The following is a 131,413-nucleotide window of genomic DNA, read 5'->3' as shown; positions in this document are numbered from 1 at the left end:
TGTGACACAGCAAACAGCCGTGAATGCAGTTGTTCCACTCCAGCAGTAATGATCCCCCCTGTGCTACCAGCAGCTCTCTATAACGCTCATCAATTAACATCCTGTACACACACACACACACACACGCACACACACGCACACACACGCACACACACACACATTTAACCCTGCATCTCTTTCACGCAACATTTACAGCGACAATCATTTATTTCCAAAATTCAGCTGATTAGTGGTGGCATTTTTGAAAGCATAGAGACCCTCTCTGCGATACTTGTATCCTTGTCAAGCCTGAAAATAGCTTTATTTGTACTTTTTAACTTGTTAGTGTGTGTATTCCTGCAGCAGTGCAAAACGCAGGAAGCCCCAAAGGCTGGTTGCCACAACTGGTGTCCTTTAGCAAGCCCCCAGGCCTTAAATTACATTTTTCAGGACATTATTTTTTTTTTTGCGCCTTTTTGGGGTAAACCAATCTATTTCACAGAATTTCACCATTTTTTTTCCTATTACATTTTCAGCAAAAGCATTTAGAAACCTTCTCAGAAAATGAAACACGTTGATGCCTGAGAGGTTTGTTTTGAGTTTGTGGACTTTTTCTTTATTGGTGTCACACTGAATTACGCGTGCCACGCCTCGCCGGGTCCTTACCCAGACCGTTGTTCCGACAATGTTCTCCCTTACTCCTCAGGACGTCAAAGCCGGTTGTTGAACATGCAAACTTGCAGCCAGGAAATGAAAGTTCAACCTGTGTAGACTCAAAGTCGGTCGGATACCTGAAAGCTAGATGGTATCATGTATAGGAATCTGTCAGATGATATTAGCGGTGCCTTTTGAATTTGCGCTTTTGTCAGCCGCCTTCTGAGTGTATCATGGAGGATGAGGTGGAAAAAGAAACATGCCTGCATTTTACCAATTATATATTCAGAAATGAAAAAGTCCTTTATGTCTTAAAAAAATAGATGTTTTAATTAGTGTAGCTACAATTCAATTTTAATTTTAGGCAAAGTTTGCTCTAAGACTGTTCTCATTCCTGCTCTAAAACCTCAGTTCTCTGCAAGCGGACAAACACTACAAAATCCCCTGCTGGAAATATACTCCTATAAAAATTCAAACATAAGAGAGAAAACTATCCATAGAGCTGCACACACATGCTAAATAGCTTGTCGCTGGGGTCAAAACACAGAAGACAAGAGCGATGACTCTCAAACCAAGGGGAGACATCAAACAGACGCATTGTGCTCAAACCAAGTATCGAAAGGGGAGAAGAGGAACGGGCGAAAAAAAACGGGAGACAGGCTTTTGTGCGATCCTTATCTTAATTCAGCAGAGTCTCAACACGAGTTTTACCTTCTATTGACATTCAAAACATCGGTGCTACACGCACAGACACACACAAACACACACACTTGCCCAAATGGCGTAACCCGAGACATTCACTTTCATTAAAACAGGTCCAGACAGCATCTGTGTCTCGTATGGGGAAGGCGTTTCATTGAGCCGTGATGTTCGCTGCGCACACACTCACCAGTGTTCGCAGTCTGCTTGGACTGTAGTAGCCTTTGTAAGAGCCAGGGTTTTTTTTATTTTTTATTATTATTATTTTTTTTCTTTTGCTCTGAGGGTTTCATTGAATATTTTCTTAGTCTTCTGAAGACATTGTTAAAAAAAAAAAAGAAAAAAAAAAGAAAAACAATAATCAATGCCCATTCCCTTATAAATTCTTAATGTGCGTACCGACGCCTTAAAACTTGGGTGTGAGCCTCAAAGAGAAGGGCACATGACTTGAAAGCTAGTGCGAGCCGTAAGGATTGCATTACTCAATGAGCAAAAAAAAAAAAAAAGGAGAAGGATAGCAACATCAACCCCTGCACACCTACACCCCCTTATGCAGCAGGGTCCATAGGCTATAAGCCAGCATGACAAATGGTGTCAACTTTGGTGAGCTAAATGGAAAGATATTATCAGAAGTTTAAAAACGAGGAATGGGAGAGGGTGAAGTAAATACAAACACACATTTAACCACTGACCATGAGCCATTGTGACATTTCCATGGTTTGATAATGTAAAGTAACAGAATCACAGAATTTACAAAAAAACAAACAAAAAAAAACAAAAAAAACAAGCAAAATTGTATAACATGATCTAATTGCTTTTATTTAAAGTAGTTTGTAGCCAGGCCGCTTAAAAAGGCAAGTAATAAGAGGTACATTTTTTTAGTACTTTCTTCAAAGTCAGAAGTTTACATAATACATTTTATTAATAAATGATAGAATTGCCTTTTATTACCTTTATGTATCCTACCAGCAGCTTTGCACCATTTGTTGCTATTATTTTGACCCATTACGTCTGATAAAAATGGTGGAACTGAGTCGGATTTGTAGACCCGTCTTGTTCACAAACCTTTTTAGCTTAGCAAAAAATAAATACATGAAAAAACATTTTAACAACCACATAATTTCTGTTACTAAATTGGCTTACGACATAGTATAGACATTGGTAGAATAAAAAAATCAGGATACAGAAAAACTGCCGTTAGCTGTTATTTGTAGTAGGTTAGATTCCTGCAATTGTGTTTTTATTGGTATTTTATTTTATGTTTAGAGTCATTGTTATGTGTCTCTTAATACAGCTTATGCACATATGATGCTTTCAGCTCAGTGAAAAAAAGCATCCATCTGTCAGCCAGCTGACCAGCAGTGGCGCAGCAAACAAATGACAGAGGGGCTCACTTTAAATACGGTCAGATTAAAACTCTGGTCCCCCCTTGCAATTCTCTGGCTTGTTAAAAAAAAGAACTTTAAACCGTAGGAACGGTGCAAGGGAAACTGCTTAGTATTTTTAAAACCCTGTATACTTTGATACCAACCCATGATTTGGTAACCACGCATAGAAACAACACAACTAACCCATTGTTTCTATCTGAATATGAATGCAACACGGCCCAATTTACGTTCTCATGGGTTTCTGGGGGTAACAACTGATTCCCACTGCTATGATCAGTGGACTTGAAGGCTACCCTCATTATAAGCTTATAAGATCTGGCTCACTTCTTCCTTCTTTTTCTTTTTTTTTGTTGTTCATTTGTTTCCCCTCATCAACCATAAAACTCCAGCTGCTCAGCTCTAAACAAAAAGCAAGACGTTGTAATGAGCCTAAAAATATTAAAATTTGTGCGGTCCCAAGGCAGATTATTATTATTTTTTTTTTTGTAGTGGGCTCCCAGCACCTTAAAAGGCTGGTTGGTCTGCTTGTTAGAGATGCAACGAGTGTGCAAAAGTGTGCATGTGCGCAGCATCTGTGAATATAATTTTAATTCGAGTTCTTGTCACTTTTGTGTTAAGCCTCCGTGATAAACACACATCACAAGTCTTGCAACTTAGGACGTGTTTGTGTTTTTGTGTCAGTGTGTCAACAGCCTGTCTCTGTGTATGTGTGGGGATGTCTGGTCCTAGTCCATGTTAGAATAGCCCTCTCCAACGGGTGTGTATGTGTGTGTGTGCGGTTGGCCGTCCTCCAGCCCACAACCCATTCGTTTTATCCACTCAAAAGAGCCAATGAGGGATTCAGCTTAAAACACACAGACAGACCAATTCAGGAAGCAAAGGAGTGAGGAGAAACGGAGGAAATCTATTTTATCCACTTTTATGGCTATTTAGGAGTCATTGTTTGGGACTGAGACAGCGGCAGACAGCGGCACAAGAGCCGCTTGATTATTGATGACAACTAAACTTGTATCTCTTTCTTCATCTCTTGTGCTCCTACCTCCACTCCTTCCTCCCTTTTAGCGGGTCTGTTCAAAGTGATTGGCAGCTAATGAGGCGAGCATGGTTGGGGTCAACTGAGGCACGGAGTTGTTTGTGTCTCTGAGCTTCTGCGTGGGTGTTTGTGTGTGTGTGTGTGTGTGTGTGTGTGTGTGTGTGAGAGATAAAGAGAAAGAGAGAGAGAGAGAGAGAGAGACCAGGCATCGTGGCAACAGACTACAACAGACCTCTTAGCCTCAGGGCAGCAGTTCTTTGCCCCTTCCTGCAACTTTCCCCTCTCTGTGGTCTGTACCCAATCGTTTCAAGATGAGTTTGGTTTTCCCTGTCCATCTCTTACAGCCAACATAATCCAGACTTCCTTTCCTTCTGAGTGAGAGTGCAGGAGTGTGTGTGTGTGTTTGTGGTGGGGGCAGGTATTTGGTGGGAGGCGATCTGCATTGGCAACTGTAAACAGATGCCACGACAAACACACATAGTAGTTGCCTCTTTCCTTTTCTGTCTCCCAACACAAGCAGAGGCACTGTTTTCCGTTTCACCTTTAGAGGCTCAGATGAAAATGTAATGTCTTAGATTTTCGCGCTGCAGTAAGGAGTAGCCGTTTAAAGCTTCTTAGCTGTTTTTCAAGGGCTTTTATAGCAGGAATTTGAAGATTAGCCGGCCTTTATGTGTATCCACAGGAAACTTGAGAAGAATTTCCTAACCCCTGAAACAGCCTAGTCAAACATTATCAGGTATACAATGGAATTTAGTGCGAAACTTACCACTAGATCTGTACAAATACTTGTCAATATCGCATGATTAAATTATAAGGGGTTAAAAAAAAGTAAGGTATCAATACAGTCTAACATTGTAGACACTACTTTAGCCTCCTTGCAGTCTCCTTTCCACCTTAGATTAATCTTTGTATCTTGCATTCGTTCCTTTTGGGTTGTACATGTGTTTCTTACCTCAAATGGCATGGGTTTCTATTACAACCCTAGGTGGCAGTATTGACTTGTTATCCTCTGTTTGGCATATATGAGCTTTATTAAAGAATAATTAGAATGATGTATGGGACTGCCGGTCTCTATCCACATCCATTCTCCCCCAACATGACTATTTCATGGAATAAGTATCAAATTAGGCAAGCGCAGGCTTTGTATGTGGGGCAGTTGAAAACATACCCCAACATTTATCCATTCCTCATCTCGCACAAAGCAGTTTGGTGACGCTGCGTGTGTTTTTATGTACATGCGATTGAGAGGAAAGGTATAAATGGTGTGTTTATTGAGGGGTATACAAGACTGTTTTGTGTTATAGTTATGTATGCCAGCGATTCGGCAGATAAACATACACAGATATTTTTACAATATATAGCAGCTTGTTAAATTATCCAGGAAATTTCCGTTTTTTTTAAAGGCATGCATATAAGAAAAAGAATTGCCAAATTTCTGCGTGAAAGCTTCATCATATTTGCTTTGCACCTTTTTTGCCCGTGCTTGATTGCGTCTCTGCATGTCATTTGAAAAGTGCCTCCCATCTCTCTCTCTCTCTCTCTCTCTCTCTCTCTCTCTCTCTCTCACTCACTTTCTTGCCTCCGAGCTGAGCATCTGCCCCCTTGCTTTCCAGCACAGGGCATCAGCCCGCCACGCTCAGCTAGAGTTTCCCTGTGTCCGAGCGAACCGCAAGAAACGCCACAGAAAGAACAGAACAGTGATTGATAAGACGGCTGAAACAAGAGAGCGACTAAACAGGGCGTCTAGCTGTCTGTCTTTCTGTCGCTCTGCCACACACGCTTGGTTTCTCTCTCTCCCTTCGTCTCTCTCTCTCTCTCTGCCTCCCTGTCTATCTCCCTCTCTTTGCCACCCTTTCTTATTCCGCCAATGTGCGGCAACAAACACTCCATTCTGACAGCGGCTGAACTGTGCCGATACTCTTGAGTGTGCGGGGCAAAATGGGAGGCTTGTCAAAGCAGTGGTTGTTTACCCTCTGCCAGGAATCATAAGGGGGGCTGTTTTTTTTCTGTAGCGATTAATCACCAGCAGGCCTTGTGCTTGTTTTAGCAACTATTCCAGACAAAATGAGTGTCAATGTGGGGAAGCAATTTGTTGGGGAAATAAGGCAGCTGATTGCTGCTGGTCCTGTGTTTACTATACTAGAAAAAGTTTTTTTTTTTTTGTGGCACAAGAGAAGCTTCAGGTGGAAATTGTTTATGTCACCTACGTAATGGTTTTGCTTATTATTACTTTTCCTTGTAAATGAAACAATAATACCGATCTGTAAAAAGGTATATGTCTCTTTACAGATTTTCTTTTTGCAAGTTTTAGTATTAGACAGAGATCTTCCGAGTAAAAGTCTCCCCACAGCATTTCAATCGTATTTACGTCCAGAACTCAGCTATGCCGATCCAAAAAAAGGTGGACTTTATCCTGCTGCATAATTAAAGTGCCTCTGAGCTTACAGATCAAAACCGATTGCCGGACATTCTCCTTGAGGATTTTCTTGTTGCAGAGTTTATTTCTCCATCGATTTCAAAAAGTTGTCCAGGTACAGACTCAGCGGTGCAGCGTCAGACTAACACACCAGCCCAATGTTTAAGTGTAGGTATAGTGTTCTTTTTCTGAAATGATGTGTTAACTTTAAACAATATGCAACATGATGCACAACTTGCAAAAGCTTCCCCTTTTGGGTCTTTAGTCCACAGAATATTTCCCCGAAAGCCTAGGGTATTATTAAGATTACCTTTGGCCAATGTGAGATGGGCCTTTTTTTGTCAGAGGTGAATTTGTATCCAGAAACCTCCCATGGATGCCATTGGCCTAGTCCTTGTCTTATTGCTGACTCATAAACATTGACCTTAAGTGGTGCACATGAGGCCTGCTGTTGCATAACACTGCAGTACCTTAAATGTTGTTCTGGGTTCTTTTATGTCATCAGTGTGCCTTAAAAATGCCTTTGCAACCCTTTACAAACTGACAGATTGTGATTAATTTATCATCTGTTCTCAAAGTTGTTTAGATCAGGATGTGATGTGTTGCTTTTGGAGATCTTTTAGCCTACCTGATGTTGTAAAACAGGTTCTATATTCTAATTCAAATTTAATCAGGCCTTGGTGTGGCTGACTAAATTAAAAGCAGTTTTGCAGAAAGTGTCATTAATCACAGTTAATTAATTAATAAACAGGTTAGAGGGGAAACTTTTGCACAGACCAGGTTCGAATATTTGATTTAGATTTTTAAATAAGTCATAATTTGAAATTATTAATTCACTATGAAGTTAAACATATTTATTAGGGAACTACATAAAAAATGCCCTATGTCACTTATCTGTTTCCTACCCTCATCTATTGTCATGAGCTTTGGGTCGTGACCGAAAGAACGAGATCCCGGATACAAGCAGCCGGAATGAGTTTTCTCCGTAGTGTGTCTGGGCTCTCCCTTAGAGATAGGGTGAGGAGCTCAGTCATCCGTGGAGGACTCAAAGTAGAGCCGCTGCTCCTCCACGTCGAGACGAGCCAGTTGAAGTGATTCGAGCATCTGGTTAGGATGCCTCCTGGACGCCTCACTGGTGAGATGTTCCGGCCACGTCAGCAGACCTGCAGTCTGAGAGCGAAGTGCTCTGTTAGGAACATATGGGATAATCAGAGCTTTGATATATGATGAAGCTTGATTATTAAGAGCTTTATATGTGAGAAGGAGAATTTTAAATTCTATTCTTGATTTAACAGGAAGCCAATGAAGGGAAGCTAAAATAGGAAAAATATGATCCCTTTTGTTGATTTTCATCAGAACTCTTGTTGCAGCATTTTGGATCAGCTGAAGGCTTCAAACTGCATTTTGTGGACTACCTGATAGTAAAGAATTAAAATAGTCCAGCCTTGAAGTAACAAATGCATGGACTAGTTTTTCAGGGCCACTCCTGGACAGAATATTTCTAATTTTGGCAATATTCCAGAGGTGACAAAATGAATCCTTGGAAACCTGTTTAATATGGGATTTAAATGGCATGTTTTGGTCAAAAATAACACCAAGATTTTTACTTTATTTCCAGAGGCCAATTTAATTCCATCCAGATTAAGTGATTGATTAAGAAGTTTATTTTTGAGGACTCTGGTCCAAAGATTACAACTTCTGACTTGTCAGAATTTAAAGGAAGGAAATTTAAAGTCTTCCAGGTTTTGATGTCATGCCTGTTGTCAAAGTAATTGATTCGATTCATCAGGATTTATGGATAAATATAGCTGATCATTACATCAGGATTACAGTGGAAATTAATCCCATGCTGTTTGATAATTTTACCAATCGGAAGCATATATATAGTAAAGAGAATTGGCCTAAGGACTGAACCCTTTGGTACTCCACAAGTGATGATAGAGTTTGTAAAATATTTATTATTAACATGAACAAACTGGAATCTGTCATTCAAATAAGATTTAAACCAGCCTAATGCTTTCCCCTTAATCCCTATAGTATGTTTAAGTCTTTCTTGAAGAATATTATGATCAACTGTATCAAATGCAGCACTGAGATCTAACAGGAAAAGTATAGACACAAGTCCATTACTAATGAGAATATCATTAGTGATCTTCACCAGAGCTGTTTCGGTGCTATGATGAGCTCTGAAGCCTACTGAGGACAAGGTAGTCATCTTTGGGAGGGTGCCAATGATTTTATTTTTAATAGAGACAATTTTATTTATGAGGAATCCCATAAAGTCATTAATGCTGAGAGCTGAGAAAATGGATGGATCAACATAGCTATGACTCTGTGTAAGTTTGGCAACTGTAGTAATGAGAAACCTAGGATTGTTTTTATTCTCCTCTATTAATCATGAAAAATATGCTGTTCTAACCCTGCAAAGGGTCTTTTTATACAACAGTAGACTGTTTTTCCGGATTAGGAAGGATTCCTCTGGATGTGTAGATCGCCATTGTCTCACCAATTTCCTAACGTGTGCTTTAAAGAACACAGCTCTAAATTGAACCAGAAAGCCAGCTTCTAGTGAATAATGACCTTCTTTTTCAAGGGGGCTACCTTGTCTAATGCCAAACGCAACGAGGAAGTGACACCATCAACAAAATCATAAATTTGTGAATGGGAAGGAAAAACATTGCTGTCATCTGCTGGCCATTTCTGTGATAATGAGGAAATTAAAAGGGGGACAGACTCTTTAAAGTTTGATACAACATTATCTGATAAAGATCTACTACAATGGAACCTTCTTTTGGGGGGTGGAGAACTCGGTTAAATTGAACTTAAAGGTTATTAAAAATGGTCAGATAGGACAGGGTTGTGAGGAATACTGTTAATTATTCGCAATCAATGCCATACTGTATGTCTGCACAAGGTCCAAAGTATGAAGGCAATAGTGCGTTGGTTTATGCACATGTTGAGCAAAACCAATTGTCTGGCTCCATGCTAGCTAAGGTGCGGATATCTGCTGGTTTGTCAACAGCACGGAGCAGGCCCTCAGATTCTGACACCCTTGCCTCCAAAGCTACAACAACACTATATTTATCACACGTACCTTTATCACTAAAGGAGACAGAGGAATAACAAAATTATTGGTAGATTTAATGAAAACCAAAACTCACAAAAACACTGGAGGATGCAGGAGCCAGAGCAAAAACAAAATGTAGATCCGGGAAGCAAACGAGGAAGGGATTGGGCAAAGTGACATGAAGCAAACAGTAGAAACAAGCAGCAAGTGGAAAATGAGAGGAGCGTAACTACTGGGAGGATGAGAGCCGTTAACCATCAACTTTTTGTGCAGCACTGCCTCTCAGACACTGTTAGGAGGGATGTGCTGCTCATCTTCACTGTAAATCTCTCATTTAACCAGGGGCCAACAACTTCTTAATAAGATTTAACTATGGTGATATAGGGGGCTAAGACCTAATTACTGGCTACTCATCTAGTAGAGTACCTTAATGTGGTCGATGGAACATTGTACTGCATAAAAATCAGGATTTCTTTGAAAATTTGTGACTTTTCCTGTACTGCCGCTTAATGAAAGTATCTTCTAAAAACTGTAAGCATGTTTGGGAGATGATTTTGAGTCCATCTTCAACCTTAAAAAATCTTTCTAGCGTGTCTTCAGCATCACCATCCCATACTTGTGCCCTACCTCCACCTTGCTGGTGTCAGATTTGAAACAGAGCTCTGCTCCTGTTACTGATCCAACCAGTGGCCCGTCCATCTGGTCCATCGAGAATCACTCTCTTCAGTCTATAAAATCCTTGTAGTATCTGTCTGTAGATCTTTTTTAGACCTGAATTTATGTGTCTTGTGGTTGGGTTTCATAAAAAAAGGTAAAATTAAATTTTTCCTGAAGGAAAAAAAATGCTGTCTAACAATCATGCACACCTTGAGATAAGGGGGGAGGGTCTGATTGGACCACAGTTACACATCACCTAATATGCTTAAATCCAATAAGCTTGAAAGTTCAGATATCTTGAAAATGAAGGGGAAAAATATCATGTGGCTAAAATACTCAGTGTGCACAAAGTGTAGTATATGTAAAAGAAGAATAGAAAGGCAATTTTATTTGTTAGTTTTGTTGGATATTTGAATGTGCTATTTGACCATTATCTACTTACTAACTATCCTGAGGTACATCACTCAGTTCCCAGACACACCAAGGGGTCAGAGATCATTAGACAGAACCCAGCGTCTGAACCAGAGGAGTTTTCGCTTTGGAAATTAGTCGCCTACATCAAATTGAGTTAGTAATTTAAATCTGCTGTTTGCTCCTGGTCTGTTTTCTGTTACTCTTTACTTTCTGTAATGATCTGTGGACAGAGCTGCGGCTTGTTGACAATTTAACCGGAACAGACAGTTGAAATAGAAATAATGAGGCTCCCCTTTGTTAAGCGTTATTTCACAGCTGCCTTCATAAACAATTTGGTTTGTGCCCAGTGCAGATTCTTTATTTACTTTTTTCAGATGGTAAGTTATCAGGGTAAACGTGTAATTCACAACCTCAAACTCAGCAGTCATAAAAGAAGCGTTCTATTAGTGCATGGTTAATTAGTATATCACTACTGTGAACCTGGGTAAATGATATTCAGTCTCAGTGATAATTTACATCATGCATCTTTTGCATGTAAATATTTACAGCTTTGTGATATCACACAATCAGTAGGAGATCAACCCCCATATAGAGGCAGGTAGCAGGAGGCATATTCCAACGAAGCAGGTGAGTTCAATCTCTGCGATGCATTTAGTGTAATTGCAGCTGAGGATATTGGATTTAATGTTATTGCAATAAGTGCTTTGTATAGTGTGGTTATGTAAAGATTTTAGCCCATAGTTTTCAGTTTTGTTTTGTTCAGTTTATGTCTCAGTTTGGCAATATTGGCATGGGCACGGATTGCGTTGCACTTTTTACACTTGCATTAACTGTTCCTCATTAAAACTTTCACTTTTCCTTCATTAAATTAAATCTTAAGGTGTTAGCTCAAAATGTTAGCTCATTTTTGCAATTCATTTTAACAAACAGTAAGTGCCTGTTAAAGACACTCTGACACTTTATGTCCTCCAGCCTTCTAGGGTTACTGTAGGTCAATCTGTAGCTATGGGATATCAGTAAAATAAGTGACAATTTTTATGTGTATAACTTTTTTATTTATTTTGTTACTTTCTTGAGATGCATGTATACGTTTAGAAATGCAATGTGTATTTCAAAGCATTGTTATGCTTGTAAAATACTGTGAATTAAACTTAGGCTCCTGAATTTAACTTCATACCCCCTGCCAGATTTAGATCTCGAGTAATCATCGGGTAAGAGGCAGGGTAAATTCCCGTCCCCAGTCCAGGACAACCAACCATGCAAGGAAGTGTTCTTAATGGCAATTTTAAAGATAGCAATTTGCCTAGCTTGTTAGTTATTGCACTGTGGGAAGAAGCTGGAGGATCCATGAAGCTTGAACGCAGGATTCTAACCCATAAGCTTCCTGCTGAATTACCACTGTACTATAAACGGCTTCACCATGAAGTCAGTTCAAAAGAAAGATGCTGATAACACTGAAAGATTACTTTAAACCCAAACCTGCCAGGGGTGTTAATAATTCGGGCTTAACTTATGCACACATCTGATAACCAACAACAGTTGAGCTTCTGACAAAAGTTTTAAGATAATTTAAACATTGCTCTAGCTTGTTAAAAACTGATCAAAACCAAATTTGCTATCTTCAACCTTTTAAGAAGTATCTGTTTTTTTAGGCTGCTAACATTGTGTGTGATTTCTTAATACAAAAACAGCAAAAAAAAAAAAAAATCTACTAACCCTGGTCTACCCAACAAAATATGTAATAAGGTGATAATTATATAATCAATTTTCCTTAGAAAAAATATTTTAGTTTACATTAACTTTATAAGATTGTTTTGAAAACGATAGAAAATTCCTGCTGCAGTTCATAGTCGGAAGAGAATCTGTAAAACTGTTTTCATTTAAACGTTAATTCTTTTTTTATACCTTACTCTCACTTTCCAATTCTGCCGTTTTGTCTGACGGAAATTCTGGCCTCGCTGATATGATACTGAACCAAATTAAAGAGTGAATAAAAAGAATGTTCTCATCTGTTCATCTGACATTTTTATTGAATGTGTCTTAAAGCAACCAAGGGCTCTTTTAAAATCCTGCCAGAGTCACTTAAGGAAATCAGAGCAGGGGGTTTTGGAGCCTGCAGGGGTTCATTAGGAACCGACTGGTCCAACTTCATCTGCCAGGGAGGAAAAGGAGAGCACAGAAATATGGGGAGAGAAATGAGGAGAGGTAACAACCAGAGAATCGGGGCTAGCAATAGGAGAGTGGAGGCTAAGCGCGGTGACCAGTCGGAAAACCCTGTGAAAGACAGCTAAAAAACAGAGTGGGAACTGAATTGAAACTGAGTGAGAGAAGAGGCAGAGAGCAGTAGACAGGGAGCAGAAAGAGAGAGACTCACAAGAAACTAAGAAGATACAAAAAAACAGCAAACTGAGACAGCAAATGCTGCTGTGCCAGTTTTATTCTATGACAGCTTGACACCACAAATCAAACCAAGAAATGAAGACAAGTAACAAGACAACCGTCACCAGGATCACTGCCAGTACGCCTGTTACCTATTGGCTGCGGCACTCTAAAGCTGCGGTCTTTTCATTGTGGCTGTCAAGCTGTGGAGTACTCTAAATGAAAACAGACCTCTTCCTTATTTTTCTTTTGTAGCAGAGGTGAGGCACGGTAGGTCGAAGTGGAGCTCTGTCCTCAACACACAGAGGAATGCATTGTATACTTTCTTTCCATTGAGTGAAAGAGTTGTATAGTGTCTCTGTTCCTTTTTCCCCTCTTTGCACTGGAAAGCATTTATCACCCACCTTCTGATAAATGGTTGTTGTACACAAAAACACACGTTGGTGCACACATAGCTTTACAAAGCCTCCTCCATACAAGCCCGGTTCATAGTGGCGAGGATTTATTGCCTCACCTGTGGCTGAGACATCAGAGAGGGGATTGTATTTAGAAAAATTCTCAGAAAACTTTATTTCAGAAAAATATTTCTTTTGTCCACCTACAGTATCTATCTACAGTAATTACATTTTAATTCTGAAGCATCCTTGCTTATATTCGGCTTGGTAGTGCCCCTGAGGATTATGATCTGTGGCTCCTTTTTTTTTTTTTTTTTTTTTTTACAGTTTTCTTATGAACCTGACGTACAGTCTTCCAGTAGTTACCACTTTATTTTGGTCTATGTGGCCAACAGCTGGCAGTAGGGCTGGGCAATATATTGAGATTTTAAAACTGTCAAGATTTTTTTTTAAAAGAGATATGAGACCATATCGCTTTTATCAAGATGGACTATGTAGCGTTAGAATTATACTTTTACGTATTCCAGCAGGTAATCTTTCAGCCAGTTCTCATATTTATATACAGCTGTTTGTTAAAACAATGTGCCTGTGAGACGTTTGGGATAAAACTTTGATTCAGAGATGCCTTTTATAATTACCTAATGAAAAGAAAAAAAAAATATTGAGATAAATATCGTTTATCAGCATTCAGTCTAAAAATAGATATTATTTTTGGTACATATCACCCAGCCCGAGCTGGCAGTATACTAAACCCCTAAATCCCTCAGTTCTTTGGAGTCTGGTTGTGATCTAAATATTATCTTGAAGCTTTGTTTCCCAACGCTGCCAGTTGGGAGAAACCAAATGTTAGATATGGCGACTTCAAAAGAATGAAAGAGATCACTCAAAAGGAGTAACATCAGAGATTTAAAAATGCTGATGATCCTAACACTTTTGAGAAAAGACAGCTTTTTGAGAGTTGTGCGTCTCGTTACATATAGCGGGAAGTAACAGTCGTTCAGGAATAAAACATCCTACAAACAGTCAAACATGGTGGTGGTGTATATTGTCTGAGACTGCTTTGCTTTTTATGGACCTCTTGCTATAATTGATGTAACTATGAATTCTTCTCTCTAGCAGACAATCCTATAGGAGAATATCTGGTGATCAGTTTGTGTAATTTAAGCATTCCCTATTTATGCAGTTGAACCATAATCCAAAGCAAAGTGACAAATCATCTTCAGCTTGGTTCACAAAGAAAAAAAGAAAGAAAAAAAATGAAGGTTATGAATTGGTATAGTGATACCCCTGGTTTTAAATTCAACTGAGATTCTTAGGTGAGACCTTTAACATGCCATTTGTGCTTGAAACCCTCCAGTGTGACTGCATCTAAACTAATCTATTTATTCTTTTTTCCTTAGGAAATAAAATCATTATTTGAAAACTGCATTTTTTTACTCAGGTTATGTTTGCCTAATAATAAAATGTGTTTGGGGTGCGCTGGTGGCCCAGCAGGTAGCGTGACCCATGTATGGACGCGGTCAACCCAGGTTCTATTCTGACCCGCGGTCCTTTGCTGCATGTCTCTCCCCCTCTTCTACCCCCCTTCTTGTCAGCCTACTGTGTTAAAAGGCAAGCCACTAGAGCTGTGAAAAATCTCCAAAAAATAAAATAAAAAGAAATAACGTGTTTGATGAGCTGAAATGTGTAAATTTGACATAAAGGTAAAAACAGAAGAACTTTTTAAGGGGATAAATACTTGTTTCCCAGCACTATGCGTCAGTCTTTGGGAGTTGGGACAAACAGGAAAACATTTCATGCAAACACTTTAGGTGTCGACTTCTACAGAGAAATGACATAATGTCTCCCATGAATATGTTTTCATTCTTTGACCACGCTTTATGGAAATTTATATAATGAATAGATCTTACTGAACAATAAAACCTTAAATACCTAGATTGCTATGGTGCTGAAAGATGATTGGTGATGATTGGTTATTGTTTGTTGTTGTCCCAGTATGCATATGCATAAACTGCATTGCAAGGTTCTCACAATGAAAGATACAGTAAAGGAAAGACTTGATAAAATGTATATTTAACTCCAATTATTACTTAATAGGAATATTGGAAACGTAACATTTTAGCATTAATTTAAATCTGTAAATAAGTCGCAGGTAAATATAAAATAGAAAAACACCACTAGTAATGAGGAGATAATAAATTGCTAAATCTTTCAAAGGTTGGCAACTTAATAATGAGGCAGGCAGAAGCTGAAAAACTCTGTTTATGTTTTGTTGGTTTGGGTTACAGCAGCTGAACCACCTGTTCTGTACAGGTATCTTGGTGGTCACAGTGTGTGCAAGCTTCTCCATACAACGTTAAAGGCCTTTTGTTCAACAAAGAAATTAATGAAAACTTTTGACACATATTTACTAAAATCTCCTGCAGCAAATACAGCACTATAAAGGCCATTGAAATCCCAATAATTTAAATCCACAATTGTAAACTATTGTTCCCAAACAGAAAACACCCAAATGCTTGGTTCATGTGTTTTTAGATGATGCCAAGCAGAGACCTGACTTATCTGAGCAATCAAGGTTTATCAACCCACGCCAGCCTTTCGGTGGGCATCTGTTGCATTGTCATTTGAAGTCACCTCATAGGAAGACACGATTCCAATTGCTGTTGCCAATTCTTTCTTTGTTGCTGTTTTTGTTGTCTCACATAAGCCATTTCTCACCATGGGAGGGAGACATAAAGAAAGCTAACAAAGAGAAAACGGATTGATTTGTTGTGTCAAGTATAATAACTGATATTTGAATACTTTACCCCGGTGCTTGGAATTGTTCTTTTGAGAAAGCTACGCTGCTCTCGAATTATTTCCTGGATGACGCCAGCTTTTGTACCTGCAATCCCATGCGGCTTACTCCTTTCTTGCTCGGTTGAATCTCGCTGATTGCTTTTGACTGTAAATGATAGAACCAAGCTGAGTAATTCTTTGTTGCTGACAGAAATGTTAGTGGTGGCTGTGGTACAAGAGTCTGTTTTGAGCATATTTAGGCTTTAGAGTTTGGGGTCACTTATACAAGCTGTTGTGTGCTAACACACAGGCAGGTTCTTCTTCATGCACATGTTTGCACACATCATTGTCAGACAAGATTTATGCAGAAAAAAGGCCAAAGCAGATTTAAAGTGTCTCTCAAAGGGAAAGAGAAACAAACAAACATCCTCGATTTCTGTCTGCCCGCTTGCTTCGTTCCTCTTTCCTTTGCTTATTGGAAGAGAGTTTTTTCTTTCCAAACAAGCCCACAATCTGTTCTTGTAATTGCATACAATCTCTGTCTCCAGAATGCAAGAGAAAGAAAGAAAACATTTTTAAATGTCTCTTTTCATCTTTGTTTGACAGATCAATCGAGCTCCGAGCTTTGGGACTGATCAGAAGATCGATTACGATGTGAAGAAAGGGGTGCTTCTCAATGCTCTCAAACTCCTCAACATCAGGTATTGCTTTTTGGCGCACTCGTGTATGTTGGTATGCATGTAGAAACGCAATCCTGCTGTGTCAAGGGGCCTATTAAAGCTCAAGGAAAGGCTGGTTTTTACAGGGGTTCTAAATGTTTAAAGTCCGTACTTTGATCCGTGGTGGAGTTCAGACCTTGTCTGACATCTGATTTTAAGATTATATTGACAGTAACAATGGTGTGAACAATAACAGGAGATCAGTTTTGCAAAGTTTTGGTAACATACATTATAATTGTAAATGGTTGTGTATTGTCTCAGTTATGCACACATCATTGGGAAAAAATAGGACAACCCAATTCCCATTAAATATTCAGTTTGTTTTTGAGAAATGTTCACAAATCAATGACTAATCTAATTTTTTATCCTTGGAAAAGAAAGTGGTTTATTTGCCCTTAAACAACAAAAATAACCTTGTCTTATTCATTAAACAAAACATATTGACAAAAATGCATTTTGTCTCTGAGGAAAGATTTAGGACAACCTTCCCCCAAAAGCTAGTCTTACTTACTTTGGGTAAGACTAGCTTACCTGTAGCCATCTACCTGTCTTTGACATTGGTCTGAGGAAGGTTTGCCCAATACTTACAACCTTAGCTGTGGGATATTTTAGGGGTTTCTCTCTTGCACAGCCCATTTCAACTCACCCCACAGCATCTCAATGAGATCAACATGGAGGCTTTTGACAGGTCTTGCCTTCCCCTAAGTCTCAGTTAGTTAAAGCTGCAGTAAGGAGTTTTGAGAAAACCACGGACTTAGCTTGAAGATTTGTTGCTGCCCCCCCACAGCTCCTCCCACAGAGCCTGCCATACTTCTTCAGTGTTTACCTGTCTTTGGCTACGTTCACACTGTAGGGAAATGCGACCCAAATCCAATCTTTTTGCCCATATGCTACCCATGTCTGTCTTTTTTACATGGCCCAATTTCTTTTCACCCCCCAAAAAATCCGATCTGTGCCACTTCCATATGTGGTCCTAATTCGTATACTTATCAGATTTTTTGCTATAGCAGCCGCTGTCTGAACGGTCATGTCGCGTTTTATCCGTCTTTCACGTCCCTCTTCCGTCTCCCACTACACATCCACACACAGTAGTAGCAGTTAGTACTCCATTAAAGACCGTTGTTAATGGCTGTGCTGTTTTCTAATAATAACAAGAAAAGATGCCAGCTGGCACATGCGTTTTTTTTTCTTTTTCTTTATTGAACACTTCTAGAAACAATTACATTCACCATAACTTCTGCAAACAGTGCGCTGCCCTGTGACGTCTCCATCTGTTATCTGTGCATGCGGGTCTGATGATGGCCCCATTTAATAGTAATATGAACGGCCACCACAAAAGAATCCGATTTCAGCAAAAAATCGGAATTGAGCATCAAGACCTGCAGTGTGAATGTAGCCTTAGTTTTTTGAGCAGGTGCCACTCTAGAAATTGGTAGTTTTCCTGTAAGGCAAGGCAAAGCTATTTGTATAGCACATTTCAGTACAAAGACAGTGCAAAGTGCTTTACGTGATTAAAATATAGGAAAATAAAACAGAAAAAAAGCAAGTTGAAATAAAATTTAGTAACAAAATCAAACATGGGAGAATATAAACTAAAAACAAATAAAAACAGTTGGACTACACAGTTGAACTAATTATGTTTCAGTAAAACAGTTTAAGTAGGACAGTCAAAGGCAATCCTAAACAAATATGTTTTTAATCTCGATTTAAAGGAACTCAGGCTTTCAGCACTTTTCCAGTTTTCTGGAAGTTTGTTCCAGATAAATGGAGTATAGGAACTAAATGCTGCTTCACCATGTTTGGTTCTGGTTCTAGGTATGCAGAGTAGGCTGCAGCCAGTCGACCTTGTAAGGCGGGTAGTTTCTCCACCATTTCTCCTCACAGCTGCAGCCCACCACTAATCTTGAGCTTGAATGACGGGAGCGCTGTGAGGATGAGGGGAGTGACTGCTAACAACCAATCAGAGCCAAACGTTCCTAGTGGCTCTGATTGGTTGTTTCTGACAGGGAGCGGTGTATTTCTGCCAATGGCTGTAGGACTACTGGGAGGAGCCAGAGGAGCTTGATTTCTTTTCGCAGATTGTCCATCTCATATTAAAGTATCATTGTCAGTTTTAACAAATGTGAAAAAAATGCATTTATGAAAAAGTCATCTACTGCGGCTTTAATCTGGTGTTCCTTTTCAGCTGGATTTTATTTATTGCAATTACTTCAAGCCGCCTCTGATACATAGTAGATTGTAGATGGTTAGCTGGTCGGGTCTTGATGAAGCAAAGCATCCACAAACCATGACCCTTGCATCTCTAGGGTTCACATTTGATATGTGTTTTTATGCTGCATTTGGTTTAGGCCCAACATGTCATCTGCTCTGCAGTCCAAATAATTACATTTTAGACTCATTTATCAAAAAAAAAAAAAAAAAAACAGTATTCCAGAAGTCCTTTTGTTTGTCTATGTTTTCAATGACATACGTCAGTCTGACTGTCATGTTTTTCTAAGGGAGCAATTGTTTCCTCCTTGCTCATCTTACATTAAAGCTTAGCTTGTGCACTCTTTTTCTGATCGGAGAGACATGTTCTATGCTATCAACACCAGCATGCGCCTGCTGTAGGGACTATGAGGATATATTTTAGAGTTTTTTTGGAGACTTCTTCTAGCATGTTACGGTCTGCTCTCAGGGTAGCTTTACTTGGATGGCCCGACCTGGGCATGTTGGCAATTTATTAATGTGCTCCCCTTGTAGACTGTTTTTATAACAGTGGAATTGCAGATTTCCACATTCGGGCTCAATGTGAACGCACCTTGAGATCAGTGCCGTCTCTGGCATGATAAGTTGAGTGGTGAACAAAAACTCAACTCCTATTAGCAGCAAATAATTTTTTTTGTGATGCATACAACCTGACTTTGATCAATGTTAAATTAAACAGAAGAATTAGCATAAAATCCTTTTTATATAAGTTAAATGTAATTAAATTTTTATACATAAATTCATAAAAAAGCCTCACTCTCATTGTTCATTTATTGAACAGAAAAGATTCACATCAATCCTTCAATGAGCTAGCAAGGACAACCAACAGTAGATTAATATTTACTTTTAGTTTACATTTTCCTATGTTTTCTTTAAATGTTATTTTTTACTTGCTTTTACCCTGTTTTTATTTCCCAATGTTTTAATCATGTAAACACTTTGCATTGTCCTTGTACTGAAATGTGCTATACTCATAAATTAGCCTTGCCTAGATGGTCACAGACTATCCAGCAGAACGTAAACGTAGCGTGTGCATTTCCAGTATTTTGATTGGACAATCTGTGTTTGGGGCCACAAGATTTGTGCCCAACGGCTGCCTACTGAGAGAGCGTTGGGCATGCACACTACGATTTCAGATGTGAATTATTTAAACAAATGTTAGTGGGCCAGTACCAATATCAAGGCACCTCAAAAGGAATTAGCCTACTGAGCTTGTCAGTTTTCTGGCAGAGAGATATATAGACACAAATGTTTCGAACATATTTTTATTGGTAAGGGAATCGTTCTTTTTTTCTTTTTTTTTTTTTTTTTACAATATTGCTCTATTAAGAACGTTCCACTGATTATTGCGACCACAGTGCTCCACAGTGACATCTGGTGGGGCCAGGCCCCACTGGCCCCAACTGCAGAGCTTCACAGCTTCAGATAAACACACAGGTAGTGAGAAGATTTCCTTATTTTCTGACATCTGATCTTAGCACATACAAAACAATAGAAGAAAAATTAACTTATGTTGTTTTTTAATTCTACTCAATGTGTTGTCAATGTGTATGGCTTGTCACTGTTAGCTTAAAGTTTATCCTGTCTGATTTTAAACCCAAGCTTTACTCTTGTTTCTTTTATTTGGTTTTCTGTGTTGCACTTTCTGCTCGCTTTGTTTGCCTGTTTTGCTTACGTTGACTACTTTTTGGGTGCACTGTATTTCTGTATACATTGTGTGTATGTATGTGTGTGTGTGTTTGTGGGCAAGCCTTTCTGTCCCCTGGCTACAGTGACTTTGTTCTCTGATTGATCACTGTACACAGGACCTCTAGATCTCTGCTCCCTTTGTTGTTTTCTCTCTACATGTCCTCTTCTGGCTACCCTAAATATAGTCCCAACCCCCCAGTAGTCATGCACAAACACAAACATAATGCAGACATACACTTGAGCACAGAGGCATAGAGGGACATCTTTGTAAATAAGAAAATCATCAAAACAATGTTATTTTAGTAATTAAATTCAAAAATGTAACTGATATGTAGGTTAGATTCGAGTGATGCAAGTATTTATTTCTGTTAATCTCGAGATTGTCGCAGCTAATGACTTTTAATAACTTAAATTCTGTTTCTCAGGAAACACTATGTAAAATCTTTTTAAAATACATTTTAAGACAAAACTCTTATGGCCTGTGGAGGCCATATGCTGTAGGCCATGGGGAAGACAGTTACTGAAAGTCTCCACAATGACAGCGAGTCACAAAAGCTTGTTAATAAAGATGCTGGCTGTATTCAAGCATGTTGATAGAATGGTGAATGGAAAGAAAATTATTCATTTAAAAATCTGTGCACAAGCAAGAGGGATAACAAGAGTCTTACTCTAGGCATGCTGAATTAAAAAAAAAAACTTTCAGGGATCTTCTAATTTATTGAGATGCACGGTCAAATTACACGTAGTATTACCAGTATTAACAATAGACCTGGTTTGTTGAAAACTCACTCAGTTGTGCAACCTTCAAAGTCTTCACAGTACCGCCAGTTGATTTTTACTCTGTTGTCAGATAAAATTAAGAGGTTTTATCTCAGCAATGACAACATGTCTTGAAAGACACCAAGAACACGGTACACACAGAATAAAGCGCTGATGTTCGTGGAGTGAAAGATGACCTTGTTTAACTTTCAGACTCTTTTTCTTTTATATACATTATTAACTTTTCCCACCCAGAGGAAGCAGTGGTGGGACTAGCCTCACAACATTAACTGGGATCAATTCTGACCCATCTGGGTATGGACACTGATAAACATTACACCGAATATCCAGTCTAAAGGGCCAGCAACTAAATTAAACACATGTCCTCTCTTGAAACGGCAACAACCAACTTATTGAGAATATTCTGTCTGATCCTGTTCTTTCAATTGCTGTTTGTACATTAGCTTTGAATGTTTTGGAAGAAATATATCTATATTTTTATTTTGTCAGTAATATAAAGAGTAAACTCCTGGAATTGCCTAGAATCAAGCTGTCAAACACCCCCAAAAAAATCTATCCCAAAAACAGTGGATATTTGTTTTTAACTGTTTAGATATAAAAGAATATGAGAAAAGGAGCAGAAAAACATACGGCATTGAGAGCATAATTAAAAAGTTAAAAGCTTTTCACTGTGAGAAACTTGAAAATCTAAACATTTTTATGTCCGTATTTCACTTGTTTTATTGTGGTTCAGGGCCAGTGATAAGAAAAGAAACCTGGCTCAAGAGAAGGCGGAAGCTCAGAGACGCCTTTATGGACATGGCTCCATGAAGAAACTTTCAGCAGCTTCCTCTGACTGGGAGAAACAACGTCACACACTGGAGCGAAGAAAAGAGGAACTGGTATGGTACAAATTGGATATTACACTTTTAGTTGATTTAAATTTGCACAGTTTTAATCAACGTTTTTCCAGTCATGCACTATCCCTTCTGCAATGTCCTTGGTAAACGACAGTTCCCTTAATTGGTGACCATGGATCAGTGCCGATGCAGCTTCTGTTTAGGTCATATCCTGTATAAGGTGTTGCTCCCTAACTGTGGTCAAAGGAGAGCAATACCCCAGTTTGACTTTTAGAACCTGTATTGATGTATGAAAGTATAATTCATCCTGAAACAAATAATGAATTATACCTTGTGACATCTATAACCCTTTGTAAAGTCAGCACCTCAGCAGCTCATTTTTGTTCCTGTCTTCTACTGTGTTGCTTTCATGTGAGAGTAAATATTTCATGCAATCTGTGCCATACATATAGCACTTGCCTGGCTCTTTTTGCTCTGACTGCAATTTTTTACAAACTCTTTGCGTGATTACAAGATTATTTTCATTTAAATGCATGCAGAATATCTCAGTTAAGAAAACCTAGTCGCATACTATGAACATAAAAAGAAAACACAAAAAACAACATATTCATCATCAAATAAAACGATATGCTGATAATGTTTTGCCTGAAAAGTACTTTGCACCGGGTGCAATCGGCATACATCAACATTGTTATGCCATCTTCTGGCAGTACCACAGAGCTATCAGAAAGAAAGATGGTGACTATTGACACAGCTATTGTAAGATTTTACAGTACATCCTTCAATACTTCGCAGTAAAGTGACAGCTCAGCGTGGTCGAAGACCAACCCGATTTGCAGGGCTAGGGTTACTTAAGGCTGGTTTATGGTTGACGCTTGTATGTTCTGCGCTGAAATGAGACGTGCGGACACAATGTCTGCAGCATTTATGCTCTGTGTGGCTTTTCCTCCGAAGTAGCACTGTCCTCCTAGACTGTAGAGGGCAGCATTGTGCTCCTAAACACTACTACACGTAGAAGTAGCAAACACAGTTGTTTCCAACATTTTAAAGCCTCTTCCCTTCTTCCAAGAGTGACGGCAATTTCTTACCAGGAATCTTTTTGGGCCGAATCACTAAGATGTCTATATTTAGGAACCTCCCCCAAAATGAGTGCTTGCTCGTCTGCCATGTTTTTCCGCACAGGACTGTCCGTGTAGTTAGGAATTTTCCTAGGTGCGCGGAGGGGCTTGGTAGCCAAAATTATGTTAAAAGGCAGATGCGTCAAGCATACGCCAGGCTTTAACCCCTTTCTTTTCACACCTCCACTGGGTGTTGCTAACTCGGTCGGCTGCCTCTCCTTTTTTACTCATTGAGTTTTTTCGCGTAACAAAATGTGCAAAAACAAAGTGTACAACAGTGAAATAAAACATCAGTTAACACAGTGAGATAATTTAATCCGGAAACCTTTGTATGCAGATTGAGCTACTATTGTCGAAATTCGTAAAGTCATAGAATGTGACCAAGCTTATAGGTGCTGAAACACTATAAGCTTGGTAGTACAGTTTTCTTTCTTTAAAGGTTCTGAGAATAGCTTGAGCTTCTGGCTTAATTAATATCTGAGCATTATAAAATCTAGTGGTTCAAAAGTAAGGCAAATGGTTCACAGGATGCCATCAACCATAATACATTCCATAAAAAAATTCAAATGATAATGGAGAAGTATTTTACATGAGGGACATGGGCCAGACCAGTCCCAACGTTTGTGCTCTTTTAACATGTGAAACAGTTTACATACTGAAACAAAACGCATCAAGTTGGATAAACATTGAGAAACATAAAAGGTATAAGATGAAAAACAACAGGTCAAAATTTGATTCTCTGTTTTAAAAAAATACAGATATTGCCTCATTCAGGCTAAAGTGGAGAGGGACCATTTGTTTTTGTTTTTTCCTAGTGGACAGTTCACCCAGCATGGATGCATCAAACTGTTGACACTTACATTCTGTGTAAGAGTGAAAAAAAGCATTTCACTTGCCACACTTCAACACTACTACAAGACATTCATGCAACAGTGGACTCCTCGGTACCCACAGGTTTGCAGACATCATTTTTGATTAGAAAAATAAATAAAATCATGCAATAAAGCAGAATAGAACGTGTTGCTGTTCAAACTCACCTGTTGCATTAATCAAATTAAAGATAGAAAAAAATAATCTGGCAGGTGTTTCAGGTTTGCATTTGTTTTGTTTTCATTAAATTGGGATGTAAACATGTCGACTGGGTTTCATGTTAGTCTTTGTGGATATAGTGCTGTCAAAAAAAAAAGAACAATTCATTTATAGTGTAAGATACAAGCAACACGCCGGTGTGCTGCAGATGTAGAAGGTGAGTGATGGGCTAGAAAAGGAAAAAAGAGTTATAAGAATGAATTCTGTTTCACTTTGTTTTCAGTACATGTCAAAAAAGTAAAAGTTTCTGAGCTTTATGCACCGTTTAATTATTCTTTCTTTGAATTGAAGGAATTGGGTGGCTTTTCTCAACTAGATGGGGAAAAGTGGCAGCCACTAGTGCTTTAATGCCTCCCACCCTCTTTGATTAGCCTTTTGATAGCCACAGCTGTAATCAGTGGGACTAAGGAGCGAAGGCGCAGAGGCGCTCTTTCAAAAAGGGCACCACCTCATCTTTGAGTGCTGTTTTGGCTGAAAAGTGAGCTCTGGTTCAGGTCTGCTTGAAGGCTCATATCACTCAGTATTTAATGATACTGGGGCACTCATGGCAACATGATCCCCCACCTCTGTGCTTTTTGTCAATCTGACAAGCTTAGACTCACAATGACACCTTTATAACATACTAATGAATGAGGGAAAGGGAGAATTTATTATTCATCGGTGGCAGTGACGTCTTTCTTTTTTTTGCCCTGTATTTTTGCAAGACTCTATTGTGTCTTTCTGCTCGTAAGAGTTGACTTGAAATATTTCCTTTGTTTCTAGAAAGAGCGACTTGCACAGGTTCGCAAACAGGTTTCCAGGGAAGAACATGAAAATCAACATCTGGGAAATTACAGGTAAGGATGAGGCAAACAGCTGGGGAGAATGGGCTCTCCCTTCAGGAGCTCCACCCTTTGTTTTTGTGCCAGCTTGCTCACATTTACGAGGTAATCTGCAGAACGTCAAACTCGCTCGCAAGACTAAATATTGCTGTTGACAGAATGAAATAAAGCAAAAACCATTGTTTTGAGATAGTAGGAAATTGGAATAAAAGAGTTAAAATAGGAGAAACACAGAAAAAGCAGAAGAAAAGAGGCTCAACTCGCGTATTCTCTTTACAAATTCTTTCCCTCTGCCGGATTTTAGAAACAAGGATTAGCAGGTAAACTTTGCTTGCTCGCTGCGAGCCATCTCTTGCCTCCCCATCAATCCCCCCCCCCCCCCCCCCCCCTCCTCAAAAACCCACAGCTGGGTCTCTGGAAGACACAGAGCGTGTCGATTTTTACCCTACAGCATGACTTAGCTAGTTGAAATTTACCACTTGTCCCGTGTAAACCGTTCTCTCCTCTTTGCTCCCTCACTTCTCAGTTTATGCCTCTTTCTATTGATACCGCATGTCGGCGTCCACAGAATTTTATTTCTCTATTGTTTTTCCTTCGATTTCCTGAGCAAAAACAGACACACTCACCTGTCTTTCTGTCTCCAAAAGTCGAAGCAACTACTTGACTCAGTCTTTGCTAGGAATGCTTCTCCAAGCCTGAATGAAGTGCTATCACCTCCTTCCTTTTCCTCGACAGGCTGCCAGACAGTCAATCAGGCAGGCTGAGGTCTGTCTGGAGCACCCCTAATAAAGACCTCTTAGCATTCAAATGGTGCCCCAGCGCCACGCTGAACCCTGATTAACACACTGCTCCTCATTAGATGAGTTTGAGTAATGAACTCACTTACATTTGGCTATTAGATGAGATCTGTTTCAGGTACAGACCCTGTTATCTGAGGGAGACCCAGCTGCTTGTTGCTGATTCACAACCGTTTTAAAGCAGCAGAAGTCACGAGGCTGAGAAGGTGCAGGAAAAAAAAAAACAGCAAAGGGAGAATTTCTCATCTCAAAGGAGTAGTTATATCCCTTCATTTCGCTTAAGTGGGATCACATGGGCAAAAATCATATCACTCAAGACATACATGTGTTGAGATATGAAAAAAATTAGATCTTTACATGCCCTGCTGAAGAAATGACCATGAGCTTTTCGGTTACATGAGGCTCCTTAACTGGCATTTCTAGCATCTATTATTTCTATTTTTTTATATAAGATGAGACCTTTTGATATTTTGTCGAGTGTGTCTTTGAAAAATAAAGGATTATGTCCATACACCTTTGAAGTGATATGACTCAAAGAAGCGCCTTACAAAAGGATTAATATACCTTGAACTCTTTCATACTTCATCACATAACAACCACAAACTGCAATGTATCTTTTATGTGACAGACCAACACAAAGTACTGCATAATTGTGAAGTGGAAGGAGAAAGTACAAGGTTTTCTGTATTTTTTTTTTTTTTTTTTTACAAATAAAAGTATTTATTTAGCCTGTGGCATAACTCTGTTCTCAGCTTCACCATTTTATAGTTTGTAGAACCTGCTTTTGCTGAAATCATAGCTGCAAGTCGCTGGTGGTATGTCTTTACCAGCTTTGCACATCTACAAACAAAATTTTTAATCAAGTTTTATTTTCAAAATAGCTTAGGCTGATTAGATTAAGAGTGTCCAAATTCCTTATTTGATTTTGGCTTGAACTTTTGTCATGGTTTTCAGATGACGAGCCCACATGCAGATACGAACGGGAGGCAAACGCAGTTTTAAGTTCTTTTATTAAAGGAAAAATAAGCAGGTTTATGGACGGACTACTGGTACACGGCTGGGTCAGAACGTCAAGGCTGGAGAGACTGTAAGAGAGAGAGCACGTGAGTTCTTCATAATGAAAGCCAGAAAAACCAACTAAGAGTTGCGCTGCTTACCATTAGGCAGGGCGGACCTAACCGGGAAGAAGTAGCGTCAGGAGATCTCTATGTGACTACTCTGATGGAGATAGGTGGCTAGTGGCTGAGGGCGGCAGATGTAGCTGGTGAGGAATCCGAGATGACCTCATCGGCAGCGGTTGACAGATGGATTGACCAGAGTGAGCACAGAACCGACAGAACCCGGGAAAGGGGGATCTCAGCCCTCGCTGGGTAATTTCCAGGAAGTATGAGGGGAGCGCCAGAGCAAAATCTGAGCCGACAGGTCTGCTGGTCTGTTTCTTCGGACGAGGCGTCAAGACAGGTGAGTGCATCCAAGCACCAAAATCTGGAGCACAGAGAGGTACAAAAATTACTCAAAAAGATGAGCAACAAAAAACTCACAAGCTGGTTTCCGAGAGTTGGGCCAGAGGCCACGTCGTACCACGACTGGTTAAGGCTCCGGCGTCTTCCATCTGCCAGTGCTCTGCTTAAGAAGCCAGAGGAAGCCGCCTGCAACGAGCTGCAGGTGTGGACCACGCCTCCTCAGCCAACTAGGCACACCTGCGGAGTAGAGTTAGCAGCCAACACAGAGAATCCTGACAACTTTGACTGGGTCATTATAGAACATGTTTGATCTAAATCCTCCCATTGGAGCTCTTGCTGTATGTTTAGTGTCTTCGTCTGCTAGAAGGTGAACCTTGCTCAAGTTTTCTGAAGCCTCCAACAGTCCTTTTCTCCCAAGACTGCCCTGTATTTATCTGCATTTATCTTCACTTTAACTCTGGCCTGCTTCTGAGTCACTGCTGAGGAAAAGCCTCCCCCACAGCATGACGCTGCCACCACCAATTTTTCACAGTGGGTGTGGCATTTGTATTTCGCAGTAAAGCATTGGCAGGCTTATAACTTCTGTTTTTAGTCTCGTCTGATCAGAACGCTTTCTCCCTGATGTTTGCTGTGACCTCCTACATGACTTGTGGCAAACTGCAAACATGACTTTCTCTCAACATTGGCCAAAAAGGATTTGTGGAGCACAGGAATAAAAGTTCTCTCACTGACAGATTATTGGACCTGAGCTGTGGATCTCTGCTGCTCCCCCAGAGTGGCTAAGCATTTCTTGGATGCTTCTCTTAATAACGCTCTCCCTGTATGTCTTGGTAGTTTTGGATTCGTGCCATGTGTTGGTGAAGATTCTCAGTCGTCCAGGTCATGATCAATCCAAATAAATACATAAATAATACAACTGGATTTCCAGTCTTAGAAGTTCAGTTGTTTTATTTATTTTTTTAATTTTTTGGATTGATTCGTGCTATACTGTTTCAATTTTGGGATACTGGGGTGAAAATCGTTCTTTTAAATGTCATGTGACAAAATGTGAAAATGTTTAAAGGGGTAGTAATGCTTTTGCAAGGCAGTGTAGATCACAGTAAAATCCCACATTGAAACCTACTATGAACGAAGCAACGTAATTGGTTCATATCAGGACTCCGAGCTTAATAGTTGCTCTATTTCAGCGGCAGCAATGTAGAGTTGGGTCATCTTCTCAACAATATGGAAATCATTTAGCCAGAACAGCTCCACTGCATAAAATTATTAATTGCAGATGGGGAGCAGTTAAAGTTTTAGTGGTGAAACAGTTAACCTTTACTTGGCATTTTACTTGCACTAAAATCCACTACTCACATGCTGAGATGTAAGAGCATCTCAGAAGCACTTTTTTTAGCAACCAGTATTCATAAAAAAAGCACATAATTTAGTTATATAAGTAATGTGTTCTGCTTTAGACATTAGGTTCAGTTCTAAATCGTGAAGGCCATCTAATGGAGTGGGATTTGGCTCCTGATGGTCCTGTGCAGATGCCAGAACATTAGCCTGCTTTTGCACTTAAACTGCCCACTTCTTATTTTGCTTGAAAAGCTGACATTGTTTTGATATGATGGCCAAAGCGATGACGAGGGCAGGTTTGGAGATGTACTTTGATTAAAACCCGGCAGAGGTTTACACATTGTTCTAATCCCTTAAGATCCAAGATCAACACTGGGGTTGGTTTAGTTTTGAGGGTGAAATCTCAAAATGTGCGAACAAAGCAGCGGTATGAAGCATTGCTCCATTAGAAAAGACTGATTAAATGAGAGTCTGCACAGTGTTTTGGCTCAAGGTTGCCAGTAAAGCCTGTCTTTTTGTATTTTCTCATTGCACATTAATTCTTATTTTCACTTTCTCTGTCTTTCTCTTAACGGGCCTACTATAATGTCCGTCACTCCATTCACATCTCTCATGTTTTAATTGTTTTTTTTCTCATTCTTGCTGCCTTTTTCAACATGTACTCCTGTTCTTTCGTATGTCTTTACATTTTCACACTTTTGTTCTTTAAAAAAAAATGTTTTTACTGCACAAACCTTTTGCTGCTTATTCTGTGGCCCGTCCTTTAACCTCACATGCTTCCTTTGCTTAACCCCACTCTGTCTCTCTATCTGTTCTTTCTTCTCTCCACCCTTTATTGCCCCACTCACATTTCAACTGTCTCCCCACAATGATAACCCTTTTCCGTTACCTTCCATTTTCCATCCATTTCTTTTTTTTTTTTTTTTTTTTTTTGCTCCTTTCTCACTCCCCTTGCCCCTCTCTCTCTCCCTGTCTCTGTGGCCTGCAGACGTATTTACCCCCCAGACGACAAGCTGCTGCTGGAAAAGTATGAAAGCCTGCTCTCGGCCGCCTTTCAGACCTTCCTCGCCGGGCGAGCTGCCTCACTTCAAAAGGAAATGAATAATCCTCTGAAACGAATGAAGGCACGTACATCAGTGACAGACTGTCACGGACACACACACTCACACAAACACACGCTGTAGACACCTGCAGAGATCCACACCTGAACACACACACACACACACACACACACACACACACACACACACACACACACACACACACACACACACATACACAGCATTCAGGCATCTGTGGGCAGGAAGCAGAGGAACACACACGCACATTTCTATTAGGATTCTGCCCACAGAGACGAATATGGATGTGCAAATAATGCAAAGTGTGTTACAGTCCTTGGTTTTTGTTAGAAAGTTTGACAATATGTAGGAAGGCAGAGCACAATATGCGCTTACTGTCATTCATACTGTCTCTTCACAAATATTTATTGTGTTGTGCATGGTGTTTTTGTTTTTTTTGTTTGTTTTAAAAAAAAGGGGAAATCAAATCCCATAGAACAATGTTATGTTTTTTTTTCTTTCTTCACTTCGACACTCTTCACTCTCCCGTCCGTCTGTCCGTCCGTCCTCTTTCTGGATCTCTTGCTTTTTTTATGTCTTTCTGACAGCATCAGTTCTGAGTGAGTAACAGCTGCTTCCCACATATGTTTTATTGCTTGCTTTATTTCAAAGATTAACACGTTGAACATGTTGAAATAAAAGTACTTTTACAAATTCCCAGAACTTGACAATTTTACGGGACGAGGAAGTAAGACGTGCATTTATTGTAAATGCCAAAAGGCTCTACAGTGGTTAGACAAACACAGTTTTTTACGAAACTGTGAAGGTGAAGACAAGAAGCTAAACTTATCACTGAAGGAAACTGACTGAGAGCTACAGGAATTGTTCAAAAATATGACATGATATGAGAAAGATAGTTAAGTAGCATAAAGATGAGTAGCTGCAAGAAATCGTAGCTTTGTCATATTTATGTTCTGTAAAATACACTTTAAAAGACTTTAAAGGAAACTTTAGGATCAGATTTATCTCATTATGTCTTATTTATGTGTCTAATAGAAGTAAAACATTGACGATAAAAGACAGGCGGGGCGAATTGACCAGTAATCAACCACACCGAAGAATGAAGCACTAAATATGCAAGTACTTTTGGCATGCAGAAAGTAAAAATGAGGGTTATTGACAAATGTGCAAATTAATTTCATATCATTCATAAGGACACATTACAACATTCGTAGAGCCTACTTTCACAGTTCCTGACCTTTTTTGCCGTTTGCTTCTCTGAAAGTTATTTCATGTTTATTTTTCTTCCAAGAATGGTGTCACTGTGGAGGAACTTTACAAAGATATCAATCAAAGTTGAGGCCAGGCTGAAAAATCCACATTTTTAATCTAGCCAGCACAGAAACGGGGATCTTGTTCAAAGAAGAAAGGAAGAGAGAGTCACTTTGCAGCTTTCTATCTGCCGCCACAATCTACCAACTGAACTGTCCTCATTAAGGGACACAGTGTGAAAAACTAATCTGGGCTATTTATCAGAAAGAAGGAAGGGCCCTGAAGTTCAGTCTGATAATGATCAGTCCAAACATAATGCATTCCATGCCCATAAGCTTTTTTTTACATCATGTGTAGCTTACTTTTTTCTTTGTTTTTCATATATCACATCAGTGATTATCAGTGTATTATAATCAGAGTTTGATGTCAAGACACCATTTGACAACTTAAGACACATTTTAGGAGGAGAGGGCATTGCATAATCATAGGATCTTTTTTCTCTCTTAAATAGTGTGAGAACTACAGCATACATGGTTCCTAAAATAGCTTGAAAAGCACATAAACTCATGGATATTGATTTTTAGTATTTTTCAGGTATGGATAAGTATGGAAGAAGACAAAAATGTTTAGAAAAACATTTCTGTTTCCAGGCTCTTTTTTCTTTCTCATTTCTGTGTCTCCTTTCATATAGATCATATTTAACAGATAGTCGCTTACCATTGGTAGCAGAAAGTTATTGTGTTTTAGTTACATTTAAAACTTTAAGTTTACCTCTTTTGTGGCTTAACAGAGAACACAAAAGCTTCCATAATTACCTTTTTTTTCAACTGATTTTCTAACTTTGGGGAATTTAGATTAATATTCAGGCTATAACAATTCAAACAAAAATCTCTACAAACTTTACTTACAAGCTACAAGTTTGCAGATATTTTACAAAAATATAACATTCTTTGACTTAATACATGTAAACAATTGGACTTCAAACTCATTCAAGAATTACAGTGCTGTGTAAAAATAATCTGCAAATTTACAGATTTCTCCTGTTTTTGCACTTTTGTCACACTTTAGTGTTTCAAACCATTAGAAAATGGCTGTGAAAATTTTTTGTCCCCTTCTTTTTTGCAGAATTGTTTAAAGTCAGCCTCATTGGGTTTTTTTGAGAATGGATGATCGCTTTAAGGTCAAGGAACAACATCTCAATCAAATTAATGTCCAGACGTTGATTTGGCCACTTTCTTTTTGCAGGGCAATTCAGATGTGGACTTGCTTGGTATGCTTGTGATCAATGTCCTGCTGCAAAAACAAAGTGTGCTTGAGGTTAGGTTATCAGCTGATGGCCGGGCATTCTCCTTCTATTTGGTCAGCTGTGATTTTGGTGGTGGACGTTGTCGAAGGAGGCCATATTTGCTCGGTTTATTGTTTAATCATGAACACTGACCTTAACTGAGGCAAGTGAGGACTTTGGTGCTTTAGATGGTGTTTTAAGTTCTTAGGTGAACTCCTGGGAAGGTTCACCACTTGTTTTCTCCATTTGCTGATAAAGGCTCTCACTGTGGCTTATTGAAGACACAAAGCCTTAGAAATGGCCATGTAACCATTTTCAGACTTATAGGCAATTACTTTATAATGCTTTTCTTGAAGTTCTTTTTGGGATCTTTTTGCATACTTCATGCAGTCAGACTGGTCCTATTTAAGAGATTTATTGATTTTAGGGTCAGCTAGATATGACCCTGAAAAAAAATATTTATTTCATACAGCGCCAAATCTGAAAGACTGAAGAAATATATGAGGGCAAATCCGTTTTTTACTAGCACTCCAAAGAAGGTTAAAAAAAAAAACAACAACTGGACTTCTATTGTGAAGCTGAAGACGTTTCCCATCCAGGAAGCTTTCTCAATTCAAAATGTCTGAAAGTTCCAAGCTTTATAGACCTGCCGGCGAGGCCTCATTAGCGTTTAGATTCACAAATTCACCTGGAACTGATCGCCCCTCACAATGGAGGCTCATCGTTTGCCTGGCTCACAAGAGGAATGTTGTCTGCTGGTCTATAAAACTTGGAACTTCACACTACTCCAGAGATTTTGAATAGAGAAAGCTTCCTTAATGGGAAGTGAAATGTCTTCAGCTTCAGAACAGAAGTCTGGTTGTTTTATTTTTTTTAACCTTTTTTGGATTGATCATGACCTGGATGACTGAGACTCTTCACTAATTTATTAGCACTGTTTTTAGAGCCATGTTTGAACTTAGTTGTCAAAACGGACTAGGAAAAAAATTGTAATCAAAAACTTTAAGTTAGTTAGTTAAATGGAAAACATTTAATGGAAAACATCTAGGAAACTCTGAACTTAGCTTCGAGATTGACACTACTACCTAAATGTGCTTTTCTTCATTTAGTCCATTGGCATCTTTCATTTAGGTTTGACCACAATTCAGCACCACTTTCTACCACACACGTGCACACAGACATACACACAAGCACACACGCACACACACATATGTATATGAAAACATTTATAGCAAACTATTTATATTTCTGTCTGACAGTTTTTGCAGCCACAACACTTTTGTTTGCTGGCTTTGCTAGCTTCCCACGGCCATGAATTGAAAAAATTCACTGGTTGTCACACTATCAAAGAAAGCAAGGCCTGTGTTGTATTCCTAGAAGAAAAAAACAAAACATTGATTGACTGCAGAGCACCCTCTTGCTTTCAGCTTGCTGTGCCAGAGACGTTTCAGCAATGAGTTACTCTGTCTTCCACAGAGTTTGCATCACCCTTCTCCGCACTTCCATTACAGTTAGGTTGAAAGGTATGCATCAGATTGTTAGCTCTGTTGTTGCCTATATATCTTTGCCACTCCTCAGATGATGTCTTGCTATTCCTCCACTTTTGGAATAATGGAAATGAGAAACAGGATGTTGTCAAACCAGCCTGTGGTGTTTTTTTCAGTAACATAAAAAAAGCATGTAAGCAAACAGTCATAGAAAACTTGGATCACTGCAAAAGTTTGCAAAGAGAAAAGTGCAACAAATGCAGCGGTTAAGTATGGAAATTAAAATGTCCAATTTTTAAAGACAAGAAAGAGATTATATTGTAACATGAATGGTTGTTGCTTTCATAAATGACTCTTGGGTGTGCGATGAGGCTGTTTGTAGTTCAAGTTTTCTTTAATTTTTCAGTACATGAATTAGAAGAAATGGGAAAAAAACACGAATCAACTGCAACAAAATGTCATGCATGTTCCAGATTAAAAGCAAAACAAAAACACTGTCTCTCTCTCTCTCTCTCTCTCTCTCTCTCTCTCTCTCTCTGTCTCTCTCTCTCTATATATATATATATATATATATATATATATATATATATATGTCCAAAACACTTAATTTACATACATTTTCTGCTTGATATTGTGATTTAAAATCCTTGTTTTTCAATTTGCTCCAAATTCTGGTTGGGATTGAAATCAGAGTGATTTGCTGGCTTCGTCGTGTAAATAAACGGCAGTAGAAACCAAAATCAGACCACATTCCCACAGATGTTAGGGACTTTACTTTAGAATCCAGTGTTTTAGGAGCAACCAAAACAGCAAGGACCTGAACCCTATTTTAAAAACTGTCTTATTTTAAAGGTACTTTACTCTCTTTGGTTATTACTCTAGTTTTTCCTTTCATCCCCTGCTTCCCTTCTGTGTTTACTGTGTGTTGTTCATCCATTTTCCTCAGCTACTTTAGTCATCCTCTCCCTCGGCTATTGCTTATCCTCTTAATCAGACTCACCTGTTCCGTGCTCCAGAATTTCAGCACTACTTCTTGTTAGACTCCTGTTCTTTTAGTTTTTGCTTTCCACACGATTTTGCCTTCATCTCATGCTTGAGTTTTGGTCCTCATCGACACCAAAGTATGACAGAATGTTAAAACAATCAGTAGCTTATGATTCATACAGACATAAGTAGATCCTATTGCGGAAAAAAAATGGAAATGTATATTTTGGGGAGCTTGTAAAATAGATAATAGGTAATAGTGGTTATAAAATAACAGTTATTTCCAATAGTGAAATTTTAAACGGTTAAAATTGCGAGAGTATAAAGAACTTTTACTTCACGTGTAATTTCTGCACATATGTCTCGCTGGGTTTTCTCCCATGCTGTAAAAACATGTCAAAACATTAGGTGTAATCCACTTGCTGGTATTTAAGAAGGTAATGGGCCTCCAGTGATTTTTAAACCACAGTGGGTGGGGAAGCTTTCACCTTATAAAAGCTTATTGAGTTGGCAGCAGACTTTTATTGCCTGTAATTTGTAAATAATTCCACAAAGCAGGGCAAAGTCAGATTTTCTCTATAATAATTGCTACATTGTTAAAAGTTAGAACTTCAGTTCAAGACTCTTCAAGGCTGCTTAAAAATACAATTTTCTAATGAAAAGGCTACAGAAGGCTGCCTCATTTTTTGAACGAGTGACCATAATAAATTAATTTATTATATTTTGTTATATAAGAGAAGTGATTTTTTTTGCCTTCAAAAGACCCACATTGGCAAAGCATAGTCAAGGGAAGCGCCACAATATCCCAACTCACTCAAACAGATTCTCCTGCAAATAAGAGACAAACAGTGAACTCACTATTAATTAAAACAGCCTTAAGTAGTGAGATAAGCGGAAACTGTTGTGCACGCCCTTGATTTATTCTTGTTTTTTTATTTTATTTATTGCTGCAATCACAGTGAGGCATTAATTTCTACATTTGCTCTTGATAGTGTTTATGGTTGAAAATGTTACTCACAAGTGTGTGTGCGCATTAAGAAAGACGCCACTTTCTGAACAAGTGGTTTCAAAGTGGGAAAGTCTGCTTCAGAAACCAAACTCCAGAAGGGACCAACACTTTCTCTGAGTTCCACTTGGAAGTTGCCCTTTGTCTGCAGCTCCATTATTTCAGTTTCAAGTGTGGCACAACTGTCAGGGCAGAGCTGTCTGATGGTGGGTGTAGGTGAGCATACATCCACTTGGAAGGGGTTTTCAATAAAAATTTAAAATGTGCTTCTGTTCATTCACATCACAGAATCTGGAGTCAATCTCACCTCTCAGCTCCGTCAAAATTTCAACTAATCCCCTGTGGCTGAGGTGCTGAAAGTGACGCGATGATCTGTGCAGTTTTTCTCTTTCGGAGCTTCCACTGAATTTTGGATGTATGGTTTTGAAACGGCACACCACGCTGCTTTGTTTGAAGCTAGAGCGGGTCGGGTTGCAAAATTAGCAAAGATGGATTTGGGCTGTAAAGAACAAAAGAGGATTTGTCTGTCAATTTCTCTTGAAATGCTTCTGTGCTCATGTTGTATACATTGTACCTTTCCTTTTTTAAGTCGAAGCACCGGCCATTAGTGTGCTTTTCCCCTCTCCGACATCGCAGGGTTGGATTTTGACTGCATGTGTCAGGCTAGCTGCTGGGATTACTGTTGCCTTGTAGCCTTGTCATTATGTGGCAGCGTGTTGTAGTATCTGCTGTTTGGAAACTACCTTGATTGAGGCAAAATGAGAAACACTGTATATTAGAAGTGCTTATATTTGTGTCATGCAGAGTGTATTATATGTTTCTGTAGCACATCTTAGCACCACGCAAGCCACCAAATAAAGCATGGCGAGCTGTGCAGTATCCCTGCGTCAGAGGGAGTCTTCTGGGCAGATTTATTGTTGGTAATCAGTAGGCATCAGTAGCACGCATCATACTATACAATCTATAAAAAAACTAATTACCTTGCTCACGGACACCTTAGTGGAGAATTAGTAAGATTGCTCTCTTTATACGCTCTAACCTCACAAAAGGTTTGGAGATGACTAATGCCACCCTACTGGTAAAAGGTTGTTTCATTAAGTATTAACAGCAGGGATACCAAAATTTGTGCCACGAGTGATTTTGTTAAAAATGGCTTATTATGGGATTATTATTCCCCATTTAATAACTGTTTTTTTTTTAGTTAAGAATTATGTTGCTTTACATACAGTATATTATCTTAAGACTTTTTACACATTTTACCAGGGGTGCAGATAATGGTGGGCAGTAGCATAACTTAGAAAACAATTGCATCATATTGCCAGGGATGTTTACAGAATCATCAACTTTGGGTGTTCTCCGATTTTGTACCGACTTGGTTCCGTTAATTCAGTTTATTCAATTTAATTCAGTTTATTTACACTGCAGCAATTGACAACAATGTTTTCCCAAGGCACTTTACCGAACAAAAAGTCAGTTCAATCCAAACATACAGACGGATTGAAAGTCACAGACAGATTGGAAGTCAATCAACAAATTAAACATATGACATTTAAGCCATCTGTGTCCAGAATGGCATGTTCCACCATCCAGGCTTTCACACAAACATTAATTGTAATAGAATCAACCCAGTGAGCCAGCAGCCAGCCAACGATCACTTTGGACTTAAGCAGAAAGTGGAAGCCTCTCATTTTCCTGCCTTGAACAACATTAATAATCTTTCCCTGCATTTCAGCAGCTGCCAACTGGACCATGCTTGTGCATGTTGGCGAAGGCCATAAAGCTCATTTTCTTCTAATTCAGCCTCAGTGAGCTCTTCTCAGCAAAGAATCTTAAACTAGTGTGTCTTTTCCAACCTCTGTAGACAAGGCACTTTTTTTTTTTTGAAGTTACGCTTTTTCTTTATTGTTTTACATTCATTGAGAATTTATTTATTTTCTGAAACCTCATTTGACATCACAGAAACCTATCAAATAATTTAAATGAGTACTTTATAAATGTACCCAAAAGGTTAAACTTTCCTGACTAATAATTTAATGCGTTCAACCATTGGCATCTTCTCATCCAAACTGAGCTGTCTGTATGTATTCACCTGCAGGAAGAAGATATACTGGACCTGCTGGAACAATGCGAGCTGGATGACGAGAAGCTGATGGGCAAATCCTCCAGGCAACGAGGCCCAAAGGTGGGTGAAAGGGAGCGACGTTGGGAGACACCAAGCAGAGAGTGCAAAGGGTCCAGATGCCTCATGGGACCTTCAAGAAAGAAGAGTGCCAGAGAGAAAGGGATGGAGATAGTCAGATGCCTGGAGCTTAACACCCTGAGAAAGCACATCGGACATGATTTAGAAAAAAAAGAAGGTGGTGGTGGTGGGGACCCGGGCTGGGGAGGGTGGGAGGGGTTGGAGTGTCTAGCGGCTTTGGGAAGAAAGAAACGAATCAGAAAGAGGCCCAAAGAAGGGACCCAACTCCCTAAGGGGACAGCTGTCAGCCTGCTTCACCCACACTCCCACACTTGCTCCCCCCCGCTTGCTATCTTTCCCCCTGTCTATCATCCTCTTCTTCTTCCTCTCTGTCACATCCACCTGTAAGTCCCTTCCATTTCCCACAACAGCACATTACTCCCTCCATCAACTTGTTCCCCTCTCCGCCGTTCACCTCTCCATCCCTCTCTCCTTTCCGTACGCGTGCATCATCCCTCACTCGAGGGCTAAATTGACTGGAACACTCGAGTGTGTTAGGGACCAGACGTTGAAGTTCAGCGCCGCGTTCGTGAGGCCTGAGCCAGAATGAGAACTTGTTCAGCCACAATCGCTGTTGTCCAAATTAATTTTGGGCCCGTCAGCTTCGATGCAGAACGTACCGAGAGAGACATCGATAACTGGGGGAAGTAAAGTGCTGTGACGGATGGATTCCCTCTCTGGGGTGAGTTGCTTACAAGCCATCTGGTGGAGCTGAACCAAGCGCAGAAAGCGAAAGCGCGATGAGAGGAGTTAGAGACAGGGTTTTGAAGGAAGGACGTGGCACTAATGTTTCTGTCAGCGAAGGAAATGTCAAGGCAGACGGGACAGAAAGTTGAGAAAAATGAAGCGAGGGAGGCTTATAAGCCTGCTTAATTGTTTTTGTCTCCAAATCCTTAATTTTGATCTACTATTCTTACACTTGTGCTTGATGCTCTCCTTCCCTACCCTGCGGCTTGGCTCCTTACTTAGAATGATAGCTACTCTCTCCCAAAATCTCATCTCGTTTTTACTGTCTGATCTTTTGTCTCACTCTCCCCCTGTTGGGAGACTGTCTGTTCACCCACGCTTTTTTTCATCCCCCCCTTTATGTCCAATATCATTGCCTTTCTGTGTTCACATCCGCCCCTCTTTGCGTATTCAGTCCCTCCTCTGTGCTCCTGTTCGCTCCTTTCTGCTGCCACTGCTGAGATTCACCTTGTCCCTCTCTTTATGTCTCACCTCATCAATCTGATGTTCCAATCTTCCCTTCTTATTCTCTTTTCATGTATTTAATCTCTCGCCGTCTCTGGCCTCCTCCATCACTCACCAACACGACTACCCAGTCATGACTCTTTAAGACCCGTCATCACTTCCTGCCTATTAATTTGGTTGGCCTTACAGTGATGCCAGACCCGAACCCTGAATGAGGGATATAGAAAAGCTTGATCGATGTAATCACTGTGTCCCCCTTTTCACATTAAGGGATGTATAATTAACATTAAACTAAAACCTTTTCTGTTTATTAAGTCATGCATTACCTTTGAACTCACGAACATTGATGTTTTCACCTTGTCACGTGTAATAGGACTATGTATTGTAAAGAAACGCTCTAAGTTTTCAAAAGCCTTGGTCTAGTCAGCCTTTTTTCTATGTACGTCGAAAAACATGGATGCAAGACAGCAGCCTTTAAAGAGTGAATGAGATGTTTTACCTTGACTTTACTCTTTCGTATTCAAGAAGATAGTTGTCGAACGTTTCTCTCATTAGTTGTTATAGTGACAGGGTTCAAGGAGACATACTGATTGTATGACTTGAGTATTGTAGGTTCATTAAACACACACCTTTGGCCAGTGGGTGCTTATGCACAACCTTCCAACTTTGCGTCCTTGTGGGTTTAACTTAACATTAGTTCACGCTTCCATTTTGCTACACTATTCATAGTCCTTGAATTACCTCACATTTTGTCCTGTGAGACGACCATTGTCATGTTACAACTACAAACAGCATCATGTTTTATTGGGATTCTATGTGACAGATAAGCATGAAATCATTTTGAAGTGGGGGCAAAATGATTTATGATTCTCAAGTATTTTTGTTTATTTTTTTGAAATAGATTAAGTTCATCAAGAAAAATACAAAAAATAAATTAAACCTGTAACATTTTAAAGAACTTAGCTTCTTCTTGATTTATTCAAAACAACGTAAAGACAAAGGAAGGGTATTCCACCGTCGATGTGCAACAGTCTGGATCCCCCTGGATACATCTTTTACTTAGAGCTATAGTAGATCTTAGTTTGTTACACCCGAGGGCTCGTGTTGGAAAATGTGGCTTTAATCCAGTCACACAAGGAGGAGCTTGACCATGCAGGGTCCTGAAGGTTCAACTCAGGATTTTAATATGAATTCAGGTAACCAGGTAACGTGTAAGACATTAAAACAGGAGTAATGTGAGCTCTTATTTGTTACAGCCGATTATGAAGATTTTTTGTTTGTTTGTTTGTTTGCAGATGTGAGACGTGCGTTAAAATAGTCTAGAAAAGAGAAAACGAGAGCACGAACAACCACCTAAAGTTCATGTTTTAACAACAACTTTAGTTATTGAAGCAGAACTTCTTATGACTTCTTTTTCCTGCCACTTTTAAAGGCCATAATTTAGCTCTTTTTATTTTTTATTTTTTTTTACAATTTACCTTCCACACACAAGTTATGCAATACTTTTTATTAGTCTGTCACATAAAATCCTATAGAAATACTTTCAGGTGTGTTTTTCCTAGAACATAATGTAAAACATTTGAAGGGTTGTTGCACGGCACTCCACGTTGTCCTGTGTGTGTCTGATAACTTATATATGTCGAGATTCATGACTTAATGCATGTTAACTTTTATATTCTGCTGTGGTGCATGTCTGTTTCTTTGTCGTTGCCAGCCTTTGACCGCCATGCCGGAATCGAGCCAGACGCCAAGACGCCAACGACCGGACTACCTGGCTGACTTCACCAGCTGCAGCAGCGCGGATAATTCATGCTCGTCATCCGATGAAGAGGAGGAGGACAGGAGGAAAGCAGGAGAAGGGAGAAGCAGAGAAAAGAGAGGCGAGAAGAAGGTTTCCTATGACCTCAGCGAGAGCAAGGAGAAAAACGTGGCCGAGCGCTCAGGTAGGAGGAAAGGAAAACGTCTTTATTAGGAACGTAGCGATTGACTTCTGACAAGGTCCTTGTTTTCATGTTTTTGTGTTTTCTTACGCTGATCATGACATGCGAATAAGAAACCGCAGTTACCAGTCACAGTAGAGAGCTGGAGAAACATGACAAAGTGTTAGCAGATGAGGAAATAAAAAAAATCTATAGACGATCTAATGAAAAACCTAGATGAGTGAACTAAAACTACATCAGATAATAAATAAATATCCAAAAAAAAAAAAAGTGCACCGCTGTTCTGTGTCAAAGCTACCAAATACAGCGTTGATATTCATGTGAAAATAAACCTCCACGGTGTATTAATAATTGGTTTGGGCGGATGAGGTTTTAAAATTAACTTTTCTGGTGCAACAAACAAATAAAGGGTTGGAAGTGAATAGGCCAATAATTACATAAAAAAAAGTATACAGTATAAATCAGTGGTTAAAATGTTTATGCTCTAGGTGGATCTTGCTGCCAATGCTCCGCAGCCATATTTTGAAGGTGAAAATGAGCTGATTTGAGCAGTGTGATTGTATATTTATTACAGATTTTGGACTAATTGCAAAGGTACAGCTTATGCTGTTTGTTTCAACATGTCTCCACCACTGTTAAAAATAAAACGTAATGGCAAATTTCTGAGTCAAACTTTGGGAAGCAGTGCTTATAAGTCAATAAATGACCTGGCCTACAAACACTTAAAAGGTTGGATGAATAAATAAGACGTCCTCAAACACGATTGAAAGAGCACTTTGCTGGATAATCAAAAAACGCACAAGCTATTTCATGTTTCCTGTTTACTTTTATAAAACGCTTTTTAAGAATGACAAGGAAGAAATATTTTCTTTTATGCTTTTTAAAAAATTAAGTCGCTCAAGGTAACACAAATTTCTAAATGGAGACGGCGCAATCTTTCAAGAAACACTCATCTGGCACTTTAATAGGTACACCTGCGCCGTTGGTTAACAGAAAGCAAATCGGCTAATCATATGACAACAGCGGAAGGAATTTTGGCATCACGACATGGTGACTTGCTAACATTCACTGAGCCTTAGAATGAGAAAGAATGGGCATTTCAGGGACTTTTCTCTCAGAAAAGATCCAGGGAGTGGCGATGGCATTGATGCTAACGCACATTGGATATCAGGGGATCATCGAGAATCGACAGACTGGTTCAAATTATAGAAAGGCGACAAAAATACACACAGGCTACTAAAAAACTGAGTACAGTTTACACAGGCTCAACACGATTGGACAGTGGCAGATTGGAAAAATGATGCATGGTTTGATGTAAGCTACAGTAATTAGGTGGTAAGGTCATGATATGGGGTAAACAACATGTGAGCATCGAATAATCGTGTTAATAAAGGTTAATAAATAAATAAATCGATTAATCCTGCTTCGCATGAGCCAAGTTTTCTTGGCACAATTTGCACCCCTTTACCCAACATTATACTTAAGTATTTTTGCTGACTTTATCTGACAACCGTCTCAGCTGTTGTGTCCTTGGGCAAGACATTTCACCCGCTTTGCCTGTTGGCGGTGTTCAGAAGGACTGGTGGCGCCAACTGTATGGCAGCCTCACCTCTGTGCTATGGGGTCCTCTGGACTCGATAAGGCACTACACATACCATATTTATCTGACCACAGTGTATCCATCTTCTCAAACTGTTTTTTTTTTAAGATGATAGTGAGTTCACTGTACTCCAGTGACCAGATCTCAGTCCAGTTGAGCGACTTTGGGATGTGATGGAACGTGAGAGTCACATCATGGATTTACAGCCAGTAAATCTGCAGCAACTGTATGATGCTATTATGTCAATGTGGATCAAAATCTCTGAGGATTTTTATTTCTGGATGAAACCATGCTGGTAATGGTGCGTTCACACCGAACACCGAACGCGGTGGTTAAATTTCCACCTGAACTGAGCGGTGTTTGCCGCTGTGCATTTAACACGCACAAACGGTGACACCGGCTTCACAGCACTTTGCCGCGTCATCAAACGTCTAAACAGCATTCCTTGCTTCATCCCATGTCAAAATAAATTTTTCACATTTTGATTGGAAAAGCTTCGTCTCCGCTGTGCTTCTTCACTGTGCCACAACAACAATCAGTCCCTTGTTTATTTGCTGTTTCGCGATTTGACAGAAAAGTTCAGATTTTTTTTAACTTCAGTGAAAGTCACCACTCTGTTCGTTTTGTGCGGACCGTGTCGACCGCACCACTCTAACTGCACAGATTAGACTGCGGGTTGCTTCACCACTCCTGATTGTGCCTTTTGCTTAGGGATAGTAGGTAAATCACTCGCTCAGACCGCCTCACCCGCGCTCGGTGTGAAACAGTGAAGGGAGCTCTGCAGGAATAAAAAGAGGGTCAAACCTGACACCAGCATGCTGTACCCAGCAAAGTTGCCGATGTGTGTATATATAATCACTAATTGACAACCTGGTTATAAGAAAGTACCTCCTCTTCACATTCTGAGGTTTTATGGAATAACAAGTCTCCTGGTATCATAATAAGGCCAAGAGAAATGCAGATCAACGACACTTAATTTGGTTCTGAACTTTGCCCTGTTGCTTTTTTTTTTAATTTGGACCATCATACCCGAAGTCACCTCGGTGGTCAGCCGCAACTTTCGAACCCTAAAGGATGTGTAGTCCTTTTCTGGTTAAAAAAAAATACTAAAAAATTACAAAAACAAAGAAAACTATTATCTGATCTATTGCAGGACCTTGTTGTTTTTCTACAGTACTGTTCTGAATATGTTTCTTATTCATCCATTCAGACACACTCTAATACAGCTTTGTGCTGTACACACCATTAAGTGGATTTTTTTTTTGGGGTGTGGGGCTAGTTGTATCTTATAATTTATTGCTACGAGTAATTTACTTTAGACTTTAGACTGATTGACTACAAACAGTTCAGAAATACCCTGATGCATTTTACTAGATTTCTTGACAGAAACTGTGAGTTCACACCGATCATTGCTTATACCTTCCCTTTGTGGAACTCACATTGAGTACTCTACACTGCTAACACGTCTAACCTGTGAAGAAAGATCTTTCTTGCAGACTCCTAAAGGTTTGGGTCAAAACTAAGTGGTATCTAAAAGTGGTCATAGCTTCACCCCCTCGACTAAAAGCTCCAGTTACATCTGAGCACGACGGTGTCGCTTTGGTGAGGCTGAGTACAAGGAGGCCGAAACAGATTCTGCTACAAGGGTTTGAGTGGGTTTAGTCAGGGCCGGGTGTTGCCTGTGGAAGAAAGAGCCAGCTTCTTAGTTCAGACATATGGTGAATAGAGGATATGGTTGTCAGACCATGTGGAACAAGTACTTGTCTGAAATGACTGCAGCTCATCCAATGCTGCTGTTGGCCTCTTGGCAGCCTCCTTTACCAGTTATCTTGTCTTTTTTTTTTTTTTTAAAACATGAAACAGCGTTTAGTTGTTTTTATCTTCAACAAAATGCTATGGACTGTTCTCTATTCTTCTCCTGACTGATACTATAAGCCATTTGTTGCCTAGAACACTCTGGACGGGTCACCAGTCCATCATAGGGCAACACAGTGACACACAGAACAAACTTCCATGCATGCAAACACTTATAGAAAAGGTCGATTTTAGAGAGATCAATTGACCTAGCTTGCATGTTTTTGAAATGTGTGAAGAAACGAGAGTACCCTGTGAGAACTGTACGTATGCATTAGGAGAACATGCAGTACCCCGGACTGGGATTTGAATCCAGAACCTTATTGCTGGAAGGCAACTGCACCAAAATGCTGCAAGAATTACGTCTTAAAGGATGCAATTTAAACAGTCTCATGGAAATCGAAACAAATTTATTCTAAAAAAAATAAAAATAGACTGCCAGGTGTTACAGTTGATGTTATTAGTTCTTGGATTTATTGTAAGATCGGTTGAAGATCACTTGGTGATTTTCTAATATGTCCTGATATGGAAAAGCTTCAAACTAAAGAATGGTACAGATGGTGGTGTTCCATCCTTGTAATAAATGGTGCAGAGTCCTTCCTAAATTGCTGCAGAGCAATCTTGACTCAATCGTTTTTCCTTGTGTTTGTTGGCGAAGCAATGTTTCAGAAGCACAGTTGCAGACCGACGCGTGGAGAAAGGGCCAACGCGTTCACTTGAGAACAGTGCACACGCTTTTAAGAGAGGGCGAAGTTAGGCCTGGTGATGAATAGGAGAAATTTGATTTAAACAGAAGCAGAGACCTTTTCGTAGAAAACCTTGAAAATACCTTGAGTGTTGACGTTGAAGCATGCTGTTTTATAGCAAGAGTGATAAGCTTCAAATATTCCCCGCAATTCACAACAGTCACATGTACCGGCTCACTTTTTTTTTTTTTTTTTTTTTTTTCTCTCAGAAGTGAGAAAAAAAAGAGAGCCCTTTTCTCAGAAGTCAATGCACTGACCTTGGCTGAGAAATTCTCCAGTTACATTGTGGGCTTAGTTATAGCACTCAAGGAGAGGAGTCTTGCATTAACCCATTCAATTTTTCACAAAATAAGAGGCGACATCATGGAGAAGCTAAACTTTTTTTGTGAAAGTGTATGCAAGTGTGTGCGCCAGTGTGTGTGTGTGTGTGTGTGTGTGTGTGTTTGCTGAGAGAGACGGTAACCTTGCCAAGTCCTTCTCCATACCAAGCCACCAAAAGGCTGCTTCAACTAAGCTCCATAATGCTCACAGTTGGCACTGACTAAACCTTGGGAGATTCAACAGTCTCTCTCTCTCTCTCTCACACACACACACACACACACACACACAATATACTTGTAAGCTTGCCTTACGTCGGATGCACATTAATAGACGGGCTGATTGATAGGCTGGAACAGTATCCAGGTTAATGTACCGAGCCTGCGAGGGTTTTCGGTTTAATTCTTTTACAAGCTTACGCCTGTTTATCTGATGTGTGCGTCTGAGAGGTAGAGCTCCTTAATCTACCGCCAGACCAGACAAGAGACAGATTTCTGCTAAGTTTCTGGGATTGACTACACAAGACAGCATTGCTAATAACACAAAAAACTAGACTGCTGGGTAAATGTGTCACACTTCGTCTGATGACGCAGGCGCCAAAGTGGGCAAAGCAAACAGGAGAGCTTGAATGCTTGACAGGGACATTGTGAAAAGCGGAGGAATGGAAGGCTCTTTTCTCCAACTCAAACAGACTTTATCGTTAATGTTTCCTCTTTCTCTGCAGGTCGCATGCACTGGAAACCGCCGATCAAGCCTCTCAGAACCAGCACTGCTCCCTCTGTATCCCCAACTCTTTCTGGTCCAATCAGACGTTCCATCTCTTGCCCTCGCTCCATTGCCTCACTCTCGTCACCCAGTGAGATGCGAGCGTTGTCCACCAGGCCGTTTCCCATGGTCCCTTTGGCAACGCCTCTCGCCAGGCCAAGCTCCGCCACACTTCGCTCTCATTCGCTGAGCCGTAGTGGCTCCGCCCACCGTGTGCCTCACAGCAGCAGCCTGGGGACCATCCACTCCAATATGGTAGGATACCCAACACGCCTGCATACAAATTTTAGAAAGTGCATTAAAACTTAAACTTGTTTTTTTTTCAGTGTTTTTTTTTTTTCAATCTGTAAACCTTAATTTTTTCCTGCTTTGACTTATTTAGTATTGTTGATTCTGTTAAACAGACGTAGGGGGTTACTGTGGCCCTTGACGTTCATACGCGTTTTCTCTGGATACCGTTAAATAATATTAAACTAGGCAGGACAACTATAGAGATTATGAACAGTGCAAACAAAATAAATTATACAGGTCCAGTCAAAGGTTTACATCACAGGAATTAATGACATATTAATTTTAGGCTTTTATGTTTGTTTTCTTTTTTGCCTTTTTCCGAGGGTGAAAGGGTACAAAAGACAATGTCAAGGAATGTTGAAAATAGGAATTCTCTGCAGCAAGTTAAATTTTATGTAGAGTTTCACAAATTGACATAAATTAAAATTTATATAAAATCTCAAGTATATACATACCCACAATTGAATAAATTCATTAAATAGAGGCCTAACTCCTCAATTTTTCGAAACTGAGGTTTGACTGGTTGTGTGATGTACAGTAAAGGTGAAATGGCTTTCCATCGTGTGCAGGAAGGCCCCAACTCTCAGGAACGCATTTATTTATTCTTTAAGTATTTCATGCGGTAAGTTCCCTGTTGCCTTGACAAATAGATAGCAGCAGTGGTGCTTCAGGATGGCGGCCCCCACGGTAGGCTTTATATATTTAGATTCATAGTTTAAAGGTTTGAATTTGTCCATTTCACAACCAAAGCTCCAGGAATGGCACCAGGCTAATATCCTACTGAAGATTTACATCTGCCTGGAAACCAACAAGTTTTGGATCAGCTCCTGACGAGAATCAAAAATCCCACCAGAATTTTGCTAAAAGCTTTCTTTTAACAGCTAGATAAGTTTGTGGTATCTTTTGCAGCTTGTGCAGAACTCTGCTGCTCGATTGTTAACTCAGACCCGTAGGCGCGAGCATATTACTCCCATCCGAGCGTCCCGTCACTGGCTCCCTGTGCGCTACAGAATTAATTTAAAGCTTTTGTTATTTGTTTTTAAATGTTTGAACAACCTTGCTCTGCCATATTTATGTGAGCTGATTCAGCCTTACTGCTCACTCCGATCCCTTAGATCAGCTGAACAGTCCCTAAAATGCAAATGCTCAAAGGTGACAGAGCATTTGCTGTTGCTGCTCCTAAATTATGGAATAACTTACCACTGAGTATCAGACAGGCCTCCTCTTTTCCTGTTTTTAAATCTCTTTCAAAAACACACTTTTATGTCCTGGCTTTTAATACACTGTGATCTCGTTGTGTATGGCATTTTAAAATACTGAACATGGTTTTTAGCTTTTGATGTGTGTATATGTTTTGCATGTTTTAAACCTTTTCTTTTCTAATATACAGCACTTTGGTCACCCATGCGGTTTTTAAATGTGCCCTAGAAATAAATAATGCTCATTAATTGATTGATTGATTGATTGACTGATTGCTTGATTGATTGATTGTCTGGTTGATTGATTGATTGATTGATTGATTGATGGTTTATCTTCCTTCTAAACCCCCTAAATGACGGTAAACCTAAAATTGGTAGTGGGTGTATATTTGAGCCTGTATGTATATTTCTCACCCTGTTCAGTTTGGAGAAAATCCACACTAAATTCAAACTGTTGCATTCACTTCTCGTTCTTACAATTTGTGGAAATTGTTTTGTTGTATAATTGTTTCTCCCTGGGAAAAGAATGGCTCAAATGCAACGTTACAGTCGCAAAGTAAATACAACATTCATGTCAAGATCAAATCATGAGTATTTCTCAGTATTGCTCCTTTTAATTTGCCACTGGCATATTTTTAGGGTGACCCACTGATAAACCTGAGGACCAAGGAGCAGGAGGCCGAACTGGTGCGTCACACCCTGTCAGCGCTCACCGCCATGCGGATCAGGTTTCCTGGGAAAACCGAAGAAGAGGCCGAGGCAGTGCTAGATGAGGTGGGTGCAAGATTTCTAATTGCCAGGTCATTTGTTTAATCAAATATTTTTTTCTTTTTATCCCTGCTTTATGGTCGGATAAATAAACACAAAAAGAACAAACAAAAATAAAAAAAAACCGAGAACAAAAAAATGTAAAAAAAAAATGCTTTATGGCCCTCTGGTACCAGGTTTGGTTGTTCTGATGTGTAACTATAATTCACCTCCTCGCCTCACTTTGCAATAGCCTTTCAGCTCAGACTTGTCTTCCCCTGTATTTGAAATGACCCCAGCAACAGCTTGTCGGTTTGCGGGCAGTCCAATTCAATTCCCCACCAGCCCTTTCTATTAATCACTGCCACTTCCTTTAAGCCTGTTGGTAAATTTAATGCTTGCATTTTCATTTAAAACATTAAAAAAAATAACTCTGGGTATAAATGAAACTGATGGGAGAATTGAATATAGCCCATATCGCTTTAGCAGTTTTGGCAGCTTACTGGTTCCAATTTTCTTCATGCATCACAGGACTTGTAATTAAAATAAATTTTGCAAATTTGATGTAGGTGCACATTTTAAACATTTCTTTCTATGCAAAGTTGTTCAAATCAGCTATTAAAAAGTTCAAATATGTGCAAGTTGCATTCTGTTAAAGTTTAATAAAATAAGGCTCCCAATGAAACAGAAAAGCTAATCTTGAATTTTTGACAAAGACACATCTATAATGTAAAAGCAGTGTGAACCTGTCCCTTCGGCTCTCTGCTAACCACCATTGAACATTCTCAAAGTCTCTTCAGTGCCACCTTTCCACGGGGCAGATTGAGCAGAAACCAGCTAGACTTTCTTGACAAAAATAAGTGACAAAAATACCACCAGGAAGCTAAGCTGGAAGAATTTGTTCTTAAGAAGATACATGTGACATATTTGCAAAGAAGCTCACCTGGGCTGCTTCAATTATTTTGTGTCACATTTGAGCTGAAGTGCAACATCTTCTGCACTTGGCTCAATTACTTTTTTCACAAGTTAGAAGCCAGATGCTGCAGTGGCACACCCAGTTCAGGCATCAATTCTGCAGTGGCATTGCAGAGCGAACAAGTAGATTTTGGCCAATAAATTTACCATTAAGGATATACTTTTGCTCATCTCTTTAGTTTTGTTATAAACACAATAAAACCTTCTTAAATTATTACCACCAAAACACACACTTTAGCAGTGCCTGTGCCCAATTTCGTCTTACTCAACAATCCTTTCACAGTGCTCTTTTTATTCTGCTCAACTTTCCATTAGTATGTTTTGGATACAGAACTCCATGAACAGTCGGCTTCATTTTAACATTTCTTTATGTAATCTTGAGAAAATGTATTTTGTGTGTTCACTACTTGTAAGCCGTAATCATCAAAATTAAAACGAGTTTACATTTTTTATTTATATAAACAACTTAATAAAACACACAAATGAATGAATACATTTTTGAGGATTATCTAATTTATTGAAGCTTTACTGTTTACTGAGTTTCCCTGCATCTTCTCTGCATGTTATGTATATAAGCTACATTCTAAGGACGCATGGGACGCAATCAACTTCCATTATTGGAATATAAATTTCTCTTGTTTTAGTTGTGTTTAATTAATCTAAAAAACAGTTTTCCTTGACATGATACTTGTCAACAAAATAAAATAGAGTTTACAAAATGTTTCCATGTCTGGAGACAGTCTGGGTGTGACAGGGCTGTGAAAGACGACTACCACAACACCTGTACAGTAAGGAGGAAACACACCTGAGAGACTGCACCTATTCAGCTGACTCCTTACCTCAGAGGAGGAGTGTTCACCTATTTTTTTTTCTTTCTTGTATTTTGTCCTAATTTAACGTTGATGTTTCATTTGGGCCTAATACGTGTTTGTATCTGAGTAATTGCCTTCCTAATTCCCTATCAGTCACTTAAATTCTCTGTCTTTTGTTACACCCGGGGATCCAGAGAGAGAGGAAACGTTTCATGTGTGTTTTGGTTGACTGCAATTTGTGCCGAAATAGAAAACGATGTGGCAAATTGGCTCACATCTTGCTGGGTAAAATCATGAGAAATGTAGCAGGTGAAGTTGTTATTGTTTTTAAAAAAATCTTTTTACAAGGCTGTTTCAGAGACTGTTGTATTGTGAGGATAAAAGTGAAGGTATAGTCTTTGGAAAACAAATGTCCCTGCAATGCAAAACTATTGAATTCCAGCTGCGCACTAGCAGTTAGGAATAAAACCTGCCAAAATACCTTCTTTTTTTAAAATAAATATTGGAAACCCAGTCATGTGTGGATTTCTGTGAGTGAGAACAGAAAGGTAGATTGCGCTGGAGCTTTTCGCTGTGAGCCCTCTTTGCAGGGGATCTAGCACCCTCTGTGACATAAGTACACTAGTGGGGAAGTGCTGGTTGAGTTAACTCAACAACAGCAGCATTGGGTGACGGTGCAGAGTAATTCTGATGCTAAAAGGAAAAAAACCTGCACAGCTTTTAAGCATAACAAACAATACCAAAACGTTTTCTTTTTTTCTTTTTCAGCGTAACCTCCATAAATATGATTTATTTCCTGAGATTTCAACGTTTCACTGGGTTGCTGTAGCGAGAGCCACTAATATAAAAGAGAAAGTTTCTCATTCAGATGCCAGGAAGGAGCCTGACAGGCAATTTTATAAAGGTTAACAATGCTTTAAACGCTTTCCTTTGATTGGAGTATGAAGACAGGGCTCTGAGAGCATTAACAACAAGATAACAAGACGGTTTGTGATGCACTGCAGTAAACAGTCTGTCACCTTGTACCTTCCTGCGTAACCTAGTTTGATGTGGCAAATATTGTGCAAGCAACCCTGCGCCTAATGGCCCTTGTCATGTTTGAACATGGAACTCTATTGTAACAAGGACCGATTTGAAGAAGGCATGGAGCGATTAGATTAACCAACACCCTAACCGAGCAACGCTGAAGATTTTAGGGTTTGATTGGTCTTCTAGAAGGTGTCCATAAAAGAAAATATTGCATTCATGTTTCTAAAACGCTAAGGTTTTTTTTTTTGTACAAAAATATTTAGCTGTTTCTTAACCTGATGTTTTGCTGGAGAGAAAATTATGAATACCAGCAGTCTCTAGTAAATAACTGTAGAAAGATAAAATTGACTCTCTTAATTGTTTTCTCTCTTGCGTCTCTGCTTTCATGTAAACAAAAGTGTGTAGGAACCTTGAACATTCAAAGAAGATGGGGAATGTTTAATGCAACTGGAAGTTTCCATCTCATTAAATGGTCTTTGATAAAATATTTGCTTTTTGTTTGTAACAAGCATTTTCAAAGCTTTAACACCAGTACTCACTGCACAGATTCTCGACAACTGGAAATACCATAAATCAAAGGTGGCATCTTATTGGTTGGTGAAGCTGGACTCGACCAAACAGAGGAAGGTGAGTCTCAATGCAGAATCCGAGTTTGTCTTGGCTTGTGTTTTATTGATTTTGTTTTAATATAAAGTCTATCTTTATACTGTTATATTTATGTTCACATAGACCAACACGGGGTAGAGAATGATAATTTATTTTAATTTTTTTACACAAATGAAAATCTGAAAGGTGTGGAAAATATATGTTCTTTGCTCTGATTCCACTAAATAAACACCAGTGCATTTATTTGCCCCTAACAGAGTTTACCTAATTGCTAAACTGAGTCCCCTTTGTGCCTCAGAGGGATATTTGAGAACAGTACTGAAAAACAGCAAAATTAAAAACCCAAGAAACACGGCAGACAGGGAAGACATAAAGCTGTAGGGAAGTTCAATGCAGGGTTTAGGGTTAGGTTGCAAAACAATATTCTAGCTGTAATCATCTGACAGACCATGGCTCACTCTATCACCTGAAAATGGAAAGAGTATGTCACAACTACAGGCCAACCAAAACATGGCCGTCCAGCTAAAGACATGGCTGTCCACCTGACTGGACAAGCAAGATGAGCATTAAATTGAGCAGCCAAGATACCTTTGGTTACTCTGATAGCGCTGCAGAGGGTGGAAGGACCACTTCACAGGACAACTACTTGTTCTGAGCTTCTAAAATCTTTATAGATTAATGGCAGTATATGGGCCACTGTTAAAAGAAAACCATGGGCAGCCCCTTTAAAACTCAATCTGCCTGTACAAGTGGTGAGGGCGACAGTTGTAGCAGAGGTCCCCCGACAATTCTCTCCCCAGCCACCCTCTGATTCTCATTGAGGGAGTCATTCCCAGGCCAGCAGTGATGCAGAGTCCCTCCAGCAAGTTCTGGGTCTGCCCCAGGCCCTTGTCCCAGTGGGACGTGCCTGGAAAACCTCAAGACGCCCTGGAGGAATTCAGATCAGAAGTTCGAACCACCTCAACTGACCCCTTTTAATCTGAAGAAGCGCCATATCTACCCTACGCTCTCCTCAGATGACAGAGCTTTGCACCCTTTCTCTAAACCTGAGTCTGGGCCACCTAAGAGGAAACTTTACTTTAGTCGCTTGTATTTAGAGTCTTGTTCTTTGGTTACAACCCATGTCTTGAGACCATAAACGAGGGTTGGAAGGTAGACACGGAGGGAAATTGAGCTTCCCTTACTGACCCGCTCTTTCTTCCCTGCTATAAACCAGTGGAGAGCGTATCTTACTGCTTACAAAGCCTGAATCTGCTGGTCCAGCTCTCAATCCAGCTGGCCGTCAGTCATGAACAAGACATCAAGCTGCTTGAACTACTCTGATATGAAGGGAGCGGGCCACCCTTTGATTATCTAGATTATATCCTCAGACTTAAAGAAGCCAACTCTCGTCCCATCTTCTTCACAATTTGGCAAAAAATTGTTTTACTTGGGGGGAAGTTCACCTTCCAGCAGGACAATAACCTTAAAGATACAACCGAATCCAAAATAAAAGGATTTAATCAAATCACAGTAATGCATTGCAAGACCAAAATCTAATTGAGAATCTATAACAAAATGCTCATCAAGATATTGATGAACTAAACAGCTTCGCCAAATTAGCTGAAGTTTGAATAAGAAACCCCAAAACAAGAGATGACTTACAAAAGGAAGGGACTAAAGATGGGAAATTTAAAAATAAATATCTAAATTTGTATTTTAATGATTTTCTATTACTTGGGAAAAGTTACAGAAGCTTGTTGCAGTCAAACATGATAGGAGAAGCAAAACAATGTAGGTTTGTATCTTTTTAGGGATATTGAAGATCTCAAACTAGGCTCCCTAAGAAGAAAGCTAGCTCTCGGTAAATTAAGCATTTTTTTTTATAGCAACTGTTTGGTGTCTCCAGCCATTAAGACAATAAAAAGTTTGGAATTAAGGCTTATGTTGTTTATGTGCCACAATTAAGATCAACATGACTTTTACTGTTCACAAATCTGATTCTCTTGACATGATATTAATTTAGGATTGCATTAGTTAAGCAAATATGATTCACCTAGTATAAAACTAAAACTTTGTTTTAAAATCTGCCATTACCTATTAAGTTATATCATACAAAGTTATTTATATATTCGGTTCGATTTTCAGCAAGTTTGATGCTTCACTTTTGGTCAGAATCTATTGTGGCTGCTTTAAAATGTTTTGGAGAAACACAGTTTCCGAGTTTTCTGTTGGCGGATTAAACAAAACGGTTTATTTTGAACTTTGTCCCAGACACATCTCTGTGAAATAATGCTTCATTTTTTTTAATGTTAGGCCTGAAAGAGTTAAACGTGGGGCACATTTATCTTTCAGACACAATTCCCCGAGATAATGCCTTCGTTTTTTGATGCTAGGTCTGAAAGTGTTAAAAATGGGGCCAATTTATCTTTTGACGTCTGTATAAATGGCCTGCCTTTGCTGTCAGGACTTCTATACTGTCGCCCTGCACAGAATGGACGTTGTTAAAACCAACGAACATGACAAAATGTCAAGGCGCCTACCTATTTCTGTGAAAGCTTTTGAACAACTTTTAAAACACAAAATATAATCCCCAAATCAAACTTTAGAGGAGAAAGAGAACAAAAAAAAAAAACCCAACCAAAACGGAAACGTGACAAACATTAGGATCATTACCATGTCAGACCATGGGAGGTAGATACACCCAAAAAAAAAAAAAGATGTAAACAAAATAGAAGAGGGGACAAGACGTGAACTAGCATCCAGTAGGCGTGTCAGTAATGATGTGATCTCTCAGCCGTTGCTTTTTGCACCGCTGTGCTCAGCTGTGGGCCTCGGTGGCGTGAGCTCATGTTTATTTGGAGTGAAGCAGCCTAATGAGCAGCAGGCAGAGGTCAGGAACGTAGCACCCACCGCTCTGCCGTCTGATTACCATACCAAAACATATCTGTGTGTGTTTACTCATCTATCAGTTTGTCTGAGAGCGCCTGCATGCCCCGTTCGCCTCATGCTGCTGTGGGGAAATCTCACTTCTTTTGCATCGAAAACAAACACACACACACACACACACACACACACACACATGCGCGGATACACAGACGGACAAGCACTTCAGTAATGAGGAGCGAGGAATCAAAGTCAAAAGAGCCTCACACTGCTCTGAGCTGGGATAAAAAGGGGAAGAAAAGGGAAGAAATAGAATGTTGTGAGGTGGGAAGGGATAGGAAAAAGGAAGAGGGGGGGGGGGGAAAGATGGAAGGCTGGCGCAGGTGTCTGTAGACCGCCCGGGAACTTCTGACACGTTATCTACAAGACTGACATTGGTGCAGCAATTAGCCCTCTCCCAGGCTCTCCACTGTCTGCCCCAATGGTTTCTGTCCTGCCTGTAGCTCAGCCCCACACACACTCGCACAAAGGAGACACTGGCTTCATATCTTTGCATGGAGACTTCCACAAAAGCACTGACAAAACTGCTCAAATAGTCCGTGCACAGTGTGCAATTTTCTTAAAGTTTTTCTTTTGTTTGTTTCTGTTGTTGAATATGCATTTTTCGCCGGATTTATTCATAAATGCAAGCTTGCTCTTTGTTGGTGAGCAAAATTTCGAGCCTCTGTGATTGCTAATTTCATGGTAAGATCAACAGGAAAGACAAAACAGGACGAAATTACAATTGGAAGAAATGCCAAGTTCTGCATATAAATAAGAAACGCCATTATTATTTTTTTTTATTTCAGTAAACATGTCTCTTGTTAGCACAACTTTGAACTGAAAGTGACTTTTTTTCCCCTTCGTCTCAATCTTACTTTGTCGGTTGCCTCAGGTTTTGGACATCGTTCGCACAAACGTCCGCTCAGCGCTGCAGCGGATCTGGAAGGAGCCGGATGTAGAGAGCCTGCACCTCTATCGGCTTTTTAACCGCATCTTCAACCGATTGTTGTGGAGTCATGGCCAGGGCCTTTGGAACTGCTTCTCCAACGCCGGGTAGGCCGGTCTAGAGCTGCGTCTATAAATGAGTTTCAATCAATATGACAAACAAATGGGAGGCAAAATCCTAAAATTATACTGAACAGAAAACCGGTGGGAGTATTCCTAACACACTGTTTTTCACAAGTTTTGGCACCTGTGGTAAAAATATTTAAAATTATTTAATTTTAATTCATCGTAGTGTAAAAACAAATATTTTTAGTTTAGTAAATTTTTTCAGCAGGACACAGACAAAAAATCCTCCTTTAAGAGATATTTTTCTGCCTCAAATCGTGGCACTTAGCTTTCTCCTATAACTGATATTTGACCAGTCCTCTTTGCAGAGTCTCTCTAAATCCTCCAGAATCTAGGCTAATATCTTGTGCACTCGTCCTTTTATCTCACTTCACAAGGATTCTGTATTATTTCAGCCTTTTGAGTCTGGAGAACCATTTCTCTGTTAATTTAGCCATACTGTAAGTCTTGACGAAGCCCCCATTATAACTTTCTTTCAGTGTTCTGGCAGAGGCCACCAGATTTCAGTTTAAAATTTCCCAAGTTTCACTAAGTTTTTATTACGCCTTGCACTCTAAAAAGACTCCCATGCTCTTTGCAAAAGAAAAAAGCCCACAGCATCACATGTCCGCCACTATACTAAACATAAGAGCTTTAACATATACAGTCATATTCGAAAGATTAGAGTCTAAGCAAAACGTCAAATTGTTTCAGTAACACATTCTACTAAAATAAACACATTATATGGATTAATTACAGAATGATGCATTAAAGTCCCCATTTTGTTAATGACACAATTTTTTTGCCAACATATAATGAAAACACTACATTTAAGATTAAAATATTACATCAAACAAATACAAAAATACATTTTGAATCTAGAAATGTGGGTTTAATGAAAAGTATGTTTAATACATGCTTAACGGTTGTTATTTTCAAAAGGTACTTTTAATCTGACAAATTAGCTTCACTAGAACCAATATTCTAATTTACTGAATATGACAGTACTTATCCTTTATTTCAGTCTAAATTCAAATAATACTACTAATAATAATGCACTTTATTTGAAAGCGCCTTTCACAGCACCCAAGGAGGACATCATACAAATTCAATAATATATTAACAATAAATCATGATGAAAAACAACAGACATTAAACAGTTTCAGTAAACAGCTAGTTATAGTGTGTAGGCATTTTTGAACAGGCGCTTTGATCTCATTTCACCAAAGCAAGCAGACCCGACTAAAAATACAGTAGCATTTTAAAAACTCTACATGGCATGGTGGGACAGACAAAGTTTTTCTTGAGATGCCTCCTGAATAATCGTTTAACATGCAGATAGTGTGTAATGGTTGTTATGGAGACTTGGTCCTCAAAATGCCGGTCTCTGCTACAATGAGCTTTAGAAAACAAATGTTCTCCCTTATCGTGCTCGTCACTGTGGGTGGTAGCAAGAACGCTGGCTCCTTGTCCACTCTTGTTTGTCACCAGGCCCAGTTGTTTAAACTATTTAGTACACAGTCTGGCTTTAGAAACGGGCCTGTGTAGATGACTATTTTCTTGTTGTTTACTACCGTACTTGCTTATGAAGGTCAACGCACATGTCCATTACCTTACCGACTTGTTCTCTTGTTTTAACCCGTTTTGAGAGTAGCTAAGGGAAATGAGCCTTTGTGTCACGTCAAATTCACACATAAAGAAAACAGGAAATCATAAACTGTTAATTCAAATGTCAACACTTTGTTCAGCTTAAAAATTGTAAAGTATGAAAAACAAAAACATTTGAGATACGTCTGTTTTATGGAATTAGTATGAAGTGGTTTAGATATGAGATGAAATGGGGTGTATTCAGTGTGATTTTGAGTGATAACTTTTAGCAAGACCAAACAAACACCAAAAAGAAAAAAGAAAAAAATGTCTCAAAGGATTTACATCCCTTGCAGTCAATAGAAACAAGTGTGTTTGCACTCCAAGCCAATTACCACTTTATTCATTGCAGCACTCTTCCATCTCCATAACTAAAGTCTCATACCCCATCTAGGTTCACCACGCATGTCCTCCATTCATCAATAAACCAGCTTTTACTGACAGCAGGGACAATTTGGCATTTCCAGTCAATGTGACTTCAGAAAAAAAAAAACACTGGCTGAAAGATGGAGATGTAGAGTGACTGACAGATCAAGCAGACCCCACTGCACTTTCTCCACTTAAACCGGGCCTAATCAGGGCTTATTCACAGGTGAGAGCAGGAAGAAAGCGAGGGGGAGGAGTGGAATTGGGTAGGAGGTGAATGAAGGCCTCTTAAGTTCAAGCTGTTATCTGATACTCTGAAGTCTTCTTGTGGTTTAGTTTTTCTTAATATTTACTTTAAATTAAAGGAACATTTCTCTTTTTTCCACAAGTGATACCTTCCTGTAGACGTTTTCCTAAACAGCAACTATGGATTACGTCAGTTTTTTTTTTTTTTTAACCAAGGGACTTACAAGCACCTTTAATCAGACAGCAAGCAGAAAGACTCAACTATGCAACTCCGACATGCTGACAGCTGCTGAACTACTGGCTTTTCATCTCCCTTTGAGATAAAGGTGTGACCTTCTCACGTCTCCTCCTCCCCATATCTTTTACAATTCAGTTGTCCGGCGCCGTGTTCCCCCTGGCACAGAGGGCTCAGGGGGGGTAACTCGAGTCGTCGTCCACAGCTCTCCACCCCGCTGTCCTGCTTCCTTCAGAGTCCTAATTGAGGGCAAGTGTGAAAGGGAGCAAGCAGGTGACAGAGATGGAGTGGTTGATAAGTGAAGGCATAGAAAAAGACTGACTTGGTGACTGAGAAGATGGGGGGGAAAGTGATTGAAATGGAGCCTGTTTGTAACGCCAGGGATCGGGTGGAGGGATATTAGCCAGCGAGGATTAGCTTAGCCAAGACTGCACCCCCCCACCACCCCCCAAGTCTTTGTCTGATCACAGCATGGCCCTGGATGATACAGCTAGCCTATAGCCTTCCCCCCTCCCTTCCACATGGCACGCCCTTACATGGATGAACCCAACAGGGGGCTCCGTATCACGCAGAGACACTGAAGCGGTTACCGCTCCAGAAGCACCCTCTAAATCCAGGGTGAAGACCTCCTCCTTGCTCCTCTCTGTGTCTTGTTTGATATTTTATCTGAGGGACTTAACAACAATCAAACGGCCCAGCAGCTATTGTGGGAAATGAATTCAACAGGCTTTAAAGAAGGACTTAGGGGGGAGGAGAATGGAAACACACAGTTTTGAACCCTTTCAGAGGAAGCACGTCCCACCTCCCAAGGAGCGAAGAAGGGGAAGACATCAAAACTGCCCCCTGGGGTTGTCTGTTTCAGTTGTTGAAACTCTCTCACAGTCAGGGGTATGTCTGGGATTGTTAGGAGGGTTAACTGTACTTGGATTTGTTTCATCCCTCCTCTGGGTTTTTCCAAGTGTGTTTGTAGATTTTAGAGTGTATGCAGATGTGTTCGTCTGCAGTAAAAAGGTTAATGTGTGTGGTCGTAATGCATACATAATTAACTTATAAGGTTGGCTTCCTGGTGACTTTGTCGCTTGTGTCCTAACTGGGGTCTCTGCTCTCCAGCTCGTCATGGGAGAGCATCTTCAGCAAGAGCAGCGAGGTGGTCTCGCCCCAAGAGCTGCAGTGCTGTCGCCGACTCGTCCAGCTGTGCCGGGACTGCCTGTTGGTCGTGTACAAGTTTGTCTCAGAGTCACGCGGCTCTTTGGCGGGACTCAGTCCCGAGTGGGATGACACAAGGTAATAAGGGCTTTCAAATGGTTCGATTTGTCATTACTTAGTACTTTTTAAAGTCTATCTGGGTATTTCTGCTGTGATCAAGATTTCAAAAACATCCAAGGACAGGATATGGGTTGCTCAATTCCCTGTGTACGTGCTGCAAATAACTTTTCGCTCTTTTTAAAACAAAGCAGGTTTATCTGTGTATCCCTGTTTATACATGATGCAATTAAAAATGCTTCACTAAAAACATAACACAAATAAGAAAACCTAAAGATGCCATAACACGCTAATTAAAAACAAAACTGTTCCGTTTTAGTTTTGAGAACTTCTATTTGATAACCTGTCTAATTTGTTCTTACCTGCTAAGCAATTTTAAGATGTATTTACATCACCTTCTGGAAGTATAACACCCCTTTTTGTCACGTTGCAACCACAAGCGTCACTGTATTTTGTTGCAATTATATGTGAAAGACTACAGACAGAGCAGTGCACAAGGGCAAGTTGGAAAGAAAATAAATGTGATACATAAAAATTTGAAAAATCTGGTACGCATTTGTCTTCAGCTCCCTTTACACTGATACCCCTACATAAAATCCAGTGCTGTCAGCTGCTTTCAGAAGTCTCCTAATTAGTAAATAGATTTAATCTATGCCTGAATTGCAGACAATAATATATGGTGCTCTAATCAGACCAAAATGAACCTTTAGGGCTTACGTGCAAAACACAATGTCTATTTGAAAACTAACAGCGCATCCCACTGACCTGACTGCTAAACTAGGTAGAGGCAGCTTTCTTCAGCAGGAACAACAAAAGTTAGTCAGCAATATTACAAAAACTATCTCTACTTTCTTTCTGTCAAGTTTTGTTTTGTGGTTTGTGGACCGGATGCCAGTCAAGAGTTTGGAAGACGTGTGATAAAGGTGATTTATTAAATAGCAAAACAACAAAGCTTACAGGCAGGCAGGTGAAAACCAGAACCAGTAACCCGACATGGGGGAGACCAGAACAAGGGTAGCATAATAAATAAATCGAGGAGAATACAGTAGGGACGGCAGCAATTAACGGAGGTGAAAGGTGTAAAGGTAATTCAGCTGAGAGAGAGAGAGAGAAGAATGATCTGGCTGGAGCAGGATGAGAGCGGACCCCAACAGGAAACCACGGTGAATGAACAGATATGACTAATAGATCTGAGAGCAGGCAGGCTAGAAAATAAGGATCTAACAGAAACAAGCATAAACTTCATAAATCTAAATGAACAGAAGACAAACTAACAACAGGAACCAAATCTATAGATAAACAATACTAAAGTGAGAAAACACAAACAGAACTGCACAATCCCCAGGAACCTAAAACTAAGTAATCAAACCCCTGGGGATTGGGGCGCCTTCCACCAGAGTCGATGAGAAAAAAAAACATAACTAAAAAAATATTTATGCTTTTTTTCCGCCTGGCTCTATGTTACTTTGTTTTGATCAATCACATAAGATCCTGATTAAAACAACCATTAACGTTGTGTGATTGTAATGTGACAAAATGTAAAAGGCTTCAAGGGGTGTTAATTCTGTCACGGCTCGAGACCATTCAGCACCTATCCTCCGTGCCAATAAAAGCATTTTAAAATGTGAAATATGCTTTTACAAAAAGGGAGTTGGTGCAATAATTTTAAAAAATGGTGCAATATTGTTCATGCTTCTGAAGTTTGACAGATGCAGCATTTTGGATGGGCTGCTGTTGTCTACAATAGTTTAACTTTCATCTGTTTTGACAGGAAACCATTAATTCTCTCTGTGTTTATAGGCCAGCTGGTTTAGTATTAGCCTGCAGCTGGTTGTTAAAATTAGGTGTCTGTCTCTCACTACAAGTAGGTTTCTGACATGATGTGCCGTTTTTTTGCCTGATTAGCTATTCATTTTTGAGACTTAAAAAATATGTTACTTTTACTTCTTATATGAAGTTCTGGCTTTCTCTTAGAAGAAAAACTGTTGATGAGCTATAAACATACTCTTTAACTAAATTTATTTTACAAATAAAAAACAAAATTGCAATAATAAGCCTGAAAAGGAAAAATAAAAGTAGGTTAAACATTAATGAAACTGTACCTAGAACCCCAGTCAGCTATACTAATCCTAATCAGAGGCGGCTAATGTTGGAGGCCTTGGGTCTTTGTATTTACAATCTGCACCAAAAACATGACATCACAAGACAGTCCCAGATGCCCTGTGTCCAGCTCATTATGCTGTATCATGCAGGGGGTTTTAATGTTCTGGCTGGATAAAACATTGTAAAAATAATAATAATAATAATAATAATAATACATCACATAATAAGCACAACACAGAGACGATGAATGAAGAGCACCGCGGTGCTGAACACGTGTAAAGATAACATCCTTGATGAATATTTATTTGGTGTTTTAATCTGGTATTTAGGTCAAAGTGGAGTGGTAATTAAACCAGTCTGAAACCCCAAAAGTGCCAAGTAATAAATTCCCTTTAGAAAGCACTGACAAACACGGCGCGTCGATACAGCTATCATCATTAAACCTCTTTCAGGAAACATTTCCGCTTCTCCCACTGCCCCTCTACGGAGCCTCGCAGCCATCATCTTCTTCACACAACCCCCGATAAAACAAACAAGTAAAAATCAGCCTCGTTCTATTTTTAACGCCGATCGCCACAGGGGACAGCGGCTCAGGTTTGGAATGAGTGAACTTTTAAATCACACATGCTGTGGGCCCGTCAGACAGGGCGGGAGCCGAGCAGGGAGAGAGAGGGAGAGAGGGAGCGTGCCGTTAACAGGAAATAATGGCCCACAGATTAGCGCTCAGGTTAGCCTGGGGCCCCTGGAGGCCTTCTTAATTCAATTAGAGCCCAGATGAGTCTGAGCAGCAAATGACCTTACGAGAGAGCTTCGTTTTTTTTTTTTTTTTTCTTCCTGCGGCCTCACTTTACATGATTCATAAGCCTTGAACATATTTTAACAAGCTATCACTTTGCTTCTACTGTATAAAAACCTTAACTGTTAAAAAAGAATGTGGTGTCTTTATGCTCTGTTTGTCGGGATGTTGTTTTACAATTTGCTCAAGCTAATTTCGAGTATGTGCATGTGAAGATGTTCTCGATATGATCTGATCGTGCTCTGAACCCCACGTTTGCTGAAGGTATCCTTTCTGGATAGCTTTAAGCTTGCATTTGTCTGTCTCTCCTTATTTCCTCTGTCTATATATGTATATCTCTGTATAAAAAAGCTTTCCATTCGCTGCTGGACCAACCTCCGCCCATGGCTCCCCTCCTGCTGCTGTCGCTGCTGCTTCCTCTACCTCCTCTTCTTCCGTCTCTTCGCCCCTCAACTCAGGTCTCTGCTTGGTTCAGTTCGCCCCTCCATCCTGCAACAATGCTTCTTCTCACTGCTTTCCGTTGCTGCCACCGCTTCACCATCGCAGCGAAAGCCTGATGCTCGACGATGGTCGCTTTGGCTGCAGAACCAACAGTCTGGCATGATCTCCTTCTCCTTCTCTTATTAGCATAAAAATGGCCATATTGAGATTATAATAGCACGACAGGGCAGTTTGGTGATTGCAATCTTCTCCCTAAACGTTCAAACAGTATTCCAAAGGAAAAAAAAAATAAAAAATAAGGAGAAGAAATCAGATTCAGACTGTTTGGAGCACTTTCGGTCAACACTGCAAACGGGCTGAATGACACAACCTCTTTCACACAATGCTTTAATCAAGAGCATCCTACTGTAGCCTGAGTACGTTTTAGGTACAAGTGCCTCAGTGGGAAACTGAGAGCGTCACCTGCACCGCATTCGTGTCATGATCAACCTGAGCACCACTCTCTTCTTGTCACAGGATGACAGGAGAAAAAAAAAAAAAAAAAAAAAAAGAAGTTTGGTTTACACCGTGTGGTTTGCAGTTCCACAGCACAAGTGGCTCACATCTCTCCATCAGGCATGCGAAGGGCCGCGCACCAGCCACGACCGCCACTTCAGATGGCTGAGAAGCAATTAGGATTTTATAGTCTCATCGCTGCATATGCATAACATGACGGGCTAAACTATGTGGATGCGAGAGTGTGTGGGTGTGCATGCTCATGTCCTGTGCCGTGCCCCAGTAGTGATCCCTCTCTCTAGACACTCAAGTTTACTTCTTGAGCTGTGTTTTTATCCAAACGGCCAAGTGACTGTCTTTATAAGAGCCGTGGAGCCATATTATAGCTCAAGATGGACTCCTGTGTGCATTTGTTTTTAACGAAAATGTGGATATTTGGGACTTACCCATGTCTTTTACATTAAAATTACTTTTGCAAAGTTCCAAACATAAATAACCAAACATAAACCTCATCAGGTACTCTTGAGCTGTCCTTCAGTCCCTAACTGAAAATGTAAACCCTGGATACTTCAGTGGAGGTGTGTTAAAATACAAGGTGCTTCTGAAATGCTGCTTTGCAGAAAATGAAAAGGGACAGGTGTATTACCTTTCATATTTACCAGCTTACAACATGATCATATACCAAAAAAAGCATGATTTTTTTTTTTGGTCCTTCAGGGCAGCAACCTTCAGGAACTAACTCAAGTCTCTTTAGTAAATATTCAAATTCATCACATAGGTGTCATTTTTCTTATTTTCTTTTTTGTATAACTCACAAGTTAAAAGTGAATTATGGCAAAAATTTACCTCAATGAAAATGTTAGTGGTTAGTGATGGGCAGCTTTTATAACTGCGGCCAATGAAATGTCCTTTCAGAATGCAAAGGTTATAATCTTAAACAGCAGGCGAAAATCAAAGGGTGACACGTCTATTATTTACTTTAGATACGTATCGAAAGTTTTATCTCATTATAACCACATCCTTTGATGGTTTCTTAGGGAGATTTAATATGATAGTCTTAACACAAAGAAGTGCTTAATTGTAAAGTGGTTAAAAAGTCCTACAAATAAAAATATGAAAAGTATCCCTGCACTTATGTATTAGACTCCTTTCACTCTGATACCCCTATAAAGACACCAACCAATCGGACCCAGATCCCCAACTGTGTGCTCTTGTATCTTAAAAAGGAACACAGCAGAGAAGTTTGAGGTGGTATTAAGGTAAAAACAATCATCCCAAGCTTCGAACGTCTCATTGGTCATTTTATCATCTGAAAATGGAACGTATGGGACAACTGCAAACCCACCAAGTCATGATTGTCGACCTAAACTAAGGCCAGACAAGCTGAGCATGGATGGAGCTGCCGAGATCCAAAGCTCTGGTGCCACGGTCTGTTGACAATACAGCTATCCACAAATCTGGCCTCTTATGAGAGGTTGTCCAGGAGGAGCCTTTTTCAAAAGAAAACCCGTTTAAATTTTTACACGATTCATCTAGTGAACACAGCAAAAACGTGAGGAAAAAGATGCTGTGGTCAGGAGCTAAAATGTGAGGCAGAAAACTAACACTGCCCATCATCCTGAGCACACGCTCCCCAAGTTGATTAATGGTGGTGTCGGCATCGTCTTTTCTTCAGGAGAGAACGGGAAGCTGGTCAGAGTTTATTGGAGGATGGATGAAGTTAAATACAAAGATGTCCTGGAAGTAAATCTGTTAGAGGCTATAAAAGTCTCGAGACTGGGGTGGAGGTTTACTTTACTGCAAGACAGTGACCGTATACATACAGCCAGAGCTAAACCTGTCCACAAATGCCCTCCGTACACGCTGACAGAACTTTTTAGCAGTAAGTCCGATGGGAATTGATACTTTTAAGTCCGATGGGAATTGATACTTTTACTTTGTTTTGTATACAGGATGTTTATCCGAGTAAAATTTGCTCAAACTGAAGAAGATTTTACCCAGAAACAGATAAAATTTGGTCCCTCTCTAAATTATACTCTTTCAGCTGAAAAACAGCCCTTTTTGAGGAAAATAATTTTAGCTTTTGAAAAAAAAAGTACTCAGCCATTTTCCTGTGTAGACTCTGGCCTTTCCTTTAAAACCGGCTTCCCCCTCATGAATCCAGGGTGCGGTGCACATTAGCTCTCCTCTTTGCAGCATTCGGTGTGGGCCAGTGCTTGTCTACTAACTGGGGTCCACAGGGTTCCCATCGTTGACCACACCTGCCTGCTCACCTGCCTCCTGCGTGAAGAGCTCTGATCAAGTGTGTCAGAAGCCTCGTGAGCTGGAGGACCCTCAATGGGCCTGTGTGGGCTGATGAGAGGAAGTAGCCAAATAGCCTTACTAATGACTTTCTTGTTAAGCCTGGAATTACTGCCAATGCCAAAAGACAATTTTCTCATCATGACAAAAGTTTTCAAATTCTATTAACTTTCATTTGTCTGAAAAGTGTGCTAGTAATTACAGCTAATTGAGGTGCTGAGCTCCATGTAGACAGTGGATAACCTTCAAGCCTCTTAATGCCTCTTGGTTTATGATTTCATCAGCTATCGTTGCTGTCTCCCCTCCCATCCTTAGTCATGGTGTTTTATTTTCCTCTGGCCTTCTGCTAATGCGCCGTGGCATTCACGTCCCTGTGGATGACGAGAGACCGGCCCGTCAGGAGATGCACAGTTGCTATCCGCTACCATATCTTGTAGTTCATCTGTCTCCGTCGATGGATTCAAGCAAAGGCACGGAGGCATGAACAGGCCTCCCCATCTGGCTTTTGAGCGCATATGCAGTTGCCCAGACCTTCTTCGTGATCAAAAGGAGGGCGAACCAGGAAGATGCGGAATGAGGGTCCAATTAAATGTAGCCTGCAGAGACAGCAGCCGCTTGGACGTGAGGGGCGCCCCGCCTTCCCCCACATCTCACCAGCGCCAGAGTGATTCTTTTTATGAGCTGAATATTCTCAAAGTGAATTGCAGAGGAACTGCGATGAACACACTCATGGATGTTCAATATTTTCTTTCTTTCTTTCTTTCTTTCTTTCTTTCTTTCTTTCTTTCTTTCTTTCCCTCGCTGACTGATGTCGGCAACTTTATTGAGGGAAGTGAAAGAATACGTTGAACTGAGCGAAGAGGGAATAAACACAGAAAACATGGCAACATTCAATCCATGGGTGACATTTAAATCTCGGTGTGAAATCATTTATTGCAGGGTAAAAATGCTCTTTAAGCTACATAATAGATAGATAAATGGAAGGCTGAGAGCAAGAACTTCCCCACCTCTCAGGGGCTAGAGTGGAGAACTTTAAGAACAAGTGTCACACTGAGCCATTGTTCACCCAGTCCGGGCGTAGATGAAGACTATGTGCTTGAGGGATCCACACAACCCACTTGAAGCTATTTCAAGGACACTCTCATTGGACTAAATCAATTTAATATGAATTTCCTCCTAACTCTCTTGGGTTTGAGGCTGTGTTGAAACGAATGCCCTTAGCGACGTTTTTCTTTTTTTTTTCTCTCTCTCTCTCTCTTCTTCTTCAAATTCTTCTCTTTTTTCCTTCCCTTTCCAGTCGACTTTGGGAGAAGCTGCTCAGTTAATTTGTCCAAGAGCTATTTCACAAGAAACGAGAGCTGTCAGAGAAAAATGTGCTATCACTACACATGCTTTAAAGAAGATATTATTCCTCTGCTCTAATCCTCAGCCCCAGTGGGTTCCTTTTGATTAGATTGTCACATCTTAAACACTTCCACAGGGAGCTCCTTCTCGTGACCATTGTACTTGTTTAACTAAACGAGCATTAGATGTATTTTTTTTTTTTTATTAAATAAAGATCCTCTGCTGAAGATGTAAAAAAAAAAAAAATAGGGGCCACTGAATGTGTAATTTAATGATATAAGTCTTGTGGAAAAGCCTGTAAATCACTGCTTCTACTGATCAGAGTGGGAGACTTTTTAGACTCCCTGTCTCCTGTGTTTTAAGCAAGTATCCCAACATTTGATTAAGCTTCAGTTAACCCTGCCCTGGATCTGATCACCCCATTTGACTCTGACAGCCGTATCCTACTTATTTAAAGTAACCCAGGCAGACAGGAGAAGGGTCCAGAACCCCCACCCACCCACCCACCCACTCACCCACCCACCCTCCACGACGCCTTGACTCTATCTCAACCTGACACTGGTCTCATTCTCAGGTACTGGAACGCTGTTAGCAGGAGCTGCCTCACTGCTCTGTCTCGGTGGAAGGTGTCATAGAAAAGTCTTAGAAAGGTACTGACGTCTATGCTTCGGAACGATAGGTGAGGATTTTCTGTTCCTGATACTAGAAACTTTAAGGGTCAAATTATAGAAAGAATAAAAGATAGATTACCCGGAAAGACCGCAAAGGATCACAGTTTATTACTCCTACGGCACATGCACAGTTAATCCAAATAGCAGGACTGGAGAAAAGTGCTCTCTGTATTTAACATTTATGCTAATTATTTACTTAGCTTATATGCAGAAAATTACTCATTTTGTTTTACTTTTAGTTATTTGAATTTATTGAACACCAACATCAACTGTTTGTTTTACACAGCTGTAAAAAGGTATTTATCTCCTTAAATTTTTTTTCTGTCTTTAATTTTTTTGTCACTCTTAAATATTTAGATCATCAACCAGATTTTAATACAGACAACCTGAGTAAAGTCACAATATCCAAGTGATAATTTCTTTTGACTGAGCAAAGGAAGCTATTAAAACTAACCTGGCCCAAAAGCAAAACATCATGCCCCGATCTAAAGACATTCAAGAACAAATGAGAAACAATGACATTGACATCTGTCAATCTGGAAATGGTTACCACAGCATTTTTTAGGGCTTTTGATGAACCATAGGGAGAGCCTGTGTTCACAAATGGAGAAACAATGGAGCAGTGTTGAACCTTCCCACCAGTTTCTGGTTTACCACAACTACTCCAAATATTTCAGAGAGGATTCACTCAGGAGGTCACAAACAATCTAGTTGCCTCAGTTATGGTCAGTGTTCATAATTCAACAATGTGAAAGATCCGGGGCAAAAACGGCATCCATGGAAGAATTTCACTGCTAAAATCACTGCTGACTAAAAATAACACAAAGGCCTATCAGTACGGTCCTCAAAATGTTTGGGAACTGGCGACACACACGTGCAACAAGTGTTTACCTTCAGAAAAGCAACATCATACCTTCCGTGAAACAAGGTGGTGGTAATGTGATAGTCTGTTTCTTCAGGACCTGAATGATGTGCCCTAATAGAATCACAGTTTCTGCTTTTTACCAGAAAATCCTGAAAGACAATGTCTGGACATCAGTTTGTGACCTTAAGCTCAAGCACATTTGACTTATGATCCAAAGCACAGTAGCAAGTCCAGCTCCAAGTGATCACAAAATGAAGGTTTCTCCTAGTGTCTTTGTCAAAGCTGGGACTTAAATTCAACCAAAATGCTGTTGCAGGATCTTGAATATGAACAGGCCTTTCATGTTAAAAAATTCAGCTGTTGAAATATTTTTTGTAAAGAAAAGTGGGCCAAAATCACGCCAAAATAACGTTAAAGACCTTGTTTCCAGTTTTTCCAAATGCTTAATTGAAGTCGTTGCCACCAAGGCAACTAGTTATTAGGTTTAAGGATCAGTTAGTTTTTTACAATGGGGTACGTTGGGTTGGATTTTATTCCCCTTCCCCTTAAGGAATAAATTCATGATGTGAAAAGTTCGTTTTGTGTTTAGTACTGTTAGTTTTGTCTAAAATTAAAATCTGTTTGATGATCTGAAACAATTAAATGTAACAAAAATGGTAATAACTGTAAGGCATCAAACATGTTTTCACTGCACTGTACTGTACATGACAAAAGAAATCCAAAATGACCTGATATTTTTAAAGACAGCTCAGATATCACGGTAACGGCATATCTTTCTACCGGTCCTTCATGAAATGCCTGTGATAATATGCATCTCAGTCTTTAAGTTATAGATTTTCCTTTTCGTTTTGTCCTTTTTTTTCTCCAAAGCTGAGGGGTTATGTGATGTCCTGACATCACCCCCCGCCATTATTAAAACTGAGCTGTGCAAATGAAGATGGCCATAAATGGTTGGGCCGATATATGAAAAGTGGGCAATATGCCGTCTCTGTACCTACCAAAGCGCCCCGACCTCTAAATTGTGACCTTTGCGGGACTAATCCTCTCATTATGTTCATCCTTTCCCCCTAATCCCTCCATCCCTCGTCTGTGTCCGTCTGTCCAGGTACCTGCTGCCAGTGACCTCCCAGTTCATCAAGAAGTGGCCTTCGTCCAGCTTTGGCCGCGTCTCCTCGGCCATGCCACGCTCCCGCAGCCTTTTCGCCGCCAGGATGGACCACTTCTGAGGTCACCATGGCAAGTCTGGCTGCCGAAAAACCTCGCCTTTTGACCTCAACCACCTCCCCACCTCTTCCATGACTCCCACTCAAGCCAAACTCAGATTTTAGTAATCCCAGTATGGATGTGAATTTGAGGCAGCTTTGGACACCGGGTGGGGCATCAACCCAACTCAATCGCCTGGTGAAAGATCAGCAAAATTAAAATGGACGGTTTGGGATTACTGTGGAGTGTTTTAGTTTAGTTTATCTTGTTCAGACCAGCTAACCATTCCCTCCATTCAGCACCTGTAACACCGGAGGGTGGCTTCACTTCCCTGTCTTCATTGTAACTGCTGTATTATATTTCACTGTACAGTTTCAAGTCATGGTACTGTAAAAGGAAGAAATAACAATGACTAAACAATGCAAGATTTATTTATCTATGTAACTATTTATTTTGTAAGCTATTTCACAAATGCAGTGAGTGCTGCTACCTAATACAGCCTGGGAAAAACATCAACAGAGCTTTGACTCATTTGAGTAAGTGGATGTAAAAGAGCTTATTTTTGCCGTCTCTAATTAGTAATTTTATTTTCTGTCGTCAGATTATAATTTATTTCACAACTTATATCAAATGGTTTACGTTAATAATAGTCACTTTATGTTGTTTATTATGCAGCTCAAATTAATTAATGGGGAGAGGCGTGATGCGCAGAGAAGTTGGAAGTTTTTTTTTTTTTTTTTTTTTTAATGCCAACACGGTTCTGTTTCTACTTGTGTGATATTAAGTGCAGCCCAATTAAAGCGTTTTGAATGTCAGTGTAGTGAGCCAAGCCTTTCTTGCCTCCTGGAACACAAGCTGGCTTTAAAGTCACAGAGTGAACAGCCAAACCTCTCCAAGATCACCCACTAGCTGCTGATATGCACTTTGCAGTATGTCACGGAAAGCGTAAGCGGCTACACATTAGTAGAGAATGCATGCCTAGACTTTAGTCTCTTTAGATCTATAGAGGAGCTGCGTGTGGAATATACTTGAAGTTTTGTGTTGTCATTAATTATTGTGCTGTCGGGGGGGGGGAGGACACTTCACTTTTATATTTGTTTTCCCCAGTGCTGATGTTTTGAGGACAACAAGGATGTGCATCGCGATTCAGAGATTGTTCAGCGGGCTGAGTGAGTTGACTCATCTGCTCTCACTTAGTGCATTGTAAGAGCAGGGATTTATCCGGGAAGCAGCTGCAGCCTTTGTCCACACTGCACTGGAGATACAAGTGCCAGGGATTTCACACATGTATTAATATGTCGGATTTCATTTTAGGCTTATTTGTTTTGGCCCAATGCAGGACCTCATTTCTAAACAGGTTTAGGACTCTGCTTCCAACATATATGACTTATAAGAACAATAGTCTGTACTAAACAGTAGAGTAAGCATATTTTTTTTGATTTTTAACCCATGTGTAACAGCAATGCTGAGCTAAAACTACTAAAAATTGAAGTGTCCGAATTTTATTCCCCTCATGACACCAATTATTATTATTATTATTATTTTTGCCTAATTTATTTTGCGTTATTTAAAAGTAGGACTTTTTCATTGGATGTACAGGATTTTTTATTTTACATAGCAATAAAAAGTTTAAACAATTTCACGCTCTGGTTTATTGCTTTATTAAATTAGAAATCTTGCAACTGAATGTAATGTTTGTAGGTTTGTGAAAGACCCAAGTGCAAATGGTAAATGTAGAAGCTGAAAACTTTGATAATAAAATGAAAAATCTTACAGGTAAAGATCCGGGAGGAACAGGTCTAGAAAAAAGGCAGGAATTTGGGCAGAGAAACAAGGCAGCGGGTTACATAGCAGTTAACAGAAAAATGCAGCAATGAATGAGGCAACCAATGAGCTTAACTACTGAGGGAAGAGTGAAGAATGACGCTGGGTGCAGGTGAGCCAATCAGGACGGAAGAAAAGGCAAATTAGGGAGAAAAGAGAAAAAGAAAGAAATGTGGCCGACAGAAATTGGTCCGTGTTGTGTTATATTTATACTCTAATTAAACATTAATTCATAGAATAACCCTTATAAATTTCTAAACACCAATCACCAGAAGATATCTGGTATAAATTATATATAAAAAACATTATTCAGTTACTTTGATATAAATTGTTGGGAGTGCCAATCATACTTGAGCCACTGGTTTTGATAAAAACCATAAGTTCTAAAGCGTATCCCCCCCCCCCCCCACACACACACACACACACTTAAAAAATTTGCTTTTGAAAAAGGTCAGGTCAGATTTTTCAGAATAAATAAATAAATGTGCTACTGCAATAAAAATAAACCTCATGTGAAGCTTAAAAATGTTGTTTTACAAATCAAGCATGATTTGTAAAACAACATTTTGTCAGAGCTGACACCCACAGTTGCTCATGCTTGACAAATACAATTTGTTTCTTTCAATATAAACTATGTGCAATTGATCATCTTAGCTTTGACATACGTTTAGAATAATAAAAAAAAGAGTCTTGGTAGGATGAAAATCTGCCAGCAGTATGCCTGTAGGAAAGAATCCTTGTATTAAAAAAAAGAGTCTGGCTAAAAATCTCCCCAAAGCCTGTGGAGTAATAATGTTCAGGTCTGATGAAACCAAACTTCAACTTTGGCCTGCATTTTAACAAGATTTTCACAAGATGTTTCAGGTGCCTGCTAGAAAAGCAAATCTGAAGATAGATTTCATCTCTTCTGCTGTCCTCTGGGCGTCCCTGTGGGGGGGCTGCCTGGCCTCTGTGCTCCATGGAGCTGCTGGCTTCCTGGGTCTTTCTCCGCACACAACTCAACCCAGAGGGGGGATGGTGGTGGACATCACTGGGCCACAATTCAAGACCGACATCACACATTTTCATACGTTCCCCCATTCCAGAATGGGAAATCAGGAATTACTAAAAGTTTGACAAACCAAAAAGTAAAGCAGAAAAGCTTCAATTATATTTATCTGAAAATCATTGTCAGTGATGCTAACCAGTTTGGCTTCCCCTTTAAATAAATGTATTAAAATTATTGTGGGACATATACTTTTTAATTACCGCAATGAAAGATTCATATATTTAAATTTCTTTCTTTTTACACATCCATTTCCAATAAGTGTGTTGTGCACCGTACGTAGAATACCATTGTACCATCAGAGCACCTTTAAACCCTTCTTCACTTTAGCTGCACTACTGTGAGCCACAGCAGCAGGAAAACACATTAAGACGCAGAGTCTGAACAACTCATCTCATCTAAGAGGACAGCATATATTTTCACCGCCCTTAAGAAGTGAGCTTTCCATATCTATGCAAAAGCTACACAACTAGCGTGGGTTTGCCGGCTAAACAGATAATGAGTTGCCGAGCAGTGACACATTTAATGGTGTATAAATGTACCTCGAGATCTGACTGTGAGTTTTATTGGACACTCGTGTGGTCCTTCGCTCTTCGACAGCCCGCTGTCTGGCTGTGACATGATGTTTACAGGCCTGGCTTCCTTATTTTGACCCTCATTCCCTGCAGTAAAGAACTGACACTCCGGCGTCCAGATGCGGGCCGTCAAACAGACGCTGACGCGCCCCTACTGTACTTTGAGAAGAAAAGAAAATGGCAGATTTTTTTCATTTACTCACGTGAAATGTGAAAAAAAAACACCAAAGTATTTTAGAAAAGAACGCTTGATTTTAGCTGCAGTTAGAAAAATAATAATCTGAACAATTAAAGAAATTATAAAGGAGATAATTAATGTAATTTAAAAGTGTCTAAATATTTTTTTATTTAGCTTTGCTTTTGTTTGTTTTTGGTCTATTCTACATCATCGAATCACCAAGCTTCCTGTCCAAGCTGTAAAGACCCCACGGCTTGAGCAATTTATTTTTTCCTTTCTCTAGAATTGTGTGACACCATGTATTATTATAAAACAACATGAACCCCATTAATGGTTGCGGTTCTTTTCTATTTTATTCTTGCTTTATGTAAAACAAAATGTTATGCTGCATTAACGTTTTTTTTTTGTTTTGTTTTTTAAGCAGAGCAAATCAAGTAGAACAAATTCCTTACATGCGTGTGCTGCAGAGCAGTAATGGTTTATAAACTTCCTGTCCAGCTGATTTCCATTACTTGATCTGCTCTCCGGCTATCTAGTTTAACCTCGGAGCGCTATCACATTTCGTGGCAGACGCCCCTGTGGACGGGCAAAACTCCTGACCTGTCACTCGCCACTGTAATGAGAGTGTGTACCCAGACGGTCTTTCTTGTTCCATCTTGACCCGGGACCTGCACCCCTGCGCTTGACTGTGTGTGTGTGTGTGTGTGTGTGTGTGTGTGTGTGTGTGTGTGTGTGTGTGTGTGTGTGTGTGTGTGTGTGTTCGTGGAAGGAAAGCAGTGTCGGTTTTATTTAGACCTACAACGGCAGCATCCTGTACAGTTTCCTCCTCCTGTCTGTCAGCGGAGGAGATGCCGGGCCTGACCTCTGAGCCCCCTGGCCTTTGCCTTGGCTCCTGAAACCAGATGAGAGCAAAGAGGCGGTGACCGTCTGGCGCCGCGTCCCTTGTATGCTGTCCAGAAATAACTCTGCCATCGACAGGCGGGGTGCGCCTGCCTATCCAGCCAAGTGCTCCAAGCCGCTCTCCCTTACCTGTGTGTGGCCTGGGCAGCTTTGCTTACAGTGTCCAGCAAACCCCAGATGACCCAGTTTCAGGGCCCTAAGCCGAACAACCTCTCAGGTTTGGAGAGTAAAAGAGGCGGCTGGGAGCTGTGTGAGAGGTGGTTTGTTGAGATGAGATAAGGAAGCACACTCTGGCTCAAAACACAGATGGCCAGGCTTCAAATCTGCTCTTAATCCACTATTTCAAATGACATGGAGGAAAAAGAGCAGTGCGGTTTATTCTGTAATTACGACAGTGTAAGTGAGGTGTCCAATCTGCCCTCCTTATCCCTTCCAGTGAAGCTTTAAAAGGGGAACCGGTGGTGGTCTACGTGCTTTCAGGTGGCAGGAGTGACCTTTCTTATCAGACAAATGTAGCTTGTGTTCGGCTTTCATTTGACAATGACTGTCTGTGTGTTTGTTCTACCCGCTGTGTGGCAGCAGGAGCCGTACAATGGGCTTTCTCTGCCGCATCCCCGTTTGTAACTTCACGATTAGTGCCGTGGACAAGTATTCACACCGCTCTTTTTTCTTTCTTTTTTTTTTTATATTTTACCACATTAACAGACACAAAATGAAATGCATTCGAATGGAATTTTATACAAAATATCATTTTAAAGTAATGCATGATTGTGAAGTGGAAGAAAAATTATACATATTTTTTGTTAAATTTTAAAAAGCCATGTTTACTCTGATGCTCCTGAATAAAGTGTCAGAAGATATCTGATTAGTGAATAAATTCCTCCTGTAGGTAATTTATGAATCCAGCTGTTCTCCCTCTGGCCTCAGAGAATTGTCAGAAAACAGGATTGAAACAACAGCATCGTGAAGACCAAGGACCATATTGAACAGGTAAAATATATTATTGTGGAGTACTTTAAAGCAAGGTGAGGTTCCCAAGCCTTGAACATCTAGCAGTGCACGAATCTCTGAATAGAGAGAATATGGCGCAAGTGAAAACTTGTTGAGACATGGCCGTTCACCTAAACTGAAAATTATCCAGAACAGCATCCAGGAAGCTCATGGTAACTCCAGAGGAGGCGCAGAGATCCACATCTGAGATGGGAGAATTAGCAAGAAGAAGCCACAAGAAGTCCGATTTGCCTGAAGCCATGGAGAGGACACAGCAAAACTGGAGAAGAAAGTCGGATGAGACCTAAAATGAACTTTCTGGTCTTCGTGGATACTAAATGAATAGCGGGGCAGGACGGGTCGGAGCAGAGGTTAACTCTGCTCATCACCCTGAGAAGCTCCTCCCCCACGGTGAAATTTGGGATTTCCAGCATCATGCTGTGGGAGGGGACCAGGATGAACCCCTGTTAGAGGCTGCTAAAGACTTCAGATTTGGGTGGATGTTCTCCTTTCAGCAGGACAACAACCCTAAACCTACAGCTACAAAACGACGACTTTGATCATAGCCCAGGTGTGTTATAATGGACCAAAGCACAGACCTAAGTCAGACTATATGACAGGACTTTAAAATTATGCTGACAAATGGCCTTCATATGCTCTTACTTAGCTTGTGATATTCCATAAAAATAATTAGTCACTTGTGCCAGTCTCTTGATGTGCAAAGTCCACAGAGTCACACCCCAGGAAATTACTGCTCAGACTGCAGTGAAAGATGACTCTACAAGAAATAACTCTGGTGGGGAATAAATTAAAATTCAAACCACATTTCAGAGCTTTATTTGCAAACATATTTATTGGTATATTACTTTAAATCCAAATCAAATAGATTTAAGCCTGAGGTTAAAATGTACCAAAGAGTGTCTAGGCATCTCTCCTTGGATCCGTTTGAGTTAAGATGTTCAGCTGCTGATCAGATGAACCCCACAAGCCTTCACAAGGTGCTCAACCCATTCATCTGGTCCTTAATCCTGCCAGCTGATCCTGCATCCATCCTGCTAAGAAAACAGATTGTTCCTTTACCTTTGAGCTGTAATACGGCGCTGTCTGGTTGGGACATGTGTGCATGGCATGTTCGCATATGTTCACTGTTGTTTTGTTAGTTTTTCAGGCCTCACGTCGGCCTCATTGTGTGGAAATTTGCATGCTTTGGGTGTTTTGCGGGGTTCCTTGTGTATTCTCAAAGGAAAAAAAAAAAACATTTGCTGATGTCCGCTGCAGTGCGTCGCGCGTGGTGCCTTGTTTACAACATCTTTGCTCTCAGCGGGGGTCCTGCAAGTAACTGACACATAAACCAACAGATAAACACAGGCACACTGAGAAGCCGGGATGGTCTTTGCTCAGTACGTCCGTCTGGTTCGGGTTATTTACTGTGCATTTTTCTGCAACAAAGTGACTACATTTGATTACATTTATTCTCCTGACAAGTAGACTTTTCAAACTGGTTTAGGCAAAGAAAAAATGAGGTTTTAGGCTTTTCCCAGGAATGCTGGTTGGTAATTTGAACAGACTTTTCTTGAATTCAGCAGCCGTTTGGATTGATTCAACTGCATGTGCACAGGTGAAACAACAAGTGATTAGAGAGCAGAGACAATGTAAAGATGCTGCTTTGGGTTATTTTCATAATAATAATCATCTTTATTGTCATTGCAACATACATTCCAATGAAATTTGTTCTCTGCAACTAAGCCATCCCCTTGGGGAGCAGTGGGCTGCCACTGTGTGGCACCCAGGGATCAATCTGGGGTTAAGGGTCTTGCTCAGGGAGTCAGAGTGGCAGTCTGTGGGAGTTGAACCCAGAACCTCTAGGACACAAGTGCAATATTCTACCCACTAGGCCACCACTCCCCCCCTGGGCTTCATTGAATGAACATTTTAAAATCTACCAGACAAACACCATAAATCCTGACTATAGCTCTGATTTAAATTTTGTGTAACCTGTTCATTAATTTCTCAATTTAAACTCATATTTAATGTAATTTGCAGACTATTTGATGCAACCCATGTCTTTTTAATATGTCATACAAGAGACTGAGGAAAAAAATTAATGAAACATATGCACAGAGAAACATTATACATGTCTTGGCCACACAGCCTATTATACACATTATACATCAAGTATGTTGACTCCATTTAAGACAGATCCCAGATGAAAAAACTCTAAACCCCAAAAACAATCTGTGATACAAAAACCTCCTGACAATAATAGAATTGATAATACGTGACTACGTTAAGTAGCTTTTCATGCTCTTTTCCTTCCATGGGCTCACTTTGTTCATCATAGTTACAAAGAAAACTCATTCGGTAGAGTCAGGTTTTCAAACGTATGTAGATGAAAAAAAAATGCTGTAAGGACAACAAAACACAAAGCAGAACAAAAGACATCTTTCCCCTGACATTTATATTTCATATTATTCTCCATTCAAAGGCTGCATCACCTTTGTGCTAAATACTCATGGCATGAAATCGTAATTCTGATTAAAACCTATACACCCAGTTTCAAAAACACAGGAAAAATAGACCCCATATCTGCTTTTATTTACTTAAATCCTGGAGATTTCTACCAACTGCAATGGCTTTTTTATGTTTTATTCTGTCTTCCCCAAATCCTGAAGGCAACCTTGAAAAAGGCAACCGAAATGGGATCTGCTATGTTGTGAAGAAGCCAAAAAACACACATTTCCAGCAGCACCACTCACTGCATGTTAATCACCATACCCTTGCTCCGTCCTGTTTGAATTTTAATGGTGAGCTGGTTGGTTTGGTGCGAGCACTGCAGTGTTTTCTCTTTTGATCCACCCATCAACTATTTTTTTCTTTCTTTTATATACATCAGGAGAGGCCCTGTCCTGGGCTTCATGCGTGCTTTTTTTTAAGTTCTGTTTTGTTTCACATTCACACACATTAGCACACCGAGCACAGACTCACAGTGGTCACGTGACTCCTTGTCTACAAAGAGTAGTGAGGAACTCTTTTTAACGTCCGTGGCCTCGTTTTCACTCTCACACGTAAGCAGATTCAGATTTGAATTTACACTAGCGGCTGTCTTTCTGTGAACCTGCTTTGCTAACCTTTGCGGACCAAACAACCCTCCACAAGGCAGACTTTTGCAGAGGTGCTGAATCGCGCTGCACTGCACCACCTCCGAATGATAACCTTGGTTGGAACACTGAAGGAGCATACTGTACTTTGTTTCAGCCACAGGGGGTTATAGATGAGCGCGGTTCTGCATATGGCCATCATTCACAGCCTCGGGCTCCCCCAGAGTGTGTGTCTTGAGCGTTTGTAACAAATGGAGCCAAGCAGTGGAGGTATTAATGTGAGGGAACAAGCCCCATAGTGAAAGTACAGCAAGAAGTCACTTTCCCCTCCCATCTGGCCCCTAACAAGATGGAGAGGAGCAAGCAGGTGCGAGCCGTGGTCTGCACCTCCGCCGGCTGGATTAGCACTTCTGATGGGAGAGAAAAGAGGAGGATGATACCCCGCGCTGGCTGTCATTCTCCTCTCCTTTTCCCTCTCGTCTCTCTGTTCGCCTCCCTCATACATCTCCTCGCCTCCCGTGTGATCATTGCTCTCTGGCCCCTCGCTCCGCCGCTCGTGTTAGAGGAGAAGCTCGGAATGAGAATAAATGAGGTGTGGGGAAGGTGCCTGGGCAGTGTGCCTGTTTGTGCCTCTCTGCATGCGCGTACCTGCCTTCAAGGGGGTTCACATCTCTTCCTCTGCTCGCGGTGTCTGGTTGTGGAAGGGAAAAAGACCATCCAGGGACTCTTCATCCACTTGCCGCTGAGCGCCCCAGGGGACGGATTGAGCCTTGCAGGCTGGGATATTATCAATACAGCCCCTCCAGGCAGCCTGGGAGACAGGAGACGAAGCCACTGACTCACTCCGCCTATTAGTCTACTGCTGAGCATCAGTGTTATGGGGGAACAGCTGGTTTCAGTGGAGCTTCTGCCAACTAGTTCTCAATCTTTGCCTCATCCATACTTCCTCAAAGTCTCTCCCAGAGGCCGACTCAGCCTTTGCTTTGTACTCTGTTTGTGTCCTTTTGCTTCTTGACAATTTGCTGTCCCTCCACTGGCCTTGCTCCTTCTCTAACACCTCTCAAACCATTATTCCACTCTTTTCTTGTTCACGCTGTTGCCTTTGACAGAGCCAAGGTACATCTACACTCAGATTGTGCCGCCCACTCCCGTAATTACGCCTGCCCTCCCCTCTTTAAGAGCTTTGTTTCACTGGGAATACTTCTTTTTTTTTTTTTTTTTTTTCTCGCCCAGTCTCATGTCAGCATCACTCCCCTCGTGTTTCAAATCTCCATCCATGCTTTGTTAGAGAGTTGTTTTATATTCCATTTGTGCAATGAGGAGGCTGACCTTGTATTGGCACTTGTGAAAAATATGGAAATAGTTGAAACCGTCCAAGTGTTGAATGAATGCCACAGAACTCAACAGGAGGTTTCAGTGCGAAACGGTTGGCTGAGATTTTCTGCCTCTTCTATACTCCCTGCAAAATGCACGGCTTCCTCTGCTCCAAAAGCCTTTACACCAACGTAAAACAGGAAGACAAAAAAAATAAATAATGGATGACATCTTTGCAGGCGTCAAGCCCTGAAGGTAATAGATGTATCTTTCACTAAAGATATGATCCAACGTTCCACCTTTGGACATTTTTTTTTTTATTATTGCGGATGAGCACATTTCTTGCTGATGCCAGGTAGTAAAAAGTCAAATCATTCCCAATTTTCAGTTCACCTCTGATGATTCACAGGGGCACATCGCTGGCAGATCTCACTGCTGCTCTCGCACAGAGGAAACTGGAGAAACCATCAGCAGAAACCACAGCTGGCTCTTTGGAGCCAACAGCTCTGGATCTTTATCAGATGGCTTAAACAGAATTGTGACCTCATCGTTTTTTTTTTTCTTTTTTCTTTTTTTAAAGAAAAGAATCTTTAAAAAGTGTTGAAAAATGTTGACTGTGCAAACCTCTAAAAGCTGGAAACTTTGTCTTTCATCCAATTTCTACATTCCCTTTGTCTGGTTTGACTTTGAGTACTCGACTGTCTTTGTTATATGTCCCCAGTTTTATATTTGGTTCAGCCATTACCATGCAGCAGCAAGCCAAATACAGGTCATTGGAATTTAATGGCCCCTCTGGTAAAGTGAAGGAAAACAAGCATGTCTGTTCCTTTCTCTCTCTCTCTCTTTCTCTCTTTTAAATGTTTTGACTGTATGTGATATAGTTTGCATTTTCATTTTACATAACAACTTTCTCTTTTATTGAAAGTTGTTTCCAATTTAGATTGAAATACAATATATATTTGAGATATCATGGCTTACAGCTAATCAAAAACCAATGTGGGATGGCATGGAGCAGATCAGCCTCCTCTGCATGTTTGGACATCCGTTGTCTCTCATCTTCCCCTTGGCAGTAACCAACAAATTCACGGTTAGGTTTAGGTCAAGCCAGTTTGTTGGTCAAACATATTTATGCTACAATCACTGAACCAGTTATTGGTACTTGGTAATTGGCAATGTGGGTAGATGAAATCAGCATCTTATAAAAGCTGTGGAAACTTGTACCTCAAGCTACACGGATTCTGCATTTCTCCTCTGTTTTTCCAAATTCTGGGATCTTGAGTTCCAAATTAAATGCAGAACGACATTTCTATTCATTTGAAATGAGGACTTTAGACCACCGAGGAAGAGTGTGGTGGGTTTTCCCCTGTTGTGGTTTTGTAGAATGAAGACCCAAATGCAGACCGTGGGTTGAGGTGAAGAGTATTTTTAATGAAGAAAACTTAACATACAGCAGGGAAACAAACTGAAGGTAGCGAACAGGAAGAAGCAGCGAAAAGTGCATAAAACTAGGCTTCTTAAATATTAGAAGGAAAGGCAGAGCGGAAGCATGAGGGCCAGGTGGAGTTAATCAGAGGATAATGATTACACAGATGAAGGAGACGAAGGTAATTATAGCTGAGGGAGAATGATGGACAGGGAGGAAAGACGGAAATCTAACAGAAACAAGGGAAAAAGTACAAGTAAATACACATTAAAGAATAAATAACCAAAGAGGACATGATCCAACTACAAACACCCAAAGATTATGACATTCTCCTTTGTCCAAAAATCCAAAAACTGGCTTTGCTTCACAATCATTTCAAGGGTGTGGCTATCTCAGATAGTTGATCCCATTTCAGTCCCACACATTTTCCTTCCACATAATTTTTCATTGAATTGGTTGGAGTCTCTGAACAGCCAGCTTAGCAATGATCTTCTGTGTTTTGCCCATCTTCATCTAAGTCCACGGTCTTACTGTTGCCTATGTTGCCCTAACACAACGTTTCTTTTTTTTACTATTATTTTTAATTAGTATGATGTAATAGGGGAAAAAAAAGTTTTAATTTACCATAAGACAAGTTTATTAGTTACCATCATCAAAACTAACCAAGATTGACTGAAAAAACATCAGTCTGTGTGACTGAAACATTACCTATGAGGCTTTTCTAATCTACTGATATGTCCCTGTGTACTACAAAAGCAATGGAATCATTGTTTTGTGATGATTAGGGTTTGTATTAAGGTCTATTTTATAAATCTGTGAAAAATGATTTTGTGAAGAAATGCGTGATAGGTTTGCCTATGCATTGTGTCTCTAGACAAATCAGTGTTTGTGTTTCATTGACAGCATGGTAATTTTCGATGAAATCACTTTAGTAAATAGAGCTGTTATCTCTGTGCCATTTCGTCTCAGACAGCCGGTCTTTAGAAAGCGACATCTTAAGTATATGTACCTGCAGGATGACAGGCACCACTCAAGGTTCTTCATACTTCTTTCAGCAGAGGCAAACGGTGGTGCATCAAAGTGTCTTACGCAAAAGTATGACTTACTCTCACATGTAAGACTGACGTTAATTACCCTAGGTGCTCAATGGGAGCAAATTGTTCTGGAGTGTCTGCAGCTTTTCACAGACTTTCAGCGAGATCAGTTTTAGATAATTAGACGAGCTTTCTCACAGCCTTTGCGACTGGAAAATAATTGGCTTCTCAAACTGCCGGTGTATCTGCATCTCTCAGCCCCTACAACTTCATACTTGATGGCTTGTCCATGCTGCATTACGCCAACGCTAAGTGACATTATCAGCATGGAGCGGCATACATGTTCAACACCTGAGATGCAATGTGCAATGCAATGAGCCCAGGAAATATGCTCCATATGTTTGGGAGGGGCAATCAATAACAAAAGTTATCTAAAGTGAAATTGTTGCCAACTTATCCTGTTCCAACTTCACTTTATTTTCTTTATATATATCATCATCACTGTGTTGATATGTCACTACAGGTATTTATCACCTACTGTTATTTTCTCAGGTTACACTTCCCACACAGTCGGACACCAAATGTGTTTTCCGATAGAGGCAGATATATTTATGTCTTGTAGTTTATGAAAGGAATCAATAGTGTAACACCTGAAATAGATGTGCAACATGAGCTCTTCTGGTTCCAGAAAAAGAAGATTTTCTTTTTTCCATTTAAGAGTGTGGTTAGATCTCAGAAAACTAATGGTAAGTACGTGCAGTTCAGGACTTCTCCTGCTAGAGTATAGCTTCCACTGTTGCCAATTTGACTGAAAATTCATTACTACACAATGTGAAAGTTTAGGTACTGATGCTGTAACTTGGGGAATCATTTCTGAGGCACACTAAGCAATATTGGGTTTTATATCCTGTTGTGTTAGTGCAGAAATCTGCTATTTGTGGTTGCCCTCCACAAATGCACCTCTTTATGGCTTTGTGTCCTAATTTTTAACTAATCAAAGAGTGCATGTGGGACTACCAAAACAGTCTTTAGTGTTAGGAATAGGAATCTGCGGGGGTGTGTCTCATAGGAATGAGCTGGGGAATCTGCCAGACACAGAGTTTAGTTCTAAAAAGTTTATTGCAATAATGAATAGAGGCTAACGATGCAAGCAGACAGTAATGGGCACAAGACAAGACATTCTGGCAGAGAGTGGTGAAAGAGACAGGTATATGTAGGCAGGGGAACAGGTGAGCAGAGTTGACAGTAATTAGTGGCAGCAGGTGGAGCTGATCAAGAGCAGAGTGGTGGCTGGAAGGAGACTCAGCTGATTGGACGACAACTGGTGGATAATAAGTGGACGGAGATGATAGGATGGTGGCTGAGAGAGGACAGGGCTGACTCTAGAAAAGTCCAAAACAAGTAAAACCCTAAATCATGACGCGTTAGGTGGTTTGTTGACATAGAGAAGGTTTAGTATAGATTACTCTGTGGCATAATTACACAACGATCTCCCTTGGAATCAGAATCATCCTTATTGACCAAGATTGTGTGCACAAATAATGAATCTGACTTTTGTTTCAAGCGCCACACGAAATAGACAATAGCTATAAATATAGAAACTTTGAAAAACTAAAATAGAGGATAAAAGGAGCAGTATGTACATGTATATCTATGTACAACCAAAGTTTTGTATAAGAAATAGAAAAAAAGGTAGGTTGTGATTATGCAAAAAAATGCTTATTTTTTCACAGCAGTGGAGCTGACTACTCAGGCTGTGAGGTGTTCGTTGTCCTCATCAGTCTTTTTACTGATTTTTACAAAGGGCGCTCTGTTGTGTTGACATGAAGGTAAAAGCCAAAATGGTTTGTGTTCAGGATGTTTAGTGTCCGGAGAGATGTTAGCCGCCCTTTTCTGGACACTAGACTTAAACATGTCCTGGATGGAGGGAAGGTCGGAACCTCAGCAGATCTAATCGTCCGTTGTAGTCTGGATTTGTCCTTTTTTGTGCATAAGCCGAACCGCAGAGTGATGGATGGACACAGGACAGTGTGAATAATGACAGTGTAGGAGATGATTTGAAACTTCTGTGGAAGAAAGTACTTCTTGAGTAGCCATGTGAAGTACAGTCTCAGAGAAATGGTGGTTTCTTGGAACTGCAAGTGATCCACAGCCGACAGTTTTCTTGCGGATTTGTAGGGGGTATTCTCTGAAAGTCCTCCGTCGTCTCCACAGTCTTGAGTGGTTAATGTTCCAGGTGGTTCTGACCAGTTCAGCCAATTCACCTCCTGTCTTTAGGCAGACTCGTCATTGTCCTGGATCAGACCAATGACGGTGGCGTCATCTGCAACTTCAGGAATTTCACAGGCTGGTCCTTATTTGTTTACAGGGAGAAGAGGCGCGGGGAGAGAACACACCCCTGGGGAGTGCCAGTGCTGAAAGGTCTTGTATGGGAGAAGATTTTATGCAGCTTCAGGTGCTGCTCCTGCTGCTGGTTAGTCAGAAAGCTTATCTAAAGTCTCCATTCAATGTCTGGAACTGGAATTGTATTCTTGCCTCTAGTATTTTATGAGCACTAATTTTAGTTTTCTTATTTAATTTAGAATATTTTCTTCAAGTAATGTAGTATAAGTTGTTTTTTACTCTTTTATTTTCTATTCTTGTTCCACTTCAGCTGCTTTTTGTTATTATTTTTCTCACATGATGAATAAGAAATAATTTTGCAGTGCATTACAACTTTTGCTGCTTGACAGAGGACACAAGAAATAATATTAGACTGATCATTTGTTAAAAAAAACTGTCCATTTTCTCTTAAATACCCCTTTAAAATCATACTTTTTATGTACTGTGTTAAACCTCCAAACTTTTACAGGTGGCATTAATGTTTTTGCCCATCACCATCATAGTTACTGGTGCGTGGTCTCTTATATAGGATGAGTTTATGCCTCACATACCTCCTTCAAAACAGAGTTGCTGGTTAGAAAGAAGTCTATACTGGAGTAAGAGTAGTGGACAGGTGAGAATAAACTAAACTCCTTACCAGTTGGGTGACATGACGGCCGGCATCACACAGACCCAAATCTGTCATACACAATTTTTATGTTTTAACCTGAATTACATGGCAGATGATTTATGGAGCCTGTCCAACTCTGTGGTCAGAGTGACGTTAAAATCTCTAATCTAAAAGTGAGGTGCCAGTCTGAGTTGAAATGGCAGAAAAGAGACTGCGATAAAAATTGGAATCATCCACATTTAGAGGGTGTACATCAGCGATCCACCAGTCTTTGTTGTTAAAGTTGATCTCCCTTCTGAATGAATTATGCTGTATTTACACGTAAACTGTATACTTCTGTTAATTAAAGTAGCTATTTCTTTTGTTTGGAGTTATAGTTGGCTACATAAAGATTAGGAATCATTTTGAATTCATATCATTCATATCACGTATGATGCCTAAAATATGTTTACATTGTAAGTGCCTTCCAGTGTGTATGAGTGTGAGCACGTTTGTGTGTCTGACAGAGAAAGAGAGGGAGTTTGCACATCTGTGTGGAAGTGCATAAAAGAAAAGAATCAATGGGAATTGGAGAGACACACACATTAAAAAACACTTTCACAACGAGTTATGACTTACCTTTAAAGTTATTAAATGGCAATACATTTTACCTATCATGTAACCAGAGTTTACTGTTTAATCCTACCTGCAGTTGAATTCACAGGCAAAAGGGCACATTGGTGGTAAAAGATCTCCTTTGGAAATTGGTCTTTCACTCTGGGGTTCGTACCACACAGTTCCCTACCTCAGCTTGTGACTGCTTTACTTTATCTGAAATGTTCAAATTCTAATAAAATGTATCTTGGCTGGAGGTTCTCAGGCTCCGAGACAATGCATATGGTGCAGTGTGAACTAGAAATGTGTGACGTTTTCAGCTTCCACCAGAGGAAATCTCGCATGGCGTCCTCTCGGTCTTCTTCTGTGTGCTCAGGTATGCCAGAGAGAACAAGGTTGTCCCTTGTGCTCCTTGCTTGGATATCTCGTCTTGTCTTATCGTTTTCCTTTTGTCACTGGAGAGCGGTGTCATTCCTTTGGTGAGTTTTTGTACACTTTTCCTCATCATCTTGTTCTCAGCTGCTGGCGTCGCCACCTGTTCCTAGCTGTACTCTAGTTATTCCCTAAGGGCCTGAGCAGAACCTCTACCACGGCCAGTCTGGCATCGACTCTGGCATGCTTCTGCTCTATAGAGTCTAAAATATCTGTGTAGCCCTTTAAAGTGTGTCACAACTTTAAAGCACAGCCAAAAACACATTTTCTGGTATGAAGCTCTGTGGCTTCGTTCGTTCAAACAGTTAACTAAACATAATAAAATAAACAATATAATAATTTTTGTATTTAAAAACTACTTATTTTCTGCCCAGACACAACCTCTTACTGTGAACCGTTTTGATGAACAGGACAGCATCCTTGAGTCCAGCAGGTCCGATAAACAGAGAACAGTGCGGAGCTGTGGTTTCAAATGCCGTCTTCTTCTGGGCAGAGGAAAGAAATACTTTATACTAAAGCTCAGACAAAAGGTAGTCTTATTTGTGGCCGGTTTGCAGCCTCCGTACACACAAACAGCAGCCCGTATCTTACTTTGGATCCATGGTTTTGTTCAAAGATGAAGTCTAACTCTGCCAGTGAGCTCAAGATGTTCATGAGTGTTTCCTCCCCTGTGCAGCCCGTGGAGAACTGCGTGAAAACAGAAATAATTGCTGCTGTAGAGTTTTACAGCTCTGTGACGTCACTCAGCTGAGAAGTTCCTCCTTCCTCGGATGTTTCATTAAAACGGATAATGCCGTGCATTCTGGGATTCAGAGTTTTTTTGTTTTTTTTTTACCAATGTCTTTAGTTTTCTGTGTGCAGTTAATACCTTGTTCCTCCTAAGGCTGGACCCAAAACAATGAATCTAAGGTCTGCTTCTGTATGGTCCAGCATAGATCTAAGCTTAACAGATATTAGTAGGGAACCAAACAATCACATTCACTTGGACCAATATTTATACAGCATTCTGTGATTTTATCCAAATACCATGTAACAGCTGTAAATGTAACATATGAAGCAAACTTTAAGCCAGAGGTTTAAATTAAACCTCTGGCTTAAAGTCCAGATCTGTTCATCTGATTTAATTTGAAAAAATGGCTATACTTTACTTGACTATCTTTCATAAGTTTTCTTTTTCACTGCTTAATCTTCCCATGAATGTTTCACTGTATGATCAATGTCTGGATTAAGACGTTTTCTTCTCTCTTTTTTGCCACCTTTACTTGAAAATCCTCAAGAGAGTTGAATTTAACCACGAACTGGCCTCTCCTTAAATGTATGCAACAACGGGTAATTAATCCCAGGCTTCTTCTCTTTTTAATCGCTTTGATCAAATGCACTTGAGAGTTTAGCACTATAACAAGAAAAAGGAAAAGACTTGGAGAAAGACACAGACACAAATGTTTGGCTTTATCTGTCAGACAGAGGGAGAGACAGATGGGGAGCAATAGACTTTTTTTTCAGGAAGTAAACATGCCAATACCAAAGTAATAAGCATGGCTTGTACCGCCAGTGATGATGCATGTGTAAGACTGAAAGTATGAAAAGAGAGAAGAAAAAAAACTCTTTGAAGTGTCATGTTTAAAAATCAAATCATCAATCAGAAGCCTGCCTCTGCCTCCGTCTTCAAGTTCAGAGCCTGAGACAAACAACTGTTAGCTGGGTACGGGGGAAACTTTTAACGACCTCATGAGGAGCCAGTCTTTGCTGCTGCCTCCCACCATTCTGAATGTACTTTTGCCGAGTTGACAGGATGGTGGTTTTTCTGAGACTCCAGCTGGAGAGCAACCGCACAAGTCACGTTATGTGTTTCTTTATGTACTAAACATGTTGCTGAACTTGCACAGTGTCAGTCCGACTGGAAAAGACAGAAAGAGTGGGAGGAAGACATGGAGAAAGATGGAGTCAGCTGAGGTAATTGCAATAGTAGCCATGATCACAATTAAGCCAAAAGTTGTCTTTGTTTTATTTACATATTGTTTTAGTTGTGGTTACATTTTGTAATGAAATTTACTTTGGTGAAATGTGGTATTGTTCTTTCCATAATATGGCATGAAAGGCATTTTAGGATTAATCCTTCACTTTGAAAAAATCTAATCATTTAGAATTAAGAACAGGAAATTCACGCTTTGATATTATTGCTTTAAATTTTAAAATGGTAATTTTTTTTGTAATTTTACCCCCTATGTGATCAAACTGTTAAAGAAAAACTGCTAATCAGAGATAACTGTCAGGTGGTGAGGGTTTGAGCAAGACCAAAGTGCAGACAGGATATCGAAAGCAGCATGATGAACAGAAAAATTTTAATGATAACAAAAAGGAGAAAAGATACAGCAACACCACATGGAGAACAGGACACGAAGCATGGACGGATTATGAGGAAGTATGACAGGAGAGTAACAAACATGGTGATGGACATGAACAGGATGCAGAGCAGAACCACCACACGATCCAGTGGGTAATAATGAGAACCAGTGAGCATATATGCTGAGGGATATGGAGCTAAACCAGTGACAGCTTGCAATGATATTGAAAAAGAGATCTGGCATTGTAAAATCAAACATAGAAAACTTAAACACTGAAAAATCACTTGCAATGACATCAAAAAAGAGATTTGGCATTGGAAAATTAAATGTTGAAAAATCAAACATTGACAAATCAAACATTGATAAGTCAAACATTGTTAGAAAGTAAAAACTTATTTCTCATTTTATGCTGCAGCTGTTTTTTCAATCATTAGCTGTATAAGCTAATGAAGATAATATTAATGAAAATAATACCCTTTCTTGTGGTCGGGCAGCGGTACTTGAACTGCAGTCTTCCATAAGGTCACTGCAGGTAGATAATGAGGAGTACCTGAAAAACAGAAGGCTTGTGAAGTGGCTTTCAATTTAGCCCCGTCCCCGACGGCAAAACAGCGCCAGCTTGCAGTGACACCGTAGCTGAAGGAACTCTGAGACTGAAAACATCTCTCATTGAAAAAGCTGCAGCATAAAATGAGAATATCATCATAAGTCTTTACTTTCTAACAATGTTTGACTTAACAGTGTTTGACTTTCCAATGTTTAATTGTTTACTGTTTGATTTTACAATGGCAAATCTCTTTTCCGATATCATTGCAAGCTGTCACTGGTTTAGCTCCATAGAGGGACAAAGGGAGTACGACATTGAACGCAGGTGAGTAAATCAACAGATAATGTGAAACAGCTGGGGCTAAAGAAGCACAGGGAGACTGAGGAAGAGAGACTAATTAACATGAATGGTGGTGAACTGAGATACACAGAAACTACCTAACCAAGGGGAAAAGACCTAACAGAAGTATAACATAAATAATACCCAATGTAAAGAACAAAACACAAGGATAAACTAAGAACCTAAACACAAAAACATGAATGGAAATGGTAAAACTAAAATGAGCATGCATAGAAACCAAGGAAATACTGAAAGCATAACTCAAAAGAAAACCCCAACACCTGGAGATAGTGACAATACAATGGCAAAATTCCCTTAAATCATTTCAAATATATATATGCGCACTCTCCTAATGACTAATGCATTTATACAAGTGTTTATTTTATTTACTGTTAATGCAATTTTTATTTTTACCGGGATAGTGTATTATTTATTCATTTTGTACAGAGAAGAGCTGGTCCATTATATTTTTAAAATGTCCATAAAGGTCTGTGGTCCAATATATCTATTGGACCACAGATATATATCTTTATATTTAAAGATTCAATATATATATATATATATATATATATATATATATATATATATATATATATATATATATATATATATATATATATATGACCTTACCGGAGAAATAAATGACACGTCTAAACCTGTACATCCTACAAAACATTGAACCATCATGCAAAGCTGGCAGGATCACATCTACAGTAAGAAAATGAAACTACTCAATTGCCTCTGGTCTTTGAATGCCTGATTATGTGGGTGTTTTTTTTTCTCCTCCAAATTTGCATGTACTGTTCCTGAATGTGTGTATTGTGACACTGTTGGTGCGTGGTTCTGTTGAAAACAATGTGCCCTCTATGAGCAACTGAAAGTGGATGAGACAGAGGGGCCCGCAGGGGTTGGTAAAAATAGCCCCGAGGCTGATTAGAAGAGAGGCGGTGGAGGGATTTTAAAAACCTGCTCATTACTGCACCTGTAAGGCCTCTTTAAGTAGCCCTTCTACAGAGCCCAGCTGCTCACATCTGCTGAGAGCTGCTCGCATCCTCCAGGGGCGGGCCATCACTGCGTAAGATGACGACCAAAATGGGTAAAAACTCTGGCCTCAATACATTCCAACACAAAGAAAACTAACTTCTGTTATGTTAAAGTTCTGTGCTGCCTGAATTTTTATAAGCTCCTTCTTTGACCGTTATTATTCTCCATATGGAACCAGAAAGTTTTACATCCAAGTCAAAATTAAACAATAAATTGATGAATTTTTAGGCACAGCTTGCCTTCATCCCTCTTGTGGTCGCTGTGAGGAAAGTTTTATGGCCCACTGCAATCCCCAAGCCCCTAAATGAAAAACTTGCCGTCTAGAGACAAGAAATGACTTACTACTCCTATAAGACCACTGCACAAACAGCTCAACCATGGTTGATTAAAGCTGTCCTCTATAAAGGGTACAGGAACTCCCAGAGAGTGGTGCTCTGTGCTGTTATTGAACCAGCAATCTGTGGGGTCTGAAGAGGCTACGCCCCTCTGTCAAAGTATTGCTATGAAGTCTCGGCCTGCCTTGACCCCGGTTGACTCTCATCAGCCCTCCTGCTGGGATGGTAAAACAAACTAACCCCCCGTAGACAGGCTGTTTAGAAATGCGCCACGGCTGTCTCTGGATGCCTCTCGGAGGTGGAGATGGAGGAAAAGACAAATGCAATGAGAAAACAGCAAGAAGAAAATAACTCAGGGATCAACTTTGAAAAGCAACACAAACCAAATGATTGCACATTTTGGGTTTTGGCTCAAACCTTTGAGAACGACCGGCCTTCGATTCGGTCTAACAATGCTGGCACGTTTTTTTTTTTTTTTAAGTAAGAGGTTTTTTTTAAGTATTTTGTGTATTCTGACTTTAGTTATCTTCTAACCTGACAGTTACAAAATTCAGTGCCTTGCAAAAAGTTTTTTTATACCCCTTGAACTTTTTTCATGTTATGATGTTAAATCTGCTTTGCAAAATGACTGGCCCATTACATCGGATGAATATGGCTTGATCTAAACCATTCTGTTGCAGCTCAGCTCGTATTTTTAGGGTTGATATATTTCTCTAGTGTTTTGCAGCCTTGCGGATTTTCTTCCATCCATCTTCCTATAAATTCTAGCCTGTTTCCCGAAACATTTCCATCTTAAATCTGCAAAGACAAGCTGCTTCCTGCAATTCATAACTCATTCCTAACAGTTCATAACTCACGATTGGAGTTGGTGATATGCTGCAAAGCTTTGACCTTTTAAGAAATGTGGGACAACAGGAAGTTTGGCGCTGTCTGGTCACAAAAACCATATGTCATCACTACATCACTTCCTACACTTGCCCTTAAGGAGGTGAGCTGATGCAGTGACACTGAAAACATCATCTTGCTTGGTGAGTCAGGGGCGTAAGAGAGGTGGGCTGACCTCTGCCCCCCTCGCTGCACCTGTCCTTGCACAAAACACTCAGAGAGGGCAACATGTGCCTTAATCAATCCATTAAGTGTTATATGAAAGGGGCAACTGACTAACTTGCCTTTTACTACTGCAGGTAGGTATCCCCACAGTCAGTTTAGGGTGATGATCAGTGTAAGCTTCCAATAATACGTAGTTTTTAAACAAAAAGGTTAAATTCTGGTCTCATCCGACCAGAACTAACTTGACTCCGCCAGATAGATTTGCTCCGCATATCCATCTGGAAACCTTCCGTTGAAGTAATTTTGGGAAGGGGCGAAAATACTGGTTAGCTGATTGGCCTATGTTGGTTACCTGACTCCGCCAGATAGATTTGCTCCGCATATCCATCTGGAAACCTTCCGTTGAAGTAATTTTGGGAAGGGGCGAAAATACTGGTTAGCTGATTGGCCTATGTTGGTGATAGACGGGCCAAATGAACCAATCAGATTCGTCGTCGCTCTGTTACGAGCGACGACGAAAACACAACCACAAGCCAAGCTACTCTTGCTGCTGCAGGTAAAGGCTCGTTAGCTCAGCAAAGAAATACTCTGTAATTCCGATAAAACTTGCTCGATAGCCACGCTAACACTAGTTTCATCGGCTGAACCCGCCATGTTCTTTAGACTGAAATGTCGATCTTCTCGTTGCGTCACAACTCAACCCGCCTCAAAGCCACCGCTGATTGGACGTTCGTTTGGTGAACGGCTCCAAATTTTCTTTAACGGAGAGTAGCCAGACTGATCTGCGAGTGAAACCTTGAAAGCTCGCGAGATCAGGATGGTCTCACGAGGCTACTATGTTGGTGATAGACAGGCCAAATAAACCAATCAGATCAACGAAGCATATGACGTACTCGTCAACATGCAACCACAAGCCAAGCTACTCTTGCTGCTGCAGGTAAAGGCTCGTTAGCTTAGCAAAGAAATACTCTGTAATTCCGATAAAACTTGCTCGTTAGCCACGCTAACGCTAGTTTCATCGGCTGAAGCCGCCATGTTCTTTAGACTGAACTGTCGCGCTTCTGGTTGCGTCACACCTCAACCCGCCTCAAAGCCAACGCTGATTGGACGTTCGTTTGGTGAACGGCGCCAAATTGTCTTTAACGGAAAGTAGCCAGACTGATCTGCGAGTGAGACCTTGAAAGCTCGCGAGATCAGGATGGTCTCACGAGGCTAGACCAGAACACCGTCTTCCACCTATTTCCTGGCACGTCACATTTTAGTATGATTCTTTATTTGTAAAACATTTTAAAAGTCATGTATATCTATCTATCTATCTATCTATCTATCTATCTATCTATCTATCTATCTATCTATATATATATATATATATATATATATATATATATATATAAATACATATATGTATTCCAAATTATGAAACCACAGAAAGCTGCACTTCTTAGTGATTCAAGGACGAATGGTGATCTTTGCTAGTTGGTCTTCAAACACATTTTCTATCTGGCTTCACATGTTTGCAAATATTTGTATTCATCCAGTCAAGGACACTTGAGCCTGCTCACTGTCAACCAGATGTACATGTTTTCTACATATTTCCTGACTAAAGCCTGCCCGGCGTAATTACAGTCATCTTCTTTCCGCCTTCCACTAACCTGCCGCCCTTCCACATGCAGTATGCACAATCACCTCTTTGCACACAAGTGTCAAACAAAACCTTTCCATCCTTCAATCTGCCACCCATCCTTTAATCTCCTCTATCCACCCTTTTCTCCCACACACAAACACGGCCTGAAGCTGCAGCTGGATGCTTTCACCTAATCCCGCTGTCCTCTTGTGTTATAACAGCTCTGAACCCGACCATCGGAAGAGGGGGACTCGCCCACATTGTTGTTTACACAGGCTGCAGCATCTGGACCGGTCGACGTCACTCCTAAAGTGGGATATTTCGGGGTCAAGGACATGATTGAGAACCAAAAAAAACGGATAGCCATATATCACTTTCTAAAGATAATATTATTTGGGAGAGATAGATGAGTGTCAGATAGTGTACACTGATACTGAAGTGTATGTTTACGTGTTTGCTTTTTGTGTTGTATGTCATATGAGCAAAATTTGGAGTTTTGAATAACAGCAACAAAACAAAAAAAAAAAACACACAGTTATGTTTCACATCGTTTTGATCTTGTAAGCATGTGCTTCGTTAAACTCCTTTTTCCTCCTGCCATTCCTGTCAGTTTCTTCGTCTTCATCTCCTTGTTTTACTCCCTTTCCCATCTCTCTCTGTCTCCCTTCTGGATCACAGCCCTTCTGACCTGTTTTGTCCAGAGCACACAAACATATTTTCTGTGATGTCTGCCAGCTGCCTGGCTTAGCATGGCTCAGTCCAGCTCAGCTAAGGCTCCGTCTTTCTTTTCCTTTTTTTCTGATGATAATGGTTGAACTGTCTGGCCTCTCCCATACGATCACATGAACCGCGGGGCCTCCAAGGCATTTCCTGGGTCACCTGAGAGGTGTACTGCCCTCCCCTCCTGAACATCCTCACGCTCCTATCCCTTCGTTGCTTCTTCCTGCTCGGCTTGGAAGGTCCTGAGAGGGGTCAGAACGGGCTGGCGCGTGAGTGGGAGCCATATTGTGGATATTTATTATTTCATTTAAACCCTCTCTGTGCTCCGAAGAGTAAAGGGACCATTGGTGTCTAGCATGGGTTGAAGGGTAGTTCAAAAGGTCACTGTGTGAACTATTGAACTGCAACGCGAGAGAGATCTCCGAGAGCATTCTCAAAAAGCCCCCTGAAGAGTTTAAGCATCTAAAAGTTTATTCGACATGATAAATTCAGGAGAGTGTGCATGACTGAGCAGCCGCACACAAACGTTATGGTGCTTGGTCGAGGGAGAGCTCGTGCCTTTTAGGTAATTGCATCATTTATTTTATGTGGTTTTGAAATGGCACGTACTAAAATGTCCTTTTTCCCCACCCGCACAGCGGAACACTTCAGCAATTGCAGCAATTTACAAGTTCCTAATACATTTCTTATTTGTATTGAGACATTTAGACTCCCCTGCTATATTGTGTAGATCTGTAAAATTTAAAAAATACATCTAATTCAGTTTCAACTTGACAAGAAACCAACCATGTAACATGATTGTTTTTTTTTTAATCTGCATTTAAGGTTTGGGATGTTTCCTTATAAAAGTATAAACAAAAAATTAACATAAGTCTCATAATTCCTGGTCTTTTAACAAATAAAAATCCAAACTTCAATCATTAATGTAATATATATATATATATATATATATATATTCAAACAAAAACAAAAAAATAAATCTTATTGTGAGAAAAAATATAAAATAGAAGTTGGAACAACCTGGTTGTACTCGTGTGCACAACACTAAATGCACTTTGCTGACACCATTTAAATCAACTTCAGCATTCAGTCTTCTTTAGTTGGAGTCTGTCAGCATCCTACATCTTGGCTTGGTAATATTTACATGTAATCCACGGCTCTCTTCAGATGACCCAAAGATTTTCTCTCAGTTTTGTCCTGAAAAGTGCACAGATCATTCCAAAACTTGACTTTTCTTCAAGTGAAGCCATTTGGTTGTTGATTTGAATGTTAGGATTCACAATGATCCCTAAAAACATTAATTCATCTTCATCATTAATGTTCTTGTAGAAACCTGAATGTTTTGGGTTAAAGCTGATAGGTATGGCACAACTATCTTTCATTGTAGGTATGGTGTTCTTTTTAGCAGTGATTAGGTAACATACCACTTATAATTGAGTCTCAGAAGCTCCAGTTTGGTTTTATCAGAATATAATGCACTATGTCCTTGAGTGTTTTGTCTAAGAATCTGTTTTCTCTTAGTCCAGAACAGGAGTCTGCAAGATACGGCACTCGATGTTACACAATGGCTCTTAGTAACTTTAGAAAAGCATTATAAAGAACCAACTAATGTTTTCAAATATAGATACGATACCAAATGTTTTTAGCAGTTTTTCAGTTTTAATGGAATAATTTAATTTAACTAGAATGTGCAAATTTTAGGAAAATCTTATCAGAGCACATACATTTTGTTACAGACTCATCAGATCCATTATAAATAATGACATGTGATCTCAAACAGGTTGACTGTTGAAATGAAATTTGATTCACGAATGTTGGTGTATAACGTGTGCTCATATGCAAACATATTAATTCATCTTAGAATTTTTCATAGCATCCTAGTGCCCCCACACTTCCCAAAAAAGAAGAAAAACTAAGTTTTCTTTTGTTATTTTGTGCAGGACATATGTTGCATAAAATTTACCTGAGCATTTAACTTGAATCCAGCTATCATACTGACATTGTTGTGCACAAAGAAACGTCATAGATTCTTAAAAACAGTGGGTGCACATGCATGACCCAGCTGGGAAAATATATAATGTGCAGTCCAATTAGCTCTCTTCTGCCTCTTCACACCAGAAGGTCCAGCACAGACATTTAATACAAAATGACTGTTATCTTATCTTCTGCTTTGTGGCTTGCCATTTATGAAATTGTTACAAAAAATGTGACAGGCAATGGATCCCACCAAGTAGCCAAATGCATTGTGTATTTCCACTCAGTGAAAAGAACTGCCGATGCAAACCAATCTAAACGTTTTAGTTATTCACCAAATGATATATTTTTATAAAACCAGAACCCAGGCAATGCAATGATCTGTATTTTGTAAGTACAGATTGTGAGGTTTAGCATAGGGCACTCGTCCACCGACTTTCTCATTAAGTCTCAGTTGACCATTGGAAAAACAAAGCTGTTTTTAAAACAGTATTTATATAAACAACATGCAGAATCTTTTAAAGCATCACCTCTTTGTTAATGTCAGAGCAATTTATTAAATGCTATTCATTTACATAAAGCTTTAAAAGCAATTAAACTATTTACAAGTGCATGTTACATCCATACAACTTGACTTTTTGCAGTTTTGTCGGGAAGCCTTAATGTCTTTTTAGACCAAAAGTGTCATCTGCTGAGTTTACCTCTGGGTTCAGTGCTGAACACTGCATTACACAGTAGAGTTTAACGGAGTCCATCACAAAAAGGCAGAGTATTCAAAATAACAAGTGTATAATTTATCTAATGGATACGTAACTCCCGCTTTGAGCACAGCGCTGTCAGCTATGATAATGCATCCATCTTGTTGTAAAACCAACACTAGTACTAACCCCACTAATAGGAAGGAGAAAAAGAGAAACATTAAGTTGTCATAAGTTGTCATGAAGCATTATGATGCACAAAGGAGTGTGTGTGTGTGTGTGTGTGGGGGGTGGGGGGGGTCTGAATTGTCCAACAACCTTTGGTCTGGAGTGGCACCATTGCTGTCTCTGGTTCAAAAGCCCCATAAATTAGAACAGTGTGCAGGTTCAGTTCCCTATGCACAATATTGATATTTATGAGCATATCAGTCATACTACTATTGTGTAAAACAGCAACTATGGGTGTAAGCAGCTGAAAAGATCAAATATCCACATGTTTAGTTTAAGTAGCTGCAGTATTGCAAAGTGCTGATGTTTCGATCCAGATTTAATTGTCCCTGACATTGAACACAGTCTTTATCAGAATGGACTGTTGCCAATGTGGATCACCAGTCTGACACAAAAATCAAATTCAATCACTACCATGTACAGTGCTGTGAAAAAGTAGATACCCCTTTACAAATGAATGTTTTTGCTTTTTTTACCACACCTGAAGGTTTTCAATCATCAAACAAATGTTAATATCAGACAAAGATACCCCGAGTAACAAGAAAAAGCTATTTTAAAATGGGAATTTTAATTTGTTAAATCAGTAATCAAATACAAACCAACAAGTCCACCAATAAATGGCTCAAACCAAAATACAAGATTAAGGTCTTAGAGTGGCACAGTTCATTAATGATCAAAAACCCTTCAAATTGCCTGAATTAAAACAATCCCACAATGTGGCCATTGTTAGTACTGTAGTTGTGTCCCGTCTAATTCACCCTCACATGACACTCCGTGAGATGCAGCATCCATCCGTTTTCCTCGATAGCCACAGATAGTTTGTCCGAAGAGGAGTTTCTGCAGGACAGGTTTATGTTTTTAAACACATTAAGCTACTCTGTTCAAAAACTGTATGTTTTTATATGGAGCAGTTTGCTAAAGTGTTAGGTTGACAAAAGGATGTTTCCTCTGTGTTTTGTTGTGAATCTCCAGCGATTTCAGTTTGGTCCCAGAGGTTTTACTTTTCCTGAAAACACCATCACTGCATAGTCACAGCTGTTGGGCAGGCGAGAAGCAGTTCTTTTCTGAGCAGTTCAGTACTGAACAACAAGTTGTTTTGCTATTTTTTTTATAAGCAAACAATGTGCAGTTTGTTAAAAAAACAACAACTAATAAACCGCTGAAGATAGTGAAATATGGACAGAACCAATCTGTACTGCTGCTCAAGCATGTTCAAGTTCTCTGATTTCTTTGTTTCAGGTTGTACAAAGTAAGATTCAGGGTGGTGCAGCTAATTATTCCTTTGCAAAAATGATGATGGTTAAAATTTATGGAGCAATTCAATTAGTAGGATCCTTCAGAGCAGCAGCTCAAATAACAAATTGAGCCACAGCTGCTGTGGCTTTAGTCTATAACTTCAACATTTTCAGCTGTTTTAAAAATATGCCAGTAGCTGCGTTCCCATTGACCAGCAAATTGTTGCTAATTACAAAAATGAATTAGCTTAATTGAAACACTCAGTTTTGAAAAAAAAAAAAAAAGATAAAATTCAATAAAAAGTGTTTGGACTAAGATGAGGTGGTTTTTCAGCTGTATGGAAATAGGTGTATTTCGCAAAACTGCACTGGAAAGTTCTTTTTTTTTTTTATCGTATGGGTCATGTGATCAACAACGGGATGTTACTACTGGTGAAAAAGACAAGAAAGACGACCGGAAGTGATGAATCCACAGTTCTTCTGCAAAATCATCGACTATAATTTCCCAAAAAAACGCTGCGTCCGTTGCCGGTTCCAAATATGAGGGGTTTGTTGCTGCAATGCCTCCATAAGAAGCCGACGTCTCCTCTGATGGCTGATAATGTGCGCATGTTCTATGACTGAAATATTAATATATCATTTAAGTGTTTACATTCGTCACCGCCATGTCTTTTAATGAGTTATCACATGAACAAACCTTTCCACATGTGATTTTTTTTATTGCATTTCTTATTTAATGAAAACACTGCAATTGCAAAATTCTGTGTTTTTCAACATGAGCAGAATCCTGACAAATGTTTGCTCACATTTGTAAAGCAAATGCAGTTATGGTTACCAGATCAGAACCAAGTTTTATTTTCATAGAAAGATGCTCGACAAAAAAGGAGAAGCTTGATTCATGCAAGGCCTAGACATGTTGATGTAGTGTGGAAGTTTTTGCAATTTTTTGTGTTGAACCCACTCACATTTAATTTTGATTTCATTTAACAGAATTGGACCTTAAAATGTCAAGGTTTGGTCAAATACTTACTTTGTCAATCTACTTGAGAAGTTCCACAGCAGCGTTCTAGGAAATAGTGCAGAAAAGGAGGAATTATCATTCTATTTTTAACCCAAAACATTAGAATTATTCTTATTTCAATTGTGATTAAATTTGACTTTATTCAACAAAAGAAGGCTCGACAGGCTAGTATGATAACCTTGACTTAAAAGATATCACAGATTTAATAAGGAATCCTGGTATTTACCAAACAATTTGAACAGTTTTCCCACTACTGCTTAAATGCTTAAAGCTTTGACTATCTCATGATATGAATATTTATTTATTGTTATTTTGATACACGGATACAAGCACAAAATTTAAAAAAGACAGATACACAGGTTATCTTCTCAGGTAGCCAGCATGCAGTAGATTGCTTCATGCATATGCCTCCCGTAATTTGTGAGGAGAAATTTTTAGGACAGCGTTACCCTAACAGAATGATGAATGGTATTGCTTTAGTTTTCACATCGAGACAGTCAATCTTTTTTTGCAACTGGAAATGTTCTCAGTCTTTCTCTTGAACGTGCCGTATTTGTAAAGTAGAGGCATGAATGAGCCTTCTTTTTGCAAACTGACCAGCAGTATGCAGCAACAGGTGGGGGAGGGGAAGCACTGAACCACTGCATGCTTGAGACAGCCAAAGAAAACTCTGAGCTCTTTTGCCCTCCCTGGGACTTAATTAAAAATACTTCAAATAGTAGAAATGGTTTGAAAAGAAGTCATAGTGGCTGTAAACTGTCAACTTTTTGAAACCTTGGTTAACCTTGATAGTAGAAACTGGCTTTCAGTAGGACCAAATACTTAAAATTTAGGTTTTCAGAGAGACCTAGATTTGATTAAAAGGGGCTAGTCACATATTTTGACCATTAAAACATATATCCATCGTCAAATAAAACAATAATTATTATTGTGCCATCTGCTAGCAGTACCCAGGAACTATCAGAAAGCAAGATGGCGACAACTGACGCAGCTACTGTGAGAGCCAGCAGACCGTCCTGCAACACCTCCCTGATGACGGCGCAATATTGTACATGGCATAGTAGAGCATTTTGGATAAGATGCCTCGATCATTGGATTTGAACCACCAATTCACAGAGCAAACCAGATCTACTGGCATTACCTTTTACTGGTAAGAATGAACAGATACTTATACTAATGATTGTATTTATTAATTCATTCATTCATTGTAATGTATATATATTTATATATATGAGCTCCATTGCTTCTCCTTATTTGGTCATTCTGGCCCAGGTCAGGGCTGCTTGGGCACCACTGTCAGTGTGTGCATGTGTGCGTGAATGGGTGAATGACTGATTGTTGTGTGAAGCGCTCTACAAGCACAGGCCATTTGCCATTTAGTTTACTAACAAATAGAGCAAAAAAACAAAGAATAAATCACAGAAATAAAATATAATAAGCCAGCAGGGGCATGAAATTAAAGGAAAACTTTTTGTGTAACCAGAATGAGCTACGTAGAAATTTGTAAAGTCACATTACTTGACTAGGCCCCTTTAAAAGAGATTTACAAAGAAGCAGCCCACCATTTTACCACTATGCAGCTCTCAAACGTAATTTTGTTACAAAGGCTTGGATTACTTTTGGTGCGTACCTCGTGTGAATACCTGTATATTTCCACATGCATATTTTTATTATGCGCATCTGCAGCCTAAACTGAGACTTAACCTGTTCGGGGAAATTTCAGTGCAGTCTGGCCAATATCAGCTCTTTCCCCAAAGCCAAATGGAGGCTGGCTGGGGAGCCCAAGCACGACAAACCAAAGCAGCCTGCAGTCCTAACATCATTATAGGGCTGAGAGAGGCAATAAAGCCAAGTCTTTGGAGATTACTTCAGTTGAAGCCAGCATACAAACCCTTTGCCTTTCTGTCTCGCACATGTGATCTTTTTGCCCCATCTTGTACAACAAGATGATAGATGATTTTATCTCGAGGCTCCATGTAAACTCATCCTGGTTTTCATCACCTGGAAAAATGACTAATACATTCATATGTCAATAGCCATCTTGAGTGTGTGCCAGACTTTTGTTCATTTTACAAGAGAGACAACAAGCATTCATTTCGGATGATAACGTGTCAGCAAAGATGCGATCAGCCTGGGTACAAGACCCAACAGATGAAGGTATCGCTTAGCGGAAAAAAAGACACAGATGCAACCAGTTGCTGCCGGGGAGAAAATGAGATTAATGATTTTACGAACATGATGAATGGCTGAGATCAGCGATGACAGGCTTTGAGTGACGGGTTACAGGTGTAAACTCTCCCCAATTCCCCAAACTCTTAAACCCTTACAGTCACTCCTTTCCTTTCTGCTTCTGTGAAAACAAGTGTGACAGCCGCTCATGTGCACCAAACCGGCTTTCCTCTCTGGCGAGCCATGACAAAATGCTCCGTCTGAGGTTATTAGGCAATGTGTGACCTGTGACCCCCGTGTAATAAACACGATTATCCACTTGTATGAAGCCCGGCTGCTGGTAGTCAGCGGCTGAAGCCGTGAGACTTTGCTGGTTGTTTGAGACACTCTGTCTTTGCCATGCAAAGAAACAGTTAAGCTGTCACACATCAGAGATGACAAGCAGCAGCCTTTGGTGCAACTCAGTACCAGTTGGTCCAATTGTTGAGAGGGGAAAAAAAGAGAAATCAAAGGGCTGCAAGAAAACAGCTGCAGATGAGGCTAGGGTTACAAAATAAAGATGACGAGGAACAGAGCCGACTGTGGTCATTTGTGAGAGATGGAAAGTCCAACTTTTAAAGCCATTACGGAGCTGCTGGTATGCAGGTTTTGACAAGACGTCAACTTTTGCTGACTTTTCCGACTGACGTTGTGTCTGATCTGGAGAGACTTCGAAATACAGGAGATGACTGAAAACCTACTGAAGTGGTAATTAATGTCCCCCGTCGTTTCACAGCAGTTTCCCAATGCAAACATTCAGGATGGGTTTGCTTCATCTTTTGTCAATGAGTGTAGAGTTTCTTTGGCTAGTCTCCCACGTTAATTGGGTGGCTACTTACTGCACCGCAAAAGTACCTCCTTAGAGATCAAAACTTTATCTCTTTTTAATTGTTTTGTTATGTACGGGCTTTTCTTACTTAAGTTTTTTCTCTCCTTTATGAAACAAGTATGCGTTTGTGCCTTGGAGACTATGTCATATATTCCAGTATTTCCTGTGAGAAATCAATCCATTATAGCTAAAAAACTCCTTGTTGACATGTATTGTCTTCCATTAATTTAGTGTCAATGTCAAAAAATGACAGCATCCTGTTTCAACATGTAGGTCATTCTTCCACAAAATCAATCTTGGATGGCCAGAGCAAGTAATATTTTCACACCCTCTTTTAAAAAAAAATGGTGCTAGTCCTCACTTTATACAGGCATGTAATTAGATAGGCAAGCATGTTGGGGTGGGTTTTTCTTTTGGCACATGGTCTGCTTTTTAGAGAAATATAGCAGATTGTATCATTACATAAATCAACAGGAGGGCTGCCAAATCTTTCGTTCTTTGTGGAATTTGCCCATTATAATTAAGTGCAGAGCTTATTATTTTATTTATTCCAGGATGACTGAGCCAATCAAAACATAAAACATAACTTTCTTATTGTTTATATTATGGCTGGGTATTACTCCGTGGCTAAGATAGTGTACGACGGATAAGTTGTACAAAAGGTCAATAATAGTGCACACATGTCTAACACTCGGCACATGCTACTTGTTTGTTTTAGAAACACCCTAAATGTGCTCAGAACAGTCATAGAAACTAGGTTTTTGCATTGGCACGGTATACTGGGCTATCCAAATAGTGAAATGATTTTTGTAGGTTTCGAATTGCATCTAAAATTATTCAACCCTGACTCCAAATTAGATTTATTGGCAAAAAGCACAAGCTAGTTTGCCATTTGCACTGAACTTACCAGACAAGAATGATTTCAATAGCTCAGCATAACTATTATAAGCATTTTTCTACAAATACAATCTTTTAATGACTATTGCAGTCCCGCTATCTTTCGACCTCTTAATGATGAGCCTCTTTAATGGTTAGCACAACAACCCTTTGTGCTGGTGAAGATTCTCAGTCATACAGGTCATGGTCATTCCAAAAAAAGGTAAAAAACAAAGCAACTGGACTTGTTTTCCGTAGCTGAAGACGTTTCGCTTCCTCTCCAGGAAGCTTTCTCAATTCAACAACCCTTTTTATTGTTATTACTGGATACAAATTTAGTTTCAGATTCATGGCTCGACACCAACTTCTGGCAGCATTCCTGAGGAATGGGAGCCCAATTCTCTTGGGCAAAGACCTCAAATTCAATCATTTCTTTCCATCCACCAAAGATTTTCAATAGAGTTCTAGTCAGGCGTCTATGGTGGGCACGCTAATATCTTCAAGAGCTTCTTCTGAAACCAAACCTTGGTAGTCTTTGAGATATGCTTATGATCATTGCCCTGTTTCAAGCTCCATCAGTGGCAAAGCTTCAGCTCCCTCTCAGAATGACATTTTCACCCAGGATTTCTGAATACTTGGTTGAACACATGATTGATTTGATTTCTTAAAGCGGAAGAATAAAATAAAATAAAATAAAAAATAACAAACACAACAGGACAACTTAATCAATGTAAAAGAGTGTACGGTTGTACATTTGTTCTCAAATGGGTTTTTGTCTTTGCAGACTGCTTGTAATTCACTTACAGGTGCTTACAGGACAGATAGATGAAATAAAAAAGAGCAAGAAAGGAAAAGGTTTGGACAGGGCAGCGGAAGAGATGGGTTAAAGCGTAAAAGCTGTTATTCTCTCATGAGTTTCCTTCAAATGGCCCCCTACACATGCTGTACTTTTTCCTCTGAGTCAGAATGAAAGGTAGCAGCAGGGAGCACAGGGGCCTGAATCACACCGCTCTAAATGGACCTGACATCCTCTGATATTGCATTCTCTTTTTCCTTTTTTCCTTAAAGGTCGAGACTTCCCTACCAGCCTGCTTACTGTTTGTTGTTGTGGTTGTTTTTTTTTTGTCTGTTTGTTTTTTGCTTTTTTTTCTTCCTGAAGCCCTGCGGTAGCAACCACGGTCCTACATCTGCAAATACACACCAACATTTGCAGGAATCCACCGTCAGCGGTAGAAGCACCACTAACTGTATCTGTTTAGCGCAAAGTTGCCGGAAACATCTAAGGAGCAGCCAGGAGGAAAGATCCTCAAAACTTCTGCTTCTACCGCTTTCTTTGCATTTGCTAATGACCAGCAGGACAGTGAGTAATATGCCAGGGAATAACGCAGAAATGTCAATTTATCTATGTGTGTGAATAAACTTATGGAAAGTAGGACAGTGGTGATCAGAAATGCTCCACCTTCTCTAAGAAAAAAAAAAAAAAAAGAGGCAGCGGTCACCTTGGATACAGTGAATCCTCACAATCCAATTTGGTTTTGCAATCACACAAGCATGTTTGAACATACCAAGTTACACACACCTGCAAACACACACACATGCACGAAAGCATAAAGACTTCAACTCAAACATCCCCCCCCCTCTCTCTCTCTCTTCTGCACGTACACACAAAAGCACAACACCACAGAGAGGCTTTGCTGAGCTCCCGCTTCGATGTCCAACCTCACTGTTGCGCAGGGCTCATGAAATCAGGCTGTCATGCCTCTGCTTGACAAGTATCCTTGACAAAGCAAATCCCAATCTATATGCAGCTTGGCAGACGGGGACCTTGTGAAATGCTAATGCCAGGGACACTTTAGAGGTTGTTGCCCTCTGTGGTTATATTTTTTTTTCCCCCACTGCCCCCCACCCCCACCCCAGTCTTCTTGTTTGAAGAGCAGTACTGGAGTAAACCAGCTGGGGGCGGTGTCTGCACTTGCTCCATCAATCACTCTCTTTCCTCTCTCCCTCTGCCTTCTCTTCTTGTTATTCATTAAAGCGTCTCGGAATAATAAGTCCCTAAGAAACTGGGAACATGTGATGAAGTCGTCGTTAATAATGTATACACCTCCCCTCCCGCCCCTCTATCTTTACTCCTTTTCTTTCCCACTCCCTCGCTTCTCTTCCGTAACCCTCCACCCGAACACCCCTCTTCTACAACCATGTGCTTCACCACACTCAATGCACCGTGCCCTTGTGGGGAATGGGGCTAAACATGCATTAACATATTTATTCCTCAAGGCCCCATTCCAGGAAAGAAAAAAAAAACTGACAATATGGAAGATGCTTTGAAGCCTTGAGAGTAACTTCTTTCACCTATTAATGCTGATCTTAAATTGTGCGCTCCTAATGTGTTAGAGTTATGTGGTTTTTCCCAGTGAGGGGTTCATACAAAAACATTCTTGCTGTTGCTAGGTCTATCTTAGTGCCTGAGGAGGGAGATTTATGTTGGTGCTGTGATTTGCCAGAGAGGGCCCTCTCTCCGTGATGCGCTCCATGACGTAGCGAGGGGCTGCCATTCCCATCCCAGTTCTGAGTCTGTTCGAGATTGCATCTAAGCACCGATTTCAAATAAAGCAAATGAACACCTCCAGAAAATCTGTTTAAGCCATCAAGGCGCTCTTTCTTCTCCGTCCTCTTTTTTTTTTTTTGTAGAAACCTGTAGCTTGAATATATCCAGATATCACCGATAATCAGCATTCAGGCCTTGTGGTCAGCAGCGCGAGACCCCGGATTGTCCTATCTGTCTGACAAACAAAACAAAACGTTAATATTTTTTCGCTGATCTCACGCCGAACTCATTCACTCTGTGGTCACATAAAGAAAGGCTTTTTATCCCACGGCCTTAAGGGAGACACACTTTCAGCAGCCCAAACGGGGAACAATGGGAACGTCATTGTTCTGCTTCGGCAGCTCAATTATTGAAGCGCAGGAATCGATGCCGTAGCTCTCGAGTATTTTTTTTTTTTATAAGAAGCTGAGTAATGCATGGTGCTCATGACACTGGCACAGGAAATGGAGGATAATACTGTGTACACTGTGGAAAAAGCAGGCTCAGGAGAATCCAAATCGATTTAATTCAATTTGGGTCAGCCTGTCTTACTTCAAGGTGTTTTTTTTTATAAGGGCAATAAAAAAAAAAAAGAATATCTGGAAAAAGTTGTTTTTACTTTTCCGCCTGCTTCCTCCTCCTTTTTTAACCTTTTCTTCCTGTATTTGTCCTGCGAAGAAAAAAATAAAATAAAATCTTGGCATACATTATTTCCAAAATTGACTGTATCCTTCATGCTTCTCCCACATTTTCCCTCCGTCTCTCTGTCTTTCTCTCCCTCATAAGCTCCAGATGCAAATGTGACTGTGTGTCTTCCCTATAAATAGCAGTTGCCAGAGGGTTTCTTCCAAGAGTCAACCACACTTTCTCCAACGTACCAAAATAACCAGGGGAAGGGGGGGGGGGGCAATGGGAGAGCAACACTAAGGCAATTCAGCCATTCTTACACTTGGTAAGAATACTCCATCAGCATAGAAATAAGGCACGAACAGGATCAAAAAGAAAGTTTTGAGTGATTCGTCAGCATCATCTGGAGCAGAGTCCTGATTGGGCACCTGCTTGGCGGTGCTCGGCAGGGATTGGTTCAGGCAACATGCCCCATATTGGTGCGTATGTTTCTCTTGTGGCTGGAGATTTGAGTTTATTGAATTTCACAACTGTCCATTGTGTTAATAATAAGTTTACAATTAACCTTTATATACCAATTGGGTATTGGAGCGTCACAGGGAAGCAGAGTTATTGTCTCCCAAATGAGGAAGCGTAATAGCTTTAACAAAAAGGCAGATGAAAATAAAAGTAGCTTCAACTGTATTTTTTGCTGTTGTCTTGTAATTATATTTTAAATATCTATCTGAATTACAAAGATATTTTTTGATCAAAAATGTGATTTTTTTTTTTATTGCCGCATTCGGCTTTAAAAAATATCTGTTGTACATTTACAGCACTTTACTGACTGGGTTTCAGCAGATTTTCAGGCATAGAGACGAAGTCAGACTCTTAATGTTGCTGTGCAAGTGCCTTCACGGCTGAATGCATAATGCAAAGGTGTCATGATTAATAGAGTGAACGTGAATCACCAACTGTGACTGTTTCACAGTGATAAAGATGAAACAGCAGATGATTTATTTCCTTAAGTGATTTATTATTTAAAATAGTTAAAATAAAGATATGACATCCACATAAGTACTAACCATAGAAAGTCAGAGCAAACCTAAACTATTATAGGTAACTAATTTGGTTTGTGGATCTAGTTATTACAGTAAATTCATAAACAAAACACAATTATTTTCCATGTTTCGTTTGCAACACTGAAATAAATACATTTATTATTCTTGAAAACTAAACTAAAAATCCAGTTAGAAAGTTTTTTTTTTAGAACTTGTGTTTTTTCAGGTTTTCTATCAATTACAAAACTAAAACAAAACTGATACAAAATTATATTGCAATCCGTCTTCTGATTTGAGTATATTAGTGAAATGAATATATTTTATAGAAAAACAAACACACACCCACACACATACAAAATAAAATCAGTTTTTCAATTAAAACAATTTGGCCCATGCTGATTTATTTCCCTTCCTGCTTCTGAAATTTACGCTTATTTTTTCATTCTCTCTGAGTCCCAACAATTTCAACTTTAGTGCAAAGACTTCAAAAAAGCCCCGACACTGTCACTTCCACTGTCACTTAGCACAATTGTGCAAAAATAATTAAACTTGTAATCCGAGATTAGACTTGAAAAATTGAATTCAGCTGCTTTCAAGCACAATTTCAAAAGGATTTGCTTCTTTGCATGGATGTAGCTGAGGAACAAGGCAGAATTGTTTTAAATGAGAAAAATAAAGATTTGGATGAGAAGTGACAGAAACCTTTGAGCACATCCTTCTGTTGTCACACATGCACGCCACGCAGGTTCACATCTGCACACGCGGTCCCTTGCCTCTCTGTCCTCATTATGAAGCCTGCATTGTCTCACAGCTGATTGTGAGGACTCCACGATGATCCTGATGAAGTCTTTATTTTCCATCCCAGCTCACTAATCAATTTCATATCCTCCGCTTCCCACATACAGCACAACCTCCCCCAACCTTGTCTTTCCTCCGCCACTTATTTCAATCTCTCCTCTTGAAAGCCTAACACCGAACCAGAAGGGAGACAAACACCCATGGTAATCATTTCAATAAAGAGTGCCGCCGTATATCTGTGTTGCTAACCCCGTGAAAGCAGGATGCTAAAGAAAAGAAGAAGGGTAATAGAAAAAATCCAAGGATTTAGTATTTGCTTTACTTGAAACCAGATGAGGTATTTGATAAAAAATACTTTTGAAGAAAAGCACATTTTACTTATACCAAATGCAATTCTACAACTTGGGGTTATTCATACATTCAAATCTATTGTACAAGTAGGGCAGTAGAAGAAAGGAGGCACGGATCAGTTATACAGCCTTCAACTGGGTGAATGAGGATAAAAAAGTATTAAAAAATCAAATGTACACAAAGCCATTTTGTATGTGTCACCAGAGTGCAGCCGTGCACAACCTTAAGCACGAGCTGTACAGCACGAGCCAAATAAACGACGGCCCCTTGTTACTTTAATGTATTCACTTAAACCAACCTGAATTGCATTCCCTGTGAATGATATCACTGCTGATGAAAATGCATGACTACCCGTTCGCAGGCCCAGCCTCTCAGAGGTGGCTGCGGCTCTCTCCCCGAAGAGATTTTACTCTTGAATTGTTTAAAACCGCTCACTCTCTCTCTCCCCCGTCGTCTGTTTCCCACAACATGACTTGGGCATGAGACCCCGTGTCGCGGAGGAGTCGAGCCGCTTGAGTCCAGAGACAACGGCCTCTAATCCACTGGTGTGTTTTTTTTCTTTTTTCAAAGCAAGATGAGGGGGCAATGGAGTGCAAGGCAAGTGCAGATTTTAGTGGAGCAGCTAAGCTATGGTAAAATATTTGGCCCTGGCAGAGCAGGGATTTTGCCTCTGAAACTACACGCTTCAATCCACTCGGTGCCATCTCTTTTGGGAGCAGAGGGGGTGTATGTATATGTGGATGACACCAGAAATTGCACAATTAGGCTTGAGATCATCTCTGTAAGAATGCGATGAAAATTCCTACAATGGGGAATAATTTGGACAATAACTGAATTGAAGGTTGTTGAGGGTTCAAACTAAAATTTAAAGAGAAATTACCCAGTAAAATAATAAAAAAGAAATGAATAGATAAATAAAAGAAAGCTAGTTAAGCTCAAAATTATTTACACTCAAATTTAGATGCAAAATTATTTAAGAGGAAACGAGATAGGTATCAATAAAAATAAAATGTCAATGTTTTATTAATATATTATTAAGGGATGGCAAACATTTCCTATATTGTTCTCATGAGTGGAAAACATCAACAATCAGACCCTGCATATAATTGCTGACCGGCTTTTAGTATTTAGTTTCCAGTCATCTCTTCATCTATGATGATGAATAACAAGTGTTTGACGGTGGAAGGCCCTCCATGCCATCACCTTAATCTTTCAATCCGTCCACAGATTATCTGTCAAATTCAAGTCAGGACTCTGTCTCAGCCACACCAGAACGTTAATATTACTTCCAGTCATAAGATACATTTAGGTAAAATTATTAAAAGGTTACTTTTCACACATCAATCTTCTAGGGATTAACTGCACTACAAAAACATAAATCCTGTTATCACATTTTAAAATAAAATAAAAGTGGATTTCTCAGCAAAAAATTTAAACAAATACACACATATATAATAGTAGCTTTAACGTCTTTGTGCTTTGTGTCTCTCGCTTCTGCAGGGAAACTAACCTAAAGTGAGATCTCAATCTATTTAGTCCACAGAGGCTGTCGTGTTCGTGCTGCCTGCCATTTGCAGCCCTCTGAAGCTCCATTAGTTGGCTTGGTGAGCTCCAGCTCTGATACCTCACGGGACAACAAATAACAGCTCTGCTGAAGGCTCTTTGAGAGTGACCGATCGCACATTTGTGGGAAAAGGCCCGCAGCTTAGAAAGAAAGAAAGAAAGAGAGAAAGAAAGAAAGAAAGAATGCCTCAGTGATTGTCCACATTCACTGCAACTGAAGGCTTATTCTTTCCTTCTTGTCTTCCGCCTCATATTTGCAAGTGATGAAAATGAGACGGTGAACTCCAAAGAATATTTCTGTTATAGAGAGGTTCAGATATGTATCTCTGTGGGTATGTTTGCTCCCCCCCCCCCCTCCTTTTTTCCCCTGCAGTGGCAGAATTATTAATGGGAATCTAACATTTAGTGCTCCGGTAACCCCAGTGATTAGGACCTGCTGACAGTTGAAGGTAAAGTTTATTGTTACTCGGGGACCCAGGCTGCGCCACCATATTAAAAATGGGCCGAGCACGCAGAGCTAGCCGTGAATGCAGACGCAGGGAACGAGGTGAGATCAAAGGGCTGCCCCGGCGAGTTTCTCCTCACTACAGAGATACTGTTCAGATGAAGGAATGTGTGTTTCTACGAGTGTGTGCTGTTGGAGACAGAAGGAAAAGGGCTATAGTTACATTTGAAAATACAGAATTAGATCAGGTGAGCTAGATTCAGATTACAGCAGAATTTAAATGTTAAAGAAATTATTTTAAATAATATTTATCTTAGGAAATTCAATTTACATAACGCAACGTCCACTGTCGCCACATGCTTAATCTGGAGGAAGATTGCTGTAATGAGCTGGGCTTCCTCAAATAGACGCCTTTTTAAAAAAAATCTCATTCTAAACCTCTTAGATTGTACAGCAACTTGGACTGAACTGAAATATTTTTAATTGGATTTGAAAAAAAAAATTATGTCAAAGGTTTCCCCTGGTCATAATTCCTTTATATTTGCTTATGGTTTGTACCTTTTCTTCACCTATGATGACTTGAGTTTACACTTTGTTGTAAATCATCACTACAGAAAATAACTGACTTAAAATTTAAATATTCTTGAAAAGAAACCTTAAGTAAGGGAAATCATTCTGTTGATAACTTTCAAAATGGAAAATAAATGATTTTTTTTCCATGTACAAACTGGACAAAACTATAGCTAGATATGTTTCACATCATTAACGCTTTAAAAAAAATAATCTAAACACAGGAAATCATCTTTAGCCCAAAGTCAGTTGGAGGCCATTTACCAGTGGTTTATCCATAATCACAGCATTGCTCAGGTGGATCCATACAAATACATGGAAATGAAAATAACCACTGAACTAACAGGGATCGTTCAGGTTGACTATGTCGGCACCAGAGTCCAGCAGCCTCTGCACTTCCTCCGCATACTCAGTATACTTTTGTGATGCTGTCCGTAACTGAGAGCATCGTTAGGTGCAGCGTCTCAACCTGGTTTGCTAACCTGCCTGTCCAAATGAAGGCCCGGCTCACCCGGTTCAGGCGATGAGCTATGAAGTTGATGGGAGTCAAGCAGCACCCCTCACTTCAGACCATCTTTATGGAAACAACAATCACACATGCCCAGAAAATCATCTCAGACCCCATTCACATGTTCATTCAGAGTATTAGCCTCTTGCTCATCAACTTTGAGCATTTAGTTCTAAACTAAATCAAAGACTTGAATATCAGCAAAACCACTAAATTGTCATTGCAGAATGTACAGAGAATGGTCAATCGGATTTTAAACCGTAATTTCCGTATTTATTGTTTATCTTTATCTTGTTAGTACTCATAAACTGGGAGAAAGTGGATGAAAGAGTCAATGTGATGTAATGTTTGACAATTTTTTATTTGAGCAATAGCCAGTGTTTGTATTCAAGACAAGATAAGATCAATCTAATCTGATATTTGAGGACGCACAAAACACAAACTGCATTGTAATATGCCAGCAAATTAACCAGTACAAAATTAATGCAATGCATTCTTAATTTTATTTTTATTCTTTTTGCTTTTTATTTGTGCTCTGTGTCAAATCGGACGCTCGGGTGTACAGATGAAAATACCTCTCTACCTGCAGGCAGCCCAAGGCATGTCATTAGTAGAAAAAATTTTGATGCCTGTACTCGTGCTTAGAACTATCAAGAGCAGCAAAAAAGTGAGAAGTCATCAGTTTTTCTTCAAATTTCAACATGTCCTAAACTCAAATGCTGCAGACACAGAGAGGGGAAGAGAGGCAGAGGGCCTGTAGGATCAGGCCTTTAGGTGTCACTGTACTTTCAAGAATCTGTCTTGCCCCAACACACACAAACACACACTCACGCTCACAGAGGCAGCTCTCTACTAAAATGGTGTCACGTCAGGGCATCCATTGTTCAAGAACGCTGGGTTTGCCTCTTATTCGGTTGTGGCGACACACAGAGGGCCGGTGTGCTGCACCGAAGTCGCCGTCCTCCAGAGATGGATGATTAATGGGCGAAGCCACAACACCAGAGCTGCTCCACAGAATCAAATTCTTCATCGAGACGTCAATCCTGAACTCTTTAACTTTGTCTAGCATCAAGTGTTTCTGGCCCTTCTTCAGCTCAAACTTAGGTCCCACCCTTAGAAAAAGAAACGTATATATATAACGCACACCTCTGCAAGTGAAGGTGCAAGTGAAATTGTGACGGATCACAGTAACGTTTACCTTGAACACATGATTCTGTTCTTACAGAATGAAATTCCTCTTTGAGAATCTGGTGGAAGCGGGATTTTTAAAAAAAATGTATTTATTATTTTATTAGAGGCTCAGCGTTTCACATTCAAGACTACCAGAACAAAGTTGTACCATAAATACATCCATATGTTCTCTGTTTGTGGCTAAGCATATTCCTATTCAAGGGGGAAAAAAACATGTGGTTCCATGCTGAAAGGCTTTCGATTCACAAAATATCCTTTGTAGATGAGAAGATCTGAAACAGTTTTTACCCCCCACCATCACCACCACCTCCACTCACCCTCCACATCCTATTTTAATGCTTCAATTCTCTCTCTCTCTCTCTCTCTCTTTCTCACACACACACACACACACACACACACACCCCAGTGTGATTTTGATGCCGTTTCACCCCAGACAGAGATCTCGTCATCCGTGCTCCGTTCGAGTCTAATCAGCCTTTGCCTTGTTCCTCTGGTGGCATTCGGGCCTTTTTCTCTTTTTTTTTTTTTTTTTTTTTTTGCCAAACAAACAAACAAATAAATAAATAAACAAGAAGCGTAATCACGGGGCGAGAGGCGCAGCTCTGATGGCTGCGAACACCAGCCATAAACACATGCTCATAAACACAACGCAGGTTGTTTTGAGTCACCGATCGAGGGGGGAGGGTGATGGCATCTCTCAAATACAAATGCGAGGGTTTATTTGTTTTAGGCGGCTCGTGTGGAAGGAAATGTCACCTCGGGACGGCGCTCTTGTCACCTTGTTAGGAGTTAGGATGGGCCACTTGTGTGCCGAGCAGAATGTGAAAGTTGAGCATGCCTCACCGGAGGGTAAAAAAAATATATATATTTTTTTCCGAGGTTAACAGTTTGGGGCAATGATGGGCATGTGCTGTCAGACATGCTTGATAAACAAATCTCTACACTTGCTGTGCTGTCTGCAGCTGGATATGCCCAAAATGTAAATTTCATATAAAAATAATAATATAAAAAAAAAAACATCTTCCTCTGCCTGCTTTACTTTTCACCCTCCCAACTTGATTTTTATTTGCATCGACACTGAAATGTTTTCTTTATCACAGGAGAAGTGCATGTAGTTTTTTCGGGGGGACAAACAGCTCTGCCTGCTGAGCTGAAACGAACATTCCTGACAAGATTTGGTTGAGGAGAGGATACCGTGCTGTCTCGTTGCTCTTCTCGGGATTCAGCTACCAACCTTATGAAAAAACATTTTGCAGAGATGGAAAAGGCAGCAGGCAGAAACAAACTTCCTCTCCCGAAAAACTTTTCTTTCTATTCCCACAGCTTTTTTTTTTTTTTTTTTTTTTTTTTTGTCTCCCCCAGCACCACCTCCTGTTGGAAATTACCTTTAAGACAAAGAGGCTTTGTGTTGCGACATGGCATGCTTACTGTACCCCGTGCCCCTTGGGATTCTCAGAGCACAACCTTCCAGGCATGGCTGCACAGGTAATTAAAACTCTTTTGGATTCTTTCTACATTTCTGCTGGCAGGATTGTTTGGGGCAAGACTTCGGGAGACAAAGGTAGCTTGGCACATTTTTTTTTTTTCCAAATCAACAGTTGTGTGGAACAAGAACAGGAAACAAATGAGTGAGACTGGAATATAAATGTTCAACAGCGCTAATGTGAGCGTGAGGAGAGTTCAGGGGGGGTAGTGTGTTTGAGCAGAGATAGGCAGCAGGCTGTATAGGAGGCTTTGTGACCTATATTGCAGTAGGAAAGAGTGATAAACATAAGAACGAAGGAGGGTGAGGAAGAGGAAATGGGTTAGGGATCCAAAAAAGGCAAAGAAAGGAGGGAAGAAATAAGAAATGATAGACGAGAATTGCCAAAGAATGAAAGAATGAAAGAGGCAGGTGCCTTGACAGTGGCAAGCCAGATGACCTTGGGCATGTCACGCTGCCATCTGTCTCCCCTGTCTGGCCTGTCATCATACCTCCAACTCCAGTTAAAACATGACATTCCAGCTTCCCCGCACACTGATGGGCAGCTTTCGTCACCCCGATTGAGAGGCCCTAAAAAGCGAGAGATAACGGAAGAATCCATGGAGGCATCATGAAACGGAGGGAGAGGAGACTGAGGTACACTGGGCAAGCAAAAGGGAGTGACCTTTCCCTCCGCCAGCCTGTTTTTATGAGCTGATATTGTTATCAATGTATTACTCCCCGGATGGCCACTAGAGCTACAATAACGCCATTGAGCTGACAGTCCATCATCATCGGACAAAGAGGGGCGCTAACGCTGACATCCTGTGGGGCACTGGGTTGCATCTGATTGCGCTCATAAATGAGCGCAGCTCTCATAAAATCATGTGGTAACTGCTTAGCGGTGCACAGGGTGAATGCTTTTGTTATCAGCAGCTCGAGTGACACGCGGGGCCGCCCGCTTGCTCCGGTGCCTGGCTCCTGTTTTTCAGATGAAATGTGTTATTGCAACGGGGACAAGTGCAAGAAGATAAAAGCAGACTAATATTTTTTTCTTCTTCTTCTTCGTTTTTGCACTGGGTTAATGATTTTGAAGACTCTTTTTCCAGAAGCTGGAACTTCTATATTTTTACTGCTCTTTTCCAGTTAAAACTTTATCTTTTTCATTTGTGGCAGCTGGAGGGACAGGAGGGTTTGGATGGGTTTCTCTCCTAGCTGGGCAGATATCTATGCATGGACATATGGATTCTATGATTCTTTTTATTTTAATAAAAATTCATCAACTCTTGGCTAATAGTATTGGTAAAACATTTAGGCTTATGCCTGAATACGTATTACTGCAAATTTACTTGATGATAAGATTTCATGAAAGACCTAATGTCATGAGAGCTTCCCTTGGATTTCAGAAGTCTTATCTTACACAGATGAGAATATGAAAACTTCCTTCTCTGGCAGGATAAATACTTACAATACTTGGATGCTGATGTACAATTTCGTTTTTTTTCCCCAATACATTAAACACATGCATCCATTTGTTTTATTTTGATAGTACGATTTCTCCTGTCTTTGAGCACCTTTGCAGATTAAGAACGATAATGGGGATAATCTGTAGCATAATCTGTTGTTATGTTCCAAAAACAGACTTCAGAATTGACTTTGTCTCAAACACTAAAGGCTCCACTTGGACTTCAGCTGATCTTTTTTAACCAGGACTGAATGTAAGCCTGTACGGGTAAATCATTTGCATAAGAGATGAATGTTGACCCACCTGAGCTACCATATGTTTGGTTGTCATGGTAATGTAACAGTTTATATATTTTTACCTGCATTTTGCCATTGTTAAGAAGGAAGTCAGTGTTGTATTTTCTGTCTTTTCTAAAATATTTTGCTGAATGAGAAGTGATTTTTTTTTTGGTTGTTTTTCTCTCCCAAAAGGTTACACTGCAGTGGATAGTGATGGATAGTTTCTGCGAGGATTCAGAAGCTAAACGGAAAGCGCAGAAGATAAAGACATAACCTCCTTTTTTGTGTCAAGGCAAAGTCAGGTAAACAACTCACTCAACTGTGAGCTAGTTAAATCGTTATTATCCTTAAAGTATTCATTTCCAGTTGCCAAGAAAGCAATTTTTGCTCATTTTCTTTTGCTCCCTTTTCAGGCAGGGTGATATTCTGACATTTCTAAAACAACTTAACAGAAAACATGTGGGACGTTGCCAATAACCAGGACAAAAAAAAAAAAAAACGACACCTGTGATGAAATTCCAAGCCATTTCTAAATGAAATAATTACATTTTAAGTCGCCGACCAAGAAGTACAGTCTCTGGTTCGAATTTCCCTCACGTGACCTCGCGCCCTGCAAAACAACAGAATACTTTCCATGCAGTCCTGACACTCTGGGGATTAGGGAAGGTAATTCTACAAAGACCAGGCCTTGCACTCTCCTCCTCATCCTTCACTGACTGATATGTACGGGAAGTGGGACCCTGACCTACTCCTGACTGGCGGAAATTGCTCTGACCTCTCAGCGATTTTGGGAGGAAGCCAGACCTGGCACATAGGTGCGCTGGCGCTGTGGCAGCCTCTTCTGACCCTGAGGACCTTTGGCTGGCCTATCCCCTTTGGCCATTCACACACGCACACACACACACACACCCGCAGCTCCTACTACATGGATTGGGTTACCTCTTTGAGGCAATGGCTGCCTCTGTTTTGCATCCTCCTCCTCTATTTTCATCCCGGGAGCCGAGCAGTGCCCCAGTCATTAACACTAGCAGCCCGCCTGTAACGGCAGCTAAAAGGTCTGCATTCATGAGGGACATCCTGGAAACCAGATGTGCTTGTGGGGTGAGAATGTGTGTGCCTGCACAGGCCCTAGAATCAAACGTGTCCAGGAGCAATGGATTGACCCCTGCGTGTGTGCGCCTGAGCCCCCAGGGTCTAAGCGGTGCGCAGGTCACCAAAGGCAAAGTGAAGGTTGGTTGGGGAGGGCGGGTCGCCTATTTGCAGACACACGTGGTGAAATAAAGGCCATTATTGTTTAAGACGACAGGTAATTAATCACAAAAAATAATATTTGAGGACCAGATATTTGTAATGGATGAATAATATTAAAAATCATGGATTTTAGTCCAACTCTGCTAGCCTCGTGAGACCATCCTGATCTCGCGAGGTTTCAAGGTTTCACTCGCAGATCAGTGTGGATACCCTCCGTTGAAGAAAATTTGGAGCCGTTCACCAAACGAACGTCCAATCAGCGTTGGCTTTGAGGCGGGTTGAGGTGTGACGCAACGGGAAGCACGTCAGTTCAGTCTAAAGAACATGGCGGCTTCAGCCGATGAAACTAGCGTTAGCGCGGCTATCGAGCAAGTTTTATCGGAATTACAGAGTATTTCTCTGCTGAGCTAACGAGCCTTTACTTGCAGCAGCAAGAGTAGCTTGGCTTGTGGTTGTGTTTTCGTCGTCGCTCGTAACAGAGCGACGACGAATCTGATTGGTTTATTTGGCCCGTCTATCACCAACATAGGCCAATCAGCTGACCAGTATTTTCGCCCCTTCCCAAAATTACTTCAACGGAAGGTTTCCAGATGGATATGCGGAGCAAATCTATCTGGCGGAGTCAGGTAACAACTCTGCAGGGATGTATCCAAATTAGATTAGTCTTCTAAACTTGTACTAATGTCACCAATTTAAAAACAACAACAAAGGACTTTAATTAGTTTATGACAGGTATATGGGTTTATTTTTTCAGGACTGACAGAGTGTCACTGTAATTTTCACAAATTTCGAAAACATCACCCAAACATCGACACAACAATATAGCCTTAACTAACCTGATACGTATAGATTTATAAATAAACTGGCCTCATGTTAACGCAACAGACAGGTAACATGCCCAACACTGCACATCTTGGTACAGCAGTGTTATGCTGGCAAAGACCTGCATTGACGCGGCTGCTACTTTGACACTTGCCTCCTACCTATACATTTTTGAAGACCAATTACGCTTTGCAGACGGCAACAGCATTACCCTTGAGTAGCACCTCCGATCTCCTGCAACCATTTCCAGATAGAGAACATTGGGTTTAGGAAAGTTTCAAAGAATGCGAGACACAGGTTGAAGTTTTCACCCAGCTTCCAAAATCGTGGGAAAACCAAATGGAGGCCATCTGCAGGAAGACACCAAATATGCTTAGAGAACCCATCCGACACGTCAGAGGAGCCAAAGAGTCTGTTGCTAACATCCCCTCCCAGGATATGTTTGTCGAGACCAGTCAAAGATATAATCAAAACCTTGTTTTTTTTTTTTTTTTTTAAACTTCAGCTTAGTCTGAAATTCTAAATATTCTGACTCTATTTTAAAATATTTATTTTTTTACTTTGAGCATTTTAAATGCTCTTACTACGTGCCTAGTACAAGATGAGAGGAATGTGTAAACAAGAGGGAAGAACATTTTCCTGAGCAGATGTAGATGTTTTTTCCTGTCTGTACAAAATGCAGAAAGGGGGAAAAAAAAAAAGAGTACACTGATTGAGTTCAGTCCTCCGCGTACACCTGTCACCCCCATTCACTCTGCTTGCAGCTAATGCTAACTCAGTTAGCGTTGAGCTGAATGCATGCGCAGGCTTGTCTGCTTTGTTTGCTCCACTTTTTTACCTGCTTGTCAGATTTATTGGACGAGGGACATGTAGTGGAGGGTCTGAAGTTTGGGTTCTCCTATATGGTTTGTCGTTCTCAGTTTGAATTGAGACTTTTCTGTGCATTTTTGTTGTTTTTCCAAGCAAAAGCTTGGACAATTTGATTTCAGATCACAAGAAGAGCAAATCATTGTAAGAGTTGTCTGGCTGGAATGTGTCTTTGACAGCCAACTGTTCATATTCCTGTTTTATTTGATTTCCGTCAACTATGCCCAGCTTCACTGACCCCACTAAAAAAGAAAAAAAGAAAAAAGAGGACACGTATTCTCACAGCAGGATGCTGGCACCACCGTGTTTCACAGTGAGGTTGGTGTGTTCAGGTTAACAGGCAATGTTACGTTTCCTTGACACAATGTATTGCATGAATGCCACAGAAGTTACATTTTGTTCTCATCTGGCCAGAGAACTTACTTCTGCATGTCTGCTGCAGCATTTCTTAAAAACTGCTCTACACAGACGTTCTCCATCCATTCTGAAAGACCCAAGACGTGCAGATAATTGGAGGAAAAGGTGGTTCTGCAAAGTATTGTCACCGGGCTTATGATTACAAGCATAAATTACACTCTTCCGTTTTTTATTAGTAAAAAAGAAAATAACATCCCTTCCACTTCACAATATGTGAACTATTTTGTCTTGATCTATTGAATAAAATCATCATAAAGTACATTGAAGTTCATGATTGTAACGTGACAAAAAGATTAAAATTGAAGGGGAATTAAAAACTGACTGAAGAAGACTGTCGATGTCACCAAGGTAATCTTCGCCGGCTAATTTCATACATGGGAATACAGCTGAATGCAAATTATTAAACACAGCAGGATGCTATGAAATACTTTCAAGATTGCTAATAAAAGAGTTTTAATTTGTGTCTCAAATTCACTTTTTTTTCCCTCACAAAGAGAAAAAAATAAAGGTGACAGTGCCAAGAAATGTTTTCAACCCACAGAGAAACAACATGGCAGCCAAAACTAAAACTAAATGAAAATAGATTGAATACATTTCAGAGTTGATTATTTTCTTCCATTCAGAGTCCTGCTAACACTCGGCTGAACTGTCCCATTTTGAAGTGGCAATCCATTTTGACTAACTGATATCATGCAGCCTGTCACGTTAGTCTGCGCGAAGCGGTGGGCCTATTCCTCATCTCAGCGGCCGCTCGCTCATAGTGGGGACAAACGACATTTCATTCTCATTTGGAAAGAAATAACGGGGCCAGAAACTGCGCTGGCAGCCAAAAAGAAACTGCACCCCAGCGCTAGAGAGACACACTGAACCAAGGACACCAGGCAGCTATTGTTTTTTCATTTCTTTTTTCTTCTTCTTTTTTTTTAGCATCGCTCCAATAGCCATGTGGACATGCTTATTTTATTTCTTAAGCTGCTCTTAGTAGTCCCAAACTGGCAAACTGTGTTCTACCAACTGGGCAGTCATTTCCGCTGGACGCCACAAAAAACTGCCACAGTGACCTTGATTGGGGAATTGAAGGCCCCTTAGCCCATTTTAGTGGGTACGGTCACATTTCCATTCTGACTATTCCAATTTTCATGACTTGCACAAGCAAATCCGTATGCCGGAGACAGCTCCATTATTAGTGTGCCTTGCACAGGGCTCAGTGGCAGGATATTGCACAGAGGAGCATATAACAGCTGAGCAATGTGAGTCGGGCAGCTGGTCATGCAGGTATTGTAATTTTAATTCCCCGCTCAATTCCCACGTCTCCATACAGTGAAGCTGTTGTTCTTCTCAAATGAGTCTGATGTAAAATGTCACTGAAAACTGAAAATTATGGTGGAAACAGAAAAAGCGGGTTATTTGATTTCTCGTGACATTTTCCTCAAAACAGAGAACCACTCCTGTTTCCAAGTGTTATTTTTTTTTTCAATTACATATTTCCATATACTAGGAGTAGGAATGGGAAAAATAAAACAAATAGTTGTAGAATATTAAATTGTGGCAATGTGCATTTTTTTATCTACGCAAAATACAGTGTTCCTTTAACATGTTAGAGCCATGCATTAGCATAAGCCATCAACCTTTTTTCATTATCTTGTGCACATTTTAAATACATGATAGCTAAAGCATCCATCATCACATTTATGGAGCAAAATGCCTCCCTGTTATCCTCCATCTAAATGGCCATTAGCTAGACTAACCCAATTAGCGGAACAAGATCTAACACAGCCTTCCATTGTCCTTCCATCACAGGAAACAGTAGAGGTTTGCTGCATTCTGATCAAATGTATGGTGATTAATGATCGTGCTCTCACGGTGTTGACAGGCTGTAACAGCTCCAAAATCCTGCCCCACCCTGGCACCGCACAGATTTGTCTGTATAACTGACATTTGAATGAATAAATTGGGAAATAGGTCCATCACCAGCCTGACTACATATACAAAAGGAACAACAGGAGTGTGATGCTGTCAGGTCCGTGTTCTCCTTCTTGACAATCCACATCTGTGCATTGGGAATAATGACCAGGCTAAAAATATTGGAAAAACTCTGCAGAGAAAATGCTTTAAGGTCGTTTTAATTATACGGATGGGCTGTCGAGCAGTCACGCTTGATGGGAAACAGAAACAAATGAAGTCATGGCTGACTGAGAAGTTTGCAAATAACTTGGTGGGCACCAGACTTTAGAGTAAGCTGGTTAGTAGGGAAAATGTATATAAAAAATGTAGTAAATTAAACTTTTCTTGCAAAACACATTGCTTTCTTGTTTTCTTTTTTTTTCTCGCTTTTTAGAAATGGGAGAAAGGGCCAGAATACCTGATTAGACATTCAAAAGTTCTTAAAATGCTAAACATGTCCAAATGATGAGGTATCTAAGGTATACAATGTTTTTATTCAGATGTCAGAAGAAGTGCTGCTGTTTTCTGCCGCTGTGAGGAAGACAGAGCAACACAGTTTACTCCTCCCTCACCTGTTGCTGTGCACTGCTGGTCAGCAACAAGCTGGAAAAAAAAAGCTGCTTTACTATTCCGTTGCATATTAGAAAGTCTAATTTTGGCTATATGAAAAAAATTCCAGCTGGTTTCCATGTAAAATTTGTGATGTGGTAACTATTGCAGCAGCACCTATTATTAATGGGAATGACAGCAGCTCAGTGCAATTAACCATCCTCCGTCTTTACACTTGTTCAGGAGGAGAGATTGTTGCAAAGTCTCAATACAATCAACTAGGTTTCTGCTAAAAACAGTTATTGTCAAATTACCTAATTAAATACACTTGACTGCATTGTTATATAACTTGGATTGAATGGGCATGTATGAACAGGAATTCAAATGTATGTCAGTAACCGATTTGATGGTATATTGGTGTTTGAGGAAGACATTTGTTATGAATTGGCATTATATACACAGACTTAATTATATTCAACTCAAAATTATAAATTTCTTTATTTGTTGATTTGTTTGTTGTTTATTACATGAACTTTAGTTTTTCTTTCTCACAATAAGCCTGATTGTGCTTTTAAAACGGCTTGTTGTATGTTAAGGTAAGCACAGCAAAAAAGCTTAAATAACATTATTCACTGTCTCATAAAAAAGTACATGTAATGATAATATAATACTATACTTTGCTAAAACCTGCTGAAATAATACTTATTAAGTGTACTGTGTACTTTAAGAAGCCATTTAATTTGGTAAACTAGGTCTAAAAGCACTGGAGTTTGATGCCAGAGAGATAGAGGTAGAAAAAAAAACTGACAAAATGATGAAATTATCAATTAAACTCTGGTTATTTTCCACATTGTTTTTAATGTAAAATTATTTTAGAAAGTTCCTAAAAAGTCTAAAAATTATATATGACTAAAACTTGCAGATCCTGCATTAATGTAAAGCTGTTTTAAGACTGAAAGTCGGTCATGGAGTCAACCGGTGGCTTTGTTGACTGACATCAACTTCCCTGTCTTTTAAACTGACATGTATCATTTTTGATTTGCCACATCACATATTGATTAGCATTTTAGATTTTCTGTTTTAATGAAATTATTTAAAGTTAAACATTTTGTTTCTTCTTCTTTTTTTAATAAATACTGTGTTGCTTTTTTCAAAAGCACATGTCCTGACAGAGGTAATAAATGGGCTTCCAGGTGTTTGATAAAAGTGCCACGTGAGCCTTATTACTCTGGAGCTATTGGAATATTTCACATTTTTAATGGATTTCAAAAGAATCCTAAAATGCATGCAGATAATAATTGGGTTGACTTGCACTAAAATGTTTAAAAGAAGAGAAGATCTAAGAAGAGACTGGATCTAAAGTTAAAGTCGCTCCTGATTCAAGCATTTGTTAAAAAAAATAAATAAAAAAAGAGTTTAAGGGATTATCAAGCCATAAATCTGCAGGCCAGGAATTAAAAAAGTAAAAAAGAAATAACAAACACTAAACGTCATGCTGCTTTAAATGTCTGCCGGCTTCCCCCCACACCGCAGGAGTTCAAAAGAATAATAACTTTGCCCTCACTCATCACCACCCAGAGAAGCGTTAGGGCAGCTTGTAATATTGTTTTTTTTCCCTCCTTTTTTAATTAGTAACTCTAATCTGATCATTAAGGGCAGCAAAATCCAACGCAGCTATAGTACAACTGTGGTGCAGGGCTGATAAGTTAAGTGACAGAGTGTCATAGTTAGAAAACTCACATCTGTCTGATGTTACTTTCTGCCATCTACATCAGATTACGTGCTGTGACCAGACGGCAGAAGGGACATAACATGGGAAACGTTGTACGGGTGGGAAAATAAAGCAGTGACAGTTTGAATAAATGTGTTCCAGATCAATTGGCTGTTTATTTATTTTTTTTAAATAGTTCAGCAGCTGGACCATCTAGATATGCATGATCTATGTGTATGACTTTATTTTCAATAAATACAATTTGTAGACTAAACAGATTAAAAGTGCCTTGGGCATTAGTTTTATTGCCCCTTCAACATTTGCTGACATTACAGCCACAGACTTCAAAGTATGTATAGTACAACAAAAAGTCGCACATAACCTAAGTGAAAGAAAAGGGATATATACCGTTGTTTGAACATATTATACAAAAACAAATATGACCAAGAAATAAATGATAAATGGAAAGTCATCTGACTAGAGCTCCTTAATTCATGTGTCTGACCTGTCCACTAGACGATTTATGACAAAATGCAAGCAGAACTTCTCATGGCGACCAGCATTCCCGACAGCTGGCCTTAAGATGAGTGAACCCCGAAACACATTAGGGCAAAGACGGGTTCCCCCCAAAGATCCGGTCGCCTGGCACAAACAGAGCGGTGTTGTGTATGCTGTTCACTACCAGGAGGACTGTGACCAGTTAAACATAGCAGCCACTGGCCAAAAGGACAGGGGCAACATCATCACACCAAGATTCTGCGGTTAACACTCTTCTGCAGGCCAGTGGTCCCTTATTTAGGGATGGAGATGTTTGCATCCTGTATAGAGAGATACGTTAGTTCCAAAGGGGAATGAAGCCATTTTTGTGAAGAGAAACTGCTCTTTAAACTGGAGCGGTGGCATCCGGGTCCAATTGTTCCCCTCTTAAAATTGTGTTATTCCGAACATGACTTAGCCCCCTGGGAGCAACAAGTGGACATCGGCGCACTAACAATGGGTTGGCGGCCTGATGGTCCTCTTTTGCATGTGAGCAACCAGTTTTGATTGTCACAGTTAAACTTGTTGTTCCACTATGTGGAGGTACGGCTCATTAGGCTGAGTTTACCTGGAACTCCTCAGACTGGAGAAGTCTCTTGGAGAAGAGAGAAAATGTTTCAAGAAAGAAAAACCCGCCCATCCAGGGGACCTATCCAATTTCTTTTTTTGTATTCTCACAGCTTTCTTTAAACAATAGCTTTCTTGTCAACACCTTTACAAAAAAGCCAGATTTGTGGACTGAATGAAAATAGTCGTCCTGTCAACAGATTCTCCCACCTGAGCTGTGGATTTCTGCAGCTTCTCCAGATTTTCCACGGGGCTTTTGGCTGCGTCTCTGACTGGTGTTCTAATTTCCCGGACTCTATTGTTTGCCCTGCATCTTATTTAAGGGAATCACACCAAAAGGGGCTGCATGAAAATGCACAGCGGACTTAACAGTGTGCTTCCCGTGATATGCTTTTCTGCTTCCTCTAGCATTTAAAGGGAACTTATAGTGTTCGTCTTTTAGACTGTTGCTTTGTCACCATTGCAGCTAATGTAACAATTATACAACTAGGACGGAAAACAAATCAAAACTGAAAGAAGCATCCAGCCCCACAAGTTCAAAAGACAGTGAGACAGCAGGAAAGAGGATGGAGGAAAACCAGTGGAGTGACGACTTAAGACCAGATGGAGGGAGCAGGAGGTTGTGATTAGAGGACTAGGCCTCAGCAGTGTTTAGTGTCCTGTAGCTGCTGCGGGGCCTGAGGCAGCGGCAACCTCTGCACTCTCTCCCCCCTCCTGCGGTACCTCCGTCACTGGCCAGAGAATCCCAGCATGGCTCCTCGCTCCTCCATTCACAGAGAGCTGCGCAAGGCTGGAACTGTTTCTCGACACTCTGGCATAAACAAGACGTCCTGTTGGCATCGAATCGCCCCTGAAGGAATTACACGCTTGGTCTCATAGTTTACATCTCCATGTCGGATGAGTCGAAAATCTACTGTGTATTGTTGTACGTTGCTGCATGTTTCTCGTATTATTACTGCAGATGTTGCGTCTTGTTGTGCAATTTTGTTCTTTTGATCCGTTTTTCTGAAATACTTTTCATTTTCTTCTTATGCCTGATCAAACCGCGTTTTCCTGCCCCAAACCACTCCACCTACCTCCAGCAGCTTCAATTCAACCATCACTCAGCACAGCACAATTTCAGCCAGAGCCTCGGCCGGCCGAATTAGGGTAACTTGAGCTCCTTCAGATTGTAATCAAAGCGAAAATAATGAGAGCGGGACAAAGAGCGGCGCTATTACTCTAGTCGGCTTAACATTTCTCGTTCTCAGTTTTCTTTGCTCCCTTTCTATTTGCTTTTGCTTCCTAAAAGCGAAGAGAAAAACAAACAAAATCTGGAGGGCAAAGAACCAGGCAGGTAGCGGATGAATAAGAGGGTAATGAGATCAAGAAAGCCTAAGAGGGGCAAAGAGTTTGAGCTAAAACGGCGCTGCCGGTCACCTGCACACGACCTAATCACCTGAAGGGATCATTCTCATCAAGTAGTGACTTAAACACGCATGCCTTGAAGTCATCGCAACTTAGGCGTCTGCGTGCTGCGCATTTACTCATGAGTATGCAAGCTGTTGCGACCTGTCACCCAGCTGACCGAGACAACCAGAGTATCCTGGCAGGGTCAGAGATAGTGGCGAGATGAACTGGGGAAGAAGCCGGCAGCAGGGATGAGATCAGCGCACGGGGCTTCAACAACTGAAGTTTTCCGATTGTTTACGCTTGCAGTAATGAAAAGAAACTAAATAATATGTGATTGCACTTTTGCGACACAACAACACAGTGTCTGAAATGTATTATTTAGGCATGCTCGGCGACTTGCAACTGACTGTCCTGTAAATGTAAATGGGGGCAAAGAGGAGAAAGAAAATAAGAGGACACAAGTGTTCATGTAATTTTAATGTTTTAATGAACTCGTCTCAAAGCCATCTCTCACTCTATTGCTGCGTTGGATCGCCTTGTTTCTTTTGAGAAACCAGCCACAACAAAGTAAGAACAAGACTAATTGAAATGCAGAGAAACACACAAACAATTCAACCATTCATAACTGAAGTTGTTGCTGAAGCCATATCATACGCGGAGAAAAATCAGTCACCTACCAATTTTCTCATCTATCTGCATTGTGAACATTTTGAACAAAAGCTGGAAAAGCATCACATCTACATTCTTCCACTTTCTTGTTCCAGCTCTCAAGTCCTTTTCCAAGCTGCTGTCTGACAACACAATGGTGTGGGCAACAAGGCAGCTGCACCACCAACATAAGAAATTCTGGAAATTTCACACTCTGCTGCCTGCCAAACAACCCTGGGCCCAGATTCGGTGATTTGGCCTCTTAAGCGCCATTCCAAAGCCCCGCCACCCTCCTCTTTCCCCACACCGTCCTGCTTGCCACCAGTAGAGGACCCTGCTGCGGTCCAGCTTCCGCAGATCCCAGAAAACATCTTGAAGATGCCAGCTATGGGGTCATTTCAGAAATGTTGGAACGGGCTCGGGTCTGCGGCAAGGCGCAGTCTATGTCACGCTCAGAGAGGCCATGAGAAAACCAATTACACTGCATGACTAAAGAGAAACAGCAGTCTCACAAAAAAAGCTTCTATACCAATGTTTACATCTGAGGCTGTATATAGCGAAATATTGGTTATTAAGGGAGAGTTTTGCTATAATGATGTGGAAGTCCTTACGTGTGGCTTGTACTAGGCATTGACCAAATACAGATATTAGGGTTTTAGAATATTTTACTTTCAAAACTACATCATAATTACATCATGACGTTACAACAATTGAAAGTTTTTTTTTTTTTTTTTATGAAAGGCCAAACGAACTGCAAACTGTTGCTGCACCCCTTCTTTGTTACCTAGGTAAAGCTATTTTAGCATTACAGAGGCATATTTTGACATGGTTGATGTGGCTTATCATCCAGGTGCATCCTTCTGCCAGAGGGCATCACCAGATTGTTCTGCCAGTTGCACCCTGACTGAGATTTTTGTTAGTTTTCCGCCTGCAGATTTAACACAGGCGGATCGGGCCCGCCTGTGTTCTGCACAGTGTAAGCTGTGTCCTAAAATATGGCTGTAAACCATGGCCGATTGATGATGCTAAATTACTCTTTCAGTGTTTTTCTGCAAATACTTTGACTGATCAAGCATGAGTTAGATTGTTCAACTTCAAACCGGACTTATAGCCAGGACTGTAAATCTGGAGAGTAATATTTTTCAATTTGTTACAGTTCTTGTAAAATGCAGCTCTGAATTTTAAAAACAATACAATTCCTCGAAATAGTATACTCTTGGTTTTCTTAAAAAAATAACAGCTAAAATCTGTTCTTGTGAACCCAATAATTTGTATTTTGGAATCACAAAATACACCATATTGGATTGGAGTCATAAATATTTTAGGGACTCTCATCCCTAATTAGGTGTGTGAAGGAAAATGCTTGCACTGTGTGTTATTAATGGGTGTTTTATAAAGCGGACTGAGGTAGGGTTTGGGTTAGGGTTAGAAATGCTGCACATTTCAGATTTATTTTTTGATTCTTAAAAAAAAAAAAGACAACAGAACAAACAGACAAAAAAAATAAAAACATGCATAATTGTCCTTCACTTCATAATTATGCCATATTTTGTGTCGGACTGTGACATAAGATACCACAAAAGTGCAAAATGGTTTGTTGCGAACACGACAAAACTGTGCATATATTCAAAGCAAACTAAAGTGTGTTCTATGATTATAGACACAGAAATACGGCACCGAAAGAGGGGATCGCCCAGGGCCGTGTTTTTGTAAGAACCGCCACTGACTAGGACCCCACTGTAGAGCAACTGACTGCAGGCTGGCTACCCAAGCAGGAAGCTTGACTCATTAACCAACCTTAATCAGCTTGCACGTGTGTTTCTGTTAGCAGTAGAGCGACAAAAAGTTCTAATAATACTCTGCATAACAAGCCAAACTACAATAAATAAATAAGTGGGGTTTCATTTTTGCTTGACTCTACATATAAAAATCCAAATAACGATAGACTAATAATATACATACAATTATTATAATCATAACATGTTTTTTTTTTTGCAAATTTGATCTGATTAATGGTTCTATATCTTATATTTTATATTTATAATTTTATATTTTACATCATTTCACAATGCTGTGAAACTGTGATATTTTTAAACAAAGTTGTTGTACTGTGAGAATTTCATTCCTGCATATGCCTACTTTACATTGTAGTATTTTCTCACATAGGTTCCACATCAAATCACCCACCTGCCAACCTGGAAGGTAGCATTTCCATTTGTTCTTGTAGCAATTTCTTGTCACGACATCCTTCTTTCAGAGCAATCACAAAAAGATAGTTAAGAAAACAAAACAGAGGACTTTACTTTTAATTCTATACAGTCAACATTTATTTTTAAAGATGAGCTGCAGGATGCTGACACTATCTGGTCTTCTCTTATGCATTTTGACTCTCCGGAGCCTTGAGGGGGCAGTGAAAATGTATTGACAGGAAAAGAGCTCCTACGCCTAGCAATTTACAGGTTCTGCTTTTTTTTTTTTCTCTATAAGTGGAAATAAAGTAAAGTGAATCACTCTGCACTGTGGTGTACAGAGGTCCCCGCCGGGGCCCTTCTGCATGCTTTTTGGGTGAGACTTCATGTTTCTGTGGGATGCAGAGAAATCATTTTATTGGACACATAAAAAAGCAGAAAACGAATGAAGCAGAAATGTAATTGTTTTGGGGTTTTTACTGCAAGTGAATTGAGCACAGTATTTAAACACACATACAGCACTTTAGTTAGGACAGAGTAAATATGTCGAATATGAAAATGTCAAAAGACAAGGAATCATACGGAAAATATTACCTACAGATTTTTGGTCTGAATTCAGCCATGCATCGGCAAGCTAAAATAATTACCTTTTTTTCCCCCAACTAAACTTAAACATTATTTATATTATGTACAGCATAACTATGTTTTGGTTATGAAACTCTCAAGCACAAGGAAACCACAAAATATGGCCTTCAGTGAATAGATTACTTCTGCTTTTATGTTCACAGGGGTGGTTGCGTTTTTGGGCTACTCTGCGAATTTCTTGTCCCACAATGTCAAAGAAAGGAACTGGTGCCCAAAACAGGGAGAACTGCCAAGCCACAGGTCAAACACAATAAATCAAATATAAGTCAATATCCTACTTTAAGAGAAAAAAAACTATTTTTTAAAAACGGATGGATGGACAAACAGATAGAAAAGCTACACTTTTTTGCTGGTCACCCAACCCCTTCTACTTTTGTTTGGAAGGCGACAGCATCTTGTGAGGGCAGCCACTGGGATTCAATCAGGAGCTGGATTTGTTATGCAGCATCCCAGTAATTAACTGATTGATAATTTCTGGTTTGGTTCCCCTTAATTATGGGGCTGATTGGAAATGAAAATGGTGATCCAGTCGGTTGGAAGCAACCTAAACCACAGAGGGCAACTCTTCCAGATTTCTGTCGTGTCTGGGTGCTGAAACCCATATTCTGCTGTGGCAGACAAAATTATGGAGATTTCTTTTATTCAATTTTAGATAATTGTGTGCTGGTATAAAATGTAAAGTTTTAAAAGGGATATTTTGATTATTATATTTGATTACCACTTACATTAAAAACCATATTAGCATGCAGTTTAGCAAGGACATTTTTTTTTTCTATAAAGTAGCACAGAGAATAAACCAAAAAAAAGTATATTTCTTAATGCATTAACTCAGTGTATGAACACCACTTCTTATGAAGTGACATTGTTTCCAAAGAGAGAACCTCCCTGCTGTTACAGAGTGGGGCTTTACAAAACATGATGTGCTGTCTCACAAAAAAAAGAATAATAAAAAAATTAAAAACATAAAAAAATAAAAAAAACCATAAAAAAAATAATGTTTTTAAACTGACTGATATCTATCAACCTGACTGCACAGGTAAGTGCTCAATTTGTTTGCGTATTTTTCTCTTACTGTATTGATCGTGTTGTTGCCTAGATGACAGCCTTTTGACACGAAAAACAATAGTGAAATCAAGGTGATGAACAATGAATAACCTTTTTTTTCCAGTTTGAAGAAGTGATGGGCATTAAAATTAATTGAACTGCTACAGAGCCACATCCTTTCTAGAAATCTGACAGAATATGTTCACTCAGCTCTTTTAAGATCTTCATATGAATAAATAATAAGCAAATCCTGCATACCTGCAATCACTGCAACCTCTCCAACCTCGCTACAACAAGGTCACATAAAAACACCCCGCTGTCCTGCACTTAAATTCGGCTTCTGTGCATGCAGCAGTTTCACAAGTTTAACGTGGCAG

General features: G+C 40.1%; 1 protein-coding gene and 2 long non-coding RNA genes across 3 annotated transcripts; 2 read left to right on the top strand and 1 right to left on the bottom strand.

The window, feature by feature from the left end:
- Nucleotides 1-15,619: 15,619 nt before the first annotated feature.
- On the top strand, nt 15,620-71,735 carry LOC105928638 (tubulin tyrosine ligase-like family, member 7). Its single transcript, XM_036141665.1, has 15 exons — nt 15,620-15,682; nt 16,466-16,560; nt 22,028-22,175; nt 25,103-25,176; nt 29,748-29,883; nt 37,947-38,033; nt 40,996-41,224; nt 46,464-46,759; nt 48,634-48,768; nt 52,104-52,184; nt 55,963-56,123; nt 59,725-59,898; nt 63,128-63,234; nt 67,932-68,007; nt 69,999-71,735. Exons 1-15 carry the CDS (start codon nt 15,620-15,622, stop codon nt 70,117-70,119), a joined length of 1,983 nt encoding a protein of 660 aa, XP_035997558.1. The 3' UTR covers nt 70,120-71,735.
- Nucleotides 26,951-27,169, bottom strand: LOC118564151. Its single transcript, XR_004931676.1, has 2 exons — nt 27,116-27,169; nt 26,951-27,043 (listed from the first exon to the last, which is right to left on the bottom strand). It is a non-coding gene; the product is annotated as an uncharacterized LOC118564151 (long non-coding RNA).
- Nucleotides 71,736-109,407: 37,672 nt separating the features above from the next.
- On the top strand, nt 109,408-116,952 carry LOC118564150. Its single transcript, XR_004931675.1, has 4 exons — nt 109,408-109,516; nt 114,611-114,733; nt 116,646-116,755; nt 116,867-116,952. It is a non-coding gene; the product is annotated as an uncharacterized LOC118564150 (long non-coding RNA).
- The last annotated feature ends 14,461 nt before the right edge of the window (nt 116,953-131,413 follow it).

This window comes from Fundulus heteroclitus, chromosome 9 (genome assembly GCF_011125445.2).
Source record: "Fundulus heteroclitus isolate FHET01 chromosome 9, MU-UCD_Fhet_4.1, whole genome shotgun sequence".
Lineage (NCBI taxonomy): Eukaryota > Metazoa > Chordata > Actinopteri > Cyprinodontiformes > Fundulidae > Fundulus > Fundulus heteroclitus.
The sequence above is the reverse complement of the archived record's forward strand: the minus strand, read 5'-3'. Positions and strand labels throughout refer to the sequence as shown.

Coding starts and splice junctions, on each gene's coding strand:
- LOC105928638 (XM_036141665.1), top strand. CDS start 15,620: ATGCCAAGCAGAGACCTGACTTATCTGAGCAATCAAGGTTTATCAACC. Junction 16,561..22,027: donor CTCAAACTCCTCAACATCAG/GTATTGCTTTTT, acceptor ATTGTGGTTCAG/GGCCAGTGATAAGAAAAGAA. Junction 63,235..67,931: donor CTCTTCGCCCCTCAACTCAG/GTCTCTGCTTGG, acceptor TCTCATTCTCAG/GTACTGGAACGCTGTTAGCA.